Here is a 144,179-nt window from a genome sequence, read left to right as displayed (position 1 = left end):
TTTTAATTGTTTCCATGAGATCAGTGGACACAAAATAAAATAAAAAATTTGAGTTCTATTTTTGTTCTTATGGAATGAATGTTTTTATTCATACTAGAAGAACCAACATAGAAAAACTCAATTCTAATTTTATTCATTCCATTTTTATTCATCCTAGAAGAACCAACATAGAAAAAATTCAATTATAATTTTATTCATTCCATAAGAACCAATATGGAACTCAAAAATAGATTTATTTGGTGTCCATTGATCTTGTAGAAATCACTAAAAACTCATATTTCTTCATTCATTCATTCTTTTGACAAGTCACATCAAGGAAAAATTCCATTATATGATAACACTTAGATTGTCTAACAAACTATTTTTGACCTTTTAAATAATAATGTTTTCGCTATTCTATTCTATTCTATTTTCTTAAAAAAATACTCAATTTTCATATTTCAAACTTCATTTTATGTATTAAAGAAATTTGAACTCAACATCATTTGTGTCTTTAAAGTAATTGACAATTATATAATTATAGTTGAGTTTTTTTATGTTGATTCTTCTGATGTAAATAAAAATATTATAACTATTAGTGAATATCTCTTTGTTTTTGAATTAAAAAGAAGCCAAGACAAGGGGGTTGGCCCATAAAACAGCCAAACTGGTGAACCACCAACAAATTACCACTAACCAAAATTACCCCTATCACTTTTAACACAAAAATATTGTTTGGAATCACAATGAGAAAAGTATCAACAGACAGTACACAACTACTTCCTGTACTAGAACTAATAAAACTAAGAAAGCATAAAAACAAAGGCACTACAACCTTAAACCCATGAAATTTCAACAACCAGCAGAAAAAAAAAGAGATAAAAAAACATAAGAAACCGGGAAGAAAGGGCCCTAAGGATTCTTGGCATCCTTCCTCCCCAGGAGAATTTTAGCCCAATCTTCCACAAGGAAGTCAAATAGCATCCTAGAGTCCTCGTTAGTTAAATCACCCTCCTGGTCCTTTAGCATATGTAATGTGGTAGCAACAAGATGCATTACCTTGATAGTAAATTTAGTCAAGAGACACATTCTTTCCTCCAAAGCATAGTTTCTCTTCTACAACTCATTGTTAGCCATCTTTCAGACCTCCTCGGTGACCTCCTACTTGTCGCATGGTAGTCATCCACCTGCTTCTTAGTGACATCCTGCACAATCGGGGTTTAGATATAACATTATCTTTTGAAGAAATGCTTATAGGAGAGGATATCATAATAGGGGAGGCCACTCTATCCACAGTATTAGGGAACAAGTCTCGAGTTAAGTCCACACATCCCAACCCAGTGGTGGTCGAAACATGTGTCATCTCTTTCCTCCCTTTAATCCCATCTCCTAAGCCAAACCTTGAAGAATCAAAAACCTCCACTTCCTCCTCCTCCATGTTCCCCCCCACCACAATTTGAAGCCTTATGTTTAATCCTTTGTTTAGGGTGGCCCATCTCCTCCGAATTTTAATCATCCTCCTATGAGGCCCTAAATCTCAACTCCCTTTTAGCATTGGATTTTGCAATCCTCCCCGACCTCCTCCTACCACCTTGTTGTCATGATATCAATCCCCTCTATTTTCAAGATTCAAGGGTTTGAGTCAAGTCACATGGGATGTCATATTTGTGTTTTGTCTAGGTTGCCATTGAGGTTTCCTCTCTTATCTTTCCCTCTAAGTTGCCTAGGTGGGAATAAAAGAACAATGTAATGGATTCAATCAAGATGGGCATCTAGGATTTGGGAGGGTAATTTTCTGCATATCCTAGATGAGAGAGAGAAATAATCATATTCATAAAAACTCTAACTCAATGATTTAGTGTTCCATTGAAGACATAATGCAGGTTGAAAGGAGGAGATCATACTCGTATTTAGAACAAAAGACGACAGAGAATATCGAGGACAAGGACAAAAGATGATATGCAAATCATATGAACATCATCGAAACAAGATCAATTGAATTCACATGTAGGAGAACCAGATAAATGCAGAAGAGAACACTAAAGATTGAAGTTGAAGATTGATATACAGATCGTGAAAATAGTTCAAAATCAAGTTCAGTTAAATTCAATACATAATGAATGCTTAAAAATGCAAAAATGGTGATATAAACATGTCAAAGGTGGTGAAGACCAAAGTTGGAATGTCAATTGAGCAAAAGAAAGTGTGTTATTGGCCAGTGGAAAAGTCCAAATGCTTAGCTATCAGATTGGGTCCTATTCAAAATATTAAATGAAAGTTATATGCCCTTCAGCCGTAAGATCAAAGAAGATCTACAAAGGTTGTAATGTCACTATATAAAGATGCTCGTTTGTTAATTTATGTGACAAAGCAACGTGAACACGTGTCTGGCGAGCCATCACTTTTCACAAAGCACAGTCAAAATCTAGTCATGAGGTGCCACGAAGTAAAGAGGTTCAATGTTAGAGTTTATGAGCTATAAGGTAATGCCACATGTATGCTATGGTGTGCCTAGCCAGAAAGAGGAACCCATGCCACAAAAAGAGAGACTTAACTGTGATTTATTACTACCATTAGAACTTGGAAGATTTACAACATGCACTTTCCCGCTTTCCAAAGTTGCACAAAGTTTAGACAATGCGAGAAAGAGACTATTCAACACGTGTACTCGGTGGACCCACAGAAGGAAATACAATGACGACAATAAAGGTTTAAAATGATTTAATCACGACCATCAGATTGAGAAGATCGATGACCAAAATTTGAAAAGGTAATGACCATTGGAATATGAAATATATAGGTTTGACTTGAAATGATGGAACATGAAGAAAACAATGATTTTTTGTAGGATTTGTGGAATCATAGGAAGATGAATGGTCGCTAGCTGTTCTCAGAGGTGCCAAGGGAGCATGATCATGTTAAAGATTAGATATTTTCATGTCTTATTCATATTAGTTTTGAATGACTATTGAATTCATGAGTGATTTAAATACTCTATCAATGTAACTGATGAAATGATAACTGGATGAAACCCTAGGAGGGGGCCTATAAATGTAACTTCATTTGAAAATGAAGAGGTCAACAAACTTAACTGTGAATGAGTCTGTAATTCCATTTACTTTTTGTTTACTGGTCATGTTTTGTTGCCCATTCTTAGATTAGTTCTGCATAAAAAGTTGAAGGATAATTGTATGTGAACCTATGATATTTAGGTGGATTCTATTTCATTTTGATGTTTGCAATGAAAGTGATTCCACTTACTTTCCTCATATATGATTTTGTTGCCTCTCTTGTTCATTTCATATTATGTTACATAGTTTCTATGGGATTGTAGGACAAGTGTATTTCAAGCTAGTTATATCTTACTAGATTCCATTTTAGTGGAGAGTTATTAGTCAAGGTGGATTCCATTTCATCTTTCATGTGCTTCTCTGCTCTATCTCTGGATTGCATTTCAGTGGGACTAATATGCATTTAGAAGTAGGAGTAGATGTTAGAAGAACTTTAAGGTAGCTTATGATATCCATTCCAATGGGTGATATAAGTTGCCCAAATATTTTTTTGCCTGGGGTGTTTGCAGTTATGAACATCCTGGTTTATCCTCTTGTGCTCTTAGCTTAAGAGCATAGCCCATATCCCAATGTTCTATTAAAAACACAATTTATTGCATATATTGCATACAAGGGAGTTGTACCTTACAATTCAGAGGGCAGTGATATAACACATACATTAACCCATTTGTTTGTAACATTCTTTTGTTTCCTCGCATTTTGGACATCTAGAGTCAAGGTAAAGCCAAGTTAGCAATAGGTACAAACTGTTAACCAATAGTTTTTGGTGACTTTACTGGGGAATTGAAATCTAGGCCCAGTGTTTGGTTTCGCATTCTCAGAAATCTAAAGGTGTCTTCCTTAGGATGAAGATTGGCAACTCTATATGAAGGACCTATTCTCTTTGGTCAAAGAAGTTCTAGTGCAACTCAGTGGCTATGCCAAATTCAAAGATTGGTAGAAGGCCAAGGCTTAAACCCACTCTCCAAGAACTCAATGAGATTACTAGCAAGTTGTTGCAAAAGCTTGTACTTTTATATAAAGAAAGCATCTCCCATGCTATACAAAAGAATATTAGTATTGAAGATGATCATGTTTCTGCATCCGTTTATAAATGTGTATGCTCTAGATTCTATAAGTTGAAAGACATGCAAAGAGACGAGCTGAGGTTGAAGCAAGCAAAGCTAAGACCTCAACCTACTCTTAAAGAGCTCTATACAATTAAGGACAAGGTCTTTAAGAAGATCTTGTTATATCTTGCAAAGAGTCTCAATAAAGGAGATGACCCCAAAGCAAAAAAGATATGGGATCACCTTTGCAACCTATTCTACAAGTTGAAGAATCAACAAAAAGACAATAGAAAAGAGTTAAAGTTGAAGACCAAGAAGAATGATGAGGAAGAGCCTTTTATGAGACTACTTTACTTGTATTTTTTATTTTTTATCATCAAGACCTTATCTCTGATGATGAAGAAAAAGTCCTAGATGACAAAAAAGAAAGTAGAAGACATAGAAAGAGAAGTTGTTTCCTTTTGGTCTTCTTCTATTGAGAAATGCTCACCTGATGAAGAAGGACTTGTTGAAAAAGGATTAATGGTGGATGTACTATTTGAGAGCTTGTTGAATGTTCATAACTCCTTTAAAGAAGAAATGAAGTGGAAAACAAAAATTTCTCACAACAACTCAGGTATGACAGGGCCAACTATTGAAGATGAGTTGTTTCTTGCTTCCCCTTCTCATCTTTATGAACCAAATATTGTCAATATAAAGTATAAGGTTGTTATTGAAAGAATCATTGACACACTAGAGGATGTAAGCAAAGAAGAGTCACTTGATGGTCCAAGTGCAAAACCAAATCAAATTGAAGAGGGGTCATTAATGGTTGATTTTGTCCCTCCTTCTATGTTTATTCATGTTGATTTCATCCCTAAAGATAATGAAGATGCAATAGAGAATAGAGTGAATGCATATCACTACATAGCTGAGGGAGACTTGGTTCTTGAATGCAATAAAATAAGTACCCATCCAATAATAGAGCTTGTGCAAGAGAATATTTTATCTACCTTGGTTGATGAAGCCTAGTTATGTGAGAAGGTAATCGAAGTCCTTGGTGCCAATCACTTTTCTCCTAATAAGGAGGTACATGATCATTTTCCTCTTCTAGAAGACTATCAGGAAAAGACTATCAAAGAGCCTAAGGAGGATGAGGTAATATATAATGAACTATGGTTGTTTGGATCTAAGTGGGCATTCAGTCAAGTCTTGCATACTACTTGGAGAATTGGAGTTACCACGCTTGTGATGCTGCTACAAGTAGGGATCCTACTTAGAGACCAAAATTAGTTGTGGAGAAAAGGATCCTACTTCAGTCAATCAGTGAGTGGATTCACTTGAATATATTTTTGCTACTGGCTCTGTAAATATGTTAGGTTAGGTGTGTGTGTTTAGTGTAGCTATTTTTCCTTGCTTTCTTGCTCTCTATGTGTTTGCCTTTTCTTTGTGTTGGCTTCCCTGTTTCCCCACCACCCAAATGCATAGCATCTCCCTGTGTTACACAAGACTCTACAACCCAATGGATTAAGGCACTGATCTTTGCTATTTGGTGTTTTCTATAATAAAGAAAGTAGGTAGCTTGTTGCTATGTTTTTGTCGAGCTCGTTTCAAAACTAGAAATTGCTAGGTTCCTGCCTAATCACTAACATGCCTAGTTCCCTAGTTAGGGCCAGTTGTTGCCATGATATCAGTCCCCTATATTTTTCAAGATTCTAGGGTTTGATTCAGTCACATGAGATGTTATATATGCATTTTGTCTAGGTTGTCATTAAGGTTTCCTCTCTCATCTTTCCCTCTGAGTTGCCTAGGTGGGAATAAAAGAACAATTTAATGGATTCAATCAAGCTAGGCATCTAGGATTTGGGAGGGTGACTTTTTGCATATCGTAGATGAGAGAGGGAAACAATCATATTCATAAAAAATCCAACTCTATGATCTAGTGTTCCATTGAAGACATAATTAAGGTTGAGTGGAGGAGATCATACTCATATTCAGAACAAAAGATGACAGAGAACATCGAGGACAGGCCAAAAGATGATATGTAGATTAGATGAACATTGTTGAAACAAGATTAGTTGAATTCGCATGTAGGAGAACTAGATAAATGCAGAAGAGAACATTGAAGACTGAAGTTTAAGATTGATATACAGATCGTGAGAATAGTTCAGAATCAAGTTCAATTGAATTCAATACAAAATGAATGCTTAACAATGCAGAAATGGCAATAGAAACAAGTCAAAGGTGGCGAAGACCAAAGTTGAAAAGTCAATTGAACGAAAGAAAGCATTGTATTAGCCAGTGGAAAAGTCCAAATGGTTACCTATCAAATTGGGTCCCATTTAAAATGTTAATCGAAAGTTAGATGCCTTTAGTTGTCAGATCAAAGAAGATCTATGGAGGTCGTAATGTCACTATATAAAGATGGTCATTTGTTAATTTATGTGACAAAGCATCATGAAGACACATGTCTGGTGGGCCATCACTTTTCATGAAGCACAGTCATAATCTAGTCATGAGGGAGTAAAGAGGTTCAATGTCAGATTTTATGAGCTATAAAGTAATGTCGCATGTTTGCCACATATATGCCACAATGTACCTACCTGAAAAGAAGTACCTACGCCACAAAAAGAGAGACTTAACAGTGATTTATTACTACCATTAAATCTTGGAAGATGTTCGCCATGCCCTTTCCTCCTTTCCAAAGTTGCGCAAAGTTTAGACAATGCAGGAAAGTGACTGTTTGACGTGTGTACTCAATGGACCCACGGAAGGAAATACAATGGAAAAAATAAAGGTTTAAAATGATTTAATCACGACCGTCATATTGAGAAGATCAACAACTAGAATTTGAAAAGGTAATGACCGTTGGAATATGAAATATATGGGTTTGGTGCAAAATGACGGAACATGAAGAAAATAATGATTTTCTATAGGATTTGTAGAATCATAAGAAGATGAAAGGTTGGTAGGTGTTCTCAGAGGCACAATGGGAGCATGATCACGTTAAAGATTAGATATTTTCATGTCTTATTCATATTAGTTTTGAATGACTATATTGAGTTTCTTATCTTTCAATGTAACTGATGAGTCTATAACTTGCCAAAACCCTAGGAGGGAGCCTATAAATGTAACTTCATTTGAAAATGAAGAGGTCAAAAAAATTGATGGTGAATGAGTCTATAATTCCATTTACTTTTTGTTCAATGGTCATGTTTTGTTGCCCATTCTTAGATTAGTTCTGCATAAAGAGTTGAAGGACAATTGTATGTGAACCTGTGATAATCAGGTGAATTCCATTTCATTTTGATGTTTGAAGTGAAAGTGATTCCATTTACTTTCCTCATATATGATTGTGCTTCCTCTCTTGTTCATTTCATATTATGTTAGATAGTTTCTATGGGATTGTAGGACAGATGTATTTGAAGCTGGTGATATCTTACTAGATTCCATTTAAGTGGAGAGTTATCAATCAAGGTGGATTCCATTTCATCTTTCATGTGCATCTTTGCTCCATCTCTACATTGCATTTTAGTAGGACTAATATGCATGGAAGTAGGCTTAATACCTTTGACCTCCCTGCCTTCCATCTTTCTCAAGAATGCCCTTCCCAACACTTCTGCTACCATAATAGACAGGTAAGGAGAGATAGGGTCTCCCTATCTTAGACCCCTCTCCCCTCCAAAGTTCCCCAAAGGTAAACCATTCACTAGTACTGAATAATTAATAATTTCTATCATTGATTTAACCATCCTTATAACCTTTTGACTAAAACCAATTTTAACCATAACTTCATATAAGAAGGTCTAGTTGATCATATCATAAGCTTTAGAGATATCAAGTTTCAAAGCCATACCAGGATTACCGCTCTTCTCCGTAGAGTGAAGCACCTCATGAGTGGTTATGGCCGCATTAAGGATTTGACGCCCTAGAACGAACCCATTTTGTGTTTTCCCTATGAATTTATGTAGCAGTGGTTTTAACCTGTTCACCATAATTTTAGAAAAGATCTTATACGTGTTGTTACAAAGGCTAATCGACCTTAAATTAGACAGAGCTCCCAGGTCTTTGACCTTAGGGATCAAGGAAATAAACATTGTATTGAGTTCCTTAAGAAGCTTCCCAGTTCTGGAAAAGTCTCGGGTATCTTGAAGTAAATCCAATTTAACCACTTCCCAGAAGTGTTGGAAGAAAGCTAGGGGGAACCATCAAGGCTGGGGATTTGTAGGCTTTCATAGAGAACACAGCTCTGCGAACTTCCTCTTCAGTAATCAATTGTTTTAGTTCCTCATTCTCTTCCACTGAGATCAATGTGGGTATGGAATTAATCAACCATCGTCTGTCCTCCTCCTTGATATTTCTATGCTCCTATTTATAAGATTTATTGAAGTAAGTAGTAGCCCAACTACCTATCTCTTTAGTTTTAGTGAGCTTCACATTATTGTCATGTTTGACAGTATCAATCATGTTTCTCCTTTTATGTATGGATGTTGACCTATGAAAAAAGAAGTATTCCTATCCCCTAGCTTGAGCCATAACACTGTAGATCTTTTCTTCCAGAAGGTCTCCTCTATGATCATCGCATCTTTCCAAACCTTCCTACAGTTATCCTCTTCCAGAATCATTTCTTCAAAGGCTAAGCCTTCCCCCATAACTTTTTGGAGCTCCTCTAACTTCTTTTCCACCTCTGCCTTAGTCTTAAAGATATCCCCAAAGAATCTTTTCTGCCAAGGTTGAACATTCCTTCTAACATTCTCCAGTTTATCAGAGAGTCTGTACATAATAGTTCCTTCCACACTAATCCCCCGTCATTATGCCACCCAAGTACTAAAATCACGATGAGATTGCCACATTGTTTCATATCTAAAAGGTTTTGGGCCCCTTTGGGACACTTCTTTCCAATTAAAAAGGATGGGAGAATGATCCAAGAACATCCTAGGTAATCCCATGAGAGAGGAAGTCATACCCTCTCAGCTAGCTGGGACTGAAAATCTATCCAGTTTGACTTGGATAAGGTCAACTCCCTTCCTATTGTTTGCCCAAGTTAACTTCACTCTATGCATCTCCATATCCATTAAATCATTTTTATTGATGAACTCAGCCAAATCCTTTATGTTGTCATTAAAATCCATCGTTCCTTTCATACTGTCATACTATCATCAATATCTCTTTGTTTTTCCCCACCTATTTATAGGTGGTGTATACACTTAAAAATTGTTAGGTCACACATAGATCTCATGAATAAGTGACTATGAATCCATCTCACTTCATACCAGTACAAAGGAAAAAATGCATAACAATTGTGTGATAAAAAGTATATGTCACATACTAAATTAATATATTATTTAAATTAAAATAATTAAATTTTAAGTTATTTTATGACTATTCTAAGAATAAATCATTGAAAGCAAGTAATTGACATATCTACAACATAAAGGCACAATAAATCAAGGAGTTCAATAACATCATTTCAATAATGAAAGTTAGTAGGCTCAAATACAAAATAAACAAGATATCATCATAAGGCATCATGTCACCTCACTAGCATCAAAATGTATATATGATTGGATTGAAACATAATTTGTCCATCTATCAAAACCATGATAGTGGTAAGCAAACTAATAATTGCCATCGATGCATCTCATCGTGTAGATAATCACATATAACAAATAAGAGTATATCTCAAGTCAAAATAATCATGGAAACAAAATTCAAACTTGGGAGGCACTGCATCCTCCACCTCTAGGCACAAACTTACTCCTGTAAGCTAGCATAAAGATAAGGGTACAAAAATCTCAATCATGAAGCATCATCCCATGTAGAAAAAGTTTCATCCCTCTGACCTCATTGCACCCTTACCTTCTTTGTGTCTCTACCCCTATGGATCATTCTATGATGCTATAAAATGAAGATGTGCTTAATAGAAAGTTACCTTTCCTTCAATTGTAAATCACACCAATCAAGAACACAAGTCACATCGAGAATATATTGTCTCCACATAGAAACATGAAAAACATCATGAATCTAAAATAGGCTAGGTGGCCATGTTAAGTGATATGAAATATGACCAATCCTCTCAAGGATGTCAAAAGTTCCTCAAAAAATGTGGTGCTTTCTTAGAGCCTTTATTATAATATATGAGACTCCTTCGTGGATTAATTTGCAAAAAACTTGGTCACCAACTAAGATGTAATGGTCAAACCTATGGGCATTAACATACTTCTTCTACCAATCATGAATAGTAACCTCATGCTCTCTACTTCGAACAACCTGCTACTCTATGTCTTGAAGAACCTTAGGACCTAAAATTACTTAGTCCTCTAACAAATCCCAACTCAAATATGTATGACATGGTTAACCATAAAGGTTGACATGCCAAGAGAACTATTGTACCCGTCATTATATGCAAACTTGACCAAGTACAAATAATCCTTCCACCTTGTATACACATCCATCACATACATGAAAAAAATGTCCTCAAGAACCAAGTTCACCCTCTCCGTCTAAACACCAATCTCAACATGATAAGCTAAACAAAAATTGAGTTACATGCCCAATATTTGATGGAGAGATGTCCACAGTGAAAGAGTAAATGCTAGAATTCTAAATGAAATAATCTTGCAAGGTATCTAATGAATATATATTGTATTGTATCCACACTTGGCATATTATTCATTAGACCACACTATGCTTGTGATTATATTTACATAACATATCTAAACATAGAAACATGATTAATAAGGTAATCATTAATATATTATTACCATAATAATCATTATGATTATTATGGCAATAAGAGGTGACTCTTTGATACATGCCTCTTACCTTTATTGTGAACATATTTATTGGAGACTAATGATTTGGTAAAGACATTAATTAGGAAATCATCAGGGAAATCATTTGGAAATCATCAGGGAAAGTTCATAAAGATTAGTTAGAGATCACAGTCATACTTGAATCATATTTATGTTGATATAACAGAGATGACTTTCAAATCATTCAAAGCATACCAATATCAACATACCAGATACAACTTGTTACAATATGTATTTCACATTACTATTGTTGTACCAAGATGGTTTGCATATTAATATGTTATCAATTGTATATCAAAGCTAATAATACTAGGCAACTGAGATTATTCTAAGTGAGAATATAATTATTTCATACCAAACACAACTATCATATATTGTTGATATATTATTATGATCATTATCATTCTATAGTAGCGCATGTACATGGAATTGATAATCATACAAAATATACATCATTATCATTGGTAAATAAAATATGAATTTGACATTTTTTTATCAAGACTTGTTGTCTATTCCTTAAATCATAAAATTATCAAGTAATGTCTAAGTTTATAGAAAAAGGGATAGTACATAAATCCTTCAATAGGGTTAATAAGATCTTCCTCATATGACATTTATATCTTCTAGATATCCACAAATAGCTTTGATTCCGTCGGTAACATTACTGACTCTATAAATGTATCTTTTAACACTCTTATATTCTTTTCTTGAGCTTCATACTTCTATTTGAGATTCATTAGTCTTGCTTATTTTATCTTGAAATATCCTTCTTGTACCAAGACTAGGTTATCCTAGATCTCTTTAGCACCTTTTAAATCTTTCAACTTCTAAAATGTCATGTCACATAAACTACAAGATATAATTTCTCTTGGTATCACATTTCCTTCCTTTTTTATTTCTTTTTTACTAGTCAAAGTTCTTCTGAAACGCAAATTGAAACCAATTTGAATAACTTCCCAAATACCATAAGATAATGTTTCCAAATATGCTTCTATTTTATCATCCTACAAGAAGAAAAGCTAGTGCTACGAATATTGGAGCTTGAAAGTGTAAGTTATGAGCCATCCCAGATCTGCTTCAAGCAGTAATGCTTCTTCAGGAGGAACTAGGTTTTGATGCCAATTGTTGAACACACTTTTGATGTTGAGAGGGGGCAAAATCAACATAAACCAAAATATAATAACCAACTTCAATATTTACCACATGAAATAATAAGAAAGTAATGATTAAAACCAACAAAACATGAACACTAATATTTATATGTGTAAAAACTAAACCAGGAAAAAACATGACAAACACTTGTCCATAAAGATAGCTAGCTAATGTATTGTTTGATTAGAAAATATGGTAGAGTCTCACTACTCCATATTTTTAACCAAGAGATGTTGACTACCAGTACAAAATGAACACAAATAGGAGCTCATTGTTTTGGATTTGAAAATAAAGGCTTATTACCAAAGTAGCAAGGTAAAATAATAAACTTAATTTACTCAAGACTCACTATCCTAGGGACAAGTGACATACAACACTTTACAAGGATAAAAATCTAGTTTATTATAATAAGTCTATTGACCTACACAACTCTATCAACCTTATAAGTAACAATGATTGCCTTTTCTTTACTGCCACAATTATTAAAACTTTAACTCTGTCGATTGTAGATCTTTATTAGCTTACGCACCTTCCATTTTACTCACACTCTTAACATTTTTTCAAAGTAGAAATTATTCTTATATAAAATGTAGTCCTTTAGATAATGCAAAAAAGTTAGTCATGCCAAAGAGATATTACAATATAAGTTACAAGTTATAAAATACAACAAAAAAACATAATAAGGTCCTATGCCAGAAGCATCTAGACCAAATCAGATAAGAGGCAAATGCTAAATGTATAGGTCACATATAGAATGAACTCATTCAAATAAGAAACAATTATCAGATGTGTAACCCAAACCTAAATCAATAAGGATGGTTCGTTCCAAGAGAAAGATGATCCACTAACATGTTGCATATTGTCCAATGTTATATCTATATATACTACAAGAACTCACCATCTCAAAACCACTAAATTACCCTACTTGTAAACTGTAACTAGCCCTCCACACACCACAATGAGATCAACATGCCATGTTAAGAGATATAGCACATGCCAATTGTCCATCTCAAAAGTCACCACAACACATTTTAAAACCAAAACAATAATTAAACATAACTACATGTTGTTTTTTCTTTAGTTCGGTTATGGCAGCATAGTTTGGCCTGTTGTTATTTGTTATGTTGTAGCATGCTCAAAACTTTTTATAGTCTTTTGTTGTTAACTGGTGGGTTTTAGGAACCCCTCTAAAACCTATTTTACTTAATAAAAAACTACATCACGAGGTAACATCTAATGTAAATCTAATGTCCCCTTTAAGAGGGTAAATTTTATATTTATGTTGGATCTTGGAATCACATCAATGACAACATAACAATTGGAGCAATTGTTATGTTATCATTGATATCAAACCTATTGGTAAGACATAGTGTCAAACCTACTGGAGAGACAGTTACTAACAGTGTAGTGTGCCATATTATTTGATTGATGAAGAGGATTCGAAAAGAAGAGATTATGAGATGACCTAGTGAAAGGTTGAGTTGAGATGTGTTGAGTGTCATGGAAATACAATGGGCACTTGATAAATTAGTCCTTGACAAGATAATATTTGGTTCAATCAATACATGAAGTGTGGAAGACAGTTAGATGAAGCTAAGAGTTGAAACAAGTCAAAAGATAAGCTTGATTAAGTATTAATATTGCACAATCCATGAAGGATCTAAAGCATAAAATTAAGGAACTTAGTAGAAACTGAGAAAAATAGTTCAAACTGAGAGGTTAATTATTGCTAAGAAAATGTATAAATAAGTGTAGTTTCAATTGAGCATAGTATTGGTCGAGTGAGCATGTTGATGCCAAGTGAGATAGATAGTGCGTGTGTTGAGTTACAGAGTGATGATTGAGCTCAAGAACATAGTGATTAATGTGTAACATCAAAAGATACAATTTGAGAAAGATTTAATCTTGAGGCAGACATGGTTGGAAATTTTAATTATTCAAAGCATGTGGAAGATAAGGATTGATGAGTTGGCATATGTAAGACACGAGGAGATTTTTTTATGTGATTAAAGGCAAGGATTTGATCACAAGTTTCTAGAAGAAGAAGGCAAACAAAAAGATGGAAGGATTTGATGAATCTAACCTAACCCTAAGATCAATGGTGATGTTTAAGTGGCAAAAGATCAAAATTAACTATTTAAGGAGATATACAAAATAAATTTTAAAAGGTAGGTTTAGGGTTGATTAGTGATCTTAAGGAGAAGTTGTGAAGAGGTGAACAACAAAGGTGAAGTGTGAAGAGCTTGTGAAGTGTGTTTTCTTGAGGAGATGCCAAGCAGATCAGAGATGGAGATGTGAATGAAGACCAATCAATAAACTAATAGATGAGAAAATGGAGATCTAAATTTGTAAAGTGAGTCATACTTTATAGATCAAATCTACCATTACGTTCTAGCCATTGTATCAGTTCAAAATCCTTTAATCAAGGTTGCCCTAATAATCCTTTTATAAATTTTTTTAATCAAGGTGACATTCTAACAGAATGTTTGAAAGTCCTCTAACAAGTCCACTCCTAACAGGGTGATGAAATCCTTTTACAGGGTCACATTTAACAATGTGTTGTATAACCTTTAACAAGGTTGGCTCTTAACCAAATTCACTTTAGAAAAGTGAAAAGGTGGTAGCATGTTACTCGGTGGGTTTTTTTTCCTAAATTGGGTTTCCATGTTAAATCCTGGTGCCAAAGTGTTATTATCATGCATTGATGTTATTGTTTCGCATGCTATATTTTACAATAGTTTATTTACTAGTTGTCGACACTTATAAAGACATAGAGTTAAGACATTGCACAAAATATTAATTTGTGGATGATATGCTATAGAGACTAGATGGTTGTCTAAGTTTGTTTAAAGTGTTTAAAGTGTTTAAAAGTTGAATTGGTAAATCTGAACCCAAGGATAACTGATTCACCCCACTCTTAGTTATTCTAAATCATTATAACAATTGGTATCAGAGCATAGGTGCTTGTCAAGTAAGTTTGAAGGGACTTAAGTCAAAGATAAAGATGTATAAGAGAGAGATACCTAAGCTGAACAAGGAGAACTTCCCAACATGGCAAAGGCTTATGAGAATGCACTTATCTGGAATTGATGATCCCACATCTTACTACCTAGACAATGACTACATTGAGGTGCCTAGACCTGTGAAAATTTGAACAAATGAAAGCGAAGTAGGAGCACAACCAAATGATGATTGAACTTTCAACAACACTTAGTTATAAAAAGTTTGACAATGTGAAGGAATGCACTACTGCTAAGAAAATGTGGAATAAGTTGGCAAAAAATCCATGGTGGAGAAACGAATGTGTTAAGAAGTAATGTAAGCTTAGGAAAGTTTGATGACATGAGAATGCATGAAGGAGAGAGTATTGCATAATATTGTAGTCAAATCAAATAAGTGGTGAATGCTATCAAAGGATTTGAATGACATATAACTAATGGGACTGTGATAAGTAAAGTATTAAGGACTTTATTTCCTATCTATGCAATTAGAGTATCTGTTATTCAAGAAATGAGATGTACACCTGGTAATGATTCGACCTTGGATAGTCTGACTTATTGCTTTTGAATTATCAAATTTTTATAATTACTCCCCTACTAGTGTTGAATTTGCATTCAAAGCTCAACTAACTATTGATGGATCTAAGAAAAAGAAGAAGAAAAAGTATGTAGAAAGTGACAATGGATCTGATGATGAACTTGAAGCATTGTTGGCAAGAAGATATTCTAGAGGAAAATGCAAACACAAAGGTAAACTTCCTATTATATATTTTACATGTAACAAAGTTGGACATATTGCAGCTAGATGTCCTGACAGAGATGAAAAAGATGAAAGGAAAGATTTGAAGTACAAAGGAAGAAGAGATGATAGAAGCAACAGAGGCAAAAGAGACTATAGAGACAAAGGTAATAAATCTTGATATATTACTAAAGAGGATGGTTCTGACAGTAATTCTGACAATCATTTTGAAGAAGTTGTCTATGTTGCAATGAAAGATGATTCTAATGAAGACGAGAAAACTACATTAATCTCACATGTGAGTAAGAATGGTAGATGGATAATTGATAGTGGTTTCTCACATCATATGACTAGTGATACAAGTAAATTTGACAAGAAAAAACATTATAATAGAAGTAGTGTTAACTTTGGTAATGATGTACCATGTTATGTGAGAGGTAAAGAATCAATAAAACCAAATGAAAATAACAAGTGTGACAATGAATATTGGGTTGATGGTTTGAAATATAACTCGTTGAGTGTAGCACAATTGATAATATCATGTTATAGAGTTGATTTCTAGAATAAGAAGGAAAATATTTATGATGCTACTAGTGATCTTGTTGGAAATGGAGAGCAAACAAGAGGTAACTTGTTCTATCTAGACCTATATGAAGATACTTGTTTATTTTCACAATGTGAAGATGTTTGGTTATGGCATAAGAGGCTATGCCATGTGAATTTTGATAACTTGGTAAGCAATAGTAAAATTAAAAGAGCTAGAGGGTTACCAAGACTAAAGAAACCTAACAAAGTGATGTGCAAACAATGTCAAATGGGTAAAATGACAAAGTCTAGTTTCAAGAGCAAGACCTATTCTTTTGATGATTTTTTAGAGTTGGTTCACACTGACTTATATGGTCCTATTGGAATACAAAGCTGTTATGGTGATAAATACTTTATTCTATTTTTTGATGATTTTTCAAGAATGATGACTATGATGTTTCTTAAGGAAAATTTTGATGCATTTCAAATATTTAAGTGATATCTTGTTAGAGTTAAGAAAGAAACAAGTAAGAGTTTGAAATGTTTGAGATCAAGTAGAGGTGGTGAATCCATTTCAAATGAGTTCAACATTTTTTTGCAATGACAAAGAAATCAAGAGGCAAATGAGTGCACCAAGGATACCACCATAGAATGGTATAAAAGAGAGAAGGAATAGATCAATTACGGATTATGCAAGAACATTGATGATGGAGAAGGATGTTTCACATAAGTACTAGAGAGAGGTTGTAAGTACTACAGTCTGTACTTTGAACCGAGTTCAAGTGAAGAAAGGAACAAATAAAACACCTTTTGAACTTTGGTACGGGTATGCACCAAATATGAATTATTTTGAAGTCTTTGGAAGCAAATGTTATATATTGAAAGATGCAAGAAAAGGTAAACTTGATGATAAAAGCAACGCAGGAATATTCCTAGGTTATTCCACTAAGAGAAAAGATTATAAGTGTTTGAATTATATAACTAAACAAATTGTGGAAAGTGAAAATTTTAGAGTTGATGGATTTGCAAAGAAAAATAAAGAAGAATGCAAGAAAGACCCTAGAGATTATTGAAATTTTTCCTATATTTGTGTAGGTGAACCTAGCACCTTACTTGAATAAGAGAATTTCATTGTTAAGCATCAACAAAAGACACTATAGAGGTTCTATAGAAGAGCTCTATCGAACGTTAGGCTACAAGCGCCAAGTCATAGACTATGACTGTCAAACAATAGATAGAGGAAGCTGAGTTGGAGCCAACAATAACACAAGAGATTGAACATACATAATCTAGTGATTAACAACAAGGGAAACCAGATCTGAACTTATATTTCCAAAGTATGTGAGAAGGCATCATGCACCAAAATAAATTATTAGAGATAAAGATTCAAGAGTTATGATAAGAAGAAGACTGAAGGGTGACACATGTATATTATGTGAATTTGAACCTAAATATGTCAAAGATGCTTTGGATAATGAAGATTGGATCAAGGCAATGAATAAAGCAATTGAGTAGATTGAGAAGAACACAACATGGACATTGGTACCTAGACCTAAAGACAAAAATGTGATTGTTACTAAGTGGGTTATTATAAACAAGTTGAATGAAAAAGATGAAGTTACAAGGAATAAGGCAAGACTAGTTTGTAAGGGATATGCACAAGAGGAAGGGGCTGACTATGGAGAATTTGTCCTCAATTGCAAGGTTAGAAGGAGTGAGGACTTTGCTTGCATATGCTGCTTACAAAGGATTCAACGCGTACCAAAAAGATGTAAAATCTACATTTTTAAATTGAATTTTGTAGAAAGAAGTCTACATTAAACAACTTGAAGGATTTGTTGATCCAAACAAAAGGATTATGGTATGTAAGTTACACAAAGATATATATTGATTGAAGCAAGCCTCTAGAGCATGGTATGATAGATTACACAATTATTTGGTAAAAAATGGTTTTGCAAGAACTAATGACAGTAGCAATTTGTATCTAAAAAGTGAAGTCGAAAACAAGATATTGCTAGCTAAATATTTTTTGATGGCATCATATTTGGGGGATAGGATTCATTGAGCAAGTCATTTGTTGATCAAATGGAAAAGAAGTTTGAAATGTCAATTTTTGGAGAGATTGAAGTTTTTCTTTGTTTGTAAGTTTATCAAATGAACCAAGGTCTTTTCATTACTCAATCAAAGTTTATCAAAGAAATTTTGAAGACTTTTGGTATGGAAGACTGAAGATTAGTTGGAACACTAATGGTGACTAGACACCAATTATCAAAAAATGATGATTATGTTGAGGTGAATCAAACATTGTAGAGGTCTATGATTGAGAAACTATAATATGTTGTACATAGAAGACCTACCACTACATTAGCTGTTGAAATTGTTGCTAGATTCTTAGCTAATCATAGAGAAAATTATATGATGTCAGTTAAAAGGAAACCGAGGTACCTAAAAGGAACAAAAGACCATGGCCTTTGGTACAAGAGAATGACAAATTTGAGCTTAAAGTTTACACAGATACTGATTGGACATGAAATATTGATGACAAAAAGAGCAAGTGGAGGATCTTTCTTCTTAGATAGAAGATTAATTTCATGGACAAGTAAGAAGTAGAACCGTATTTCATAGTCTATAACATAAGCTAAATATGTTGGTGCAAAAGTGAATTGTTCAAACATTGTATGGATCAAGCAATTGTCGAAAGGGATGAAGGAAGAGATCACTAAACCAATTGTGATTTATTATGATAACACAAGTGCATAAACATATCAAAGATCCCTGTGATGCATACAAATACTAAGCATATTGAGATAAAGTATCATTACTTGAGAGAGCTGGTACAAGATAAAGAAGTGAGATTGGAATATATAAACACAGAGGAATAGTTGGCTGACATATTCACCAAGGTACTACCTAAGGATGCTTTTGAGTATCTAAAAGGCAAGTTAGGGGTCATCCCCCTTCCCGAAGCAAACTAAGAAGAGATGTTGCATTGCATCAATCTGAAAGAATCAAAATATTATGAATATTGATGCAAGAGGTCACACTTTAGGAGCTTCCTAAAGCTATGGAAGTGAAGTGGAAGACACTAACATATGAGTGGAAGAAGATACAAGGAGTTAATGATGAGATGCCATTTTTGTATTAGTCAAATTAGTGACATAATGATATATGTGTATGATATGCCCTTGGTATTGTTGTTAAAGAGGGAGAAGAGTATTATCAAGTCACCATACAACATTAATCAAACAAAGAGGGAGAAGTGTACAAGTGAGTTACCATACAAGGATGGATATAAAGAGGAATAGTATGTACTGAATTGATAGATGGAGCATACTAAGATTGATTGAATGAGAATCATAATGAGACTAAGAAAGAGAGAAGACAAACACAAAGGGAGCAAACAATATAGTGTTGAAGTTTTTGGATTGCATGGTAACTAGTTAAGTTTGACTAGTGTTGCCATCAATGCCAATGAGGGAGATTGTTGGAAACTACAATTGGAGAAATTATTATGTTTTCATTGATGTCAAATCTATTGGTAAGAAAAAGTGAAAACCTAATAGAGAAGCATTTACTAACAGTGTAGAGTGTCATATCATTTGATTGATGAAAATGATTTGGAAAGAAGAGATTATGAGATGACCCAGTGAAAGATTGAGTTGAGATGTGCTAAGTATCATGGAAATACAATGGGAACTTGATAAGTTATTCCTTGACAAGATAACATGTTGCTCAATCAATAGATGGAATGGACAAGATAGATGAATCTATGAGTTGAAACAAGTCAAAGGGATAAGCTTGACCGAGTACCAGTATTGCATGGTAAATGAAGGAGTTGAAGAAGAAGATTAAGGAATTTAGTAGAAGTTGGGAAAAATAGTTCAAGCTGAGCAGTTAGTTATTGCTAAGTAAATGTACAAAGAATTGTAGTTTTGATCGAGCATAGTATTGATTGAGCAAGCATGTTGATGCTGAGTGAGATAGATAGTGTGTGTGTCAAGTTACACAGTAATGATCGAGCTAAAAAACATAATGATTTTTGATTGGCAACAAAAGTTATAGTTTGAGAGAGATTTGATTTTGAGGCCAATATAGTTGGAATTTTTAACTAGTCATAGCATGTGGAGGATAAGGATTGATGAGTTGGCATAATTAATACATGAGGACAATTTGTTATGTAATCAAAGGAAATGATTTGATTAGAAGTTTCTAGAAGAAGAAAGAGAATACAAAGATGGAAGGATTCAATGAAGCCGATCTAAACCTAAGATCAATGGTGATTTTTTGTAATGTCCCCTTTTTAATGTCCTTCAAATCGCTCTTAATTTCCAATTTAAGGTTTTATGAATATCTTCAACTCTTTATTCTATACTTGGAAAACTATAGAATTTGTATTTATTTTCAAGGATCTCCAAGTTCTCCAATAATAATAATATATAAAATGATAACTATGCATAAAATATATCTAAAATTTAGAATACCTCCTAATAATAATTCGACTTATACTCCTCTCTTATTCATGGATTTATACTTCTACAATTTTATTGGTACATCATCTTATAAACTTATTATCAATACTTTCTTACCTATTGATCTCCATATAAACTTGATCCTCTTTCAATTCCCCCCAACAATCATTGTGATTTTTCATGTGTTTCGGTCTTCAAAATATCTCAACTTTCATTCACAATATTGGATATGCTCTATTATCTTCATTCCACGTCTCACTTTATGCTTATGTGACTTAGTGATGTTGTGTCTATCGTATCTACATATTCTAACTTTCATGCCTCTTAAATGATGGCAATGTTCGATATGCACCCTTTGCACTTCCTCCCATGTCCTTTGTATCCCTTAATGAGATTCCATGGTGTATATCCTACCTCTGCGTGATTTGGTGTATGTCCTTTTGATGGATATCACTGTATAATCAGGTTTAAAGGCCTCGACTGGTGTAGTCAGTGATAATCTACCACTTTTGTTGTCGAATTTGATGCCTCCCTTGCTCTATGTTTTCATGCATGAGATTTGTCATCTTCCTTCCAATTCCCAATTTGTCCTCTTGGGTCCTTCCCACTCTTCATAAATACCGCTGACCTGACTTGAGTGGACGTATCTCAAAGATGTGACTCAGTGGTTATTAATTATATATGTTAGATTATGTATTGTTTCATATTATGTTTATTAGTATACATTTTTGTATTATGTTTATTTATATTAAAATATCTATAATATGAATGCCATCGGCTAGGCCTATTAATGTATGTATATTACATAAATTATATATTAATTTATATTACTAAATATGTTTATATTTATTATTATGAATAATATAAATAATTAAGTAGAATAAATAGATCATAAATATTTATCTACATATTTTATCAATATTATTTCTTTTGTGAATAATCGATAATAGTATATGAACTATTATTATATTTTATTCAATTATAATTATAGAATTCCATTTTAAGAGGGGTCATGACATTCTCCCCTTCTCAAAATTGCTTGTCCTAAAGCAATATCACTCATACACAAGCTCCTTCATAGACAAGAAACATATTTTCATACAAAGGCCTATAAGATTTTATAAGACATACATCTTTAATGAATGAAAACACGAAGCAAACACGACACAGACAGATGAAGACACAAAGTAAACATGATGTAGACACATCATATATTCTTTATTGATTTTTTTCTTCTCTTACAATGAAATAGAGGAAAGGAATTGATTTACAAAATAAACTTCCCTAGTATGTTTTATTGATCATGAATCCTGCAAGAACAAATAATCGTTATCATGCACATGTATATAATATCTCAAAAGAAAAGATGAGTCATGATAAATTAGTTCTAAACCAATATCTTATCAAGCGCAAGAGCAAAACTTTGGCCCCCCTTGGCCTCAATGGAAGACATCAATCATCCAATCAGGTGGTCTACTCGGTAGATTCTTAATTGAGTTAAGTTGACATGATGTCAAATTTTTCTTAACTTGACCAATCTAAGCCCAAGAGTGAAACTTTGGCCCCCTTGGATCTGATGGAAATATTCAATCATTCCATCAAGGTGGTCTACTTAGATGTCCATATTTAACATTTTTCCCAATCTAAGCCCAAAAGCAAAACTTTGACCCTCTTGGCCTTGATGGTAGCACTTTGGCATCCATCAAGGTGGTCTACTTAGATGAAAATTCTTTTCCTTCTTAAATATCCTACCTAAGCCCAAGAGCAAAACTTTGGCCCTCTTGGCCTTGATGGTAGCACCTTGGCATCCATTAAGGTGGTCTACTTAGGAGGTAATTTGATTCACTAATTATTATAATCCCTTTTACTACACACACACACACATATGTATTCCACTAAAATTGCAGCTCATCTAGTTCTTGTCATTCCTTCGCATCTTCATTACTCTCTTGATTATGTTTAGGTCTCTTGTTCGTCTTTCCTTTTACTTCCTCGTCAAGTGTTGCGTCCTTTTTTTGAACTTGGCTTTTCTTTCCACATATGTGTCTTGGTTCCCAACTTTCTTTGCAATGAAAGCATAAATTTTTTCTTTTTAGTTTGTCACGATAGCTTTTGAGCTCTCTTCTACATTTATGGCCACATTCCCGTGGTTCCTTGCAATGGTAACATAACCCATTCTTCTAAAATTCCTTAGAGTGATTTCTTTCTTTTTCATAATATCTAGAATGTGTGCTTGGTGCACGGTTCTTGGACCTATCTTTTATTTGGTGCGTATCAAATTTTAATGCCTTTTGGATTGCATCTTCATATTTTTTTGTTCATGTACTCCTACTACACTCTTGATTGATTCCTTCAACCCGTCTACAAATAAATAAGTGAGTCTCTTTTGTGATATTTTTAGGTGCCATGGCTGATAACCTTTCAAATTCCCTAAAAAATTCCATCACTAATCCTTCTTGTCTAAGTTGGGTTAATCTTTTGAAGTACCATTCTGAGTCTATTCGATCAAATCACTTTATGAGTTTTTGGGTGAATTCATCATAACTCTTAATTTGTTTATGTCCTTGGTTGCTAAGGCCATGTTGCCACCAATCTTCTGCTACTCCTCTTAAATGAATGACAACAAATTGAATAGAACCTTTTTTTGTCATAGGATTTAAGGAAAGATATGTATCCAACATTTGTACCCATGAGCATGCCGTAGTTCTTTCTGATTCGTCAAATTTTGGGAGACTCACTTTATTTATCTCCTCTCTCAGTCCTTTCTCTTGGTGTATTTGTCTCTTTCTATTAGACAGTGACTTCATCCAAGCATCACACTAGTCTTTAAATGATATCTCCTTTCTAAGTTCAAGATCAATTCTAGAGTACTCATTTATAATGTTGTTTATATTATTTACTTCATTTACCCCGTCCTCATCTTCTTGTTCTTCTCTAGGTAGGAAATGGGGTCTTATGGGTCTACGCTCCGATTCTAGTATATGCAGCTGATTATCATCTTCATATTGGTGAGAGTTTTTATCTCCCACTTTTTTGTTTATATTACAAAGGGTTTATAAGAGGAGATGATTCATTTCACTTTTCTCGGTTATAGCTCGAGCATTTCTTTCAGTTTGTTCCATGAGTGCTTGAGTAGTTCAATTCATTTGTTCCATGAAAGCTTTTATTTCATTACTTATTTGATTGTTCATTTTGGTGGATTGTTTCTTTCCTTCCCTTTCTAACGTTCTTTGATCTCATTGGTGTTTTTGCAATAACCATTTTTCCACATGTTAGCAAGAAATATGCTCTGATACCACTTGTAATGTCCCCTTTTTAATGTCCTTCAAATCGCTCTTAATTTCCAATTTAAGGTTTTACGAATAACTTCAAGTCTTTATTCTAAACTTGGAAAACTATAGAATTTGTATTTATTTTCAAGGATATCCAAGTTCTCCAATAATAATAATATATAAAATGCTAACTATGCATAAAATATATCTGAAATTAAGAATACCTCCTAATAATAATTCAACTTATATTCCTCTTTTATTCATGGATTTATACTTCTACAATTTTATTGGTAAATCATCTTATAAACTTATTAGCAATACTTTCTTACCTATTGATCTCCATATAAACTTAATCCTCTTTCAATTTCCCCCAACAATCATTGTGATTTTTCATGTGTTCTGGTCTTTGAAATATCTTAGCTTTCATTCACAATATTGGATATGCTCTATTATCTTCATTCCATGTCTCGCTTTATGCTCATTTGAATTAGTGATGCTGTGTCTATCGTATCTACATATTCTAACTTTCACACCTGTTAAATGATGGCAATATTCAATATGCACCCTTTGTACTTCATCCCACATCCTTCATATCCCTCAATGAGATTCCATGGTGTATATCCTGCCTCTGCGTGATTTGGTGTATGTCCTTTTGATGGATATAGATGTGAAATCAGGGTTAGAGGCCTCAACTGGTGTAGTCAGTGATAATCTACCACTTTCGTTGTTGAACTCGATGCCTCCCTTGCTCTACGTTTTCGTGTATGAGATCTATCATCTTCCTTCCAATTCCCAATCTGTCATCTTGGGTCCTTCCCACTCTTCATAAATACTACTACCCTGACTTGAGTGGACGTGTCTTAAAGATGTGGCTCAGTGGTTATTAATTACATATGTTAGATTACGTATTGGTTCGTATTATTTTTATTAGTATACATTTGTGTATTATGTTTATTTATATTAAAATATCTATAATATGAATGCCATCGGCTAGGCCTATTAATGTATGTATATTACATAATTTATTTGTTAATTTATATTACTAAATATGTTTATATTTATTATTATGAATATTATTATTTTATATTATTATGAATAATATAAATAATTAAGTAGAATAAATAGATCATAATATTTTTCTATATAGTTTATCAATATTATTTCTTTTGTGAATAATCGATAGCAGTATATGAACTATTATTATATTTTATTCAATTATAATTATAGGATTTCCTTTTAGGAAGGGTCATGACATTTTTAAGCGACAAAAGATCAAAATTACCTATTTAAGGAGGCACAAGGACAAAATTAAAAGGTTGGTTTGTGGTTGATTGGTGATCTTAAGTAGTAGTTGTGAAAAGGTGAACAATACAGGTGAAGTGTGAAGAGTTTGTGAAGTGTGATTGCTTAGGAGATGCTAAACAAATCAGAGACGAAGATGTAAATGAAGGCTAATCAATGAACCACCATATGAGTGAATGGAGATCTAAATTTGTAAAGTGAGTTGCACTTTACAGATCAAACCTACTATTACATTCTAAGCATTGTATCAGTCCAACATCCTTTAATCAAGTTTGACCTAACAATAATTTTGTAAATCCTTTAATCAAGGTGATATTCCAATGGAATGTTCTAAAGTCCTCTAGAAGGGTCACTCCTAATAGGGTGATGAAGTCCTTTGATAGGGTCACATTTAATAGTGTGTTGTATAACTTTTAACAAGGTTGGCTCTTAATCGAGTTCACTTCAAAAGAGTGTAAAATTGGTAGCATGTTACTTGGTGGTTCTCTCGTTGAATTGGGTTTCCACGTTAAATCCCAATTTCAAAGTGTTATCATCATGTGTGAATATTATTGTTTTGCATGTTATATTTTACAATAGTTTATTTACTAGCAATCAACACTTATAAAGACAAATAGTTAAGACATTACATGAAATGTTAATTTGTTGATGATATCCTACAAAGACCGAGTGGTTATATTAGTTTGTTTAAGTTGTTTGAAGTGTTTAAAAGTTGAATTATAACATCTGGACTCGAGGATAACTAATTCACCCTCCTCTCAATTATTCTAAATCATTATAACAACTACATCATAAGGTAAAACCTAATGTAAATCCAATGTCTTCTTTCACACATTTGATTTTATATTTATGTTGAATGTTGGAATCACATATTTTTAGATTTGATAATCTTTTTAGTTTTGTAATCACATAAGAAAATTAATATTACCAATTTATTTCACCTTGTTTCTCAACATCTTCTCACTTTTTAAACTACACTTTTGCAACTTGCACTCAAACTTGTTAAAGTCAATGATGTTTCTAGTTGTAATTACCCCTTACAAAAAAAATTACCTACTATTCTCTACTAATTTTATAGTCTTGAAGGTTCTCCTATTAATACTTCCTCTACCCACTTTCATTTCATGTGTGAAGTATACACAACTTCTACCTAACTTTATCTCTATTGGAGGATAATGTCAAACTTACACTGCACCCATATATCCTAGTGCCAAACATCTGATGTTTTGTTTGCATGCTTAGGAAATCTTGCTTTGATATTGATGACAAGGATTCCCTTAAGACACTAAAAACACATGATCTCTTACACATACCAGGGTTACTCAACCCGACATTCCTACATACCATAACAAAGAGAATGCATGAGAAAATTGTAAGAAATAACTTGTCCTTTATTTCTTAACGAGATAAAAAATCACTCTTGCTTTTTTTATTTCAATAAAATAAAATGTACATTCTTTAATTACACAATATTAAACTTTTAGGCTTTTCAAATTTGCAAGATGGAATTACAAGCTATTCTTCTACGCTCTTTGCTAATGCTATTTATCTATGAAGAAAATAATTCAACTTTGAATGAATGACCTCTAGGCCAAGCCTCCCTTTCTAGAATCCTTATGCCTCTGGGGAATCTCACTCCCTCTCTTAATGAACAACATGACTATTAATACAAGTAACACATAGCTAACAAATGGCCTTTCAACTTTCCCAAGCGACCACCTAAAGAGATGCCTTTTCATTTTTCCTATGTGGGCACCTAAAAAGGTGTTATTTTCCATTTCTATGTAACCATTCAATAAATATGAGTGGGTAATGCTTTCCCTTCCTTGTTTTGATGCCAAATATGACGTTTTAATGATTTTAGTTTTTTTTTTACACTAATAAAAAGTGTCATTTTTTCAAAATTTCAAATTCTTCGAACATAAACAACAAATATATTAAATAATGTTCACCCCTTATGTCCCCTTGTGTGCTTTACTAGATACATGAAGATCTATATATACTTACATTTTTTGAAGCACCTCATCATATAAAAATATTTTTTGGGTGATGCAATATGGCTTTTGGATTTAGATGCTCTGTATCAAAATTAAATAATATGTTGTAGAATTTTAATATATTTTAAGAAAGTAATTTTATTTTAACACGTGAAGTAAATTAGGTGTAAAAGTGCATAAGTTAATTGTCTCATGGAAATGAAAGGTAAACTTAGATATGCAAAGTATATTAAACATCTTATATTTTACATCATTGAGCCTTCAATTTTTTCTCCAATAATAAACTTTTCCTACCCTTAAAATAACACTATGACTGTAGACTGAGGGGTATCCCATCCTCTAAAATCTACTGAAGACATAATCCCAACCTTATCCCTTATATGGTCAGAGCCTTTGCACTCAACATAACTTATCTTTGGTGTTCTCGTTCAGAACTATTCAACTTCACCAATAGATCTAGAACCCATTGACAATATGAATATTTTTATAACATAAAAGGCAAAATATAAACGAATATAAAACTGCATTGATAGGAAATAGCAAAATATAAATGAATAAATCTAACAAGATATATGAATATCAAAAACCCAAACACGCATGTGCTATTGCAAATACGCACGTCCAAATTTCTTAGCGGGGTGAGAAGTGCTCCCAACATAGATTGGCCTTGAATGCCTCCCACTTTCTTAAAACCTTCATTGGAAGATAATTCGCAGTGCAATGGCAGACTGACCGCACAAGCTATATGCTATTAACTACCGAGAAGCGAAATGAGCATGTTTACCGTTGCGTGCACCGCGAAATTCCTTCTGGTACCCAAGATTAACCACGTTCCATCATTTTGCTTGAGAGGAAGAAAGCGAGCTGCACATAAACGAGTGTATTCGTCCGTAGGCCGCGCAAAGGCTTCATCCTTCTCGTTGGACATCGGGGATAACTTCCAAGCGACTAGGTCGAAGTATTGGAAGCCCATGTGTCTGTATTTTACTCAGGAAAGATGTACTAAGGTATGTATGGATTGTTAAAACTTCAACGCCCACACGAACTAATTCGCTATAGCAATGTCAATTTTGACGAAACTTTTGATTTAAAAGGCTCCAGAGGTTTATGCTTTTCATGGAGTAATGTTCCGTTATTGTGAAATCTATAAATGAAGAAATTGGTTCTGCTACAAAAAAAAAGGTTCTTAAATCAACTATGCAAATGGAAAATGTTCAGTTCAGTAGGATAAGAAATGTTATATTTATTCGAAGCTTTGGAGATTTATGAGTTTGTTTATCATGACAGTATATAGACATTGTAGAACCAGAGCAGAATAGTACCTATCAGATAGAGAAAAAATGTTAGGAAAGCAAGGGTGCAGGAACTCCTTCTTAAACGCCAAATTGTTAGGGCAATAAGCAACTGTAAATTTTACCAACAGAAATGTGCTGGAAAACAAAATTATGAAAATATGAGCCACAAGATACACAGAGAAACACAGATTTAATGTGGGGAACCCTTTTCGGAAAAAAAACCCACCACCCAAAAATCCCGAGCAACTTTTGTATTACAATAAACAAGTTTACATAGAATGGACTCCGGATTTTTCACAGGTTGCCTTAAAATCAACCTGATTTTTCATCACACCAATTCTTTACGAAACTTGCAGCCATTTATGCACAGTGCAATTTGTTGCAGAATTCAGTATAGAAACCATTACATTACAGAACGGTCTACCAGCCCAACTGCTGGTCACTGACTGTGAGTATCACTGCACAGACACTACTCCACAGGCACCAGACCATCCTTGCTGTACCATTTTTACTGTAATTGTACTTGCCATTACCATCCAGTGGACTTAGTCCAACAAAAAATCCATACTCCATGAGCACAAACACTTCGTACTCCATGTGCAAGTACAAAAGACTTGTTGTACGGTCCACCGTACACAGTTATGCAACTCCGTACTCCATCCGGCAATCACCTTCACCATACACACAAGCTTCACCATATGCAAATGTGGATTTTCTTACCGTATGTCTTAGAGTGAAGTACACTATACGAGCTTCATTTTTGTGTATTTACGGTAGGCTCACCGTACAGTGAGCTCACCTCCACCATATGGTGGTCTCACCATATGATAAGACTTCCCGTACTTCATTTTTCCAACAATATCCCACTTAACAAAGTATGGAGTTACTCAACAAGGCTAACAAGAGTAAGGAGTTTTAAGACCCATCGAGCTTGTGGACCATTTGAACTTAATTGTGTTCACCGATTTTGTCAATGCATCTGCAACATTCTCCTGAGTGCTAACTTTTTCTAGATTTACCTTTCCATCTTCAACCATGTTACTGTACAAAATGGTATTGTACATCAATGTGTTTTGTCGTGGCATTGAAAGTAGGGTTCTTCGCCAAACATATTGCACTCCAATTGTCACAATAAATTGTAATTCTTCTTGCATCAAAACCAACGTTAGAACACAAATGCTTAAGCCATACTGCTTCTTGATGCATGAGTAGATGCCATGTACTCTGCCTCAGTTGTCAATAGTGCAACTATAGTCTGTTGTTTGCTCATCCAACTGATAGCACCACCATTTACCATGAATAGATAGCCTTCACATAGCCCAATCAACATCAATGTCAGTGCCCCCAGCCCAATTAGTATCCACATAGCCTTGAATGCTAACCGATCTGTTTGATTCAACTGAGTGACCTTGATAGCACAATGCGTGCTGTGATGTACCCTTCAAATGTTACATAACTCTCTTCACAACATCCCAATGTGGCTTGCCCTGATTTGCCATAAACTGACTCAACACTCGTATTGCTTGGGCAATGTTTGGTCTTGTATTGACCATCGCGTACATGAGGCTTCCAACAACACTTGCATAAGGTACCCGCTTCATGTCTTCAACCTCTTTTGGAGATTTTGGACTACAGTAATCGAGAGCTTCGTTCCATGTAGTACTGGAACTACTTGTTGCTTGCAGTCTATCATAATAAATTGTTCCAGAACTTAGGTAATATATTTGCTCTGGTTCAGCCAAAGTTTTCTGCCAATCCTGTCCCATCTTTCATTTCAAATTTCAACGACAATTGAGATTTTAACTCTGAAATCATTCCCTTACTATTGCCTATAAACAACATACATCTACAGATACAGCAATAATAAGTATCTGATCACCTTCAACTTTATGGTACACATAATGATCAGATTTAGATCTCGTAAGACACAAAGACAAAACATATGTTTCATACTTTTGACACCACATTCTATATGAATGTTTCAAACCATAAAGAGACTTCTTCAACTTTCATACTAGATGTTCTTTACCTTTTTCTACAAAGTACTCCGATTGGGACATATATATCTCTTCTTCAAGATCACCATGAAGAAATACTGCCATCACATCCATTTGCTCCATTTCAAAGTCACGTGCCTCTGCAAGTGACAATAAAAATCTGATGGATGTTAGCTTAGCTACAGGAGAAAACATTTCTCTATAGTCAGTCACTTCTTTATGAGAATACCCCTTAACAACCAATAGTGCCACTGGATTGAACTTCTTAAATACCCTCTTACATCCCACAGGCTTTCTACCTTGAGGCAAGGGCACGAGATCCCAGGTTCCATTTTTCTCCAAAGACTTCATTTCATCCTTCATTGCTTACAACTAGGAATCTGAATCTGGTATATTGACTGCTTCTTTTATAGTCCTATGCTTATCAACATCTATAAGTAAAATATAGGCACAATTAACATTCAACATAGAATAATTAAACCTCTCCGGTGAGTATCTGTACCTATCAGGTTGACGCCTCTTCCAAGTAGATCTCCTCACTTCTTGTGTTGAAGCTTCTTGAGGTTCAACATGGGGTTCACAATCATGTTCTTCTTTACTTGTATGATTGCTTGAATTCTCTCCATCATCATTCTCAGGCAATTTTGGATCCTCATTCTCAAGTTCATTCGGAGTATGAAATACCTCTCTTTTGGAAGCTAAAGGTATTTCAACTGCTTCCTTTTTCTTTTCAGCCTTCTTTGGCCGCTCTAGTGAGACAGTTTCATCTTAGGAAAGATAACTCTTCTATTGTACAATACTTTTTCAGTGAAAGGGTTCCATAATTTGTATCCCTTTACACCAATGTTGTACCCGATAAAGATACATTTCATTGCTTTGTTATCTAACTTTGATCTGCTCACATCAAGTACATGAGCGTACGCCTCGCAGCCAAAGGCACACAAATGTCTTAACGGGAGCTTCTTACAAGACCATGCTTACATACGCATTTTGTCAACTAGCGCTGCAATAGGAGAATGGTTCAACAAGTAACACACTATTGCCACTACTTTGGCCCAAAACTTCTGTTCCAAACCAACAATTCCCAACATGCTCCTTGCTCTCTCCATCAATGTTCAAATTCATCCTTTTTGCTACTCTGTTCTATTGCGGAGTATAAGGTGTTGTCTTATGCCTCTTAATGCCATGATCTACACAAAGTTTGTCATAATCAGCATTGCAAAATTCATCCTTAAACATTTAATCTTTCTCTTAGTTTGATTTTCAACAAGGTTTTTAAATTCCTTAAACCTACTAAACAGTTCTGATTTACTCTTCAAAATATAGATGAATGCTATTCTTGAATAATTATCAATAAACGATACATAATATCTTGACTTAGGCAAAGAAGGAACATCCACATGACCAAATACATCAGAGTGAATATAGTCCAACAAACCAGAAGATTTTTGAGAACTGGAATAAAATTGGGCATGGTTTTGTTTTATATAGATGCAATGTTTGCATAAATTAAATTCAAGGTTACCTATCAACCAGCCCCTCAACTAGGTTTTTATTCTTCAAGGTTACTATCAACCAACCCCTCAACTAGGTTTTTATTCTTCAAGGTTTTTAAACCTTTCTCTCCAATATGGCCAATCCTATAATGTCAGAGCATTGTAAGAACAACAGGAAGTTTAACTTCTATTGCATTTACACCATGTGTTACCATATTAGTTTTATCAGACTTGATAGAGATGCTATTACAACATACAGGTTTGGCATCTAACTTATACAATGTTCCACTTTGTTCACCCTAGCTAAAACAATAGAACCCTTAGTCATTTTGCAACCATCATGGACAAATGTTACTTGGAGTCCAACATCATTCAACTTGCTGACAGAAAGTAAGTTTCGAGCTAGACCAAACCAACACTTCCCAACATGCGCCTTGCTATTTCCATCACTGACCGATTCATCCTTTCTGCCACTCTATTCTATTGTGGAGTATAAGGTGTCGTCTTATGCCTCTTAATGCCATGATCTACACAGAAGTTGTCATGATTTGTATTGCAAAATTCGCCACTTGTCATCCGTCCTTATTTTATCTTTCTCTCAATTTGATTTTCAACAGGTTTTTAAATTCCTTAAGGGCCCGTTTGTTTGCTGGAATTAACCTGGAATAGGGAAACGGGAATAGGAAAATTGGAATAAATCTATTCCAATTTTGGTCCAATGCAAGAATAAATCTAATTCCAAAAAATACCTAGAATTCGATTTATTCTCATTTTGGGCCAAAATTGGAATAGAATTATTCCAATTTTCCTATTCCCGTTTCCCTATTCCAGGTTAATTCCAGCAAACAAACGGGCCCTAAACCTACTAAACACTTCTAGTTTACTCTTCAAAAAATAGACGAATATTCTTCTTGAATAATCATCAATAAACGATACATAATATCTTGACTTAGACAAAGAAGGAACACCCACATGACCAAATACATTAGAGTGAATATAGTCCAACAAACCAGAAGATTTTTGAGAACTGGAATAAAACTGGACACAGTTTTGCTTTACATAGATGCAATGTTCTCATAAATCAAATTCAAGGTTGCTCTTAACCAACCCTTTAACTGGGTTTTTATTCTTCAAGGTTTTTAAACTTTTCTGTCCAATATGGCCAATCCTATAATGCCAGAGCATTGTTAGAACAACATGAAGTTTAACTTCCAGTGCATTTACACCATGTGTTGCCATATTCGTTTTATCAGACTTGATAGAGATGTTGTTACAACATATAGGTTTGGCATCTAACATATATAGTGTTCCATTGTGTTCACCCTAGCTAAAACAATAGAACCCTTAGTCATTTCCCAACTATCATGGACAAGTGTTACTTGGACTCTGACATCATTCAAGTTGCTGACATAAAGTAAGTTTCGAGCCAGATCAGGAATATGAATTACTCCATCGATTCCCTTTACTTTTTTGTAGGGGAACTGGATTTTGACTCTTCCTCTTCCAAAGATCTCTAGTGTAGAATCGCTCCCCAATAACACCTTTGTGCCATTTATATTATTCATAGATTAGGAATATGCATTACTCCATCAATTCCCTTTACTTTGCTGTAGGGGAATTGGATTTTGAATTTTCCTCTTCCAAAGATCTCTAGTGTAGAATTGCTCCCCAATAACACCTTTTTGCTATTGTATTGTACATACTTTGAGAAACACTCTTTATGAGATGTCATGTGAAGTGATGCTCTCGAATCGACCAACTATACGTCATTGGACGTAGGCACTGCCAAGGTTACTACAAAGGCATTAGCGTCACTTTGAGAAGATTTATTGTCGGAAGTGTATTTCTTCTTCTTCTTCTATTTCTCCTCACAATCCTTCTAGATATGACCTTTATGCCCATAGTTCCAACATTTTGCCTTGGACTTCTCTCTAGGAGTGGTGGATCGCTCTTAAGACTTTGACGATGCAATTTGATCGAGGGAGGCATTTGTGTAAACTTTGGAAGTTGAAACAAATCAACGATAGACATAGACAACGAAGTAGGAAGGAGTGAGTATTATCGAGGAAAGTGGAAGGTGGACCCACTGCTGACAAATAGACAGAGAAAAAAATCTTGCATTCCACGTGGATACCCATCGGCGGGAAAGAGAAATATCATGCGCTTCAAACGAGGTCATCGAATGGATGGAGAAAAATATTATAAAACATTTATCAAATAAGATGGAAAGAAAAGAGATATAACGCAACATATTATAATGATATGGTTATAATCATGTGCAGACCAATTTTCATATTCAATATACATGGAACATAAACATCGGCAAGATAGGACATGAATAGCATTGAAGCACTAGGACAAGTTAAAAGGTGAGTAAAGTAGGCCATTGTTATAACATGGACCCACCCACTAAGGTAAGCTATTTTAATACTATATATATATATATGAATAGTGAATTAATATAATAATACTTTATATGAATAGATATATGTTAAGTATTTGATTAGAACATGGAAACATATATATTAGAAAAAAGAGATAACCATAAGTTATATGGAAAGTAATAAAAATAATAGGATGAGTATTTTTATTTGTTACTACTTTTGTGGTCAACCTCTTATTTGGAACTTTATATGTATTATAAGAGTTATTTGTCTTGATCTTTCTCTTGAAAGATGCTTTTGTAGGAACATGAAGATTGATATTAAGAGGGAGTCTTGACACTTCATTTGGATGAGGAGCTCAAAAGATTTGATATTCAGAGGGAGTCTAAAAGTCCATGTGTCTGACTACATGGTTTTAATGGGACTACCCTTGTGACATCATGAGGACGTAATGACTTCGAAATGATTATCACTTGTATTTGTAGATGTTATTGAAAGGCGATGATCTTACAATAACTTAATTTTCTATTATGATGGATATCTTACGATGTCTATGCAGATCATAATAGATTATACTTTGCATGGTGGATGTTCATATGGTAAGCATTATGAGAATGCGTGTGCATGCACATATCTTATGAACATTTTGAGTACATGGTAAATGTTATGCTAATTGATGTTCAAGAGGCCATTACATAGAGTACTTCGTGAATGTCAAATGAGTTGACACTCAGGAGGCCATTACTCACATTACTTGGTGAATATCTTGCAACTCAACATTTGGGAGGCCATTGCTCAAGAGTACATAGTGAATGTCAAATAAGTTGACATTCTGGAGGACATTACTTCCATTATCTTTATATTACATTGAGGTAATATATGGTCCTGTGTTTATCCTCCCTGGCTAAGAGGGAGTGTTAATGTTTGGTAGCTTCAGTTGGATAAACTCAAGAGACTAAATTGAAGGTATGTGTAGTTAAATTATATTAATTAAATATTAATGAATAGACAGATGGCGGCCATTTGGAAATCACATACCATACAGGTAGTGTCCAATTTGCAGCAATCCTCTAAAACTAGCAGTGCCAAAATGGAGTTTTAATTAAAAAGACGAATTTCAAAATGTGTCTTCTACTAAATCTAGTGGGAAAAGCATATAAGGTGATTTGGGGAGCTCATTTTCATTATGGAGATTATTTCATTTCTTTTGAAGAAACACATGAGGTTCTTGTAGGATTGAACTTCATTTGTCTCAACCTTCTTGAGGAGAGAAATTCTCTCAGAGAAGATTAACCTTAGTGTTGAAAGATCCTCCCTAGATAATTGGGCGAGATTCATTCAGAGTCTCAGATTGAGCATAAAAGAATCACAAGTTTGATTGAAAATTACAGGTATGATTGGAAGTTGATTTTGTAAATTTTTTTGAATTTTTGATGAAGATTCTAACATGAATGCTGTTTTCTTTCTAGGTGATTAATATCTACTTGCATCTCTTGGCTGGTTTTTTCCATTGTTTCTGGCCATTGAGTTCTATCTAATATCTTGGCTTGAGTTTGGACACTGAAGCGTTAATTTAGAGTTTAGGTTTAGAGCTAGGGATTTTCCATTTGATGGTTGACCCACTTGGAAGTTGATCTGGAAGAGATTTGGAGTTTAGCAGCAAACCTTGGTCAATTTGCAGGATAGAGTTGAGTTCGACTGTGGGAACTAGCAAGTGGACAAAGAGTGAATAAGACAAATTTAAAGTAAATTGCTGTATAAGTGGTCTTGAAGAATATATGATTTAATAGCTGGGTTGATTTGCCTTTTTCTAATGTGGAAGATATTTTGGCGTTGGGTGATAGAATGATATTGTTGTGTGTGAGATTATGGGAAATGTTTGTTTGAAACTTTGGCCACTATCTGCAATGTTGGCGTGAAGGTTCTATCCTTGGTTGGGCATGTGAATTGGTTTTGTTGCTTGGCACGACCTTTCATTGGTAGCATGAAGATCTTCTTGTTTAGCGATTAGGAGCATATGATTGCATGAGCATTGGAAGAACCGACCGTATGCAATATTGCTGCCCATAAAGCATTAATCACCTTCAAAATGAGCAATGAAGATCAGTGAGATGGACATGGAAGTATAAGGTTTGAATTTCATGAGTTTGGAAGTCAGTCAGTTAATCAGCCTTCATTATCTTTTGGGAAGTGGAAACCTGTGGCATATTCTAAGGTTCATAGAAGTGTTGTAGACTCTACTCTCTACTATCACGTATCTGTAGCCTTTTACGTTACTGGGCAAGTGTTTTTTTGGAAGTATTTGGCATTACAAGGCTGTCCTTAAAATATCAGCTCTGTGGTTAGAATCAAATCTGTCATGCAAGATTGATGCAGCAGCAACCTGTATTAACCCCAGCTGTTTATAACTTACACAATCAACAAATTTATTTCACAACTCCATAATTTGGCATTTAATCAAACACTTGGCAATCATCCTCCGATAGTTCAAGATTAATTAAATAATTAATATTGAAATTAATAGGGCACTGACATATTGACCTTTCAACTATCATTTTGAAATTGAAAACTGAATTCTATACAAAATAAATTTAGTTTTTTCATATCTACTGCTGCAACTATATTGAAGCAATTACAAATTAATAAACCGTTTAACTTCCAACATTTGGTCTAATTGCAGCAATCCCACAGTCCTTAATTTGCATGCCAAACCATCAATCCTTATCCAATCAGAATGCAGGGAATAATGTCACACACAAACTCACTGTCAACAGAGGCATGGACACCTGTTATGGCTGAACACTAAGAGCAGCACTAGACCACCAAAAATCAGAGTGGTGTTTGCAATAAATAGACTCCATTCTTCCACCTATATCCCATGCCTCAACAATGGAAATGGAGCAATCACAACCTTCAACGGTAGACTTCTACTTAGCCACAAGAAAATATAGGTGGAGAGATGGCCAATTGTACACCTTAGCACAATTGCCAATGCAACTCATAACAAAATCTCAGATTTGAATGTACAACTTCAGCTGTAGATCTAATGGAACAACTTAGAATTCAGACCCTTATACTTCAGCGAGGGCATCAAAATTCAGAACCTCAGAAAAAGCCACAAGGGCAACAAAAGCAAATAAATATCCAAGTGTAAAGTAAAACTGGTGTGGGGATGATACTTACAAGCTTTAGTACTGCAGTATAAAGTTGGTCTATTAAGGCTTGCAATTGATCACTTTTGGTGATCTGCCTTGTTAGGAGCAATAAGGACTGTTAGGTCCACCTTGTTAAAGGATTTACAAACATACAGTGAAGTATTCACTCTGTTAGGAGATTTAGCAAAAGACTTTTAAGTCCACCCGGTTAAAGGATTTGATTGATGCACTTGTTAAGATGAATCAGTGGCTGATCTCTAATCTACAACTTTGATTTGCTGAATGAGATTCCTTTAATTGCAATGATCACTTGGCACTCATCTTCTTTTTCACTTCTTGACATACTTATTAATACATGTTTGGATATGATACAATACATTACATATATACCAATCCACTTAATTACTTTTTGGAGTTGGCTACAATACCAAATTCATCATAATTCACAAAGTTGGCCCATTGCTGTAACTCAGGTTCTGAAGACAAACTTAGTGATGTTCTAAAACTCGGCAAACACTCGGCATACTCTGGCACTCAGTTGACATTGAAGCTCGGTCCATACTGATTACTTCAAGTAGCAAGAACTCAGTCAACATTCTATGATTCAGTGAACATTGAAAAAATGGGTAGATACTGAATCATATTAAGATATTATCTCCTTAGTTAAATACTTTCTATAATGGTCAACTACTTGTTTGTAGTATGTCTTTTAGTCTAGATAGGAATTTTTCTTATCTTGTCTCTTTTGTCTTTAGTCCAGATGGGAATATTTCCTATCTTGTCTTTAGTTTAGTTTTTAATTTCGTCTTTAGTCTACGTTGTTTCTTTTAGAAAGAAACAACGTCCTTACAAGGAACACATTTGTTCCTCTATTAATTAATTAATCATCCGGAAATCCGTTAATTTGCCAATTCTTGAATCTTGTAACATGGTATCAGAGCCATTATAAGGATTTTTTTAAAAACTCTTATGATTTCGTGACTGAAATTTTCAAAATTCTTTGGGTCTGTTTTCTTTCGATTTAAAAAAAAAATCTAGGCATAGTCTTTTCTGAGTGCAGTTTATGGTGTCTTTCTTGCACAAACAGTGCCATTTTTTACTTCACAATCCAAAAATGACTTCATTGGTGGAAGCCAACAGTGTTTTGTTTAACAAATCCGCCATTATTATCAAGAAATCTGAGTTTTTTTCAAGCTTTTTTTAGTCAGGGCCTTTTTTTGAAACCCTAATTTTTGGGCTCAGAAATTCTTTTTGATTACAGATTCTTGGTGGGTTTTTCGAGATCTCAAATGGGTTGTCAGATTTTTCTAGGTGCCTTGTCTTCCGTGCCTCAATTTTTGAGTTGACGGATTTGAAATCCGACTTCAGATTCTTTTTGGGTTTTGTATCAGTTCTTTTGGGTACCTGTCAATTTTTTTGGGTTAGCTAGGAATTTGCCTTGAAATTTGTGCCCTGTTGAATTTCAGTCTTGAAGTTTGTACCTGAATTCTTCGAAATGGCATCTTTGACTAATCTGATGTTGGAGGGCAGTCTTCGATTCAATGGCCGCAATTATAATCACTGGAAGCAACGCATGTTAACTAGCTTCGAGTTTCGTTGTTTGGACGAGCTTCCTGATCAAGGCGAAGCTGCATTTTTCGCCTTCTGAATTTGTTTCTATTTTTTTGGGTTTGTTGATTTTCTCCTTAAAAATCATTTCATGTTGTCTGTAATACACAAGGTTGCGTGAGATTCTGTGTTTTACCGTTTTTTCCACAAAAACGAAGTTTTGTAATTGCAATCTGTTTTGAGTCATATCACTCTTCTGGCAAAGCTTCTTGGTTTCAGCATTTTGTAGATCCAAGGAGGGTCTTTGTTATCCCATAATGTTTCGACATCCTTGCGTTGACCATTAAGGGAGGGTATTAAGATATTATCTCCTTAGTTAAATACTTTCTATAATGGTCAACTACTTGTCTATAGTCCGTCTTTCAGTCTAGATAGGAATTTTTTCTATCCTGTCTCTTTTGTCTTCAGTCCAGATAGGAATGTTTCCTATCCTTTCTTCAGTTTTGTTTCTAATTTCGTCTTCAATCTACGTTGTTTCTAAAAAGAAACAACGTCTTTGTAATTCTTTATAAGGAACACATTTGTTCCTTTGTTAATTAATCAATCATCCGAAAATCCGTTAATCTGCCAATTCTTGAATCTTGTAACACTTGGTTGACACTGCATGACTTGGTCAACACTGAATTCTCTTTAACACTGCGAGCTCGGTAGACACTGATATACTTGGTTAACACTACAAAGCTTGATTAACACTAAGATCTTCATCACTTCTATAGGATAGCTCAGTAGACTCTGCTATGCTCGGGCAATGCTATAAACTGTCTCAGATGCTTGGTAGACACTGTGAAGCTCAGTATGAATTGCAATATGATTGTTTAGCTCATTAGCAACTGAAACACTTGGTTATCACTGCTGGATGAATGATAAGCTCGGTAGCAACTATAGAGCTCAGTAGTAATGAAACGGACTAAATGTGAAGTCACTAATAGGCAAATTGACCTTAATGTCAACACTTCTATCCACGATAATTAGCCTACGAGAATCACAATAATAGGCTAATCCTTGACACTTCGATGCTGGCAAAAATGGAGACATTACAGTCCTCCCTCCTCGCAACACGATGAACTCCAACCTCCACTTGGATCCCAAATGAAGAAGTGTGTGGCATCGTTGTCAACATTGAACCAACTACAAACTGACATCATTAGGACCAGCCATATGTCTCGTAGCATAGCACCTTAAACTGGTGTTGATGATGTGGAAGTCAGAATGTTACCAGAAGGCAACTTCATAGAAGATCTATGCATCCTCTCCTCTGTATATCCAACCACATAATTTATATTGGACCGAAATCCTGATCATCACCAACAATCCCTAAAAAAGAAGTATCGAAAGTAGAACCATATGCACTCATGCCAATTGTATCAACAATAGATGTAGCCATGTCAAAATATGTGGATGCAGGAATATCACCGACTGCCATAACAAAAAATTGAACCGAATTTGTAGATGGTGAAAACTGAGCCAACTCCACTCTGGTGAAAGATCAACATCAATGTCAAACATCGGATTGTCATATGAAAATGTTGCATCCATGTCAAACATCGGGTTGTCCATGAAGTGAAACTCACCATTGTGTTGATCTGAACTATAACATGACTCTGTCTTGACACTACTCACCTTATCATCAATGACATCTGCACTATCATCAGGGCACACATCTACAATTGTAAATGTAAGCAGGATCTCTGATATGAAATAAATATACTTTAATATGAGATATAATATACAGAACATAATTCAGACTCCTATACTATTAGTAATAATGCTCGTTGTATGCTTTATATGGATCTGAAGTATACACTATGACTTGTTCTTTATACTATCTATCACTTTATGTTAAGACTAGATCGAAGATGTGAGGGAGCATTACCAATGTTATTGATGTCCCTTATCTCACCATCGGTCATCTATAAATAATAAATATGGAGTGGACGGGCTTCATGACCCCGTAGGGACATGATTCTTACTTGGCCCTTGGGCCACATAGAGTCATGGCTCGGAGGCCGATAACATAACATAGCCTAGTTACAATTAACATTGCCCGATCAGTATTAGACTTAGCCCAATTAGTATCAACACAACCCGATGAATGGACAAGTATATACATTAACATGAGCATATGAAATAAAGATTGTATAATAGTAATAATGTTAGTGTGTGTGTGTCTATATATATATATATATATATATATATATATATATATATATAAATGATAATCACAAATTCACATGCTTGTGATAATGTATATTTCGTTTCTATTGAAGCTACACTTTAATACTCCCTCTTAGCAAGGGAGAAGAGAAATATCAACATATCTCAAGAACCTTAACATGACATCAACATTAATAATATCCATACACATCAGATTACTTGACTTTAACACTCTGAAATAGTGACTTGTCAAATAACTATAATCTCAATGTTATAAACACTATCATAACATGTATTATGATTTCCAGCACACCGGACTAATAATTAGATTGATTATAATATGTTTGTTATCAATGACTTCTGGCGTATTTGGAACAATAACATAATCTGTCATGATAACAGTCCTATCATTTGTAAGATCGTCACCTTACAATGATTACCTTCTGAATATATGTGTATGAAAGATCGTCATTTTCATTATATATCTGATGCAACTATTCCATTAGAAGAATAAACACACACATATAAATTAGAACTCAAAAATTACAATTTAATCATGCCAAGTTTACCTCTGAAATATTCCAATTTAACTTTGGCAAGAGGTTTGGTAAGAACATCCGCTGTTTGCTCATTTGTACTTGTGTACTTTAGTTTGATAACATCTCGATCTACCATATCCCTAATATAATGATAAGGTATCTTAATATGCTTAGATTGATTGTAAAAAACTACATTTGCTGAAAGCTTGATACAATTTTGATTATTGCAGTGAATGATAGTTGGCTTCAAAGGTTTCTTGAACAACCCAACTAGCAACTTCCGTAACCATACAACTTCTCTGGCTCCCATGGACGAGGCTATATATTCTGCTTGAGTGGAGCTTAAGGCAATTGAAGATTGTTTCTTGCTAAACCAAGAAATCATTGCAGATCCAAGACTGAAACAACATCCTGTAGTACTCTTACGTTCAGTAGAGCTAGGGGCCCAATCAGAATCCGAATATCCATGAAGATTGATTTCAACTTGATCATATTTGAGTCCCATATCAACTTAACCTTTTAGGTATCGTAAGATGTGCTTAGCTGCCATAAGATGTATCATCTTTGGTTCACACATGAATTGACTTAATGTTTTAGTTACATAATAGATATTAGGACGAGTATTAACCAAGTACATTAGTGACCCGATGATTTGCCTATAGTAAGTAGGATCAATAGGTTCAGATTCAAATCTGTCATTCTTCAGTTTTTGTAAGTTAGTTTCCATAGGAGTAGTAACTAGTTTACAATCCATCATTCCAAACTTGGTCAAAATATCAACAATGTATTTTCCTTGATTTAAGAAAATGTAGTCCTCCTTTCACTAGACTTCTAGACCTAGGAAGTAATGAAGTAGTCCTAGGTCATTCATATCAAATTTTGCTGTTAGTTCTGTTTACATTTAGGTTTAGCTATGAGATGTTCTTCACTTGTTATAAGCAAGTCATCAACATATAATACAAGAATAATCATATCATCTTCATTTATTTTAAAGTATATGTTAGGATCAGCTTCATTCTTGGAATACCCTAATTTTGTGAGATTGCTGTGTATTCTTTTATACTATGTCCAGGGTGTTTGTTTCAGGCCATACAATGCTTTCTTTAATTTGCACACATGAGAGTTTTTGTCATGAGTGATGAGTCCTTCTGGTTGCTCAATATATACTTCTTCAATTTCATCATTTAGGAATGTTGTTTTGATATCAATTTGATGTATCTTACACCCTTTGGAAGCTACAATCACTATGATGGTTCTAACAGATGTGTACTGGGCAATTGGTGCGAATGTTTCTTCATAATCAATTCCTTCCTTCTGCGAGAATCCACAGGCTACAAATCTAGCTTTCTATTTTTCAATGCTGCTAGCAGGTGCATGCTTGATTTGTATAGCCATTTAGAAGAGACCACCGATTTATTTTTTGGTTTGGGTACAATATCCCACACATCATTTTTTAGTATTGATTGATATTCTTCAATCATTGCTTCTTTCCAAGATTTGCTTGATAAGGCTTCTTTGACATTTGAAGGCTCTGTTTTGATGAGTTTAGAGAGTAGCGCTACGTAGCATGATTGATTTCTTGCTTTCTTGCTTTCTCTGACTACTTCATTAGGTTCTATATGATTTTCTTCTATCACTTTTCTAGCCCAAAGTGGTCTCATTTTGTTGTAAGGATTTTTAGTATTATCTGAATTTGGAATAATAGGTGTAATATGTTCAGTATCATCCTCCCTCTCATTCTCTACTGAATAATCCTCATCTAGATCAGTAGTAGGTTCTGCGTATGATTCATCAATGTTCTTTGAAAGATTAAAGACAATGTCTTCTTCAAATTTTACATCTCTACTAACTTCGTTGGTTCTTTGACTAGGGACATAGATCCTGTAACCTTTGGTTGATTCACTGTATCCGATGAGTATACCCTTCTTTCTAGATGATTCTAATTTTGTTCTCTTTTCTTTAGGAATATGTAATATAAACAAGACACCTAAATATTCTTAGGTGGCTTAAGTCTAGTTTGATGCTTGTAAATACTTCTCTAGGAGTTGTATTTTCCAATATTGAGTGAGGACATCTATTTTGAATATAAACTGTAGTATTAGAAGCTTCAACCTAAAAAAAAGGTATGAAGATTTTGGTTATGCATCATAGCTTTGGCTGATTCAATAATGGATCAATCTTTTTGTTTTGAGACTCCATTCTGTTGAGGATTATATGGTATAGAAAACTTCCTCTTAAGTCCAAGAGTAATGAAAACATCTCTAAAGATTTCTGAGATGTATTCACCTCCATTATCTGATCTTAAGGTTTTGAATTTCTGACCGGACTGATTTTCAACTAGGGCTTTGAATTCTTTGAATTTAGATAACACTTCAATTGATTCCTTTTGTTTAAGGAAGTAGATCCAAGTTCTCCTAGAATAGTCATCTATAAAGATCACATAATAGAGACATTCATTTAGGGAAGGTACAGACATAAGACCACATAGATTAGTATGAATAAGTTCAAGTACAAAATTTGATTTGTGTACACTTTTGGGAAATGATTCTTTCGTGTTTTTACCTAGGGCACATCCTTTGCAAATGCCTACATGATCAGGTTTGAGGGTAGGTAACCCTGTTACAAATTTTCCTATTGATGATAAAGCACGAAAATGAAGGTGACCTAGTCTTCTATGCCATATTTCATTTGTGTTTAATGTTTCATGAATTAGAGCTAAATTTTGCTGGTTACAAAGTTTGTATAGACTTCCATCTCTAAATCCAATGGATATAGCTTTCTTGATATTTGAATTCTTTGGCCAAGATAGAACTTTAACTTCTTGAAAGGTGATTTGATACCCTTGATCAACAAGACTAGAGATAGAGACCATATTTCTTTTCACACTAGGTACAAATAAAACATTCTTAAGTTGGAGAGTAATACCTGAATTTAGTTAAATTGAACATGATCCAATACTTTTAACCTGGTGTGTAGAGTTGTCTCCAATGGTTACTTCTTCATAGGAGTATCCTTCGAAACTTTCAAATTTATCTCTAAAGCCTGTGATATGACATGATGCTCCATTGTCTATAATCTAGGTATTCTTGTTGAGTTTATTTCACTTGATAGCGCTAGATAAAATGCATAGTTTTTCTTTTTTTTCATCTTTTTCCTCTTTGATTTCTACTAGAGCTGCTTGAATTTCCTTTCGTTCTAGACAGAAGTTATGAGTGTGACCAATTTATCACATTTGAAACATTGTACTTTTGACCAATCCCGTTTCTTGTAAGGCTACAATGCTAAGTTCTTTGTCATCTACTTGACTTCTAATGGTTACAAGTTGATCTTTCAACTCGAAAATTCTTAATAAATAAGACGTGATTGATTCTCCATTGTTCATTTTGATATATAGGTAATCTTTCTTCAGTGTTAGCAATCTACTACTGTTGTTAATTTTGAACGTATTCTTAATTGTAGAAAACATCTCGAAAGCTATTTTGAGACTAGATATAGAGGGGAGAATGTGATTCTCATAGAATCTATAGTAATCTTCATGGCTTTGTTGTTGTGCCTCTTCCATGTTGTTTTCTTTGGATCATTTTTTGGTATTGGTTTATTTGACTCTACATATTCTTCTAATTCCATCTCTTGTAGTACAATCATAACTCGAATGTAAAATTAGAAGCTCCTTCAAGTCTATCCCCTTTCTTGATTCACCATTTTGAATTTAGAAATCTGATTTAATAATTCTGATTTTGATAACTTTGATATCAATATTTCTGAGATCGAGTTTCTCTATCAGGCTGGCTTTGATACCATGTAAAAATAAGCAAATCTCTGATAAGAAATAAATATACTTTTAATTTGAGATATAATATACAAAACATAATTCAGACTCTTATATATTATTAATAATAACCTGAGCATATGAAATACAGATTGTATAATAGTAATAACGTTAGTGTGTGTGTATGTATATGATAATCACAAATTCACATGCTTGTGATAAGGTATATTTCGCTTTTACCGAAGCTACATTGTAACAACAACCACTTGCACAACACTAAACTCCTCAACAGATAGCTCAAATGGCGCAGAAGTAGCTGCTGATATGACAATATCATCGTGTGCACCCACTCCCATTATTACTGCATCGCCATCAAATGCACAATTCTAGGAACTTGTGTCAACAACTGTATCATCTAACTCAACCTGACATGAATTCCCATCATAATCCACATTCACTCTGTCCAGCTCATGCAGAGTTCCATAAGAAATGCCCTGCACATTTGTCAACCATTAACTTCCAGCATTTGGTCTAATTCCAGCAATCCCACAGTCCTTAATTTGCATGCCAAACCATCAATTTTTATATAGTCAGAATGCAGGGAATAATCTCACACACAAACTCACTGTCAACAGGGGGATGAACACCCGTTATGGTTGAACACTAAGAGCAACAATAGAACACCAAAAATCAGAGTGGCGTTTGCAGTAAATAGATACCATTCATCCACCTATATCCCATGTCTCAGCAATGGAAATGGAGCAATCACAACCTTCAACAATAGACTTCTCCTTGGCCACAGGAAAATATAGGTGGAGAGATGACCAATTGTACACCTTAGCACAATTGCCAATGCAACTCAAAACAAAATCTCAGATTTGAATCTACAACTTCAGCTGTAGATCCAATGGAAAAACTTAGAATTCAGACCCTTACACTTCAGCGAGGGCATCAAAATTCAGAACCTCAAAAAAAGCCACAAAGGCAACACAAGCAAATAAATATCCAAGCGTGCTTTTTCCAATAAAATGAGCTCATATTTATAATGCTTTGTTGATAAAATTTTCCAAAAGAAGTCAACTTTAGAAATTGCAAAAGTTTCCCAAAAAAACTCAGCTCTTGAAACTTTCCAACACAACATCACTTCAATTATTCAATACTTGGCTTAGGTATATAATAAATGGCCCCTTCCAATGATGACTCAACCCTCAACTTAAGTGAAATATATAATAAGCCATATAATGATTTAATAATAATTTGGCCACTAAAAATATAATAACTCCTAAAATACTCATCACTTGAATATGCCATTTGAAATAGGTGTCACACCTATTATTTCTGCATGTGACCTAATGCACTTTCCAAAAATAGAAAGGGTCCATCTCAATTAACACCCAACTTACCAAAAATAGTAAGTACACAAATTGAAGCCCAAATGAAGTCCAGTCTGAGCCAAACGAAGACTAACCTGTAGTTGACTGAATTGTGGAGAAGACAAGACCCTCCCAAGCCAAGCCAGTGTCTCAGAAGATCCTCTATCCATGATAATTAGCCTACAAGGATCACAATAATAGGCTAATCGCTGGAACTCCGATGCTGGCAAAAATGGGGACATTACACAATCACATCCTTCATAGTGGCGTAGGGGTTCTCTATGTCATGAACAACTCCGAGTTATCAACTTCACACTTTCTGATAAGTGTTTACTTTTGTATATTCCATTTATCATTATTGTTTTCTTAGCGTTTGCACCAGTGTGTGGAGGACTTATTACAGAACAGTGCATTTAATTGAAGGTTATTATTCCTGCTATAAATAAAGGTCAGACCTTTATTTTGCACACTGCTGTACAACAGTTAATTTGTTGATTAGTTTATGAAATTTCAATGGTTGTATGTTTATCCAGTTTGTTCATATTTGCATATCAAGTTGGATATCTTATTGTATGTTACGTCTGCAACACAAATCAGAAAATGAATAACGAAGTTCTGAAATGAGTAAACAAATTGCACAAAATAAGCCTCTGAAATTTGAATATCAAAGAAGGTGGAAATTTCAGGAGCCATATTTATAATCATAAACACCCAAACATGTGCCCAGACATGTGCCTGATTAAGGATGATCAGTTTTTGATAAAATGGAAAATAATGATGACTCAGGTGCATGTTTAGAAAGGGAAAGTGAAAACAAAGGAAAGTTAAATTATAGAACAGATTTTAACTACCTTCAAGATGCTTTGGGTTATTTCCATTAGCATTACTCATTTAGTGTTGCGAAATTTCATTGCAGCAGTTGCTACACCCTCAAATGATGTTGAATGTTTTTAAGGGTTTCAACAAGTTTTTGGATAGTTTTGTTCGTAGAGAAATTGCAGTCATCACAAGAGCAATATCTAGCAGTTCAACAAGGCTTTGAGGGTTTACAATAAGTTAATAAAGATGCCTAAAATTTAACAAATAAACTTTTATCTGACAAGGACTAAGGATGGATAGTCAGATCATCATTGACACAGTATATTTTCAAATTCCTAACTTTTGGAAGATTTTGCAATGAAGTTTTCAGAAAATTAAATCCAAGTCACCAAGATTGTTTGGTGAATTACCATTGTTCACTAGGGTTTGAAGCTTCTTCCAAGGCAATCTGTTTTCAAAATGAGCAAGTCACTCGAATGGTATCAATTCATCGAGAGAACCTTATCAACATTATACTGTATACTTTAGTCATTGATTATCAGTATAGTTTTAATTGATCTGTATTAGATGGTAATTTAAAGGCTTGCTTAGTTCACTGGGAAGCTATTTTTAGTGAAGAATGAGAAATAATCTTGATAAATTATGTTATTGAAGCATGCAAAATATCTTGACCCTTAGTACTTATAATTAACTACTTTATGCATTTAGAAAAAATATGCTAATTTTATGCCTACTTATTGCTAAAATTATTCTTCAAGCTGTTTTATGCTATCTTTTGTGTGTTGATTTGTTAAGTCGAATAGCCTTTGTTGAGTACTGCAGGCTTTGTTTGCAGATATCTTGGATGTGGTTGTTGCGTCTTTGTATAAAAGTTGCTCTATTTGATTTGCTGCATCTTGTGCTTAATCTGATTCAAGCTTTGTGTTGTATTCATGCTTTTTAATCTCTGCAATTAGCTAGCAAATATGAGCATTAGAGCTATCAAAGGTTTCTGGGGTTTAAGGTAGAAAAACTCGAGTAGAAGTGATGATAAGCCTTGTGTCCATGCTCAAGAACCAAAAAGATAAGTTGTTTCTATTGCTTAGAGTTCTAGGGCTTTTTGTTTTATTTACAAAGCAGATTGTTACATCCCAATTTTTGACCTAGCTTGAAATATAGCCGTTGAGGTTCACATGAAGTCAGTTGGCAGTTTAATTTGATATAATCTGGCGAGATGGTAAGATAGTTGGTCGTTATGATTTCAAGTGCAGATGACATGTTAGTTGATCGTTAATCGCGAATTCATGGAATTAAGATGAAAGGTTAACCATTATGATTATTGAAGATTATATAATTTATAATTTAATTACAGAGAAATTCCTTGTAGGGAGCATGTCGAAGGGGTGGAAGCATTGTCAGATAAGAATTAGGTAGGGCATCACCATCATTGGACAGACCGGTAGAGGACCTAGCGATTTGAAACAGGATACATCTATGGAATTGCATGAGTTATTTAAATAAATAATTTAATTAAATAATTGCGTTAAAATATATAAACATATCTCTAAGGATTTTAGTATATCTTTTATCATAATATTTTAATTAATATTTATAAACGTCTGTATTTGTAAACTTAACCAAGATGATAAGATAATATAAAATAATATTAATAAATAAACTTTTCATCTTTCCTTTTCAATTAATTTTTCCCTCTTCTCTTATTCTTCTTTTTCAAAACCGATTGAATAAGAAATCATATGAATCTTGTAACGGCAGGAAGCCGTAAGGTCATTCCCAAAGTATTATATGATGGCCTTGTCATGTTTCGGCACACAAATATCCGGCTTGTTCTTATTACTACCACTTATCTTTCGATTTCCCTTGCTTTGTTACGGTGCCCTTAGCACCCGAACTTATACGTTTTTGCATTCTCAATAATCAACTGCTTTCCTGTGGAGATCTGAAGGAGGTGTTTGAGTCCAAGTTATAGCAAATTCGACTGCAGAGCAGTGAGTCACGTAAGGAGACATCTTGCATATTCTTCTTTATTTTATTCTTAAAACCTGTTAAGTTGAGTTGGCTTTGAGTCTTGTTCCAAGTTTTTTTCAGATAGTATTAAAACAAGCCGTCTTTCATATGTTCTGGAATATACGTAAATCATCTTTAAGTTTACAATTACGTCCATTGCATTTAAGCATAACCTTAGTTGGATATGATTGTTTATCCAAGCAATATTTTCAAATCAGTCTAATGTCTTGAAAGGACAGAATATATTCAGGATTGCCAATCTTTACAAATAACCTCTAAAGTTCTTCATAAAACCTTTATTTCTTTTCATTTCAAAATAAGATTTTATGACTGATAACTGTAATAAGACTTTCACCCGGCTAAATGCCAGATTGAGGTGAAGGTGCGAGTTATGCAAATAAAATTCCAAACCCAAGTTGTGCATGAGAAATCCTATATTTGAATTGTGCATATGAATTTCCATGTTTCATCTGATTTGTAAATAAATAGTTGAAGCCTTCTGCCATAGAACAATTTTAATCATGAAAGATCAAACCGACTGCCATAATGATTTGAGTCTGAATCAATTTATATTTATAACAGAAGATGCCATAAGATAGTAAATCGTACTTGGATGGCCTTTCCTTCATAGGCAAATTTAATATTCAAATTTAAATTAATGATTGATACTGAGATAAGTCAATGGACCAGAGTAAAATCACTAGGCTAAGAGCCATATTAGGGTGAATAAGGTACATGTCATATCAGTAAAGACTAAATGTTCAGGTACCCAGGAATCACTGGCCTGATGGCCTGATTATGGTGAGGAGGTGTAGATGAACCTATGAAAAAGAAATGCAAGAATGAAATCAGTAACCTATACATTCATACATAAACAAACTAATATATATTAGCTCATGCATTTCCTGTTATGGTGATCTCTTGTTGCCAAGTTGTATGGCGTGTTATATTTCATGATGCCTAGTGGATGGAATGATGTTCCCTGTCAATTCTGGGTAGGGAGGGCCTTTCTCGATACAGATCGTGTGGGGATATTTTGTGGTCAAAGGTTGGGTGGTTAAGCCCCTGACAATATTTTACCCCACTCAAGATGTCGGACATGAGTCAGACAGAGATAAGCTATGCATTCAACTATTATCAGAAATAGGTATTATCATTTTTATTTATGAGGAGGTAAGATTAAATTAAGTTAGTTTATTGTTACCGTTATTTTACACCTAGATGCAAGATATAGAATCGTGGATTGTTTTTCATTTATATGGATATCAAATAAAGTATATTTCTAACCTTGAGTTACTATCACAGTTAAGCAATCGGAAGGAAAGGAATCTGAAGCCCTATTTGATTCCATCGTTGTAGAAGCCCTAAATTGATTCTGTCGTTGCAGAAGCCCTAGATTAAATCCGTCATTGCGGAAGCCCTAAATTGAATCCGTGGTAGTGAAAGCCCTAAGTGGTAAAGCGGTATCAGAAGCCCTGAATGAACCGAAGGTAATTGATGCCCTAATTGATATAGTGGTTTGTGATGCCCTAATTTTAATTATAGTGGTATTTAATTGTAATTATCATTTGATTTTGAGATAATGGTTTTTAGATGATAGTCATCATGTGAAATTGTTATAGTGTATTTGTGGACTAACTCGGGTGGTTGCAAAAGCATCCCTAGTTTGATTCGAATGCAGTTTTCCGAGGTATGTGGTTTTCAATTTCTGTTGTAATTTCATTTGATGGTAATTCAAGTTTTTAGTTAAGAAATTTTGTATAACTGTTTTTAACGGTAAATCTTATTCACATGAACATGAATGATATAACTATCTTCCTATGAAACAAAGTAGCAACTGTATTTCCTTGAGTATGGTATTTGTTAAATTAGACCCTGGAAAATCTGGATGTTACACAGATTCCCCTTTTGATTGCAAGAAAGATTTATCCTTACATGCTGTTTTGGTTTTGTGTTGTCCTAAATAAGGACAAGTTAAAATGCCAACAATGCATATTGCTCGACACCATATGGTGTGGGGCCTTTGTGAAGAACAGCCAAGAGAATTGTTGGTGGTTAGGTAGGTAGCCATTCCCCCTTCTTAGTGAAACAATTGTGCTATTAGTTTAAGGATCCTTTTTTAGGAAAAATTGACAGCTTGTTGGAGCTAACTGTTTATGGAGGCTTTGCTTGCAACTTTCATGGAAAACATCTCGGAAGTTTATCTTAGTTATCCCCTCATAAGAAAACCGTTGCACCCTCAAAACCACATTTGCTTCTCCCATAGGAATGATAAATATGGGGCTATCTGACAAATAATCTACCATATCTATTTTCTACAGTTTTACTTAGGAATGTTTCCCTATTCTTTTCTTGAGGTACCGAGGAGGGGGCAAAAGGGGAAAAGACACCCCCTCCCAATCCTTGCTTATCCAAGAAAAGGAGATGTCTTCCCAATGTGGGGGTTATTACTTTGGATTTTCCTCAATTAGAGACCCCTAGGGAATGATTTGCAGTTCCAGACATTCCTATGATGTCTTCCATAGTGTTGTGTAAATTATAATTATTTTTATACGTGCCATTTTTGTATTGGGATTTAAGTATGAAATGCCATTTTGCTATTCTTACTATGCCTTAGTTTATAAGATGGAGTAAAACAAGTATCAATGCAATTATCAGATTAATACCATATCCTGTTGAGTATCGAAGAAGCATTTTTCATTAAGGTTTTCCAAGAACTAATTCTCATAGTTGAAAATGTTGGACTCCACAGTAACTTGGCGGACCCAATTTACTTTCAAAAACTTGGATGCAGAAAGTTTTTGAGAAAATATATGTTAAATTTTCTGACTATCATAAAAATGTAAATTTGTAAAATAATCTTGAATAACATGCTTAAAACCGAATTTTTCTTTCATTTATAAATCAAAGAACTAGGTGAATTCACATGGCAATGTCATATGATTATAAATTACATATTTGTATTAATATTTTACGAATTTTACCCATGGAAAACATGGTTCCAAAACAACATTTGTTTTATGCTCTTCAAAACTAGTGTAGGGGATTGGAGGTGGCCACCCCTAGTAGAGTCAAGGGACAATGCCCCTTGCTGTAGTTTAAGGGTAGAGCCTCAATTTTGTCAAAGCGCTGTGCCCATTGTAGGGGTTTGGGAGCAGTGCCTTGGCATGTATACCACCACAATATTGGGCGGGCTTGAGGCCAGATCTGTCAATGCTAAGTGCAATTTAAGGCGTTGAAACTCATGAACAAACCTTTGTGGTGCATGCTTGAGTTATAAAAAAAGATAATGCAAAAATGATGAAAATGTGTTCTTTAGGGGTAAATGATTTTTTTTAATGCAAGCTAAGTTTTTTACTTGAACTTTTGACTTCCCAATTGTGCAGTGCTCTGCCTCTACATTGATGCTCAAAAAACACACTCCAAAAATGATGCAAACTGAACATTTTGAAGGGCAAAATTGACTCATGTAGCCAAGATCTTTTTTGGTCAGGATTTGGTAAGTTTTTGAAGGTTTTCACCAAATAGTTGCCAATGAGTATTTTTGGCAAGTTGCAAGGACTTCCATCTTTAGTGAGTTCTTATTTTTTTAATAAATTATAAATCTCAACACCCAAGAGTTTTCTGAGACATTGCTTGTGAGATATTGAATTTTATTAAGCTGACATTTGAGGCGAATGCTTTTTTCATGAAAAAAGGATGAGGGGTCCTCACATGATTTATTTAGATCATGGAAACCTACTGTGTACCCCCTTTTTGAATCTACACAAGGTAACAAATATAGTTATTTGAACAATAACATTGATGCCTCTCCTTTCAATCACGTTTTCTGTTTCATAAATGTGATTGACATTACTCACTCGGAGGAAGAAATAAGGTTTCTGTTGCCATTCTTTCCTTGCAAAACAATGCTCATGGAAAGAAGAGCACCCAATTGCATAAATGTTTGGAGTACTGCAAAGTATAAAACAAGATTGGAGAGGGAACCTATTCTTGTGGTCCCTGATTTTGTGTTAATTGTGGTTATTTTATATATTTAACTATATCTGTGATTAATTTGAATAGCCATCCCTCCACCATTTGTTGAACTTTATTTTTATTTTCTGTCAATGAAACCCCCTCCTGAAAGTTGGAGGAACTCATGCATCTTCCTGTAGAATTGATAATACATTGCTTTACTCGCATGACTTAAATTCTAGGACTGAATATATAAAATGATTTGATGTATTTCTAGCTTGTTTTTGATGAAAGTTGTGCATGTTCCTATGACGGAGTCTTCTGTAGCAGACTTGGCCTTGGCTTAAGTAGGACATGCCATGATCACTGACTGTCAAACGATAGGATGATCAACAACTTCTGTGATCTTGCTGCGACAAATCAGTTGATGTCAATATTGTGAAGGGTCTGAAAAAAATTCCAATGCTAAAATCTCAAAAATGGGGTGATTGACCACTTATAACACTGTGATTCCGTGCCAAGACAGATCCAATGATTTCCATATTGCACCAATGCGTGAATTCAGACTGCACAGTGCTGAAAAAAACCCTTTTTTTAACCTTTGGATTAGTAAGTTGTGGTAAAAAACAAAATTCTTACTATATGAAAAGTATTCATTAGATCCCTGAGTAGATTGAAACAGAAGTCCATAGCAATTCCTAGGTGAATGGCAGTGGTCTAAGAAGATATAAAGATATCTAAAAAACAACACATTAACTCAAAATCTTGACTCTCGCAATGAAGATATCTTTCACCATAGAATCTTGGCTTGCTTTATTAACACTTGTAATCAAATTGCTCAAGCACTCAAGTAGAAAAGCAACAATATAGCCGAAAACGACAGCAAATCACAAATCAGAGCAAAATAAAGATACACACAGTATGAGCAGAATGAAAGAAGGCTGTTAAATATGAGAAGTCACCTTGAATGGTCAATCTCTAAAAGTTGTACAACTAGTTCAAAACTCACAATATATGTCCAACATCTAATTGCTGCCTTTATGGATTCTAATTAGGCTATGAAGATTAATAAATCTAGGAATTAATAATCATTGTAATGCTATGTATGCCACATTTTGGTCACTCCATAAGCTGATACAATCAACAGGCTAAAGGGATTACACCATTGTATTCATGAATGAGCCATGCAAGTGTGACTTCTCGTGGTTGTTAGGTAGATGAGCTTCTTGAAGGAGAAGCCTCAAGTTATGTTTTAGAAGTCTTACGTTTGTCTTCATTAAATGTGGTTTTATCTATTTATTGTTTGCAGGACTCTTTGTATGCTTTGTTTATTTTCTTCTTACTCTTCTGAATTTTGTTGTACTTTGACCTTTATTTGTAATGTTTTTTATGATTACAATACCTGGTAGACTCAATGCTTCCTGCCCTCATGTGAAGGAAACTGCATCAAACTGGCAGGCTAAAGATTATCAAGATAAATGGAGAGGGATAGCAACATTTAATCTTGTGAAAGTACTATTTAATGAGAAAAGTGACATTGTATTTTTTCCTTTTGATAGATGGATGATCCTCAACACTTGGAGAAATTCAGCCACTGTTATTCTTCTCGCCTTGAAGTGGGAATTGATAAATTAGAGAAGCGGCAACCTCAGCAGTTTGATTATTTCTTAGTTCTTGACTTGGAAGGGAAAGTTGAAATTCTTGAGTTTCCAGTACTGATGATTGATGCTCACACTTTGAAATTTGTGGATGCCTTTCACAGGTACGACTTGATGCATTTGAAACCAATTACTATTAAAACATCTCGTCTGTAGATTATGGTCCATTTTGGACCAGGTTAGTACTAATATGTTTCCATGTAGCTTGTTTGGGGAAAGTGTCCTGTTTGAACATACCGTTTACAGTCTTGGTGACATACAATGGAAAATAATGGTCAGGATGGTGATGCAGCTATCTACAAGTTCTAAGAAGCACTTTATTTGCATTTCTTTCAGATTTTCTCATCTCTGTAACACTCGGAGGTCTCTTTATGGGATTTATTTTATCTGTCTTATGCTGTGGAAGATTTACATATTGATAAAACCTCTCACTGTTGGTCAGGCCAGCAACTAAAATGACACCTATTATATATTGTTATTAAATTTTACTTTGGTCTAAACTTCTAGAAGATTAATATTTGATTTCAGGAAGCTTGAATCTAAGTTTCATAAGATGGAAGTTTTACAAGGTTTTCAATATATTTCCTTAGTTTGGTATTCTACAACTTGGACTAGTTCTTATGATAAAAAATTTATAAAGTTTATTTATCTACTTAAACATGCTATAACTTGTGTATGCTCCTTTTTAAGCTTAACACAAAGTAGTTCCAAAGTACCATAGCACTGGATGGTTTAATGTAACTTGCTTGACACTTTTGTTGGATGAATAAGATGGACATAGGATAGGCATCCTAGTTCCACCTGCTCTGTTGGTGACCAGCATCACTACTGGAACTTGCTTAACACTTTCCTTGGATGAATAAGTTGGAGACAGGATAGGCAGCCTAGTTCCCCCCATTCCATTGGTAACTAGCATCACTAATGGAACTTGCTTGACTCTTCTATGGTAGTTCTTTGTTGAATAAGTACATATAATGCCCAAAGAAGGCATCATTTACCCTCCTATAGAGCATGCGACTAGATCTCAAGGTGAGCTGATCAAAATACTCTCATACTGGTACTGTCATGCGGTCACCCTTGGTAGATAGGCCTGAGAATGAACCCAGGGCAGAAACAATGTACACCATATACAAATTCATATAGAAAGTCCCAATCGAAGAGAGTTGGACAACTGCTCCAATAACATCACTTATCATCTGTCCCCAAATGTCTTCTTTTGTTTTGAATAGACGGTGAGAGAGATATACTTGTACACTCACGACTCAAGGACATGTGATTCTTATAGTCCAGCGTTGTGACTAAGCAGAGTGACGAGATCATTGATTCCTTCTTTGAAGTCGGAACATCACACTCCCTTTGGTCATCTAACTAGATTTTGCCTCTTGGTTATCGACCAACTGGCATTCACGTATCTATTGTGTTCCACCATATCATTGTTCCATCTTTCCAAGGCCTTTTGTTTAGTGATGTTAGTCATCGATGGAGTAGGTGGAACTCGGCTGAAAACAGTCCCATATGGAGACATTTTCCTTGGATGAATAAGATGGAGACAAGATAGGCAACCTTGTTAAAGTGTGGAATATGTGTTGGCAAGAATAGGCTGAAAATGGTCCCATATGGAGACACTTCCCTTGGATGAATAAGATGGAGATAGGATACGCAGCCTATCAAGGTGATGCTCAGTGTACTCTGGATCTAGGATTTGATTATCATCTTCAACCCTGGTAGGGATCTCTACAACATTAAAGTCCACAATGTGCTTAAGGGTCAATTGACAGTAATCCATCAGATATATATCAATCTCCATGCACAAATCAACCCAATGGTCTTTGAGACAATGAACATGAATGTAAATTTTCTAATTTTATCATTCATTCCTTGCTAGTCAAAGAAAGTTTGTACCATGAAATTCTTCAAAGTGATCCTTTGTAGTTAAAACTCTATGTTCTTGGCCTTTGGCACCATCTCCATTGAATAGCCACCATTCCTTAAAGGATTCTTTGAGGAAATACCAAAGCCTGGCCTATGCAAAGAAGGATGGTATGATTGTACTGCCATTAACTACCTTGCTAACTCCATAAGGATGATCTTGTCGGTTGGATACCGTGGAAGAGTATGTGGCTCGTCTTTGAAATAACCAACTCTCATGTAGGTAAAGTTGGGAAACTAAAGGAATAGACAACCATATTTATTCACTTTTTCTCATGCTTTATCAGACACATGCTTCTTTGGCAGTTCCTTGTTGAATAAACACATATAATGCCCTAAGAAAGCATTTTGTACCTTCCTATAGTACATGCGATAGGATCTCAAGGTGAGCTGATCAAAATACTCCCATACGATAGGCTTGAGAATGCACCCAAGGCAGCATTGATGTACACCATATACGAATTCATATAGAAAATCCTAGTTGAAGAGAGTTGGGATAACTGCTGCAATAACATGTCACTAATCATGTCTCCCCAAATGATCTTTTGTTTTGAATGGACGATGAGGGAGATATATTTGTATATCCACAACTCAAAGACATTGGATTCTTTAAGTGTAGCGATGCAACTAAGCATAGTGATGAGATCATTGATTCCTTCGTTATAGTCGGAATGACGCACTCTCTTTGGCCATCTAACAAGGCTTGCCTCTTGTTTATCAACCAATTGGCATTTCCATACCTACTACATTCCACCATATCAATGTTCCATCTTTCCGAAGGCTTTTGTTTAGTGATGTTAGTCACTAGTAAAGCAGGCGGCACTCGAAAGATTCGGTTAAGAGTTTCTGGATCCAAACTGATGATGGTCTTCATATCTTGATCTCTAATTGTTCTTGATGAAACATCCAAATTCTTGGCACAGGCAAATATGAACTTAAGCTCATGGGCAGCCAAAGGGAAAGTGGAAACTAGATGAATGCCACTTTGTTTGATATACAACATATCACTTGTAGATGCATCATCTACTCTCTCAAAAAATCCTCGATATCCAAGTGTGAAATATTGGTGTCCTTGATGTTTTGACAATAAGAAGTGACTTGTGAAGGAGGCATGGAATTGTGGTATTGGTCATATTGTTACTTCATTTTTTCTCTCGCTTAACCTTGAGCTGAAGTGATGTCCTTTATCATGACAAATGTGTACACGCAACAATTGTAACATGGAAATTCCACAATATAAGTACTGGAGAACACACGAATACACTGGGGGGGGAGTGAATCAGTATATTAATAACTTTTTCCAATTTAAAACTTTTAGTCTTTTATCCAATTAATTACTTTAAATACTGAAATCAACAATTATGCACTTGAACACAAAGACACAAGCTTTACGTGGAAACCCAATGCGGGAGAAAATCATGACAATAAATGCTTTTATATAACTTTGTTCTTTTACAAGATTTTGCAAGCTTCAACCTACATGAGGCTCCAACCTCAAATTTTACGAGCACCATGCTGGAAGCTACAACTCCCACAATTTGCAGGTTCCTACCCACTGGAAGCACCTACTCCCACTTCTGATATTCAATCTGAACTTCCACCTTTACATAGTTGCTTTCTCAACTTGATGGTGGAAACTTTGTGATCTCTTCTGCCTTGAAGGCAGCCAATCTTTCTTCAATAGATATATATTTTGGCTCTCCTTACACTGCTTTTAAAATTCTGATTTTATATATATATCAGATTTATAATATCTGATTTTATTTCCTTTATTTCTGCTCTTCTCTTACCCAGGTTGCTCAAGCTACTGACTTATTATTTTTAAAGATAAAGTAGTCTAATTTATATCTTTAGAATATCTCTTCAAAATACATGTCCTTTTAGAGAGGGGTCATACCCCTTCCTTTATACCCGATGGCTTTAATTCCTAAATGATTTCCATACTTATTTATTGTTAAGAATAATAATAATCAGACTTTAACAAAAGTGTTAATAGTCCATCCCCTTTTCTTTTTGATCATCGTATATCTTAATACCAATGCTCCCTTTGTCTTCAATAAGTCAAAGTCTCTAATTAAATAAAGTTACTTGTTTCAGATGAGTTATCACTGCTATCATGGTTTCTGAATAATGATGAGACTGAATATATATATATATATATCGTTTTAATATCTTCTGATCGAAGTCATCTCAGACGGACTTAAGGAATGGGTGAAAAAGTTTCAAAGTTATATATATATATAGCCTCATTCATAATCTTCCATATTAGCTTTCCACTTAGCGATACATATCTTGCTCAAATATTTATTTTTGTCATATCTTGGCTCACTCATCATTGTAATACATGCCACGACAGATGTTTTATTCAATCGTGTGTTTTGCAGGATTTTGACGTCTATGCTATTGCTGCAGGTTTTCCGAAGCTCATCCAGTGCTGTGCTTGATGCTATCAGTTTCAACAAAAAAATTTCACTTGCATTGATGTTTGGCTGGAGACCACAATGATTTAGCAAGCAATATCGATTAAGATTCAAACTGCCTATGAAAATTATAAACACTTCGGACGGAAAACATGACCTTCTCCTCAATAATCTGCTGCTTCTTACACATTGTTCATTTAGATACATGCTTGATAAGACTGATGGTACCGGTATTATGAGAGTCAGTGTCTTTTATTTCTGATAACCAATTGTAGATGGCATTTTGTTTTCAACATAACCTCCATAACTGTTCAGCATTGTGACATTGAGTTATTCTGTTATATATTTTATGCTTTCCTCTACTGACGGCTTTTCTTCATCGATGCGAGTCTCCCTGTCTAATGCAAATACTATCGTGACATAAAAAATCTTCATTGTAGATAGTCACTAGTTTCAATTAACACCTTCCTTTGTCGCTGTTGCCATTTGTCATATATCACTGACTGTCCTTAATGCATATTAGTTTTATTTTTCGGCAAACATGGTATCTCATTAATTGCTATTATTTGTTATAACACTTTGACCATGCTCATGATGTCTGATTTCTTTAAGACTTCTCCACCGGTTTTCTATATTTGTGATAAGGCATTTCCTTATATCCCTTGAATGTTATTTCCATCTCTTTTTCATTATCAGTTCATCAATGTAATTCTTCCGTTGCAGTCTTTAGTGAATCAATCTCTTCTTTAAGGTTATATATATGCATACTTATTTAGTCATTAAGTAATGTCTAACTTATCTCTGATATCAACCAACCTTATAATTACATCTTTGACATTGATAAATATTTTTAGTTTTGTTCATGCTCTTTGATGTCAATGACAATACCTCCATCAAGTACATCTTCAAGAGGACCCATGATTTAATGCTCTCCTTATTGAAGCATCCAAAAATTCCACTTTCATGCTTGCATATACTCCATTCACTTACGTACCGCTGCCACATGACTTAAGAACTCATGATGGTGGTTGCTTGCATGTGGTTGCACAATTACTTATGTTGAAAATACAAAATCTCATTATAAGTGAACTTCCCATTCACTTTCATACATTTTCCATACAATGGTGTTTCGATCCGCATATGCTTTCATACTCCAAAAATCCGATTTTGGGTATTCCACCATAAAAACACATGTAGTTTTGTTTCATGCTTTCTTACCCAAAATTGCCACCCTATAGGAAACACATGCAAAATGGAGTATACGCATTTTTAGAAGTGGAAAGCATGTGCTTTTGAAGTCAAAAGTGCCTCCAAGAAGCCAAACGGTTATAAAAAAGTAAGGACACACTTTTTGGTCTTCAAGACGTGCTTTTGGGTTGAAAATCTCCACCCATATGCATACTTGTTCTATATGCCTATAAGGTGAGTAAAGATGCACTTTTAGACACAAAGCACATGTTTTTGGTTATAAAAATTGCCAATTACATGTATTTACATGCAAACATAATAATGACTTGCTTTTTGGCGAGAAAAGCATGTGTTTTGGAGACAAAATAAAGCCCACCATATGAATTAACATATCAAAAAGCTTTTATTAAAGAAGTAATGACATGGTTTTAGGGAGGAATAACACACGTTTTTCAAAATGCATATTCTTTTGGGTTGAAATTCTCCACTTATATGCATTTTAATCCTAACTGAAGTCAATAAATATATGAATAAACTTTTAAAGTGCAGTAACATTTGCTTTTGGGTTCAAATTTCCCATTTGAAAGCACACTTCAATAAAATAACATGTCATTGCCTATAAAAAGTCCACCTAAATGCATTTAGGACTTATATTTATTGGCAATGGGATTTTAATAGGTGTTTTGCATGTTGATATATGCTATGAATGATCAAAACTCCACCTTTATGCATTTTAAATGTCTCATATAATTAATCTATAAATAACTTTAGTTTTCAATAAAGTAACATGAAAATAGACTTAAAAAGGCTAATTTTCGTAAAATATTAAAAAATACGGTCAAGGCTCAAATCAATTCAAAATGAGCTAAAATTTTAAAATGGATGTCAATATCCTCAAAGTATTAAATATAATTTTATTTCATGTAATTGTCATTAAAAAGCCCACTTTTGGAGGCTTTTTTAATCATGATGTGATGTCGCCCTTTAAAACCCCATCTTTTCCTTTGTAACTTGAGCTAGGCATCTCTGTTTGAGGCCTAAGTTAGCTCTAAATGAGCAGGATTGCAAAGACAATTATTACAAGACAAAAATAAGACTCAAAACTATTTACAACAATAAGAAAAACAAACAAAAGACCCAAAAGTTTACCTAAAATCGAGCGTTTGTAGTAAGGGAAGAAAAACTCTCTTAGAAACATTTGGGGATTAAACTTGATGAAAACCTTCAAAAGAAATACACGAATAAAGTTACATAGAGTACAATTTAGGTATAATGAATTACCTTAATGCTGCTTTACCAATACATTAAAACAAAGAGGTTATACCTATAAGTTCATGGGAAAATTGTGTAGGGTTGCCTCAATTTTGTGATGTCAAAACTGAGGACAACAAAATGGTAAAAAGCATACAATGAAGAACACAAAAAATAAGAGATAGGGCAAATAGTTTCAAAGGAAGAAGACTCCACATTCTCAACTCTATTGGGTTCCTAAGGTGAGGAGCACAACTATGGATCCATTTATTGACCAACAAGTTGACCTTGAAATTGCTTTCAATAGGCATGAATCAGCTAGCATCACTTTTTCTTAGGAACAACTTCAACCATTAGTCAAAGAACTTAGGCAACGAGCTCTACTATGTATGTTTTGAAACAAAACTTTATATATCCATTTTTTATAGTTTGCTACAATATGAATTGATAGGAGGATCTAAAGTGTTTTACGTTGATCACATGCACACATGCACACACACAAATTAGTAGCTTTTTTATAGGTGGTTGATCATACTATATGGCATCTAGGAGAGAGCATATGAGCAGAAATCCAATTCTTGGTTGACATCAAACATTGGCTAAATACCCCAAAATCTCTATTTTGTAGCTTTGTTAGCATTGCTTCTCGCATCTTAAAATATGACGAAAAGGATGGGTGCTATGAAGATTTGTGTGATTTTGAAGGTCTTAATTTGGGCTTGGTCGTGAGGGGTTCACTCCTTGACCTTTCCCTATGCATTGAGGGTGTTGGTCCTTGACCCCATTAGGGCCACTACCCCTCAACCTCGGGGACATTGTCCCTATGCCATCTTTTTTGATTTTCCAAGTAGAATCCAAGTCCAAGTCCAAGTTTACAAAGTACACTTCCAATTTTATTACAGGTGCTCGTTTACAATATTGTCATTAGTTTGGAAAGTCTTTGCTAATATCATTGTATATTTACTTTTCATCTAGAAGACGACATTTTCTTTAGAGGGGCATGATGTAGTCAACACAAAATGTCTTTTATTATGTTTCAATAATATTGATGACTAGGTATTACTAGTTTGTATTGCTCTTTTGGGCTTTAGTTAGTTATGTTGTTTTATGAGTATCACTACAAATGTAATAGCACTGCCTATACGGTATGTGTTTTTCAAAGGCAACAATGTCTCTCTTATTTATATTGTGGATTCGACATGGAGAGATGTCTATTCATTAACATATACTCTATTAATAAGTATAATGAATATACACACACATGCACAAAATAGTATTGTCTCATAGGTTTATCCGACTAAAGCTACCAAACATCAACACTCCCTCTTAGCTAGGGAGGGTAAACACAAGATATTATATTACGTCAATGTAAAATCAGGAATGACAAGTTTTAAGGATATCTTTGATTAGAAGATATCCACCATTTAGATATCATCTCATGATATCAAAAGTAATGGTCTCAAAATATCGTCACATGATATTCACCAAGTACGAAATAAAATGTCCATAGATAATGTATCCTCAATAATACTTACCATAGAAACATTCATGATTTGTTTAAGGAACTTAATCCACCATGCAAGATATAATCTATCATGATCTGTCTCAGACATCATACGATGTCCATTACAATATAAGGCCATGGTCTGTTTAAGGAACTTAATCCACCATGCAAGTTATCATCTATCATGATCTTCTTAGACATCATAAGATGTCCATCGGAATAGAATGCCATGGTCTATTTAAGGAACTTAATCCACCATGCAAGTTATCATTTATCATGATTTGCTTAGACATCATAAGATGTCCTTCACAATAGAAGGCCATGGTCTGTTTAAGGAAACTTATCCACGTTGCAAATTATAATCTATCATGATCTGCTTAGACATCATAAGATGTCCATCATAATAGAAGATTAAGTTATTGTAAGATTGTCACTTTTTAATAGCTTCTATAAATACAAGTGATAATCATTTGGAAGTCGTCACTTCCTCATGATGTACACAAGGGGTAGGCCCATCAAAATCATGCAGTCAACACATGGATTTTTAGACTCCCTCTGAATATCAATCTTTTTTAGCTCCCTATCCAATGTTGCCTTTGATGAAGTGTCAGATTCCTGTTGTGAGGTTTTCACACTATCACCCCAAAATTTTTGGGGACCCCCTTTTTTGGGCAAGCCTTGGCAATTTTCATAGGTTTTGGGAATTTTTTGGTTGCCTTGGCAAAATTTGGAGTTGTCTAGAGGTTTTTGAATTGATGATTTTACACCTTGGACGCCTTCGGGCCAGGAGAGGATTTGGTTTGTTGTTTTTTTCACATGGTGGAAAACTTGATTTTCCGGAACATGTAATTTCGTCCTTAGGCCCAGTATGTTTCAACATCATTTTTTCGATGGTTAAAACGATATCTGGCAAGATAGAATTGCAAAATTTTGGACTTAGAGGGATTTTGAAAATTTGATTTAATTGAATAAGCTTGAACATTTTCAAAATGAATTTCAGATTTAGTCGTTTTGGAAAATCTTTAATTTTTTTGGTGAAAGGAAATTTTGATAGTGAAATTGAATTTAGAGTTTGAATTTCGATTGCCAGGAAAAGGATTTATTTTGTTAAAAAGTTAAAAGTGTATTGCAAAATTGAAATTAATTTGGTTGGAATTTTGCCTCGAGGATTTTAGAAATGTTAAAGGAAATTGGTAATTTGGAATTGAAAATTGATTTTGGCTTGCTAGATTCGATTTTAAATGATATTTTAATTGCCAAAACATTGTTAGATGAAAATTTTGACACCTCCTAGGCTCACCTTATTTCTATTTTGCAATTCTGGATCAAACTGGCAATTAAAAAGGCCAATTTCAGTATAGGGCTTAATTATTTCCACGTTTTATTTAAAATTGGGCCATCTTTGGAGGTCTAACTTAAATTTTGTTTCCCTCCAGGCAGGTCGGCCCACTCTGGAGATCAACAGGAGGATATAAGAAGGGGCTTCCCCGCCCCCGCCCCCCCCCCCCTTTCTTCATTTCTTCATTCTTTCCACTTCCTTTGCTAAAGGTTGAGCGATTTTCTTCCAAAGAGGTGAATTTGTCCTTGGCAGCGATTTTTGGATGTCTGATTTTTTCTCCTTGGCAGTGATTTCTTCTTCCTTGGTTGGGCGATTTCTACCCTAGGGTGAATTTGTGAGGAGAGGATCTGATTTTTGCAAGATTGGCAACGATTTTGGGGTCTGATTTTTCCTCCAAGGGCAATGATTCCTTCAAGCTATGGCGATTTATTTGGTGAAGAGGCAAGGCGATTTGAGATCTGAATTTTTGCAATTGTGGGCGAATTTGGGAGGTCAAAATTCTGATTTAGGGCAGTGATTTTCCTTCAAGTTGGGCAATTTTGGCAAGAAGGGCAAAATTTGATGAAAAGCACAAATTTGTGCAAGCAATACATTTGCTAGGGCATCATATTTTGAAGGACTGAAATTTTTGAGATCAGATTTGAATTTGAAGAGGCTTAATTGTTGGTAGAAGGCAGATTTAAGGTAAGATTCTCATTCATTTTTGCAGGTGAAGATTGGTTTTAAAGGCATATTTTATTCCTTGTTTTTGCTCGGTTCATTTCCCTTATCTTCTTCTTGCACTTTTCATCCACCATTTCATCATTTCCATTGATAGGCTGAAGTTGGGAGATGTAAGTGTAGATTTCATGATAAGACACTTGGAGAGGTAGAAATAAGCTAGACCACCCTAGGATTGAAGTTGAGAAATATAAGTGTAGTCCATCCTAAGGGTAACAAAGAGGCAGAAATAAGTGGTAGTCCCACCCCTAGGATCGAAGTTTGGAGATTGATAAGTGTAGTATTAAAAAAACTTCATGTTCCTTTTAATGCTCACTATTGTATCTTATTATATCTCTGTAAATATTAGAATGTTTCTAATATTTAGTATAGTCTAGAATAGAATGTTTCTATTCTATTCGACTCTCCTCTTTGTATATATAGATTAGTTTGATCTCTGATTAATTCATTCAAATTTTCCGCCATTTACATTTGTAACATGGTATCAGAGCTATTGCTTCAAATGGTTTTGAATAGTTTATAATTTCTTTCGAAATTATTTGCTTTAAATTTCGAAATTATTTTTGCCATTTTCTCTACAACCCGTCTAGGGTTTCTGTTATGAGAAATCTAAAATTCATTCTGCAAATCCCGAGTTCACGTTTTTTAAATCGCAGGTTTCTTTGGCTCACGTCTGATCTTCTACAAATCGCGGGTTTCTACCGTCGTTTTTCTGCAACTCGCCGTTTTTTTGCAACTCGGCATTTTGTGTGAGTGAAAACGTGTTCAATCCGCCCTTATCTGCCTGGATCCGTCTATCTCAAATCCGCTTGTTCCAAAATCTGCCTATATCTGCCATTTTTCCTGCAAATCTGACCTTCGAAGCTGCCGACTAGGTTTTTGCTCGAAACCCTAGTTTTTTGACCTCCAAAAATTTTCTGATCACATATTCTTGGTGGGTTTTTTGAAATCTCAAATGGGTCTTCATCAAATTTTTGTGGGTGCCTCGTTTTTTGTGCCTCGATTTTCGAGCCAGCGGATCCGAATTCTGACAATACTTTATTTCTGGGTTTTTCGAGCTCTTTTCTGGGTACTCCAATTTTTTTGGGTCTTTCATTTTCTCACCTCGAAGTTTGTGCCATTTGAAATATTCACATATTATAAGCATCTGTATCAGCAGCATCAGAAGTCGGACTCAATTAAACAGTATGCCAATGCTACCCAACATTTAGAGCAGAAAGAATCTATCTACCATGCCTTTATGGCCAGCATACCTACAAATCATGTGAAATCTTCTGCCTGGTACATCGATTCTGGTGCCTCCCGACATTTCACTCATAGGCGTGATTGGTTTGTTGAATTCACTCCCTATTCTGACTCAGTAATCTTTGGAGGCGGTGAAGAATACAATATTGTCGGCAAGGGCAATATTCAGATTCAGACTGGAGGAAGAAAACTCATGTTTCTCAATGTATGTTATGTTCCTAGCATGAAACATAATCTTCTGTCTGTTAGTCAGATTATAAAGCCCTCCCCTCAGTTGGATGTCGTTTTCAGTGGAAATAAGTGTTCGATTATTGATCGTGCTTCTCGCACTACCCTTGCTTCCGGTCTTGAGGATCATGGTATTTATAGGCTTGTAGATTCAGGCGATTCCCTTAAGCATGCCTTCATCGCCGAATCATCCGCTCTCAGCAGTCTCTGGCATCAGCGATACGGTCATCTGAACATTCAATATCTAGCACAACTTGCTCGAGATAATTTAGTCCATGGCCTACCTAATATTCAGACCCAGAACCATCGCGTTTGCGGAGCTTGCCAAGCAGGGAAGCAACATAGGACACCATTTAAGAATGGTGAAACATGGCGGGCATACAGAGTACTCCAGCTAGTCCATGCTGATGTATGTGGTCCTATGAATACTCCTTCTATTACTAGGAACATGTATTTTTTACTCTTTGTGGATGATTTCAGTCGCAAAATGTGGCTATATTTTCTTAAGCAAAAATCAGATGCCTTTCTTGTATTTCAGCAGTTTAAAGCTCTAGTAGAAAAAGAGTTTGGTTCCTCCATCCGTACTCTTAGGACTGATAATGGGGGGGAATTCTATTCTTCTGCTTTCTCTGCCTTCTGTACTACTCATGGCAATAGACGTCAGTTCACCACACCTCACACCCCTCAGCAAAATGGTGTTGTAGAGTGTCGAAACCGTACCATCACAGAAATGGCTAGGGCTATGCTAGAACATAGAAATGTTCCCAAAAAATATTGGGCAGAAGCAGTATCCACAACTGTCTACCTTCTTAATCGGTCACCCACCCTTGCAGTTAATCATAAGACTCCTGAGGAAGCCTGGTCTGGTCGCAAACCTAGGATTAACCATTTGAAAGTTTTTGGCTCTCTGGCATATGTATGGATTCCTGATGCCAAACGCACTAAGTTGGATTCCAAAAGCCAGAAACTTATGTTTACAGGATACAGTCACACACATAAGGCCTACAGACTGATTGATGTAAATACTGATCGTTTAATCTTCAGTCGTGATGTTGTGTTTGATGAGGAATTTGGACCATTTCCGCTCTTTGACTCCCCACCACATTCCGAGATTTAGTCTTCAGCAATCTCTGACTTAGGTTCTTCTATTTTATATGAGTCATCTGATGCTACTGATACACCACCTCAGTCACTTCCAGATAATACAACTCCTGCTCCTGCTTCTCCTCCAGCTATTCCGACAGCATCTGATATTAGCTCCTCGACTCTTTGGCCAAAATGGTGGGCTCAAACGCTTAGTTTTTTTCGTCCTGATGAACTCATTGAGGGTAGAACCTCCAGAAATAAGAGCCTTCAGCACAACACAGTTAATATAGCTCTTATGGCCAACATCCACAGTATTCCTAAGCCCCAGATATATGCAGAGGCCAAAGGAATTCCAGAATGGGAACAAGCAATGGATTCTGAGCTTCAGAGTCTTCAAAAGAACCACACTTGGGTTCTTTCAGATCTTCCTCCTGGGAAGAAACCCATTAGCTGTAAATGGGTCTATAAGGTCAAGTACCATGCAGATGGTACCTTGGACAAATACAAAGCTAGACTTGTTGCTCGAGGATTCACCTAGCGCGAAGGGATTGATTATGAGGAGACATTTGCACCGACAGCCAAAATGAGCACTATTCGCATTCTTCTTGCAATTGCAGCTCAGTATGGTTGGAAAGTTCATCAGATGGATGTGAAGAGCGCCTTTCTCAATGGTGAATTACAGGAAGAAGTCTACATGACGCAGCCCCCAGGTTTTAAGGTTGCTGGTTCAAAACACAAAGTATATAGACTCCAGAAGGCCCTCTATGGTCTTAAACAGGCCCCTAGGGCTTGGTACATAAAGATCGATCATTACTTGGTTACTTAAGGATTTCAGCGTAGTCCGTCAGACAGTAATCTGTATATTAAACACTCTGGTAATGATATTCTTTTTCTTTTTGTCTATGTGGATGATTTGATCATTACTGGAAATTCAGAACATTTGACTTCAGAAATCAAACAGGATCTATGCAGAACTTTTGATATGACAGATCTCGGATTGCTTCATTATTGTTTAGGTATTGAGGTTTGGCAGACTGACAACAGCATTTTTTTGTCTCAGTCCAAGTATGCCAGAAGTTTGCTTGATAGGTTTCGAATGCAGGATTGCAAATCTGCCTCCACTCCTATGGAGACTGGTCTGAAATTGTCCGCACAATCTGTTTCTCCTCCTGTAGATGAAACACTCTTCAGGCAGCTAGTAGGTAGTCTCATCTACCTTACTACTACTAGACCTGATCTCAGTTTTGCAGTCAGCTACATCTCACGGTTCATGACAAACCCCAAGACTGATCATTGGATTGCAGCGAAACGTGTGCTACGCTATGTACATGGCACTTCAGATTATGGTCTTCTTTACACAAGGAGTACTACTCCTCAGCTCAGTGGATTCACTGATTCCGATTGGGCCGGCTCAGTTGATGATAGGAAATCTACTTCTGGCTATGTGTTTAGTATCGGATCTGCAGCAGTTACTTGGACCAGTAAGAAGCAACAGGCACATGCACTCTCCTCTACAGAAGCAAAATATAGAGGAGCTGTCAAGGCAACTTGTGAAGCAGTTTGGCTCCGGCAGATGCTTGCAGATATGCATATTCCTCAAGTAGGTCCAACTTCTTTGTTTTCAGACAATCAGGGCGTACTCAAACTTGCCAAGAACCCAGTGTTTCATGAACGAACCAAGCACATCGAGCTTCATTGCCATTACATCCGACAATTAGTAGAAGATGGATCTATTCAGTTACGCTATGTTCCTACCTCAGAGCAATCAGCAGATATTTTCACTAAACCCCTTGGTCCTGACAAGTTTGTTAAATTCAGGGGATCTATTGGTGTAGTAAATAGATTGAGCATTAAGGGGGGGTATTAAAAAAACTTCATGTTTCCTTTTAATGCTCACTATTGTATCTTATTATATCTCTGTAAATATTAGAATGTTTCTAATATTTAGTATAGTCTAGAATAGAATGTTTCTATTCTATTCGACTCTCCTCTTTGTATATATAGATCAGTTTGATCTCTGATTAATTCATTCAAATTTTCCGCCATTTACATTTGTAACATGTAGTCCCTATCATTTAGAATGAAGAGGCAGAAATAAGTGTTTAGGATGGTGGATGTTAGTACAAGCAAAGAACCCAAAGGGAATGAATACGAAAAAAGACGAGGAAGACATGATGCCTAAGACCACCTTCTTCTCGAAAGTGAGGCGAATAAGTGATGCCAATATCGGCACAGTGAACATGGTACAGTTGAAGGATAGATTGAAGGAAGGGCAATCCAACATGGCGAAGAAGATCTACAAGAGCGGAATTGTACACGTGACAACTTTCCCTCCTACCTTGCCTTGTTCGAAATTGGTAATGGAGTGTGCATCCCGGTTTGATATTGTCACCAAGTCCATCATTTTTGATGAAGGGAAGAGAGTGTTGGCTAACATCAGTGGACAAGTGGTCGAAGAAGTATTCAATATTCCCCAGCATAAAGGCATGACAGTGATAATGATGGATCAAGCAACCAAGTTCTTTTAGGACAATCAGGAAACCTACTTCATTCATCTAAAGCAGAATTGGTTAGACGAAGGCAAGAAGGGAGTTACCAAGTTGTCAAAGCTCATCAAGTTAGATTTCAAATTAGAGTATGACAACCTTATTGTGCTTCTCAGCCGAATCATGGGCGTGGCTCCAGGTATGCAATTCAAGAACTGGATGTACTATTTTATTGATGAAATTGAAAATGGAAAGAGAAAGTTTGATTGGGCTAGAATTATAAGTGAAAATTTAGAGTTGCAACTAAGGACAATACAAATTCAAAAGCAATTCTACATGGGATCCTATCTTTTCTATTTGATTGTGGGACAATATGAAAATCCTGGACTTAAGGCCTTAGGAGTGATTGGCAATGGGCTGGGGCAATGTTTGGTGCATGAGTGCTATCCACAGCTTTATTTGAACAACACCAAAGATTATAAGATGCTTTATGACGCCTTTTCCATGAAGATGGTAAGAATATTACAAAGGACACTTGCTAGGAGGCTCTCATCGGAAGCGGAAGCAAAAGTTAAGAAGTATGGGAGTTGGTTCATCCAATTTTCGCAATTCACATATATTAGAGTAGTAGGAAGTACAGTTTGTCCCAAGAGACTTCTAAGGTACCCACCCGACAAGATAGTTTTGATGGTTTGGCTAGGCAACTTGAGCATTATGACAAAATGATGAAACTTAAAGGTGAGACAGGGATTAATTTCTCATTTGGAATAGGCAATGGTACTTGCCCCAATTTTGTAGCCTTTGCAGCTGTGGAGGAGGAGTTAGAATGATATCATCTAGGATGGTATATAGCAAGACAGGGATTCGATCCTAATGGTCTTATCAAGGCATCTCACGAAAACACATTCAAACATATTCCTACTAGAGAAGATTTTTGGGCTAATGCATAGAATGACTTTCATGTGAGGAAGCTAGCTTTCTCAAGATTGTCAGTGGGCATGATGAGGGTAATCAAATGGAGAGGCCTTGATATTCCTAATTAACTGGAAGATGATGAAAATGTGCTAAGAGAAGATTATGATACAGTGGATGGAATAGAGTTGGGTCCAATGGATTGGGATGATCATCAAGATCCTTCCTTAGAGGCAGTTACAAGGACATTTGATCTACCTATTGAGTCATGGTACAATGAGAAGTTAAGGCAATTACAAAGTCGGAAGGTACGCCTTACTTATGAGATGATGAAATTGGAGAAAGAAGGTCTAGCAGAGTCAGTCAAACAGAAAGGTGGGTGCAGTAGCCAACAATAAAGAGCAAGAAGAGAAATTTGGAGGTTGAGAAAAGTAAAGAACGTCTGGACCATCCAGTAAAGAGACAGAATGTAGCACTGTCAAGGGAGAGCATAATTGAGGCTAGGAGCCAAGAGGTTAATACAAGTGGGCAAAGGGTCTCGGTAGAGGTGAGCTCTGATTTAGAATCAAGTGGTTACAGTGATAATACCGAATACTCTCCTCTCTTGGAGAACCAACATGGAGATGATATGACAATCACTAGTGAAGAAGAAGATAGGCCAATTGATATTGAGGAAATAAGCCAAGTGCGTGAGGTCGTTGGTGATGCTTTGCTAGTCGAACCGAATCTAGATTTGGGGAGATGCACTGCACCGTTATGGTTAAGGAAAATGTTTATGCCAAGAGGCGAGGTGGTGACTGTCCAAACAATTGAAGATATTCAAGGGTTAGTGGAAAAGGAAGATAGTGAGAATAGAAACAAATTGCAAAAATGGTGGCAAAGGTAATCAGGAGCAATGATGGGGGTCACCAAAAAGTTTAGATTGTTATACCAAAGGTTAGCAAGGCAGTGGATGAGATTGTAGCCCAGGAGTACGAGATAGTAGAGCATAACTTGGGAAGAATCATAGATGACATGGCGTGTGAGGAGATTTAGGAAGACATGGTTTCAATTAGATAAAGGTTGAGGAAGGCAAGCAAGAGGATTGTAAAGTTGGAGGCTGAAAACAAGTATTGGAGAGATTGCCAACCTATCCAACAGTTGCATCAGGCAACCCTTCCAGAAGATAGCAGGAGCAACATAGAAGAGATATCAGCTCAGCTGCACGAAATCAATGATTGGATTAGTGATATAATTCAAGATGGGGGAAATTTCTTGCCTTCCTTTATCTCAACATTTAGGTCATTGGTGGCTATTAGAGAAAATTCAAAACATTTCAAGGGGAGTGGAAGGATTTCCTTCCAGTCAAGGACTTAGCCATTCCCAGGCTATGTGCAGTTATTGGGCTACTAGAGAGATATTTGGAAAGAACCAAGTTGGTAGATGAAGGAGGAATGAGAATGGTGGAGTCTTGGTATGTTGCCTTGACAATCAGATTCAGGATACTTGAAAAGATACAGAATGAGATTGCACAGCACAGCCCAGGTGTTGACACTTCCATTTCAACCATGATGAGCGATGTTGGGGTTGCACTTGATTTTGAAGATATCAAAGAGGAGAGCATCAATGAGACGGAGTTTGGATCGAGATTGGATGAGTTGGGGAAGGTTGCCATTAGGAAAGAGCATTTGGGTACACTTGCCTCTCTTAGTGCCTTTATTGGATATGCGAAAGAATATGAGAAGGATCATGAGAAGACACTGCAAGCAGTGAGCAACATGATGAATTCAGCTGAGCTCAAGATGAAGCACACGCCTTGCCCTCCCATGAAGGAAGTCAACAACAGGCTAGCTAAGTTCTTTACCTTTGCTAAAAAGATGAAAGAAAAGGGTAGAATTATATTAGAGGATCATTTGATGTAAGCGCAAGTGGCAAATTCTCCTTTCTTTTTGGGTAGGATAGGTGTCTGATTTTGATTGGCTACCTTTTTGGTGCCTTCTCATTGGTTGCCACTTTTTTTTTTTCATTGGTCCATTGATGAGGTGACATCTCATTGGCCGTTGAGGTGGCAACCCTAATTAAGGTTTCTGGGATTTGATTTGGATCGTTGATTTTGCCTCTTAATCTCTACCGTTGGTTGTAATTTTGGCCCCTATATAAGGCCATTTGCTCTCATTTGTAAAGGGTTGAAGAAAATTGTTGCTTAAGATAATACCAAAATTGCTTCTCTTATCATTGTTGTGTCTTGCATGGTGATTAAGAACACTTGATGTTATTGCATGGTTTCTACTTCCAAGAGTTAAATTCCATTGAAGTTGTTAAAGTAGATTCTATTTCAAGAATGTTGTTAAGCAAGAGTAAGAATAGATGGATAGTTGTATTGTAATATTAGTGGATGTTTGATAGAGATCCATAAACTTGGCCACTAGCATCCTAGTGACTTTTTAGGAAGCCTTGCGTGATAATCTAGTCTTTTTCCCTTGAATCATTGTGTGTATGGAGGTAGTGCCGCTGGTAAACTTTCATCAGATTTGATCCTCGTCCATTTTCTAATCTTTCTATTCATAGGAGTAGAAGTAAAACAACAAGTAGTTTAGTAGTTGGAGTTCATTCAAGAAGAAAGTTAAAAAGAATCCGAGTGTTATTGGTGGACATACCTTCCATCATTGCCATCAACTCATATACATTGCAACGCTAGATTTCATCACCATCACAACAAAAGTCCAACATCCTTGAAAGAACAACATAAGCTTGCCTATGTGATTAACCACTAAATCACATTAATATAACTTAGTTAGTATCCACAGGTGCAAGGAACCTTGGAGTTTTTCTCATGTTCTTCATGATATTTTATTTTTCAAGAGTGTTGAATGTTTGATATTCCATATCAAGTATCCAATTGCTATATGTTATGTAATGGTACAAAACTGACATCAACAATTCCCTCTGAGTTTGATATCAATCTTCCTTTTCCTGCAAGAGCATCATTGGAGAGAAAGGAAAAGATCAACGCAAATAGCTTTTATAGTACATATATAAATACAATTAATGAGTAGATAAATATAGTATTCGAAAGTAATAAATACTATCTGCATATCAACATCCTTGATGCTGTCTTTTATACTTCTTAGTTCATCTTCTTGATGCTAACATCAATATTCCCTCTGAAGCTCAAGTTCTTGTATACACACTCTTTGAATTCTTGCATTGATCTATTATTTGCCCTTTGAATATTCAACTTTTGGTTGGTTGATGTCACTTATCTATTCATATCTACAAGTGCCAGTTATTCTGACGACTTTATATAGACTTAAGCGGATTTGTTTTACCTTATTATGTGTGGCCCCCAACACATGATATCTTGTTAACAATCTCCATTACATGCTTCATCACAATTATTGTATGGGTGCTATTCGCTATTAATTATGATCCACACATTTCCTCCTTCACAAAAATTGTATGGGCGCTATTCGCTTTTACAAAATGGATACAATTTGGTCACAAATATTGAAGTGGTCCTGTGTTGTTCATGTATGATGTGTGCAATTTATAACATGGAGATGTGTGTGCCACGCATCATACACATTGACATAGGAGGTGTCTTATTATCTTTTTAACTTGTTCCCTTCTTATACCTGTCACATATCTTCTAATTGAATAGGCGACATCACCCATCACAAAACTTATATTCTTAAAATTGTGGATCGACCAATGGTATTGCCCTTTTGACTGTGTTTGCTCTTAGTAATGAATGCTCCTTTTTTACACTTCTACTCGATTGTATGGTATAGGACTATTATAATCAATTTCCTACCTTCGATGACACGTAGGACTACACAAATTTTGATTGGAGTATAATGTCAGGTTCGCCTTTTTAAATTTTTTAAATTTAATATTTATTTATTTCTGCCTTTTTTTGTTTTGTTTCTTGCCTAAAACCATGCTTAGTGATGATTTCACTTTTCAACAAAATTCCCTCAAAATTATCACAAGGTAGTAAATTATATCCTATTTCTACCTTAGAGAACACATTAGTGAATATATCACAAGGTAGTTAATTATATCTTCTTTTTACCTTAGAGAGCACATCAATGAATATATCTCGAACACATGTGGTATTAAGTTTGATAGCAATAGATTGTATCGAAGTCAATGATTTGACTTATAGGCAAAGTTGAAACATATAGATTGTAACAGCTGGATTTTCCTACAACTACTTTCTTCTTTTATCTAATTCGATTTTATATTACATTATAAATAAGAAACCATTCACTTAGTTTACATTGTTTCATAATCTTCTACATAATCAGCTGAATTTGAATCTTGACTAATTGATGTTATCAAAACAAAGTAAATACTGAAGTTAACTGAAATTGAATCTATTTTAATTACTAAATTTAAATCTAAGTTCTGAAATTTTAAACTAATCTATATATATTGAAAAATGAGAAGATGCTGGAATTTAATTAAATATCTTTTATAACATCTATCTCAAGAGAAATCTTTCAATAGAAAAATAAAAAAACCAGCTTAAAAAATAAAAGATACATACTGATTTACTTGAGAGACTTTTCCAATTAATTGCCTAAGCTCTGACTTTGGTGAGAGGAGAAGCATTATCATAGGCTTAACCTCCCAACCGGCGGAGCTTTTTGCTTATCCCCACAGGTTTTAAATTAATAGAACGGCCCTCCCTACCCCGAGGTCGGGCTTGGGACGTTCATTGGTCCAGCCATCGGAGTATTCAGGTGGGTTGAGGTCCGAACAGCTATTCGGTTGAATAACTGAAACATCAGGACAACAACGTGATCATTTGTTGTGGCAAATCTGTCTTTTACCGCTCTGGCTAGGGATTTTTCTGAGGTGGGTTTTACAACCCGATCTCCACCACTCGGCTTGACAATTAATTATCAAAGTGGGATTGCATGAGCTAATTGTATTGGTTATAATTATGTTTGATAAACTTCTGATATCATTCTTGTTTTTATTTTACCAGGTTCATCTACACTTCACACAATCAACAGGTCATCAGACCAGTGTTTCCTGGGTGCCTGAACCATTACATCATGTACCTATTTATATGATTATGACTTTTACATCCTAAGATATTTCCTTGGTATTCATAATTGATCATTTTTATTTATTACTTATTTGAAAAGAAAACATAGCACTTCTAAATAATAATTTCAGTCTAAATCATCCATGGTTTGCTTAAAGGCATAATCTATATTTAATAAATTTCATGACATGGCATTCGGAATTTTGGTCAAAGAAAAGAAAACACATGAGCTTTGATACTTCCACAGTCGGTTTTTCATTTTTGCAAATTCCCCAACTGCTTCATTAGTGGTCATGCTTACAATTTTCTAAGGTGTCTCATTCATTCAGAACTATAGATAATCTTCATAACTTATGCAATGGAGTTTATATAAGAGTTGGACCAAACGACTCAGTTAAGACATTACATGCATTGACTGTTGGAAGATAAAACAAAAAGAACTCAAAATACATGATAGTTGCATCCTTATGTGACTTAAGGCTTTCCTTAATTGGATTTTGGATCTCTTGCACAGTTGCCTCTTCAGACTTCCGCTGGTACAAAGACTAGTGATATGCAAAGAATGTGGGAAATCAGGAAATATTGCACCGTGGTTGAGCAAAGGATGATTACGTTTTTCAGAGAGTATACATTTTTGCAGGGTGTTGGACATATATTGCAGAGTATTAGACGTGATACAGGTTAAATTGGATTGGAATTCCTATATGCCCGATAGAGGACAGAGCCAGTATATATAATAATTCAAATGTCTTTACGGCTTCCTACCGTTACAAGACTTATTTCGACTTCTAAAAAGAAAGGAGAATACGGGAATAGGAAAAGAAAAAGAATTGAGGAAAAATGAAGGGTCATTTAAATAATATTATTTCAGATTGTTTTATTGTCTTTGTTAAGATTACAAATATGTACGTACAAGTTGGCATTATTGATATTATAATTCTTAATGTAAAAGTGCCATTTTGTATTTATATAGTTGTGATTTTAATTAAGGGAATAAGATGATATTAAATGATATTATATTTGATAAATTTAATTAAGGTAAGAATTTTTTTATTTATATTTATTGTTTATGTTATTTTTAGTTTTTAAATTTTTAGCTCATGCAATTCCACCAAGATATTTGTTAAGTCCAAATAAATTTGCCAAGGCAATTTTTAGGGCAAACCTGTCATTCCTGATGACTGGATCTTGTTGAACGTCCCATTCCGATGACCTCGTTTCGTTATGCTTCCCCTCTTGCTCCGGTCTTCATCCTGCAACCTTTTAAAACAACATTCTCGCCAAAAACATCAATTTCATGATCCGTAATTTGTTAGATAATATCGTTAGGAAATTTCATCATAAAATACTAACTGATTCATCATAAATGTACAATGGCTAAAACTGTTTTCACTTCACATGAACACAACGGCTAAATTTAACTGACTCAATTTCATATGGTAATTAGATCGATGCAACGGCTTAAGATAACTGCTTCAATTTCACATGAACATGAATAAATAAAACAACGGCTATAACTACCATAATAAAACAACGGCTAATTTCACTTGAACATGAAAAATCATTTTGGTTCAACGGCTATATTCAGCCTAAAAAATTTTAGGGCAAAAATTGGGATGTGACATATATCATCACATATTTATATAACAACTTGGTATTATGGTGATCATACATCCATAAACGACTGACTCATCGTTGAAGATCAAGGTGAATGTATAAATTGCAGACACTGTATTCATATATTGCAGATTGATATTGTCAAAATTGCATTTTGCAATGGGTCAAACCCTTCTATGTCCAACAGTCTCTATGGAGGTGAATCTAAACTTCTGTCCCAAGCAGAGGAAAAAAACAATATACATTTGTAGCTTTGCTCTGATACCATGTTGTTTTATGAGGATCGCCGCAAATGTAATAGCACTACCTTTAAGGTATGTGTTTTTCAAAGGCAACAATCTCTCTCTTATTTATATTGTGGATGAGACATGTCCCTTCATGGGACATGTCTATTCATTAACATATACTCTATAATTAATATAATACACACACACACAATAGTATTGTCTTATAGGTTTATTCGACTGAAGCTACCAAACATCAACAAGTTATAAGCATTGGGTGGTTAAGAATTGTGTTCCTCTTTGCTATCATTGGATCCTTTAAATAGATTGTGTTTAGTTAAGGAAAGTAGTATGATTTGGCCCAATCAAATTTAATCCTTGGTTAACAATTTATGGTCTTCTTTTGTAATAATTTTATGTCTGAATAAAGATATATTTACAGATATATTTTTCTATTTTTTAATCTCCCCTTTTTAGCTAGTGCAAGAGGATGAGTTGTTAGCCTATTATGGTGTCCCTCATAGGCTAATTATTGTGGATGGTGGGACTTCTGAGGAAGAGGCTCATTTTGGAGGGTCTCGTCTTCTCCACAATTCAGTATGTTTCAGTTTGGTCTTCGTTTGGCTCAGATTGGACTTCACCCGGGCTTAATTTTATGTACTTAATATTTGTGGCAAGTTTGGTGATGATTGTAAGATTCCCCTTTATAAAAATCTGTTAAGAAGTCAAATCTTTACTTGAGGCAATTTGTCAAATAGTTTGGCATACAAACTGAATGCTGAAAATACTGTTACTGTGGTAGTATCCTTTCTCTGATTAATATCAAAATGAAATGATGACCCAACACATTTACTAATGACTCCAAAGAACGTGCAATATTAGTGGCTCCAGCACGTTAGTTTTATTGAAAATATAACCTCGATTTCAATCAGGGACAGAAGATTTTCAGTCTGATATACATGAAATATAATGGACGGAATACCTTACTCATATAGGAAGCTATCACAACACACGGGTAACTTGCTTCTAAAGAACTGGTGATATGTATACACACCTGGTTTCACCTACAGGATACTACGTTGCTGGAGGTTCGTATATTGAGTGCTATCGCATCATGCTACTGTGAAACCTGCCATTCCCTGTACTGTCTTGGTTCCCAATGCTGCCCAAACAACACTACCAAACCACACCTGTATAGGCCTTGACCTGAAGACATCCCGTCTGCCCTTACATCATCCGTTAACTCATCCTTTCTGAAATGGTGTGTTTGAGCCCTTAGCTGATACGTTTTCTCTATAATCTGTTGTTGAGACCTTTAAATGCACTCCGTGGTCAACTGCCCATCGATATATAGCTCAGTTAATCTGCCTACGGGTGATAGAGATTGTGAATACCTCTTGTAGTCGCAGTCACGTGCCTATCTCAACAAATCAGTATGCCTTGTATTGGAGGAAGAATGCTGTTGCTGTCGTTGGATATTCTGACCCAAAACTGGCATAGATATACATACTTGTATGTTCCCAAGGTTCATCTTACTGCTCCTTGTGTTTACCATTATCATTCTATACTGCTACAACAGTGGCTTCAGTCTCCCTTGATGTCTTAGTGACTCAGACAGAAGACCTCTTGTTCCTTGGTGTCTAACTTATGATCAGAACAGCTAACGTGATTACCATCCAATATAATTAAGACTCCCAATTGCTTAGAAAAAGTCAGCAAACTTAGTTCTGAAAATGGAACCGACTGAGCTCAATTTTCCTTGCCAACTTCTTGCTTGATTTTGAGCACAACTTCCAATGATATGCTGGGGCTACGCCCAACTTCTCAAACGTCTTGAGGGGTTTGTCCTCAAGATTAACGAGTCACATTTAAGCAACCTTTCATTTGCATAATATTATATTTTTCATCCTCCCAATCCCAATGTAGCTCCACGCTTTTATAACCTCGATATGAGGGAAGACACAAACAACTAGGCAATGTGGGATAAAATGCCAATTTCGTCTTTTAGTCACTTAAGTTACTTCTGTCATAAAGTGACTTTAAATCATAAAGTAACTTTATATTTGCACTTTATAATATTAAAGTGACTTTATTATTATAAGTTACTTTATAACTTTATAATAACATTAAAATATTTAAATAAATTACTTAAGTCACTTGAACTTTAATATTTTTCGAAATACTTGTCTGATTGAACCAACTGCATACCAGTAACATCTTTAGGGCCAACAACATAACCTTCAGTATAGCACTCAAAACTTGTGCTAATGATGTAGGAGTTAGAATATCACCAGAAGAATCTCCCATAAGAAATATCTCCGTCCTGGTCCCCACCCATATAATATAAACTGGATTGGAATCCTGATCAACAATCCCTTGAAGAGATGTAGCTACAGGAGAACCATATGCACTCATGTCAATTGTATCAACCATAGGTGTAGCCACGTCAAAATCTATGGACACAGGAACATTACCAACTGCCGCAACACAAAGCTAAATGTTTACAAATGGTGAAAATTGAGCCCAACTCCACTCAGGTGAGTGATAAACATCAACCTCAAACAACGGATTGTCATAAGACAATGTTGCATCCATGTCAAACGTAGGACTATTCATGAAGCAAACATCAACACTTTGTTGATCGATATTATAACATGACTCTATCACTACATCGCTCACCTCATCAACAATAACAAGTGTACTATCATTAGAGCACACATATACAACCGCTTGCGTACTACTAAACTTCTCATTGGATGGCTCAACCGACATAAAAGTGGCTGCTGATATGACAGTATCCTCGCATGCTCCTACTCCCACTATCGTTGTATCGCCATCAAATACATGATCTAGGGAACTCATGCCAACAATTGCATCATCTGACTTAACCTAACATAAATCCTCATCACATTCCACCTCAATTGTGCCCAACTCATGCAGTGTCTCATAAGAAATGTCCTGCAAATCTGAAGCCACGACTGTATCATCACATTTCACTCTTAGAAAAAGTGATATCATTCTCTACTCAAATCTTGGCTTTGAAATCAGTTGGGTCATCCATTTGTGATTTTGATTCATCTCATTCACTAGCACATCCAACTATTTCACAATACCCTGTGTCTCAGAATCTCCCTCCATTAGCGGAGAAGTACGCCCTCCGTGGGTGTATACCTTTTGTCACCATCCATAACACTGAAAACCAAGTTCTCTACCAGTGGGTCAAAAGAAAAATGATGAGCACTCCTCAGTGTAATGCCGATAAAAACTCCCAATCTTTGTTAAGGGCTCATTATCATCAAACTGGAAATTAGAAGATGGTTCCAATCTCTGACTCTAAACTATTGGTCTGGCTGGATCTTGGGCAACCCTCTCAGCAAGCCCAGCCACAAAATCCCTATTGGGAAGCATTGTAGCCAAGGTCTCTACAATCTTCCTCACCAATTGTCAAATAGCACGAGAGCACCCTCAGATATATTGTATGAAACCTCCCACAAATCTGAGCTCTCAAGCAAAAATTCCATGAATGACTCAGTACAGTCGAAATTATATGTGGAAGCATCAATTTGCTCCCCCGCAATCCATAGCGGATCTCTCTGAAAATGTGGCAATGCCAACTGTCCAATGCTACCAGCTGTATGAAAAGAAATAGATTCACTTCCAATAGAAGGAAGCAAATCACCATTAGAGCCCATCTCCACGGATGCTTTCACCTCCTCTATACCTACTACACTCATATCCTGGACGAATGTGTTTGCCACATCATCATGTCCCTCATCCTCAACCGTAGATGCAAACTCACTACCGACCACAATATGTAACTGAATAGGGTTTGGGGATGGTGTTGACTATACCCGCTCTATCTCCACGGTAAGCTTATGCAACTGTGATTGTGACTCCTGAAGAGCCAACTGAGTATACTGAAGAGAGTCCACTGTCACCTCAAGCTCCCAGGTGAGCTCAACTTCCTTCTCCTCTTTCCCTAACAACGTCTCATAACAGGTGCTACCCCACTTCAAAAGGTAATCTCTATCATCAACTAACTGAGAGTAACTATGCTTCAAGATCCTAACAACCTCTCAAAGTGCATGAATCTCTGCTGGGGAAAGACTACTATCACCACGCTCATTTGACATAGGGACACCCCAACCATATGTAGCTAGCATATGACGAATAACATCATAATGATCAAGAGATGAAGAAATGTCACTATCACTCACCTTCAGCTGATAAGTCACATGATGCCTTTGTAACCCCTGACTCCTATGCAAGCTCTGTGTCTCACTAACTGCACTGTGATAGGAAACTGAATCAAAACTGTCCATCACAAGATCACTCATACATGTGCTATCGTCCTTGTACAACTCTGCATGCGAGATACAACTAGTATGTACCTCAAACAACTGCTCCGAAGAAATAGAAGCCCTCACAATATCAATCTCCCCACATGTCTCAGCTTCCACCTCAATAGTAAGATTTTGTAAACATCGATCATGGGACTCATCCAAAACCTCCTTAGAGTCATCACCCAATATCTGATGAGGGGTATTATACCCGATGCAACTCATAACATCATCCAACAAATCATGAGAGGTGTCCATAATCTCTGTTTCCCCATCACCTAATAGAGCCTTAACTGTTGTCACCTGACTCTGCACACATGACTCTATGCTAGGCTGTGAATCAATAACACTAGAGCATGAACCCACATCTATTAACTCCGTTGTAACATCCAAATCACCGACATCACGGCTGGGTGACTCCATACATGCATCGGTCCCACCTGAGGAAGCAACTGCCTCCTGCACTGGAGCAACACTATGACAACTCACATACAAATCTCTAATAATAATTCCCTCCTCAAGAGAGCCTGAAGTATTAGTAGTAACAATTGCATCAACTGTCTTTGCACTAACTGAAACATCTCTGCGAGCCTCAACGTGTTGAAGCTTAGTGCCGCTATCCACCAAGGGTACTGACACATCTACTGATCTTTGTGAAATGGGTCCATCATCGACATTGTAAATAGGACAAGCAGGTGTCGTACTAAATATAGGTACATCCGCATCATGGACACTTGTCGGGGAAAACTCAAGCTTCCTTCCCTGCAATCTCGATGTTGGCCTTCTAAAGGAAAAAACTATATACTTTACTGCCCTCTCAACTATCTCTAGATCCGACAAGCTCTCCATCAACCTCTGTTGATGAAGCTTAAGATTTTCCATACTCTCCTGCAAAGCATTCATTTTTGTGCTAAATTCCTCATTACTCCACCTGCTTCTAGAACTATCAGTCCTCCTATGTCTGTCCATAGGAAAAAAACTAGAGTGCTGGTTACTCCAAATGCAATAGCAAAACTGAAAATAAAATAACTTTCCTACCCCACAGGATGGCAGGAAACTAGGCTTTGAGCAAAGTGCTTCACTTTATTTCTCACAAAGAAACACTCTTCCACCTCCAAAAGAATACAACTTCGAAACATTTATCAGAAAATTTAAACCATTTAGATTAAACCTTTTGTAAAATGTTTTTGATGAAATCTTTGATTAGAATTTCTAATAAACAATTTCCAGAAACCACACAGGCTGGCAGAATACACAATTCTGATACCACTATAGGATTCCCCTTTTTAAAAATCCGTTAAGAAGTTAAATCTTTACTTGAGGCAATTTGTCAAACAGTTGGCATACAAACTGGATGCTGAAAATGATGTTACTGTGGTAGTATCCGTACTCTGATTAATATCAAAATGAAATGACGACCCAACACATTTACTAATGACTCCAAAGAATGTGCAATATTAGTGGCTCCAACACGTTAGTTTTATTGAAAATATAACCTCGATTTCAATTAGGGACAGAAGATTTTCAGTCTAATATACATGAAATATAATGGACGGAATACCTTACTCATATAGGAAGCTATCACAACAGACAGGTAACTTGCTTCTAAAGAACTGATGATATGTATATACACCTGGTTTCACCTACAGGATACTACGTTGCTGGAGGTTTGGTATATTGACTGCTATGGCATCATGCTACTGTGAAACCCGCCATTCCCTGTACTGTCTTGGTTCACAATGCTGCCCAAACAACACTACCAAACCATGCCTGTATAGGCTCTGACCTGTAGAAGTCCCGTTTGCCCTTACATCATCTGCTAACTTGTCCTTCCTGAAATGGTGTGTTTGAGCCCTTAGCTGATACGTGTTCTTTATCAGCTATTGTCGAAACCTTTAAATGCACTCCGCAGTCAACTGCCCATCAATATATAGCTCAGTTAATCTGCCTACGGGTGATAGAGATTGTGAATACCTCTTGTAGTCGCAGTCACGTGCCTATCTCAACTAATCAGTATGCCTGCATTGGAGGAAGAATGCTGTTGCTGTCATTGGATATTCTGACCCAAAACTAGCATAGATATACATACGTGTATGTTCCCAAGGTTCGTCTTACCGCTCCTTGCGTTTACTATTATCATTCTATACTGCTACAGCAGTGGCTTCAGTCTCCCTTGATGTCTTAGTGACTCAGACAAAAGACCTGCTATTCCTTGGTGTCTAACTTATGATCAGAACAGCTAACGTGATTACCATCCAATACAATTAAGACTCCCAATTGGTTAGAAAAAGTAAGCAAACTTAGTTCTGAAAATGGAACCGACTGAGCTCAATTTCCCTTGCCAACTTCTTGCCTGATTTTGAGCACAACTTCCAATGAGATGCTGGGGCTACGTCCAACTTCTCAAACGGCTTGAGGGGTTTTGTCCTCAAGATTAACGAGTCACATTTAAGTAACCTTTCATTTACATAATATTATATTTTTCATCCTCCCAATCTCAATGTAGCTCTACACTTATATAACCTCGATATGAGGGAAGACACAAACAACTAGGCAATGTGGGATAAAAAGCCAATTTCGTCTGTTAGTCAAGTTGCTTTTGTCACAAAGTGACTTTAAATCATAAAGTAACTTGATATTTGCACTTTATAATTTTAAAGTGACATTATTATTATAAGTTACTTTATAACTTTATAATAAAATTAAAATATTTAAATAAATCACTCAAGTCACTTGAACTTTAATATCTCTCAAAATACTTGTTGATTGCCATGCTGTCTAAAATAATCCTGATAGCAATATCACAATTTGACTTGCTGTGGAAATTATCTCCTACTTATCAATAGGAATCTCTCCTCATAATTCCCCATGTGACGAAATACACTTTCTAAAAATAGAGAGGGTCCATCTTTATTACTCCCGACTTACTATACATAGTAAGTATGGCAAATGGAGTCCAAATGATATCGAACGAAGGCCAAATCTATAAATCCCTGAATGTGGGAGATGAATCAATCCTTAGGAGGCCCTCTAATCATCCTCATTAGCCTACAAAGATCCAATATTGGGCTAATCCTTGAAATTTCTAATGCTGGCAACAAATGGAGACATTACAATGATTGAGAGGAACCCTTTCTATTTTTGGAAAGTGCATTTGGTCACATGGAGAAATAATAGGTGTGACTTTTGTTTTAGATGACATATTTAAAGGATAACTATTTCGGGAGTTATTATTATAATATTATTTTAGTGGCCAAATTATTAAAACTTTAAAATATTAAATGACTTATTATAAAGTTATAATTTGACTTTATAATTTCACTTAAGTTGAGGGTTGAGTCATTATTGGAAGGGGCTATTTATTCAATTAATTCATGGAAGCTTAAGCCAATGTATTAATTAAAGTATTGAAGTATTAAAGAGAAAAAAATATATCTATTTATCCTACATTGGGTGGAAAAGTGTGTGACGAGTTTTCCAACAAAAGCTATAAAGACTCACATGAGTCCTTTTTCATTATGTTTCTTATGCTTTTGAAATTGGTGAAGTTTATTAGAAGAAGAAACCAGGGTTTTGACTTCAACCATTGGAGAGTAGGGATTCTTCAATTGTGCAATCATCTGAGGAAGTGAATAACTTTTGAATTTGATCTTCAAAGAGGGCTTCAAGACATAGGCTCTAATTGTGGTTAAAATGGCGATTCAAATGTGAGCTGGATTTAAATCAGAATTCACCAATGGATCAAATGGCAGATTTTGGTGAGTCATATTATATGAGTAGCAAATAATAATCATATTATTGTGGTCCATGGAAACATTCATTCCGTGGTTGCGTCTAATGCCCAGTGTTTTGTGATGAAGGTGGATGTTGCAAAGCGTTATGACAGGGTTGCTTGGAGTTTCCTTTTTAGAGTACTTTGGGCTTTTGGATTAGGTGACAATTGCATTAAACTTATTTCTCAATTGGTTACTATTGCATCTATGGTGGTCCTTGTCAATGGGGCTTCTTCCCTCTTTTTTAAGCCTTTGAGGGGATTGAGGTAGGGAGATCCAATTTCCCCTATTTTGTTCACTATTATGGCTGAATGTTTGTGAAAGCATATTGGCGGTCTCTTGAAAAAGGGGGTGATCTATGGTATTAAGCCTTCTTATAATCCTCTTTCTTGTTCACATGAACAATTTGTTGATGACACTATTTTTATGTGTATTGCCTCTGTTTGGGAAGCTAGAAGTTTTAAAAAGCCCCTAAACCTCTACTCTTATGACATTGGTCAGATTATTAATTCGGAGAAAAGTTACATTTGTTTCATTAATACCCCTATTCATAGACAGACTAAGATTGCTAATATCTTGGGGTGTTCTATAGGCTCTATGCCAGGAACTTATCTTGGTCTCCCCCTTGGACTGAAACCTCCATAGTCATTTTGGGAAGCTCTTCTAGATAAGTTTAATAGGAAACTGGCTGGGTGGAAAGGTAATATGCTATTCAAGTTGGGAAAGTAGCTAAATATGTGGAAGCCATTGAAAGAATTCAAAGAAACTTTTTGTGGACCGAGATAGAGGAAAGGAAAATATGCCCCTTATTGCATGGGATAATATTTGTAAGACAAAATGTGAATGGGGTTTAGGGATAAGGCCTATTAGACTCATGAATAAAGCTCTTTTAGCTAAACAGGGTTGGAAAGTTTTTGAAGATGATAAAGAATGGAGTACCATTTGGAAACATAAATATCTGAACCAATACCACACGATTTAGGGTTTTATCAATTCCCCCCCGATTGCTAATGCATCTTCCATCTGGAATGCGGTGCAAGGAGTTAAGAATATCCTTGAAGGGGGTAGCAGGTGGAAAGTGGGAAATGGTAAAAGGGCCTTTTATTTAGGTTCCAGGGCCTTGTAAGACCCAGGTTTTGTGGTTAGCTCGTTGGACATTTAAGAGGATTTTGGTTATTTTGTATGGGGTTTGGGTCCCCTCAAAAGCCATTTTTACCTTAATCTTAAAAAAAATATATTATGGCAGCAGATTATTCCTAGGGCAGAATTACACAGTGTTGGATGTGAGTTGGTTTGAGCATCAATATTATATCTCGGTTTGGACATCAACAGAAGTGGTCCACTATCAAACTGATTTGTGAATGCTGGGACAAAATTAATGGTATCTAAGTATCATCTATCTCCATCAAGCGACCGTGAGGTTTGGGCATGGTCTCATTTCATTGTGTGAAATAAAACTTGTGTTTGATTCTTGAGCGCATGGTTTATTGGTTAGTTTTATTGATATTTGATAGCTTCTGTCATGCCTGACCACTTCTTGGGTTTTACTGCATATTAGGAATTTGTGGTTATAAGTTTTTCTCTGAAATTATGTTCTTTTTATCTATTGAACTTGGTGATAATGTCCTTGGGACATGTGTTTTATGTCTGAATATTCAGCTTGTTTCAGGATTCTATATTTGAATTCTCTGATTTTATGATGCACTATACTTTTGGATTAATATTAGAAAGTATACTTCAGTTGTTTTGGTGAGACTAATTTGTAAACATTGCGAGTTATTTATTGGCCAATGTTAAATTCAGGTTATGCTATATGAATTTTCTTTGCCTAGGTATAATTGTTTATAAAAATAGTTCTATTTGATGTTACCAGCTTAAGGAAACACACACACACACACACACACACACACACACACACACACACACACACACACACACATATATATATATATATACTTATTCAGTTTTCTCTTTTACCGCTGAGCAGTCATTCAATTAATATTGTTTGGGGATTATAACCTTGGGTTTAAATTAGTGGTGACTTATGCGAAAGGTGGGGGTATTCATCTTAATATGTTTGTAATCTTATCTTAGAAGAGTAACTTGCATATATATATATATATATATATATTCTTTTGTTTTTATAAGGTTTTTAAAATAAGGCATCAATATGTTTATGTGGTGTTTTTGATTGGGGTTTTAACCCGTGGCTATTACCATTCTCTAGTGGATCAGGACATATCATATTGTTTAATTGATGTTATGAAATGAGATTTACATAACACAAAACCTCATAGGTATTGCATACTTTTATATCAAAGGGATATTTGCTTCGAGCATAGCCAAATCATAGCGGAGGTAGTGAAACTGCTGTATACACGGCTCTGTTTTGAGGGAAGGTTCATTGAATGCAGAGTAATGAGGTTTTATGGCACTGTTAGTATAGTCGGCCATTTCGTGTTGATAGTTTGGTTATCTGTTGAGAAAGGGTCGAAAATTTGGCCGCACTGCTCTGATTGAAGAACACTTGTAACCCTTGTTGCTGTGGAATCGGGTTCATGGAAGAATTTGTTGAAAAAGATCTCGAGTTTTTGAGGCAGAGCATTGTGGTGTTGCTCTCAGCCAGTTCTTTTGATAAATTTCTCTTGGTTTATGTTGTTGATCATCGTATCCTCTGTTGCAAGCCAGTATTTGGGTCTCTGCATTTTGGAAGTGTGGTATTTATTTTGGGCTTTGGCTTTCACGGCGAGTTGCTCAAGTTCTTGGTGCTGAGCAATTACCCTCTACTATCTCTCAAGTAGGGGCAATTTCTTACCCTAATCTCCCTCTCTTTATAACTGCATTTGTATTTCAATATGTTTGTTTTTACACGGATTATCAGCGATATGTTGAGTATCTAACACTTAAGCATGGGTATATCCGAAGTTGGGTTATATGTATCTCGCAGCTCTGTATATATCCATACTTAAATGTGAGGTATGGTGATAAATTTTGAGTTTTGCTGTATGTTTATGTATGCTGTATACTTGCGAATGTGTATCATTGCATGAACTAGGGTTAGAGTTTAAATGATAATTGGTTATCTACGAAAACCTGGGAACAGTCATTATATCAAATAGTTTGCGTGAATTATAGTTAGATGTTAAATAGACTTTGTCGGCTTAGTAGATATAGGGAAATTTGAGCTCAACCATTAAATGGTTTGCAATCAATATATATTTTTTTCGGATAAAAATCTGTATAGTATCGATTTCGGTACAAGAGTATATAGGAAATTTTGACAATCAGTAAGTAAATGTTGACATCGACATTTCGGTAAACAGTTAGCATGAACTCACGCTTTTATGAAATTTCGAATGAACAATTGGGTCTTAATTGATAAGAGATGTTTAAAAAAATGTGTTGCAGCTTATCATCGATTTAAGGGGGATGTATCTTGGATGTGGTAGCTAATAAGGAATTATAGACAGTGAAATGTTTTGAATTTACTGTCGTATAGTTGGAGACAACTTGTTTTTCGAAATATCCATGTTTTTGGTAGCAAGATTCATGAGATAACAGCCATATTTTTCCTGATTAGAATAAGTTATAAGATTGTACATATCCAATTCTAATAGTCACATTAAAATGTGGAAACTTTAGTTATCTATGGTTATCTAATGTCAATTAGTAAGATTTTGGTTAATCAGTTTGTTTAAAATTAATAATAAGCTGTGCTTGTTTGACAATAAACGACTCCTTGGACATTTTTAATTCTCTCTTTTATACTCAGTAAAATGATTAGTTATAAAAGAAGATGGTCTTTTTATGATGTTGTAAGCTTTAAAAGGGAATGTTTTCTTATGGGAAATCATTGATCCAGCTGTTAGTTACCTTGTGTAATGATTTTGTTGATAAGGTTTTTGTAAACCCGAAAATTTGATTGTGATTAGTACTGAAATCACAGTAGTTTAGATGTATAGTTAACATAAGTGGCAACAATTGTTTTTGATTTTTTTTTAATTCAATCAATGATCGAATTTGATTATGTAGAAAACTGTCTATGGTAATAAGAATTTGTTATGAAGTATTCTAATTCAGGTAATGATTGAAATGAATTGAAATTCTCTTACTTTAAAAGTTATACTCTGTTTTAATGAGAATCAGAGCTGTTTTCCGGACTCTATTGAAATGGAAAGTTGATTTCATTTTAAGTTTCAATTATGAAATATGTTGATGAAATTTATTTTCAAAACGAAGGTATCTTTTGTACTTGATCTTACTATTTAGCTATTTCAAAGGATAAGTAAAGATTGTTATGACAGTAGGGATGAATAGTATAGTACTAAGATCAGTAAATATCATTAAGTTAAGATGTTAATTTAATTGTATTTATGGGTTCTATTATTATAATATTTGTTTTTGTTGTTGTAGTAGTCTAAATTTACCTTGGAAATAGGCAATGATAAGATATGTTCGAATAGATTAAAGGATGTAGTATCATGTTGAATACTGAATTATATCTGTAGCATGAACATTCTTAGAAAATCTGTTTGATGTGCATTTTAAGAATAGCTGTGATGAATGTATATCGGGGTGGCTGAATTTGGTTTATCCTATTCAGTTAATTAATTCAGTGATAACTATAAAATGAATTGGGTGGGTTAATTACATATATAAAAGATAGTTGGTCTTACCTATGACTTAAACCTATATGGTTAAGTACGGAGAACAAGGCATATCTCTATTCTGTAGTTGACAAGTATAATAGAGAAACCCGTTATGTGTTGACTATGAGCATACCATACATGGATGCAGTATCTTAGTGCCATAACGATGACACCTCAGTATATATATGTTTCATTTACATGTTATTCTTAGTGCGAGTTTAATTTTGCAATAATGAGTAAAGGTTTACTTCTTGCATATTAATTTTGGAACTGCACTGTGTTATAGTGAAATAGATATCTGCATTATGGTTTTGTATATGTTTGGTCTAATGTGCATGCAGATGGATTACGCTTTTCAACTCAGTGTGTACTGAGCCCTCTTTTGTTTTGTATTGCATCCTGTGTGTTTCCAGGTGCCTCGAGTTTTCAAGTAGCTAAAGATGCTTATTGAAGTTCTTCTTGAATCAAATTTCATTTGCTAGTAGGGTTCATATTTTCGACATAGGCATTTAAGGATGAGATTGTACTTCATTATTGTACTGAATTCAATATGTTTTAGAATCTTTATGGAATCATATTTGGATGATGTTTACTTGTATTTTGAGGTTTTCAGATTGAGAATGGTTGAATCTGTGTACTTGTATTAAGTGGACTTTAATAATAATTTTTTTTTATTGCGTTCTTTGTACTTGTTATTGGATTCATTTTTTTTGGTATTGTTAGTTTTAGTGTTACAGCTTCAGTCGGATAAACCTATATATAATTATATAGGAGATATAATTTATATATCCGTGTTCATTATATTTGAGATATAAGCTTATCGTTATATGAGAAAATTAATATAATAATGATTAAATTTATTATTATATTAATTATTTGATTAACAAATAGACATGTCCATGAAAGGACATGCCTCTTCATGGCTTATACTCAATATAAGTAAGAGATCGCTGTCTTTCGGAAAACACATACCAAGCATTATGGCAATGCTATTACATTTGTAGCGATCTTCAGAAAAGTGTGGTATCAAAGCAAAGTTGCAAATGTAAGGGAGAAATATTAAGTTTCATTTGCCAGGAAATTCACTAAAGTCAGAGGATATACATATGAAATCAGAATATATATATATATCTCGCAGAACATATACATTGAGATACATTGCAAAATATATGTTGTGATATACTAGAAATTGGTTGCAGAAGACCTGCCTTGACTATGAATCCATCTAGTGAAATTATTTTTTAGATCATCAAGATGGAATATATTCTCTTACCTTTCATTGTCTTGGGAGACTTCAACAATGACCAACCTGATATTCATTCATCCACATAAACCCATAAAGAAGGATTATACCATTGGTTTATGCCATTTAAATCGAATGGTATGAAGTTGAAAGAGATGTGGCAAGAAATGGAATCAAAGTTATCGTAGTCATTGCCAAAGTCAAAAGGAAGGCGATAAAATAAGACATCATCAGTCAAACATGTAGGTAAAAAGGTGGTCGAAGAAGGTTTTGGGTGTACTGCAAAATACTGAACACGTGCCCATATTAAGAGAGGGAATACCAAGCTATGAGGCAGGTCTACCAGGGTGGACCGTGTAGATAAGTCTAACGATTTTAGGGTGAATAGATAGAACTTAATTTGTAGAGAATGAAAGCAAGTGATGTGATAAATTTATCGCAGACTCATTTAGAGGCAATAGTATAAATAACCAATGCTCAATATAATTGTCAAGAATTACATCAGAATGAAGTCTCAAATAAATGACAAACATAAATATTTTGGGTTGCGCTTCATATTATGTGCAAGGTTGATGATTCCTGTTCATCAAATTGGACTTGGTTCAATGTCATTGCAATCCAAACTTTTCACATGAGGGATGCAACGCCTGCTGTTGGAAGTTAGATGTTGGAGATAAGTTATTAGTGTCTTTTTTGGCTCGCTTGGATTGGGGCTGGTCATGTAATTGGGAGATGGCAAATGAAGTGAGACCCAAACTATAATCTCTATTGTTTTGAATGTTATGGACATTCAATGTTAACGAAGAAATTTCATCAATGTTAATGGTGGACATATTAATAGTATGTAATAGGAAGGACAAACTAAACTAGGTGGATCATATTGGTCTTGAAGCAGGCAAGCAATCGTCAAAACGATTTTGTTCTATCGTCCTTGCCTGAGAAAATGTTGCCAAAAACCATAGGAGGTTTGTGGTGGATTATGCGCCCATTCTGTGCAAATTGCTTGTGTACAACAATATGAAACCACATCATTATGATTAGGAGTTTGTGATAGGAATAATCAAACACTATTAGAAGAAATATGAGAAGTCAAAACAACAATAGTAAACCCTATCTCAGTTTAGCAATCAAAATGACGTCAAGAAGAAGACCAAAGACATGGAATGACATGAACAGATTTATCAATACTCTATTCATTGAGTAGATCCTTAAGATATTTAATATCCAAACAGAGATACGAGAAATGACATTTAAGAATTGAACATATGTGATTTGGATGTGCACGGGTTTAGGATTGTGACTGTAAGAGAATGTTGCATTACAACTCAGGGTCCAACATCAGTGTCTTTGTAACACTAATTAGGGTATTAAGGTAAAAGGCATCGATAAGTATAAAGGTGAAAGAAATTTTGTATTATATGTATAATTACCACATCGACGATGATGAGGACAATCTAGGATGGTGGTGTATAGATAAGTATTTATTTATATTTCTTGAGTATTACAATTCTATTCATTACAGTCATTCTCTTATTTGTATTTCTGTATGTACTACAAGAGCTATGTGCCTTGACCTTTTCCTCCGAGAATGTTATTGTAGGAAAAGAGAGATTGATGTTCAGAGGGAGTTTGACACATTCATCTAAAGGAGCAGATAGAGGATATGTTTCAGTTGATCTTTGAAGATCTTGATCATATCAGATTCAGAGGGAGTATGACACTTCATCAAAGACAACTTTGGTTGAGATGCTCAAATGATTGATTTTCAGAGAGAGTTCGAAAGTCCTTTTGTGTGACTGTATGACTTCAATGAGCTTACACTTTGTGTTCATCATGAGGAAGTGACGACTTCCAAATGATCATCACTTGTGTTTGTAGAAGTTATTGAATGTCGATCTTACGATGTCTATGCAAATCATGATAGATTATACTTTGCATGGTGGATGGTTATATGGTTCACACTAGGAGGATGCGTGTGCACATACCTTGTAAACATTTTTGAGTACATGGTGAATGTTATGCAAATTTATTTCTGGAGGCCATTACACAGAGTACTTGGTGAATATCTTGCATCTCAACATTCTAGAGGCCATTATTCAAAGAGTATTTGGTGAATATCATGTGTTGATATTTTGGAACACCAATACTCATGATATCAGATGTGATATCAAGCCTTATTTGATTTTTTGGGGAATATCATGTGTTGATATTCTAGAAGACCAATACTCATGATATCAAATGTGATATCAAAATGTTACTTAGATTATTTGGTGAATATGATTTGTTAATATTTTGGAAGACCAATACTCATGATATCAAAATGGTGGATATATTTTGATCAAAGATATCCTTAAAATTTGCCATTCCTAATATTACCAATAGTGTAATATCTGTTTTGTGTCTATCCTCCCTAATTAAGAGGCAATGTTGATGTTTGATAGCTTCAGTCAGATAAACCTATATATAATTATAAATAAGATATAATTTTTATATTTATGCTCACTATATTTGAGATATAAGCTTATTGTTATATGAGAAAAAATAATATAATAATGAAATATATATATGTATGTATATAATTAAATTTGTTATTATATTAATTATTTGATTAACAAATAGATATGTAGATATGTCCCATGAAGGGACATGTCTCTTCATGGCTTATTCTCAATATAAATAAGAGATCGTTGTCATTGAAAAATACATACCTAACATAATGGCAGTGCTATTACATTTGCAGTGTTCTTCAGGAAAACAAGTTTGTTAGGTGTTTCATGTTATTGAATCTACTTGGCCAAGTAATCAGATTTTGTATTTGGTTTAAATTTGAACTGCCATTCTTAATCAAGGTGTTTCACAGCCAAAATAAGAACTTTGAGTTTCTATGGTTGTTGGACAAGTGTTTTGTTCGGTGGATATTTTGCAACCGATAGTTTTGGATAAAAATCCAGTCGCAAAATAGGATGACTAGCCATAGAGTGTGAGATAGAGCCTCTCCTACCTTAAAGGGAAGGCTCCCCCTTTTCACCATTCCTTTGATCAACTCAAGGTAAGCAAGAAGCCGAGAGATTTTGTAAAAAAGGTGTTACCAATATCCTTTCTTCTTAACTTTCAAGAAAGAATCCACTTACTCATGGAGCGAGTAATGGGCAGGGTGAATCTCTCACTACACTTCTATCAAGAGCTGGAAATAGTGATACCGATAAACTTCCACTAACTCAAAAGCTAGCTGAAAATGTACCGGTTTGGCTCTAAGTTTGGCCGTACTTCTATATGGAAAACTTTACAATTAGGGCACAAAGACTCCTAAAAGTAACAATTACTTAACTATTTTGCGAATTAAGAAAGAACTATAAGCTACAGACAAAGCTTCTAGCTATATATTTTCACAACCGCTCCCAATCAAAGCTTTGGCTCCGATTGCTTCTTAAATCACTACGCTCTTTTATTGAACGCACAATAATAACATGAATCAAGACAATAGGCACAAATTACAGTCAAAGCTTCTAATTTGCTCTATCACAATTGCTTCCAGTCAAAGCTTTGAATCCAATTGCTTCTTTTATTCACTTTTCTCCCAAATTCATACTACACAATCAAAGTTATGCTTGTACAAATGTGGCAGAGCTTTCTTGCATACAACAAAAGATGATTTTTACAATGAGGGGGCACTCCTTTATATAGGCACAGGAGTTGAGAAAAAAGGTGGAGGAAAAAGTGGGAGCAACTCAACCAACTTTGACCTAACCTAACTAAAAAAAAAAATATAGTGCTACATGCAATTACACGTGCAAGTAGCATTATATGTAATTACATTTTTTCATACAATGCATCCTCTCCAACTACAAATATGAAAGAAAGAAGAAAGAAGATGGAAGAGAAGGAAACAGTCCTAGGGATTATCTGAAGGGCCTTGTACTTGACGATGCAATCTTGAATGATCACAGGATCGGAAGTTCTTGTATTTTATGCCATTGCATTCACCTTGATAACTATGGTCTTGCGTCTTTTGATAACCTTTGACTTTGATGAATTGTTCGTTGTCATGTGGAAACTTGTTGTGATCCAGCTTTTCTTGCTCAAGTTTTCGTGAATTCTCCTCTGTAGATCAGCACAAATTGAAGTCTTTGACACTTTGAAAACCTTCTTGATGGTGTCCGAATGTAAACTCGGAATAACTTTCCATCAACACCTTTACATCTTTTTTTTTTGAAGTAAAGTGCTTGGCGCATGGAATGCGTGCAAATGGAGATTACTGATTTTCAAACGTGACTTAGGGTCTTCAAAGTGTTATTGCATGAAAAATTGATTACATGTAAATGCAATATGCAACAGGAGATGAAAAACATGGAAAGATGTGGAAACATGTATTTTCTCATGGAGGCGCAAATGCATATGGAGAGATGGAAATGGAAAATGGAGGAGGGATAATGCACTTTATAGTCATCTTTGGTGAAAAGGTGAAGTCAAAGTACATGAAAGATGAAAATGACATCTTTTTGACTTTTTGAAAAGTGACTTTTAATCAAAGCCGAACCTTTGAGATACAATTACACGTAAGACATTTCTTGTAATCGTGTCGTGCGAGTGGATGCGAAAAGTGAGATGGGTGAAAATGTAAGCAAAAAATGGGATTACATGCATGTGCGAATGGTGAATGAGATTGAAAACATGTAATTGCATTTTTCGGACGGAATATGAAGTGTTGTAACACGGAAACGAAATGTGGAATATGATGATGCTTTTGCATGTAGTGAAGCAAAAACAAGTTCTTGGAAAAGAACTTGCAATTTCTCCAAGTGGAGAAAACCGGCAAGCAAGCACAAAACGCAAAACACAAAAGAAACAACGTACCTTTGGAAAGGGACTCAAACATGCCAAGATGCAGAACACTTCAACACTCAAATTCAAAATTGGAACTTGGGAAAGAACCAAAAACATGAAAATGAACGAATTCTTCATTTTTAAAAGAAAAGCACTTTCTATGGCATAAATTTCAACAAGTGGCAATCATCAAGCAATTATGTGCATAAAATCAACAAGATAAACACAAATTAAATAACAAGAAAGAAAGAGTCCACTTACATGAAGATTAAGGAGCCAAAATAGCAAGTTTTATAGACTTGAAGACTAATTCTCCTTCAAATTTGAATTTTCAAACAACTTTTTGACTTTTTCCGCACTTGCATGTAATGAACATTCAATGGTCGAATTTGACATGAGAAGGCCAAAAAATGGTCTCCAAAGACAAGAGCACACATTAAAACTAAAAAAGGACCACTCTTGATCCAAATGTATGGGCTGAAATGCCCTTTTTTGAGTTTTATGAATAAAAATATGACTTTTTAATGCAAAAATCTGGGCCGTTTATGCAAAAACGTGGCCAAAAAATGCATATGTTTGAGTCATTTTTGACTTGTGAATGCAAAAAGGACTTCCCCAAATGGATACACATGGATCCAAATGCAAAAAGGTGACTCCAAAATGCAAAAAAGTGGATAAAAATTCCAATTTTTTGGGTATTTTTAGCAAAAACGTGATTCATAAAAGGCATGAAATGAATTTTTTTTTGGCTTTTAAGTGCAAAAATGTGAGCCAAGATGTATTACAAATGATTGAAGATGCAAAAACTACTCTTTTCCTTGGAAAAACATGATTTAAATCACTCAAAATGGATTTATTTGAAGATTTGTCCAAAAACGTGCCCTTGGAAGGAGTTTGAAAAAATGTTTTTTACCAAGATAAATCCATTTTCAATGTTAGAAAATCCATGGCTAAGCAAAAACGACCCTATTGGAGAAGATCTCATGCAAAACCATCAAGTAAATTTCTCACAATGATCAAAATCAGGTTCTTGGAGGGCAAACACGTGTTCTTCAAAAATGGACTTTTTGAGTGTCATTGTATATATTAAAACATTTTTTTCGACCAAAATCAGACCTTTTTGGGTCACTTGCATATTTTAAAATGTGCATCTCATCAAAATCACACTTTTTGGATGCCATTACATGTTTTAAAATATGCTCATAGGCAAAATCGGACCTTTTGGGGGAGGAAGCATGTTTTTAAAATGCATTTCACCTTTTAAATGTTAAAGTATGAAAACTTCACTTTTGATGCAATAGCATCAAAAAGGTCCACTTATGATGGACTTTTGATGTAATGACATCAAAAAAGTCCAACAAAGTAAACTTTATATGCAGTGACATGTAAAATGCCCACTTTTGATGGATTTTAAATGTAATTGCATATAAAATGTCCACTATTGAAGACTTTAAGTCATTTAATTCACTCAAAATTATAAAAATGTTACAAAATGGGCCATAAACAATATTTATCTATCATATTTAGAAACATAATATATAAACATCATTTAAAAAGTAACATTTAAATAAACATTTGATTTAAAAACCAAAAATTACACTAGAACTATATAGTTATATAGTTAATTTAAGTGAAAAATTAAAAAGTAACTCAACTTAAAATTATAACATAAAGTGCACTATAGTCACTTTAAGTTAAAAATTTAAAGTTAAAGTAACTTAAAAACATAACAAAAAGTGAATGAGTTATATTTATCAAAAAGTGAAAGTCAGATTGAAAATATAACATCATATTTTAATTTGTGCTGTTGCACCCAAAAGGTCCACTTTTGAGGCACTAAAACGGGCATATCTCTTGACCGACAACTCTGATTGACCTCTAGGTTAGACCGAATCGAAGGGGAAATCAAAAGGCATGACATGAGCAAAACCAAAGGACTAAAAACAAATGAACGCAAACTCAAAAACAAAGAATGGACGATGAAGGCTTCAAAAACCAAGCAAAGGCTCGACAGAAAGCAAAATGAAAAAGACTTGACGAAGGCTTTCAGTAAAATGATTTGATATACGAATTGAAATGGATCGATCGATCAACACTAAGCAATTTAATATCAAATTCAAGCTTAGAGAAACATGAAACCAGCTTGAAAAAGTTTTGTGCTATTACCAACATTTTGTAGTGACAAAATGTAGGACAACATGTTTGTCATTATGTCTTCTGTTATGCCATAAATATCATCATCATCATTTAGTGACCGCAAATTTTTGTTTAATGTCAATATCTCATGGTTATCAATTTCAGACTTTCTATATGTTGCCAATGTATTTGCTATGACAACGTGATGATGTAATGTTCTTAATTAAGCATGACAAGTGTTTGATAATATTCCTTGAGATCAAGTTTCTACAGGATAAGCATAAAAATCAAAGTTTATAGAGTTGTTGAAGTTAGAACCAGCCGGAGTTCTCACACTATAATTAATTCATGTATTTCTTTTATCACAAGGCAGTAAACAACATCCCCTACCCTTTTACCCCCTTCTACTATTGGAGACATTTCAAGGAGGCCTAGGACATGTCCCCCATTGTCGCCTTTTTTGTCAAAATTTGGAAACATCCTTGAAACGTGGAAATATTTGCAAGGTACGTTAGCCATCCTTAGATGGCCAAGGGATGTTTGAAAATCCCCATGTGTCCCAAGGATGGCTAGCCATCTCCTAACATACCTAAGAAGATTTTAGTTACTTTTAAAAAAAAATGTACAACCTTTTAATTCTTGTTTGGTTTATGACATGACCATCTAGGATTTAAAAAAAAAATGAAAATGTTGTTCGCCATGAATTTTTTTGTGATTTTGAAGGAGTTAATTTGGGTTTAGTGCGAGGGCTTTGCTCTTTGACCCTGATCTATATTGCCACTATGAACATGCTAGGGGCACTGCCTTCAACCCCATGAGGGGCACTGCCGCTAGATCCTTCTGAGGGGTGTTGCCCCTTGATCTCATTGGAGATGTTACCCTTCTGCCCCCATCAAGCTAAAGCTAACCAATTAATATACTAGAGATAAATCATGATCATAAAATCTCCAAAATACATATCCCCAAATTGCAAATGTCTACATGCTCACAATCAAAGCCATAATTAGGGATTATCTTGTTCTGTAAATTGGACAACTTGGTTAGTATACAAGGACAGTCTTAGACAAGGTTGGTATGCTACAGTCATTACATTTCTGAATTCTTATTAAGTCATAGTTGGCAAGAAATGGCATTTCATATTGCAAAAATGTATATGCACAAAGCACTCTAAGAACAATCCCATCAACGGTCAAATTGGAACATATCAGTAATCTTTTCTCTTAACCACTCTTCTTTGTTTATGAGTTGGAGAACAAGAGATGCAGTCTTGAAGGCGTCAGGGAAATTTCAATGACAAATACCTTACTTGAATATAAGACGAATTAGGCATATCCTAATTAACTTGTGTTCATTTATATATAAAAATAAAAAACATGATTTTTGTTGAATTACACATTCTCCCAAAGGTTCTATAATATATGAATATTTGGAATTTCATTATATTTTGAAAACTTCATTTTAAATATGTGCCCCTTTCTGTCCCCTAAAAAATTGCCATAAATGTCCCCATACTAGAATGACATCCTGCTATTCTATGTTGTCCCCATCTTGGAAACATGGAGAGCATAGGTTTAGAATGTATATCACAAATATGATATAATAACACTATTAGTGCCAGATGAACCATATAATTTTTTTAATAAGTGAAATGGCAACTAGAACAATACACTCATATTATTATATTAAGCTAATGTTTGTTAAGAAGCTCAAATTTATCCGTATGCATACTGCTTAGGTATTTTCCAGAATGGTATGTTTTTCATAACCCTTCCTTGCATACTTGTTGATTCAGCTTTTGATGTTTACTTTGTTTTTCTATCACTTGGTTGTGACTGAGAATTCACATTGTGTCATTATAGGAAAATGTTTTTCTCTGTATGTTATTGAATCCTAAACTTTACCAAATAAATATGCTAGAGAATGGGCAGCCAAATGCAAAGGCTACAACAGGGTTAAAATGTTGTTGAGGAACGAAACGAATTATCTGGTGGACAATTTCTACCAATATTTCCTGTGCTTGATATGGATGGATGAATTCTATCCACAAGGAACCTTCCATACTAGCAGTAATCTCTTGATAAATTGTGCGTCTGATCACTTAGTTAAGAATGAATTTTCTTATGCTTATTGAAAGTTCTGGCATGATGCAACCAACGTGCAGGAGATGTATACAAGCTAAAATATAGATTTACACTGGTTATTTCACAACAAAATAGCTCAAAGTACAAAGATGACCCAAGCTGGAGTGATTAACTGACACACTGCCATTTCTGATTATGGTGGCCAAGGCCCCAATCTCTTCCAAGCGAACAGGAGTCACCCTGCTGCCCTTACAAGATACCTTTATGGATAGTAGGAAGGTAAGCACCTGCAGAAGCAGATGTGGATGATTTGGAAGTGAGCATATGAGCTCGACTAGTGCAAAAATTGGTGAGAATCCAAATTAGATTTGAAGAAATTTCCTAAAGATTCCCTAACTTTACTATCGATATTAACATAAATTTAAGAAATATTTTATAGAATATGGTACAATCCTATTCTTTCTACAGACAATGGTATTCTTCTCCTACTTGTTGTTTGGTTGAAATTTTTTAGGCATTTTGGACAAGATAATTCCTCCTTTACATAAATTTGAAAGATGTCTGTCTTTTCATTTTGTTGCCAAAATACTACCTACGTATGAAAAAAACTCTTTGGAAGAAAAAGATAATAACGTTTGTGTACAATATTTGATGAATAATTTTAGATGGCTATTGACATTCTATTTTCTTTTAAGTTACAGATTTGTGAGGCCAGATAAGATGAGTGAGGAAAGAATTGATGAGTATATTGAAGGGAAATATGGGAAGCAGCGTCTTGATCGGTATGCTAAGTTCTGTACTGTATTTGTAGTCATGCAATTTCAGACCTTTTTGTTTCATCTCTTATTGATGTGGACAGTTTTAATTTGAGACAACATTATTTTAAATTGTTGCATCGAGGCCAGCTTAACATAATTGCTGGACAGTCAATGATCCATTGAATGTAATCTATTATCTAAGGATTTCATATCTACTTAATTTAAATCATATTTACTTGTAGATTCCATAAATACTGTATTTAGAAGGGATTTGGAATTTAGGCTTTCGTCATGGTCTTTCCACATATATAAAATTATACTAATGTTCCGTAAGGCGGATAAAATGTTAAGCTAAAAACTGAAAAAAAATCTAAATTTAAAAATGTTTTGAGTGCCTAAGGAGTTGTGATGTAATGGAGATGAGGGGTTGTGATGTACCTACTTCTCGCATTGTAGTCGTTCTTGTTCCCTTCGGATCTAACTCCTTTAGACCCGTAAAGTCTTCTAGTGCACCATTTTCCTATGCAAACCCCCCACCCCCCCGCCCCCCGCCCTCTTAGACCTTAGCTTGCTGATCTCCTACACCTCCATCCTCTACAACAATCCAGGGAAGCCTTCCATTGTTGTCACCCCTCCCTCCCACTGTCATCTTTTCACATTTAGCAACGTCAGTGAACCAATTAAGTGCTTCAACAACAACAAAGCAACAAACGAGGAAGAGTTCCAAGCAAAACTCTTCGAATATGGCATCAGGGTTTTCGGTTCTTTCCTCGCAAATTTGTTCGATAGGGTGGTTTGCACTGGGTTCCTCTCCTCTTGGTCTCGAAACATTATCTACCCGACTCATAAGGCAGGGCCTACTTTAGATCCCAACAACTACAGGACCATCATGATTTGGTAAACGTTCTCCAAAATCTATGTTACAATCCTACTCACTATTCTTTTGTGAGAGTTGGATTAGAGATAGATTAGGACCAGCGGGTAGATTGGGTTTTATTTGGATTTTCAAACATCAGAACACATTATGACTATCATGGCGATTATTGAGGAAACATGACATCGCTCCTCAAAGGCTTATTGCTACGTTATGGATTTTCGCAAGCCTTTTGATATTGTAGGACAATGTTGTTCTAGAGGCTTTGGGATATTGGTATTTCTAAGACACTTTTGGTGACCATGATGAGACACTATGAGTTGGTGGTGGGGTGCATCAAGACCCCCCATGGACTTTCTAAGTTCATTTAGAGTACCATTAGGGTGAAGCAGTGTTGGCCTCTTTCCACCACACTTTTCAAACTGTACATTGATGTGTTGGAGGCTTATGTGTAGGCACACTCCCTTCTAGGGGAAGCTTGTTCCTTACATTAGGTCTTGATCTATATTTTGTTGGTTGCAGATGATGTGGTCCTCATGGCCTCCTCCTCGAAGGGGTTGTAGAGACTTCTTGATGGTGTTTCTTCATTTGTGACTTGTGATAGATAATGGTGAACCTTGAGAAGTCCAAGGTGATGGTCTTTAATTGCCTCAAGACTTCTCATGTCCATTTCTTCTTCCAGTGTAGGCGGGTTGAGATTTTGTTTCCCTATGTATTTGGGGGTCAAGTTCTTTAGCCCTCGTTTTAGTATGAGGCTTGTACTCATGCCCCATATCAATAAATGGCGTGATTACAGGCACCATATTAATAAATGGCGTGATTCTTTGGCCCTTGTTCAGAGGCAATGCTTTAGGCATCAATTTCACTATAGGAAGTAAGTTGATTGTTGTTGGAAGACTACTCCACATAGTATTGTCCACGTAGAGATTGGGGTCCATCCTTTTAGACTTATTACTATCTTTAATTTGGTCTAGTTCCTACATTGCTTGCGATGTTTCATGGATTCCTCAGAGGGTTTCCATAGATATACCTACCTTGTTTACTGCTCTTCAGTGGATATTGCTTAGTTGGACCCTATGAGGAGGTCTCGTTGTTGGTTTCCTCAAGCTTTGTTTCTTTTGAGATTTGTTGAGATTGATATTGACTGCCTTCCTCCTTGTTAGTACTCTTTGGATGCCTTAACCCACGTGTTGCCTCCTCGTCATTAGTATGGGTATTTCCAGGCTATACATACTCACTACTTGGGTCAACCCCCCAAGGGATTTGAGTCCAAGAATGGCTTTCTACGTCAAGCACGTTTTGGATATTCAAGGCGAGATTATTGTTTTCCCCTACTATCTATCTCGTAGCTGGTCACATGCACTCCATACCTCTCTTGGCTCCTTTAGGGTTGGTTCTCATAGACTCCACATTCAGTTCGACTATCACTTGCCAAGAGAGGACAAGATCTGCCAGTTGTGTAATATAGGGGTTGCCAAGATAGAGACTCATTTCATTTTTTGCTACCCGATATAGTATGAGATTAGAGGGAGGTTCTATTGTTTATTCAAAGAGACCTAGTTTCTCCCCTTCGTTGGGTACATTGATCAAAGATGCTTTTCTCTTTACCTTCAGGAGACTTTGAGGCTTCAAGACCACTCTTTCTAGTAGCGTGTCCACATAGGACTGCACCAGGATCAACTCATCACATCATTTTATACGGTGGTTTCCCCGACAGAAGGAATCGAGCGACCTCTCAATCGCCCTTCGAGGACCCCCTCGGTGGTGCATTCGTGTATGTCCTTGGAGTTACGGCCCTCCTCCACACCCTCCCCCAGAGGTTCTCAACAATGATTTGGGGTCTCTTTAGTTTTGGACTTCTTCTTGGTGGTTTGGGATAGCTAGTGTGATGGATTGGCTTCTCTTAGCTCCTTGTTCTTGTTTTTGTTCCTTTCGTTGGACATTGTTTGGTGCTCCTATTCTTGGCTTTTCCATGGCTAGGCTGCTGTAGTCCCTTGGACCCGTGGTTGGTCTTTCGTTGGACATCATTAAATTTATCTTATCTTATCTATCTAATTAATATCCAACGTAGATAATGAGTTCCTCCCTTTTTCCTCGAGTAATCTATGAGAATGCCTTCACATATTCTGTGTTTGGAATTGTAAGATGTGTCCCATGCCCCTTTGCCCATTATCTTAGTAAACACACCTTTCCATGATTAGATGATCATCTCTATTTGTATTGGCGTCTTATTAATATAACGTATGACAACCTTAATCATTGTTCATCTTTCATGTTCGACCACGTAATCGATAAAATATAATTAATAAACATCAGCCAATTAACGTTCCTCCTCTTGTTACCATATCCACAAAATAATAGAAATTGAATGTTTGTACTTGATTTATGGTAAATATACATTCAATTTACTTGGCCTTAATTAATACTTTAACCATCGTCAGTGTTGGTCTGTTTCCTAGAAACTATGTTTTTCACCATTAGCGGGTTTCCTTCAAAAGTTCAGATTTCCTTATGTGTGCCCTCGCTTAAGTTAAACCCTAGTAATAAAGAGTTTTAAAGGCGAACCCCTAAGTAAAACCAAAAGGATGCCCTAAATTTTCTATTTTGACGTTACTTTTTGTCTTAAAACAGGGGACCTTTTTCATAAGACATGTTCATATCCTCTTAGGTTTTATCACCTTATAAGTCTCGACCCCATTCCCTTTTGTTTTTAAAAGGAAAATGCTTTCACCATAAGTCTTTTTAAGATAATGGTTCTTACACGTAAAAGGGGGCCAACATACCCTTGCCTTGGGAAAACTTTACCATGGTTCCCTGTACCCGACCTTCGTTAATAATTTTTAAAGGGTTTATTATGATGTTTTTGGCGCTTTCCTTTTAAAGCATGTGATAAATGATGGGTTCAAAAATCAAGGCTGAGCATGTTAGCATTGGGTCTAATCCCCAGGATAGCGATATCGCGAGATCATGCCGTATGGACTTGGCGGGATCAGACACTTTTATCTTTGGCTTGTAGTCTTGGACAGATCAATGACAATCGCCATCGCGCAAAGTATCCTTCCTACTATGGCGTTATAATGCGGTGATGAGATGTGTTTCACTGGCGGCCCCCATGTAGCAAATATAACAATGTAGATCCAATGACCCCCGTTAACTCGCTATCTTTGGCTGCCCTCATAGCAATGAAGCGAGATGATGACATGTGGAACCATTGCTAGTCAGAATTGGATTTACACAGTTCGTCCACATATATTTGTGTCAGTAAGACCATTGCTAGTCAGAACTGGATTTACAAGATTCATCCACGTATATTTGTGTTAGTAAGATGAAATGAACCAAGGGTATTAGCTGTAATGTTGGAAGACTCAGATGCTGCCACGTGGACTAGATAAGGGTCTTTGTTATATTGACACCGTGGATCTTTCTCTCAATGATTCAATGGTGTCGTGGCATTTCAAAATTTGAAATAAGATATGGCGAGATAGCGAGGTGGCAACACGTGTAATAGTTTCTGACCCAAGTTTTAGTGGGACATGATTACTCAGCTGGGACCTATTTGGTGATTGGGCCACACAGACCTTGTAAGCTAGGAAGACATCATTAAGTATCTGCACCCATTTTTAGAAGAAAGGAATCAAACTACCCAAGCTATTTTGCTAAAGGTTGGTTCTCTCATGGTGAAGAAGTGTGATGCTTCCATGTGTCCCATTCATTGTAGGATGGAATCATGACCACTTAAAAGATTAATGCACGTACTATAAATCAACAGATGGGACTTAATCACACGATGAAGTTCATTTGTCCATTTGTTTGAGGAGTTGGCAAATTGATAGTCTGCGTGTTTGCGCAATGCAATAGCAGTTGTATGGCGATACATTGAGATGCATCCACGTGTCCTTCACTCCCAGAAAGTGTTGAATTTTCAAAGGGATTGACGTAGTCACTTTGCTGGCTTTCTATTGGTTGAAAATGGGTCTCGTGAGCTGAGCAGTATAGTTAGTGGAAGTGAAAGGAGTTCTCAGCCATTCGATTCAAAGATGAAACATAATGAACGGATGATTTTCAAACTTGAAGTACAAAGCCGAAGGGGGGAGTTTTTCAGCATTACAAACAGATAGTTAATTCACACAAACTTGGGATAAATACTCGAAGAATAGATTTTAAAAAGATGCCATCTTAGCGTAGTTGTCACCAAATTGTGAAGGAGAAATCGTAGAGCTCAAATGGTTTTCAGAATTGGAGTTGCATTGCTTAGAAAGATTGCAATTTAAACAAATGGCATAAAATCCCCTACAATTTTTAATTGCCTGGGTTTTATTTATTGATTCAAAGTAAGCCCTAGTTAGTATCTACCAAACTCTAGAGAAAGCCCTAGTTTGAAAGAACCATTTACCTTGAGAAGATGCCTCCAAAAAAGTATTTTGGGAAGTTCAATTACATAGATAGGAGGCTCCAGGACGATTTCATTGAATAATTGCCTATGTCGAAGAAGAGCAAAGAGGCTGTTGAGGTGTGGAAAACATTGAAAAATGAAGTACGACCTGGGTTGAAGGATAAATATGGGGATTTATGCGACACAAACATGCCCAAGAACAGTTTAGAAATATTTAGGTGGTGGTATGGCTAGGATAATGCAGGAATCCCACTCAGTAACATGTGGCAATATGACTTAGGAAAATTGGTGATGCCTATTGTCTTTCCAGATGTTGACCTATTATTGGAATTGGTAGATAGATATGATCCTCCATCACATGAAATCAGGGATACAGAGGGAGGTGTTCAGTTGAAGATAACTGCTGACTCAATCAGGGAAGCTTTTGGTCAAAGCCCTGCTGAAGAGGTAATTGATGTTATAGATTTCCAAATGTCTGAAGAGGCTTTTGATAGGGCAGGAAAGGATGCGCAACAAATTATGATAATCTTCTTGCCTTCATCAAATCTGGCTCTACTGCTACCAGCAAAATCTTCGTGTGCTTGCGCTTCTAGACAGGCTTGGCCGAACATTCAAGGCACTAAAAGCTGTCTCAACTCTTGCCAGTTCTCCTAATTGTCTCAAATCCACTTCTGCTGCTTTGAATCTTCCAAGCAATGTTTCCCTGGTAAATTCATTAGTGCAGGGTATTAGTAGCTGAATCATTTGAGTAACTTGTTTGAATGGTGGTGTCAAAGTTTTCAAGATCTTCCACACAACCTCATCTTCTTCCTTGGTTGAATCACGTGACTTGATTCTTGCAACAATCTCTGATATTCTACTGGTATAGCTTCTTATAGATTCATCTTCCATCATTTTAACATCTTGAAATGCACATATCCAATTCTGCAATGTTACTCTCTTTCTATGTGTATCACTTTCAAAAATAGATTCTAATACTTTCCAAATTTCATGAGATGTTTGAAGTGACTTTACTTGACTATATTCATTCTTTGGAAGAGCTGATAGTAAAGCTTCTCTAGCTCTCATGTTGCACATGAACATATCTCTTTCTGCTTCATTGCATTCTTCAATCTTCTCTTCTTTCACAATCGTCTTCTCACTTTTTGTCAAGAGCCAATAACCTAGACCCATGCATAATAGATGAGTCTTCATCTTCTCTTTTCAACTGTCATAGTTGGCCCCATCAAATCTAGGACTATCCTTTTTGAAAAGATCTGCCATCGATCTCCCAAAGTTGTTAAGCTTATCTTGTTATCGGGGAGGGGGGTGTGGGTGAATCAGTTATCCAACTAATATCACAATTATCAACTTTAACTATATAAGCAATATAATAAAAAACCATAACAAGATACCCGTAGACAATAACACCAGATATGTTAACTAGGGAACCTTTTGATCAGAGGGAAAACTCCAGTGGGGATGGTACCCAAGGATGATGTACTAATATAAATATTCCTTGTTGGAGGATGGACCCTGTTAGGAGTCTATAACAACATTCAATACATATCAGTCCCTCTTTGGAGACTTTGAATCCCTGTTAGGAGATTCCAACCCTGTTGGGAGTTGTGCCAACTCTGTTAGGAGTTGTGCCAGATAGCTGGACCCACTACCTTAATAGCATCAAAGACAAGACCAATGAACCCACTGTCCAAATGATCTCTGTATCATTCCTTGTAGAATAATAGAAATGAATTGTACTTCCTCTTCTCTGTCCCATCAACCGGACTTCTGCTCCTTTTGATCTTGTATCCAGATCATAAATCTCGCATCCAAGTATCCCTTGGATCGCTTACATGCATTCAGTAAGCATTCTGCTCCTTTTCGCACTTCACACTTCATACAATGAGCACAACACACTTGCACACTTGCAAACAAGGAAAACATCTTTCCTTTATATCATATCTTCAAAATAATTCCTTGGTTCAGCCTTGAGGCTTTCCCAATTATTTATAATAAGATAATTAATTAATTACAATTACAATAGCATTGTTAGCTCACAGTCTATACAAAACTTCACACATGCGACGCTAGGGCTTGCACATCCGCTGATGTCACCATCGGACTGTCCTCTGTCATGGGCTGACTGTGTATCTTCTTATTACATCTCAGATGAAAGATGTAATACAAACATTAGGAATTGCTTTCCAAGCATCATGTCTCTGTATTGCTCCCAGTAAATTAAGTATAACTTCCGTACGACTTCAACATATGTGTTGCGCATTAAACCTCGTCATCAGGACACTGTACTGAACATGTCCATGACCGCACGTCACCAGACAAACAAAACCTTGTCCGTACAACTAAGATCTCTTTCTGCTACTCTGCCAGCTTTCACAAATTTACTGCTATGTTGACATCAATGACAAACACAATCATGAATGCAACATGTCAATACCCTCCAATGCTTAGGATACTCCCCCAATGTAGTATCATCAACATTCATGCTAACACTGCTCTCATCTCTTAATCAATAATCACATTGCGTACTTTAATGTTCAATGCGTCCTTCAAAGATAATGATTTCATGCTTGTTTATGAAGACCTTATTAACTCTTAAATCTTTCATCTCTAAACTGCACAATCCTTATAGCTGTTCTTGATACTTGATGATGATGCCAAGGTATGTAAGTCTCATTCTCTTTGTAGATGATTGACTTGATCTAGGAAATCATATTATTTTACAAGACTTCACATTTTCCTTTTATTCCTTATTCTTCTAGCACAAATACTTAAATATACTCTAACTAAATCTGCTAACTTCTATCTACTATTAGGGACCAAGGACTGCCACTCATTGTCCACAAAAATGTCTTGGTGCTGTAGTGGTGTTGGTCCAAAGATGGACATTACAGTCTCCCCTCCTTGGAAATGCTTGCCCAAAAGAATTCGTTTTTTACTTCCTCGTAGATTACCCTTATAGTAGAAGCATGGTCTAATGCCTCCATCAATCTTAAAGACTTCCTCTTGGCAAGTAGGTGTGGTCCATTTGTATATCTTGTAAAACTTACCACTAAACATCCCTTGAATACCTTCCTTGATTCTTTGAGATATCTAAGTGTTGTAATGAGCATGGGAACCTTTTTGTATTGAGAAGGCCTTGCCTTGTCTTGAGATAGAGACATGGTCTTCTTGTAAAATTGATTTTCCCTTGATGTGCTTCAGGGATTCTAAACTTACATAAGAAGATGCTTCATTTGGTGGACCATATAGGATGTATTTGTGGCCATGTGCCTTGAATTTAGAAGTCAAGGTTTGGAAGTTTTGTTTTAAATTACCAATTTTCTTTATCCATTGGATTCCAAGAATCATATCAATGTTCCTTACCTTCATTATGTGGGAGTTGTTAGTGAGAATATAGCCTCCCATGGTAATGTCAAACTTTGGGGTTATAGTCTTACATTCCATGGTCATTCCATTAGCTAATTTGACATCAGAGGTTTCCTATTCATAAAGTGGAATTCCTTTATATGTAAATAGGACCATGTTTATAAATTTTTTTGTAGATCCATTATCTATCAGTATAGTTATGTTCTCCTGTGCACTTTGCCCTTAACTCGAAAGGTGCCCTTAACTAAGGATCCAATGTTGCTAGGGTTCCTCTTCACTATTTGACCTTACTTCAATATAATACATTCCTTTCCCCATACTTAAGATGTCTAGGTGCTCATGGTTCTTTACAAGTGAAGCACTTTTTTTTCTTCAGAACTTGTTTTGACTCTTCATCCAATTTGAATCTTCAATCGGTCTCTTTGTGGGTGGCTACATTAGTTGGCTTCTTAGTTTTGGCTATTTCTCTTAGTGGGGCCTTGTTCTTGTTAGTGCCTAGGTCCATGTCCCCTGATTTCTTTATGGCTTCTTGCAAGGAGCTCACATTTAGTTCCTTGAACCAATCTTTGAGTGGTCCATTAAACCATCTATATATAGAATGATCAAGTGCCTCTCGGATATGTCTATGACTAGAATGAAAACTTTTTGGAACTCCATGATATAATTCTTAATTGATCCATTTTGCTTGAGTTGGGTTAGCTCTTTGGAGTGTAACTGTAGATCCTTGTTATTAAATTTCTCAGTCAGTTTCTCTATGAATTCTATATAGAATGTAATCTAGGCATGACCCATGGTGGTCATCCCATGATACCACTATTCATGTGCCACTCCATCTAGATCTAATGCCGCATATTTGATGGCCTCTTCCTCAGTCATAGGGTTCAATTAAAAGTAAGTGTCTAGTTTTTGCACTGATGTCCTTGCTATAGTCTTTCCTGACCCATCAAAGTATGTGATAATTAGTTTGGCCACTTTCCTCCTAAGTTTTGAATGTTCATCTTTATATCCTTTTCGGGGTCGATGTTTCATCCTTTGGTGCATGTATTCTTTCAAGGACATTTCTACTTGGAAGCCACTATCTATTCAATCTTGTTTGAATTGGGCTTGCAACTCCACTAATGTCGGTTTGCCACCTCGAATTTTCACTTTGGGAAGTAAAGGGGACAGTGGTTAAGAGGGACAGAATTTCCACTCTTGGGCTTACTGTTGGGGATAATTAGAGCAACCCATCGTGCTCTTCCTATCTCAGCCCTTATTATGGTTGAGCCCATGTGAAATATTTGCTATAGGTGTATTCCTCTCTTAACCCCAAAAATGGGTATACTACATGAATCATGATTTTATTATTATCTTTTTTGGTTGCAGGTTCCAAGAAAGGCTTATCTCATCTTATTCGTAGGTTAATGTTATATCTCTAACTATAGAAGAGCTTCTTTACTCCAAAAAATATTCCACATTATTAGCTAAAAGTTTATTCATAACCTTTTCCCCACTCTACTTCTCTTATCTCTGTACATGTGGGCCAGCTGTTATGTGTATCTTCAATGAATCAATCAGCCAACAAGGATCATGACTGTACAATTTCTTAAACGATCATGCCCAGATTTGTGTCAAATGCATCTGGTTTGTCCATGAGATTCATTGATCTGCAACATAACTTCCCAAGTATTCACTCTGCTTGACAATTGCCAATTATTTCTTTTTATCCATCTTTTTGAGGGCAGTAGCTAGTAGTTGGACCTAAATTGTCCTCAAAACCTTTAAACAATGCCTTCCAAAAATTAGTTGTAAACAAGGGGTCTCAATCTCTAAAGATATTGTTTGGAAGAATGTGCAACCTATGTATATGCTTCATAAAAAGCTCAAAAATTTAGGAAGCTTTATCATTTTTCATAACATCAGTAGAAATAAAATGTGGACACTTAATTGACCATTTTTTCCCTCTTACATGTGGTAGGCTGGCAATAAAATCGGTGCTAATCTATTCTCATTTTTGGTTGAGAATGCTTAGGGGCTGCAAAGGACCCAAACTTCATCCATTCTCCATTTTATTCCTTTGGTAGGTTTATGATGATGCAACAATGTGTTCAACACCCATTAATTCCTTTCGAAAAGATTGCTTCTTATGCTTTAGTAGGTTGTAAAGAAGCCGATGTGACCAGTAGCAGGTGAGGAATGACGGTCTTCTTGTGCATTTCCTTTAAATTTAGGCTTGGTACAAGATATATGTGGTTCTTGTAAAAATATGATCTCCTGAAAAGTATACTTGTTCACAAAGGAGTTTTATGAGTGTTGGAATGCTGATTCATCTTTTGCATATTCAACCAATAATTGTTGTTTTATTTAGGTTCCACCACAGATATTGCATGCAACTTATGAAATCTCCATAAGCAATCAATGATGACATTATTTATGTCCTTCCTTAATCAGATTTTGAAATCATAAGCATGTTCAGTTCAGCTTACAACTCAAAGTTTTGTGCAGTTCGCTACAGATTTTTATTGAACAATACTACTGGGTGAAAAAATTCTACTTCATGGTTTATATAACCTTATGCACTGTGGAATACACAACTCTCCCTTTGTGAGATAACTAGAAATTAAACACTGTATATGTTAACATATGCTACTGGTCACTTTGGCATTTTATAAGTCTGTGATTATATGTTAATATATTACTTGACAGGGTGTGGCATGATACTGCTATCCCATTTGGAGACACTCTCCAACAGTTTGAGATTTGGTTGGGACGTCATAACTTGTGGGAAGAAGGGGCATCAACTCTTCAGTCAGCAGCATTTGTAACTTGGTTAGTGCACATCTAAAATTTTAATTTGCACACTTAAATTTATTTATATTCCAGTTTAACATTCTTGTAAATATCTAGTGGAGAAGAAGATTTATATATCCAGTTGAATATATATATATAGGCGTGAGCTGATAGATACATATTAATAATTAAGATAATAGCTTAAGGTTTACAAAAATTCTTGGCCCAGATCACCGCATCAGAGTGTGAAACAGGGCAACCATGGAGATTTTAACTAGCCAAAAGTAAGGGATATTTGTAGCTCCTAATCTAAAGGTAAAGTGTGAGAGATGCTGAGAAAAATACATGCATAAAGGTATGCTGCTGCCTAAAGATACTAAACTAAATCTACTTACAAACAGCTCTATCACAATATCTCAAAAAACATCAAAATATCTTATCTTCAATTGCCTTCTGCTCTGCAAAATGTGTCTGTGGTCCCTGTCAAGGTTGCCTTTCAACCTCCCTGTCTGTTGAAGTTTCTGCCTCTTACCTCCATTAAATGGTTTTTTCTTTTTTGATGGAACATCTGTTCAAAGATGTGGGGTTACCATGGATTTAAAATATTCCAAACCGAAATGCTTTATTGGTGATGTTTACCATCTCCTGTTTGATTACTGCTGTGACCAATACAAAATGGCTATATACCATTTGATTGATGCTGTCATTTTGTACAAGATACTAAAAAAACTACAGCTGCAGGAGAGCATTCAGCCATCCCAGATAAACAACATTACAACTTCTTACATTTATACAAATGAACACTACCTGAATATCTGTCTGATGTTCTTCCCATCAGCTCCTAAGTTTGCCAGTTCATCTGCTCACATATTGCCTTCTCCATAAATGTGATTCATTTTAACACTTTTAAAATTTTCCAAAAGTTCCACTGCTTCGTCCAAAATAGCCTGTAATGTCCAGTTTGTGATCTCCTTTTCTCTAATTGCATTTATGGTTATGGCTGAGTCACCCTCAATTTTCACCTTTCTAAGGTTCAATTCTATGCAAAGCAGTAATCCTTCCTCTAAGACATTAAATTTTGCTACATTGTTCGTGTCTTCCTCCATTGATTTTGATATTCTTTCTCATAGTTTGCAGACTCGGACTCGGAGAGTACTCGGCAAGCCCAAAATTTTGAACTCGGAAAAAACTCGGCATATACTCAACAAAAACTCAGGGAAAACTCGGCAACTCAGAAAGTACTAAAATTTAAAATCTCTTAAAGAAACTTTTTTTTGTAGAATAGAATTATAAAATGTATTAAATTAGTAATTGACATCTCAATAGAGAAAATGTATAGTTTTATAGCACTAAAATGATGTAAAAAATGCATCTTATCTAATGTTTTCCCTACATCAACATTTTTACCTACGTTTTTTAACATCTATAAATATGCAAAAGTTAAACTTGAGAGTACTCGCCCAGCGAAAAAACTTGAGAGTACTCAGAGAGTTTTCAAACTATGGTCTTTCTATTTTCTTACCTTGACGTGAACGAATGACACAGCCTGCTCCAGAGGGGCCTGAATTACCTCTAGAATCTTGATCAAAATTCAGTTTGAACCAACCTTGACTAAGAGGACACCATTTGCGACCTTTTCTATCTCGGTTGTCTAGTTGGCATATGATATAACCCTTATGGATTTTCAGATGATCCTGCCTAATGATATAACACCCTTCCTAGCCCCACTCCTCACGTCCATCCTTTTATCCTCTCTCCAGCATTATTTTCGAGGATGCCAAATTCTTTTGTTTTCTACTCTAGAGAGAAAATGATAGCTGGAAATATCCCTCACCTGTCCACTGTGAGTGTGACATTTAATTTTGACATGAGATGGAAGCATTGTACTTATTTCTTTCTGGGCTTTAAGCTTGGTTAGAAAATTTCACTAGTCATTTTTCTTAGTTTTGAATTTGGAATTTTTCAGAAAAAACCCAAGGAAGTTACTCTGGAGTCTCACCTTCTTGCAATTTGGTATGCTAATTTTGATTGGGTGAACCAAGTGATTTTAGTTGGCGGATAGGAGTTAATTTGTTAAAGAATGGTGTTTTCTGTTTGTTGTTTACTGTTCTGAATTTTTTTCTTGGAATGGATTCCTTGGGAAGGCATTTTTGTCCATTATCTGGTTGTTGTTTACTGGTTTGTTATCTGTTTGAGGAAGTCATTGCAAGTGGTTGCAGTTGCTCTATGCTTTGGATTTGAGGTGATAATAGCTTCTCTTTTGCACCTGTTTTTATCTGGGTTCAAATGCAATGTTTGGATCTTTTTCCAAGCCAGGGTTTGATTAGCATGGGCCCTCGTGATATGCACCAGATCTTTCATTACCTCTCTGCAAGTCGAGCCAGTTTTATCTCATGTTTCTGCATATGAGTTTTTAAAGTTTTGGTGGTGATAATGTGAGGGTTTCATTTTCTCCAGAAGTTGGTAGCTGCAGTTTCACGAGATCCCTCTATTGACAATATGGATGGCAATGCATAAGGATTTAAGTTTTCGGTTTCTTGTAATAGATGTGTTTTTTGTGCCTCTTTGCCGTTCATCTTTGTTGGATATGACTGTGGATTGCAACAACTCGTGTTAAGGAAGACATGGGCAAGCATTTGTCTTGCTTGTACTATTGGGGAACCTAGGGCCACCATATTATTAAAGATTTAGAGTACAATAATAATGTGATTCAAATGTTTTGCTCAATGGATATTACAAATTTATAGGACGCACATAGTCTACATTATAGGAGGATTGTTATACCTCTAAGTACCACTCCTGTAAATATATGAGTTTTTTTAACAAATTAATACAAACAAACACATCCAATTAATATTTATTGTACAAAGTCACAAAAAACTGTGGAATAATATAATATTCCTAACAATTCCTGGTAGTAACTGCTTGAAGAAGGGTATTGACCTACTTTTGCGAGATGGATTTATTTGTGCCCATAAAAAATGGCGTGTGCTACAGGATAGCAGTGAGTGTCCTTATCATTCTATGTTAAATGATTCCATAGGAGTATTGATAAATATTTCATTTTAGTAGAAACAGATCTGAATAAAAAAGGTGTGAATACCATTGGTTAGATATTCAATAATAACAAGGAAGATATATTATGTGCTTCATAACCATTTGGCGTTGAGTGCTTTCATCTCTTCTAGAGATTGTAATAAATGGTAACTATTCCTCACCTGTCAAATGTGACACACAAGCTGGTAAGATTTTGTACTTAATACATTTTTGGGAGGGTAAGTTTGGTTAATAATTTTACCGTACTGCAGTCAGTTTTCCTTTTATTTAATTGAGAGATTCACAGCCCCACTCCAAGGAAGGTAGTCACTCTGGAACATCTCCCTCCTATGATAGCATATGTCGATTTTTTTTGGGTAGCCGAAACGATTTATGTGTAGTTCACATACTTAGAGTTGGTAGATCAAAAATTTGACTCGGCAAAAACTTGGAAACCTAAAAGATTACTTGAACTTCTGTTGAGAACACAAATTTATACAGAACTCAGTTACAAAATGTATTAGTGTAAAAATGTGGGGAGTGCTTTCTATTAGATTAGAAACAAAGAAAGTGCAAACTCATACTATCATGCAAATGCAGTAGCCAGCTGATTGCTATTATAAATTAATGACGATTGTCTTTCAAAGTTACTATGCTACACTGCACAGCTTGGCAAGTTACAAATTACAGGATGTCACATTTTTTATCTTCCCCATTCTAGTGATGAATTGGAAAGAATGTTTAGTCCTTGCTCTTAGCCACAGCCCCTTGATTGGAGAAAAAGGCCACACTTCTGGATACACCTTGCTACTAGATGGCAATGACTCCTCTGCATCATGTTCGATATCATCAACATCACTGTCATCCAATCCAATCTCTTTTGCTTCTGCTACAACTACATTCTCCATAGGTTGCTTCTCAAAATTTGCACTCTCATTCTATTTATAAGGAGATTTCTTTATCCTATATGGTCCAATCATTACAGGGATGAAGTGTTGTCCAGATCTTTCAGCTCCTGTGATTTTCCTCCAACTTTCTTGTGTGAAGCTAAGGATTGTATTGCACCGAAACTAGGTTATTGATGCATTTTTTGGGTTCATAGTTCAACTTATCATTACTGGCAACTTATTGCTGACGGCAAAAGAAAAAAAAAAATCTCGTCAAATATTGGAGATAAGTAGGGAACCTCTTAGGAAAATAGCTAGAACTTAAAAAATTGCTTAAATTTAATTGGAAATGCATTTTTAAATTCAGTAAGGAGATGCATCTAATGAGTAAACAAACCAAACAAGCTTATCTAGGTATGTATAAATGCAAATAGAAAACAAAATCGCATCCTCACGTGGAATGCTGATAGCTCATAGCCAGAGTCTGACAGTTTGAATTCTAAAGCAAACTACAAATAGCAAATTGTCTTTGTAAAACTATAAGCAAATACAAGTGTCAAGTACAATATCAAAATAGGCTACACCTTCCTCTTCCCTTCCCCAACACCTCTAGCAAAAACTACTGGACTGGGAGGGAGTATATCCCTAGAAGTCTGTTGTGGTTGCGGCTATGAGTGGACCTCTATCTTGGATGTGCATGGTGCTGACATTGACAATGCTTCCTCATCATCTGTATCCTCCTCAATCTCTGTGCCCTCATTCTCCTCATCAATGTCATCTAACCCACTACAAATCCACCCACCTTCATAGCCTGCCTTTCCATTTCATAGATCTCATTGTCTGTGAACAATGGAGGTTGCTCCTGTGATGTCCAATCACACTAGGAATCTATGTCATGCAAATCAAGTGGACCAACTGCTGCTAACTCTACCTTTCTTATGCACAGAGTAAGTTTATAATGCACATAAACAAGTCATTGAGGTGTTTTTATAATAACATTTTCCTCTTCTTCATTTGAATGGCCTCGAATAAGCTCTAATTACACTCACAATTGGATGAGCTACATGGCTGACATAAGATGTGAAGGATAAGCTTTTGCAGATTTGGAACATTTCCACCCCAATTTTGTCACCAAGCATTTGCAAGATAAATCGTAGAGGTAATAAGCAAGGTGAAAATATATTTTAGTAACTTAGTTTTTATCTACTTATCATACATGTGAAAGACACCAAAAGTCTAAATATTGTACCTGGGGTTCGAGTGTTTCTTCCTCTTCTTGGCAAGTATGAGGAGAAGAGCTTTCCCATTGCATTCAGATACACTTCCATCATGGCCACAATGAGGTATCTCACCTCAACCTCAGGTACCATCCTCTGCATGCAATCAATGAAGCCCTGCATGACCTCTCCATTGGGATCTCCATAGGATGGAGAGAAGCAAAAACAAGGGTCGAGAAAGTACCCTGCCGCATGAATGGATTGGGTAGAGCGGATTGTTCCACCTCCTATCACTAATTTCCCATATGGGGTCAAATATTAGGCTGCCCCCTGTAGTAACTTTTTATAGCCTCTTTAGCCCTGTCCATGGCCTTCTGAAGATATCCCATTGGAGTTTTCTCCCTGTCTACCAAGCGGAGAACTTTAACCAAGGACTCCGTGACCTACAATTGAAAAGTAGAAAAAAGTTGTCATTAATCAAAAACTAGAGTTACAAATTAATAACAAAAGACTTGATTATTGAATTGAAAGATTCCCAATTCCGGTGACCGTAGAAAATACTGTTTGTTTCAAAAATTGAATCTATGACTAGCGTTTCTTACCATTGAATGATCTTAGCTGAATTCTGATTTCTTTTTTCTTTTCCTTGTTTTCTCAGTTTTTTGGGGTTTTTTGGAAATAAAATAATTGCATAAAAAATAGGAAATAAATACCACTTAAGAAATGGAAACATATGCCACAAATTTTATCTTACTGAATTCTGAAATAGTACATAACCGAACCAACCAGCAACCTGATATATTAACATCAAAGACATCATTGCCAATATACAATACTGTCTTAAACAGGGATCAACACCAGCTACAGAGAGATGCTTTGAGAATGATTCAACGCTGTTGCCAAAAGCTGGCCTAGCTGCAAGTGCCCTAATCCACTTAAATAATAATGCCAAGATCAATCGACCACCTCTATCAATCTAAATGCAATGGAGTACAACTCCAATCACCAAGACCTGCTGAGGTTTACATCCCAACAGTCCAGACTTGAGGCTTTCGTCCCAAGCCACAAAATCGCCCTTCCAGAGCAATTTCACAATTCATAAGTTTCAAAATGCCAAAAGATAATGAACAATTAGGTCTTCATCTCCTTATAACTCCTTCCAAGTGCAAATCAAACCCTAAATGAGAATTACACTTGGCACTTTATAATAAAATAATAATATCCCAAATAAAGGCGTCCAGGCTACTATAGAAAAAAACACTATTTTATTAAAATGTCATAACTTATAGCACCGAAAAGTCTCTGGATAGTGAAAATAGTTTATAATAATTCAAGACCTTTCCAACGAGCTATAACACAAGGGCAAAACTGATCAAATGAAGCCATATTCCCCTTATTACTCTGAAATGGCTATATAAATAGCCTTATTATTTAAATGCTAACTTAGGAAATATTTAAATATTCCCCATTTTGCCTCTGAAAGCCCAAACCAACCAAATAAACGTGAAACTGACCATGTCACCTATCTATACCGATACCAGACAAGATGGGTTCACTGACAGTCCCTTCTCTATAACTAGGGATGCTCCTAGAAACTAGGGAATGCACCCTATCATCCTGAAACTGAAACCATGGAATGGTCTTGTGGAACCTCACATCTGGAAACTGCCACATGCTCCTAAAACTAGGGATACCCCCTAAAATCAAAGAACTGCACCCAACTGGCTCCCAATTGCCTATAAAGTCAAGTCCGGTCACTGAATATCCTATATGAGTCTCTATCCACAATTGCTAGCCTACGAGACCCCCATGATAGGCTAACTCACATGACTCTGCTAGTCAGACTAAAGAGGGGACATGACATGAATACAATAGAATTAAATATTCAACTTTTGAAATTTCCAAGTTACCTTCACAATTCTGTATCACCATCAAAAAAGTGGTTGTCAAAGATGATGTATGCAACACTCTATCCATCTTTGAACAGCTTGAGTCTAGCCATTGTTGACTCACAAACAATTGCTTCAAAGGATTGAATGAACTAAAAATGTTTTGCAACATTAAGAAAATTGTTGCAAATGTGTGGCAGTAGTAGGTGTAACCAACTCCTTCCCATGGGTGAAATTACTCATCAAGTGGAGAACCCAAGGGTGATTGTAGATACAAGTTTTTTTTACCTTTCTTGCATCCTCTACAACCGGTCTCACCTAGTCCAATTTCGCTATGTCCTCAAGAAAAGGTCAAGGACATGTGCTACACAAGGAGACCTAAAAAGCTACTCGTTGCCACATATGCCATTGCTTTGTCAGTTATTATTTGCACAACATTAGCAACCCCCACCTCCATCACAACTTGCTCTAACATTAGAGCCAAAGTTGCAATTGTCTTTATCTTGTCCGACGCATCCAAGGATTTCAAAAAGACCATTTGATCCTTGCAAGAAACCAAAAAATTGATGATGGTAGAGTTTCTTCTATCCATCTGAATGTATAGTGCAGCCAAATTGTTTCCATTGTAATCTTTGGCCTTCTACCACATCTTTTGCCCTAGAAAGATCTTTGAGCAACCTACAAGCTCAAAATAAAATTAAGTACACAAGTTTGATTAAAAAAACTTACATTAAATAAAAACAAGTAAATTGTAAAATATTTTAAAGAAATAGCAAGTGAACTAACCTCCCATTCAAGTCTTTTAGAGTAGGAGCCTTGTAGCCCTTTCCCACTCCTGTAATTCCTTTCAAAATTTAGCCAATAGGGACTAGCTGCAACATTAAACGAGATGTTAAAAAACAAAAAATCGGCATGTTGAATGTCAACTTGCTGATGCACATCGTTGTTCCACCCAGTACCCTCTAGTGATGGTTGTGCTCTAGGAGTGTTTCTGTGCACAAAAAAGCCATCTATAGAAGATGTGTGTGGCAGTGGTCTACTAGAACTAGCGAAAGTGGAAGCCATGGGGATGGTAGATTTGTGAATCCGTAAGTCACGCTTGGAACCCACTATGCTTAAGTCACAGGACTCACACCTTGCCAGCTGGATCCTAGTCCTTCTCGGGTTTGGATTTATGTTGGGTCTGTGGCCGGTCCAGGCAGGGTTCGTGTCATTAAGTGTGGGTCTGTGGATCCGCAGATCCCCAAAGACCCACAATCTGTGTGTGGAACTTGCCTGAACCTGCCACGGACTTGGGAGGAACCTCAAGGACCCTACGCAAACCCTCAAGGACCCTGTGCAGACCCACAACCCATGAGGCCAAAGAGTATGCTGAAAACACTAAAAGTTATATATTTTTTATTATGGTACAGCTATATATATATTTAAGCCAAGATGAGCCTTAACTAAGCCCTTAATTTATTTGTGTATATATTATATCAAATTATAGTTTACTAATGGTAGTGTTAGAAGATGCAATCAACCGGAATGGTATAATAGTACCATTAGTAAACTACTATTTTAATATAATTTAAAATTAAATGGTACAACTCATGCATATATATATTCAAGCCCACCATTAATAAAATAAAACATCTGACACTAAATATCAATAGCAATTGAAGTAATACAAATCCAACACAAAGATGATTCAAAATATCACCAAATTGAAATGCATATTGAATAACTGGGAACCACATTGGCAATCAAGCCTAGTACTAAATATTGTTTCTCATATATATATATATATATAAAACTGAAGAACCCCCCCATGATCCCAAATGGGGATTTTTTTGCCCGAAACCATGCACCCAAACCCAAATCTATCCCCAAACCCAAACTGATAATTTAGCACTATGCCCTCAAGTGCTTCTTCTTCTTCGTCAAGGTTGGCTGGGATACCTAGTCCCAACCCACATTATTTCATTATGAAAGGATTAGTGTTTTAGCAAAATAAAGATTCTAAATGATTGATGGTGATTGCAAAATAATAAATGATTCTTAAAAAAGAGATATTGTGAGTCTTGAGATACCCTGCAATTCAGAAATGGCTGCCCTTACGGCCAACTTTTCCCTTTGCAATTTTTTCTCTTCTTGGGCAAAGAGCAACGCATTCATCTCTCTCTTTATTTCATTCGCGGTGAATTGACAAACCCTTGTTTCACACCTTATTATCCCTCCAAGGTGGTATTTCAAATGAGATATGCGTCTATTAAATACTTTTTCACATTTTATGCATATCATAGTATTATAGTCGAGTCCTTCAAAAGCATATGCCATGCCGTGTCTCTAGCCCCTTTAGGGTGCGTTCCTACATATCTTGATGGACATCCTGTAAGACCCCTCCTCGTATGCACTAAATAAAACCATAGGTTTACATTTTAGACGACAATTTTGGTAATAGCGATCTGACATATACCGTCATGGAAATTGTCGTAGAATTATAAAGGAAATTAAATGCAGATTTATTAATTAGTTAACAGAGAAAAAAAAAGGTGTTTTGGTAGTTAAATTAGTGGGCATGACACATGCATCTACTAGGACATTGACAAACCCAGTCGTAGAGGCATCCCTATTTTTCATTTTGATGAAGAATCAACCTACACGTCACACAGAAACTGAGGGCACAAATTTGGAAATTTAATAAAGAAATTTAGAAACAAACTAAGTTAAATTTTTTAGATAAGTGTAAACATAGCTGAAACTTTAAAGAAAAAACAAAAAAAAAGTGTTAGGTTATGAATTTTTTTAAGAAAAAGATGAAATTTTTGAGAAAACTATGAAAAATTCGTAAACTTTGCAAAAACTTGGTGTTAGATCTTTTTCATTACCTTTTAAAAGGAGTTAAAGTAGATTGGCAATGGTATGAGAGAGTTTGTATAAACTTGGATGCATTTAATAGAAGTCAAAATGGTTTTAAAATAAATGAGAAAAAATCTTGATAACTTACTTTTGAATCCAAATTTGCTTGAAAAATCTATTCAAATCCGCTCCAAATCTACAACAAAACGATTTAGAAGGCTGCAAATGATGGTCTTTCTACTCCCAAACCTTTCTACCCTCTCTATAATTGCTCTGCCAAAGAAAAAAATGAAATATGCTTGTTGGCCTTAGTCGTTTTTATTAGCATAGACGAGAAGTTTGGCAGATTCCACGAGAAGTATGTAAGCTATTGCCAAGAACTTTTAAACATATCTGTGATACTCTGGAGGTTTTTGACGATATTTTGTAGGCAATATCTTGACATAGACAATCGCCTTGCAAAATTGTTCGCGAGAAATTAAATTATCACCTAGATATTGGCGATAAGTCGAACTATGGTTGGGTCAACCTATTAGACTTTTTGTGTGAATGACGTCAAACAAACTCCAATTATGCTTATAGTTGGAAATGCTACAAGGCCAAGACAAAATTCAGAGGGCTAGCTTTTGGAGGTTTGGAGTATTTCCACCTCAATCTTCACTCCAAGAACCTACAAATAAGATATTCGAAAGCTTGTAAGGAGACTATTTTATTAATAGTTGCAACATCAACTTGTAAGATATAAGCAAAAACTTTTAAGTATTGTTACTTATGTCTTGGGTGGATCTCCCTTAGATAGCTAGTGGTGAAGAAAAGAGCCTCCCCCTAGTTTGTTTTTACTTTCTGCAACTTTAAGCTATGAGTACCCTCACCTTGACCTTAGATGTCAGTCTCTTAATGCATGTTGATTTTGTAACGTCTCCATAAGCAGTTGTGAAGTTATTGGAGAATAAAATTTGGGTTTGAAGTAGTGCCTACTGTATGAATGTTTTGGTGGAGTTGATTTGTCCGCCTCTCATCAATGCGTCTTCAAAATAGGATCAAACCTGCCTCTATCTCTATTGTAACAATAGTCCATATTAATGTCTTTGGTTTAAAGGTTTTCCTAAAAAAGCATATTTATTAAAATAATTTTGGTTGTCTCTTGAGGGAAATTAGTAGTCCTTTTTTAGGCAAGTCAAAATGGTTTTATGTAACATCCAGATTTCTCGGGTCGAAATTAACAAATACCATACTCAAAGAAATACAGTTACTACTTCGTTTTCTAGGAAGAGAGTTATATCATTCATGTTCATGTGAATAAGATCTACCGGTAAAATCAGTTAGACAAAATTTCTTAACTAAAAACTTGAAATACCATCAAATGAAATCACTACAGAAATTGAAAACCACATACCTTGGAAAACTGAGATCGAAAATAAACTAGGGATGCTTCTGCAACCACCCGGGTTAGTCCACAAATACACTGTAACAATTTCATATGATGACTATCATCTACAACCGCTATCTTAAAATCAAATGACAATTACAATTAAATACCACTATATTTTAAATTTGGGGCATCACATACCATCGGATCATTCAGGGCTTTTGATACCACTATATCACTTAGGGCTTCCTCTACCACGGATTCAATTAGGGCTCCTGATTCCACTGATTCAAATAGGGCTTCCAATACCACGGATTCAATTAGGGCTTCTGCTACCATGGATTTAATTTAGGGCTTCCGCTACCACGGATTTAATTTAGGGCTTCTGCAACGACGGAATTAAATAGGGCTTCCACTACGATGGAATCAATTAGGGCTTCTGCTACGATGGATTTATTTTAGGGCTTCCGCTACAATGGATTTATTTTAGGGCTTTTGCTACGATGGAATCAATTAGGGCTTCAGATTCCTTTCCATCCAAATTGCTTAACTATGACAGTTTCTCATGATTAGATAAATACTTATAATCGATATTCATATAAATGAAAATAATTCATGAATCTATCAAGGTGTAAAATAATGGTAACAATGAAATTATCTCAATTCAATCATACCTCATAAATAAAAGTGATAATACCTATTTTTCGATAAACAATTGACTGCAAAGCTTATCTCTGTCTGACGCACTACTGACATCTTGGGGAGAGGTGAAACATTGTCAGGGGCTTAACCACCCAACCTCAGACCACAACTTGTCCCCACACGATCTATAACGAGAAAGGCCCTCCCTACTTGGAATTGGCAGGTGTCATCTTGCCATCTACTGGGCTTCTTGGTAATTAACTCACCATACGACTTGGTAGCAGGAGATCACAAAATAGGAATATGCATGAACTATTAATTAATTCATATTAAATGATAAATATTGAACTGTCATAACTGATACCGATTCATATCATTGGTGATTCCTTTCTCACACCTCATCACCCATCTTCTTGGCTACACAGCCGGGTGAGTGCTAGGTATTCGGAATTCTTAGAGCAGACGACTCTATCAATTATTCAAGAAGATTACATACAACCATCATTATGTTCTTTAAAGATCTCAAAATTGACAACATTCTTGACAACATTCTTCATGAGTGGAACATGCATGAGCTAATGCATTGTTTATTTTATTATTTATTTAATTCTGATATCTTTCGTGTTTTGTAGATATCTCTACATCTCCTCACCATATTCAGGCCATCAAGCTGGTGATTCCTTGGTGCTTTCAGATTAAGATGCTTTACACCTTCACCACATACTGGCATCTTAGCCTAGTGAAATCCTTGGTGTTCTGGTTTTAATATCTTCTCTCAAACAAATATAAATATATATATTAGGATTGATTCCTCTTGGAAAGACAACATTTATGCAAACGAATTTCAGAGTACTTCTATTGAGTCATCTCACATATACGATTATAAAATGGATGAAAAAGTTGACAGACTTTCGTGCTTAAACAATATCATATTGTCACAAGAATATACGACAGACTGTCACAAAGGAAAAAATAGGTAACCATAGCAAAATACATATATGTAGATATTCGATTGGTATGGAAACAAAACAAATTATTCAAGTTTAATTGGCTCCACATGGAGGTCACGGCTCACAACTGGCATAGCAATAGGAAAATATTATGGATCAAATGCGTAGAAGTTATTCCATAGATACTATAGTATGGAAAGGAAAGTTCAGGAAAAAACAACATTTGTTGGCATAAGATTTATATTCTATCATAGCATAGAAGAATGACATGGCAATGATCTTACGTGAAGCTTTTGTGACTTCCGGAAGGCGCTGTGGTCGGGTACGAAAAACCCCACGGCTTGCTCTGATTTCCGCGGCCAAGAAGGTAAGAGGAAATCGATAACAATGAAGTCGGTATATGCATTAAGGCAAACATATTTTGTTTTCAATCGCTCAGGAGAAAGGCACCGTTAGCAGAGAAATAAAGAGTTGATGGAAGTATATCCAATATGATTTAAGATGTTCTCTTAAACGGAAGGAGCTCGACTCTTCAACTCCCTTCAGTTACAAGAAAAATCCCTACAAAAACCCAAGATGACCATTCCAATTCCAAATATTAAATTGGCTAAGAAGAGAGAAAAGAATAAAAGAAAAATAAGAAGTTGAAAAGAAAAAATTGGAAAATTATAATTTGAAATTTATAATAATTCAATTAGTATAAATCAAACATTTTTATAATGTACAACTCTATTAAATTATTAAATGATAATGGGGCCAAATCATATTTATATTATATGCATGTATTTAAATTATTATTAAAATAATATGACGGAAGTTAAATTAAAATCCTTTAAAATTCGTTTAATATTTTAACTCAATTATTTTAATTAAATTAATTATTTAAATAACTCATGCGGTTCCACAGATGTATCTTGTTTCAAATCGCTAGGTCCTCTACCCATTTGCCCAGTGATGGTGATGCCCTGCCTAATTCTTTTCTGACAATGCTTCCATCCCTTTGATATGCTTCCTGCAAGGAATTTCTCCGTAATTAAATTATAAATTATTTAATCATAAATAATCATAACAGTTAGCCTTTCATCTTAATTCCATGAATTCGCAATTAATGATCAACAAACATGTCATCTTCACTTGAAATCATAACGACTAACTAACTGCCAACTGACTTCATGCGAACCTCAACAACTATATTTCAAGCTAGGTCAAAAATTGGGATTTAACATTTTAGGCCCATTAAAAGAAAAAAATAACAATGTCAAGTATCAAGAATCAGCCATCATTGATCAAGCATCATCATACAAGTCTTAAAAGATGTCATCACCATCCTTATTAGATGATGTAAGTATTAGTAAATTAGAAGAATCATAGTGGCACTGATATTGGAACTAACAGTGACAAATACATAGTGTATAAAGTTTAATTACAATATCTAAACATAATAACAGGCATTGTATATTGAATACATCATCCCCACCTGAATAAAGATTTCATCTTCCAGAAATAAGGAAAACAAGTAAGCATCGAGTAACTTTAAGAGAGATTGTACAATTTTTGAACAATATTATAGATGAGGACCAATAGATAAACTTGGCAGTAGAGTTCACTATCTCAGACTTAGAGACTATGTCCAAAATTAAACAAGTTCTATAGGCAGTGTTACATCCCAAAATTTTCCTCATTTAAAATAGCCTTATAGCCGTTGTATTTGTTTTTCATGTGAAATATAAGTGGTTAGTTAAAACAGTTGAATGTTATGATCTTGTGAAATGGAAATCACAGTTGACCGTTTGTTTCATGTGAAAATGAATACTTATATTTTAAGAAATTAATAAATGTAGTACTTGTTAATGGTAATGGTGGTTAGCCGTTGTGACAATTATGAATTACTTTTGTTTTTAATTATCGTGACTTTAAAATGTGGGAATATGTTATTATTGTGGAAATATTCTTTCTGGATGCAGGAGCAGATGAAGGAGGGGAAAGCATTGCTAAATGGGATTTAAGGAATGGGGCACCAAAAAGGTCCGTTGACAGGCCATCAGGTATGGGTTTTAACCATCTTGGTGAAGGATTTAACGGCTAGGCAACACAGAGTATACCTTGGACAATCATGAGCTACCTGGTTGGTTCTTAATACAAGAAAAACATAACATTTAATAGCATAAAAAAAATTGTTACCTTCTTTTTATTTTGAGACCGTTCAGTGGTCGTCAAGATATAACTCTATATATTGACACCATGATATTTTTAACATCTATAATTGCACCTACATGTATATATGTGTGTGTTTGTGTGTGCGTGCACAATCAATATGTTGAAAAAATGAATTATATGATTCAAAATTGTACATGCATATATATATATATATATATATATATATATATATATATATATATATATATATAAACATGATGCCAATATATTTGATATATAAATTATGAGAAATCATATCAACATTATTCCTTTTAAAATTTATAAATTTTGGAGGAGTTACTTGTGATTGATGGATGGCCATGCACTGTCACTTCTTTTCTTGTAACTAAGGGAGCATGCGTGTGATGTATTTAACATTCCCTGCTGCCGGAGAAAGGCTGTCTCTCTCCTCTATTCACATTTTCGGCTCTGAGTTTTATCTAGCAAAGAATTCATTCTCCTCCTCTCACTGCAACTTCCATCAGAAGTATATCATTATTTTCTATTACACATTGTGATATCCCGAGCTGCAGGATAAGCCATACCATTTGGTATCAGTACAAACCTCATTTCTTGTGATGGAGCTTGTGATTTCGAGCTGCGATAACAGAACACAAATACCATTCTCAGGTCATGCAACCATTTGCTCAGTTTATTTTCATATGTTCTTTGTCTTTCTGGTTGTTTCAAGATGCTTATCTATGATGAAATTGAATGACTGTAGTATCAATAAGCATCCTCGATCAGGGATGAGGCAATACTGGCCTTGAACAAAGGCCTTTGTATGATGATTTAGAAAGTATAGAACTATTTTATCTCATTTATTACCATGCCTTTTTGGTGGTGATAATCATATAGACTCACACTGCCATAAATAGTTTGGCACCATGCGAGTGTTTAGCAAGCACATTCTAAAATGCATACTATGTACATTATATAAGGATCTAGCTCTGATATATTTCATGAGGCATCGATCTGATTAGAAAAGGATTGTTATTTTAGTTTGGTTAACTTATTCTTGTGTAACGAAATCAATAGCTTTTCATTCTAAGTAACGAATATAACTACTTTTATGCCATTCTGTTATAAAATCCAGTTTTATCTTAGAAGATGCTTCTTTTAGCTTTAGGAATAATGGTATGTTACATATGGTATCAGGTTGCTGGGTTCAACTCTGAACCTTGGGCTCATCACTTAACCATAGTAGGAAAATTGAAAACTAAATATTTAAATGTTAGCAGGATGTATATCTGAAAGACTCCTTGCAAGAAACCCTGACATCCCATATTCTTTTATCTGATAAAGGACATGCCGAAACATGATTATTCCTATTGCTCCATGCCCCAGGATGACGAAACCTTAGCACTTGCCTTGCAGCGAATAAAGAAAGAAAAGGACAGATGGACTCCTGCTAGGAAGACAACACTTGTTTTTCTGAGTATTGATTGCAATTTTAATAACACTGCTTGTTTATAGTATGTGTCTTCCAAATGCAACATCCTCTTAGATTTATATCGAGAATAGGCAATGAATAGACATGTCCCTTTGTGGGACATGTTTATTCTATAGTCAGATAATTAATAATATATATATATATATATATATATTTCTCTCATATATTTATATCTCATATAATTATATATATGTTTTTCCGATAGAAGTTATCAAACATCAACTCTCCCTCTTAGCTGGGGAGGATAAACACAAGACAGATATTATACCATTGGTAATATTAGGAATGACAATTTTTAAGGACATCCCATTTAAAATCTCAGAAGTTTTCAACTATTTGATATCACGAGTATTGGTCTTCCAAAATATCAACACATGATATTCACCTAGTATCCAAATAAGGTTTGATATGACATCTGATATCAAGAGTATTGGCCTCCCAGAATATCAATGATATTCATCGAGTGCTGAAAAGGTTTTGATATCACATATGATATCAAGCTCTCCCTAGATATATGTTTTTTAAAATGTTTTCATTTCTAATATTATTACTACTATTACTCTAATTGCAAAATGTTCAAAAATTCTTTTAATATTTACTTTCTAGAAGAACTTAGAAAAAGGGGTCATGAATGGTGAGAAAAAATAGAACTATTGGAGTAGGAGGAAAATCCGTTGGTTTTATAGATCCTGAGGATTCGAGTCCCTCTATCCCCAGGTTATCTGTTTTATTTTCGATTTGTTGGGTGTCTTATAACATAAGAAGTTTTGATTGTATGATTAATGTCTGCTTGTCTTCTATATACATCTTTGTATATAATTGTATATAACATACAATAAATAATATACTATATATATATAATCATATTTTCTAGTTACTTAAAAAAACGTTTATATATCACATCTGATATCAAGAGTATTGGCCTCCCAGAATATCAATGATATTCACCAAATACTCTTTGAGTAATGGCCTTCCCGAATGTTGAGATGCAAGACGTTCACCATATAATCAATTTGTTTGATCTCATAATACAAGTTACTGTAAGATCGTCACCTTACAATAACTTTTGCAAATACAAGTGATATTATTTGTAAGTCGCCACTTCCTCATGATGTACACATGGGGTAGGCCCATTAAAATCACATAGCCACGAGGTATATACATTAATCATAGTCCTCTTGACTGCTACAATTTATTGATCACTGAAGAATCCATTACAACATGGTTTATAATTGAGATCATCGAAAGTTGACTGAATCATATCCTTTGTCTGCTCCCTCTCTTTTGAGGTTGCCTCTAATGAAATGACAGGCCCCCTCTGAATCTCAATCTCCTTCTTGCAGTAACATTCTCAGAGGAAAAGATCAAGCAAAATAACTCTTATAGAAATACAAAAGAGAGAGAGAATAATATACATAAATGTTTGATTGAAATATAATATATTCACATAATGAATCTCTTTATATTTCATAAACATTATCAAATTAAATATTGTCTTAAATCATATGCCACATATATTCATAAGTATAATATCTCATATAATATTTATTAAACACAAAGGAATATAAAATCATTACTACCATTAATGAATACCTTATTACTTACCTATTCTCATGTTATGTCTTTTTCAAATTCTCCTTCCAATGAAATCATCAATGTATCAGTTCACCCAAAATCAAATATCACAAGGTATGGGGTAATATTTGTTTCTATATCCATAACTTAGCATTTGATTAACCCATTTCAATCTTAATTCATTCATCTTCCTTTGTCCACGAGATTAGAATAATATCTTCCATTTACTAAGGGTTCAATGCTTGACGTGTCCCCCTCTTTTGTCCTAGTCTCTTCAAAGTGTCTACAGACATGATCAGCGAATCGGTTATTAGGTTGTGAATCTCCTATTTGTATTTCATCGTCTTCATACTACAATTAACTTGTCGACTTTCTTCACACTATACATATCTCATAATATTCTTAATTTAACATGTACGATGGCGAGTGACTTCTTATAACTTTGATCGTTGAATTAATTTTTCGAAGTCACCGTTCAATATGGACCCCATACATACCAAATCTTGTATGCTGACTTTTCTCTCAAACAAAATCAATTCAACCTGTATCATTTATTTTCAACTGTTGAATATGTAATTTATTTTCTCCTTAGAAGGACAAGGACTTCTAACAACCATATTGCATCATGCAGAAACACAAGGACTCATATTCTGTCACCACTCATGCAATTGTGGGTTTGTATAACGCAATTATAGTTTACAAATTGTTAAAGACTTATTATTATATTTGTATTTTTCCGATTCTATTCATGTCGTGAGTTGAATACAAGCTTTAGGCGATGTCAGTTCAGAATAGACACTTGTTCTACTAGCCAGATGATATTTATTGCTTCAAAGTGTGAAAGACACTTCAGCAGTATAGATATGTCTGTCTGCTTATTTGCAGTGGCCTGACTTGAATTCGAATTTAGATACCCGAAGTCATGCTGTGATTTAAGATCTAGCGCAAGGTCATTGTTAAGTCACAATCTCAAAAATCAGTAACCAAAGAAACCATGCATTCACAGTAGTGCCCAAATACACTACGTGCAAAGTTTTCTTCTCCAATTAGACTTGACTTGCATAGAAGAAACGTTGCCCGACTATAATATCTTTTGTACATTTGCATCTAGGCTCTGATACCATGTTTTTTTGAGGGTCGATTGCAAATGTAATAACACTGCCTGTGTATGGTCTGTGTGTTCCAAATGCAACATCCTCTTAGATTTATATTGAGAATAGGCAATGAATAGACATGTCCCTTCGTTAATTAGATAATCAATAATTTATTTAATCATTTATATATATTATTATATTAATTTCTCTCATATATTTATATCTCAATTATATCTCATATAATTATATATATGTTTGTCCTACAGAAGCTATCAAACATCAACGTCACTTAGAAACAAACTTATTGAGGCACGAAATGCCTGATAAACTAATCCTCTAATGATCTTTAGTAAAACATGGATAGGGCAAAATAAGTCCAAGAATGAAACTGAACAAAATGCCCACGGATAGGGTATCTGAAATTGTAATTGATAATATTTTTTTTATGTGTCCTTAGAAGAGGAGATTTTTGTAAATAAAGTTGTTATAGATGTAACCAAAATTTTTGATGAATATAATAAAATGAGCAACTAGCAAAACATCTTTGTTGTCTTTACATTCATCTGAGTAAACATATACATCTAAATACGTGCATGATATTGACTTAAGAAAATTTTGTACATTACAGGAGATTCTAAAAGAAAAGAAAAGAATACGAAACATAAACAGCAATTCAAACACAGTAGACAATGAAGTGACCAATGATGTCAATCCGCAGATCCCCTTGGATCTATTGCTTCAGGTTTTGCAAGACATGCAAACTAAGCTGGAAAACATGGAAATTAAAATGAATGAACTGATAGTCCAGATCGGGTGGCGCCAAGAGACACACTCCTCGATTCCACCTAGAACTGAACTTGAAAATTTTGGCCGTAGCGAAAGAGGTACTCAAGCCTTACCCACTAAAATCGAGAGACAAAAGAAAGTAGAGATAATTAGTGACTTGTCCTTAGATGTTAAAAAGATCAAACCTCGTAGGTTCTCGAGCTCTGAATTTGGGGAGGATGTAGAGGCCTGGTTAATTGAAATGGAACAGTACTTTGAAATCAGGAATTTTTCCCAAACTTCCAAAGTAGTATGGGGAATATACCACCTTTTATGTGAGGCAACACCTTGGTGGGGAAACACTTAGATGAAGCTCAACATTAAGACAACTGAAGTTACTTGCGACAAGTTCGTCTCCATTTTTAGAAATTGATGGTTACCCCAGACCTTTGTGATCATAAATTGTTAGACTTCCAGAACCTTAAGCGAGGAGATTTGTTTGTACACAAGTACTTGGAGAAGTTCACTCGGCTACTGAAGTATGTACCCCCGTACCAGCAAGACAAGAACCTGTAAATTCATCATGGATTTGAACAATAGGACTGTGGGAGCAGTGGATGTCCTCGCTCCATGAACTATGGAGGAAGCTCTTGAGAGAGCTGTCAGACAGGAGCACAAATTAAAAAGGGATGACTCTATTCGGGATAATAAGAGGAAAACTAGGTGGAACCTAGAAAGCTCAGATTCAGGGCCACATAAAAAGCAATTTAAGAACTGCAAGACCAAAAAACCAAAGCCCAAAGGAAATGGTAGTAAAGAGTTCAAGGGTAACTCAAATTCTAACGGGGGCAATAAAGGAAATGAAAAGAAGGACCACCATCAAGATGTTTTACATGTGGTGGGGACCATTATGCCAATAAGTGCCCTAACAAGCCAAATACCAATCAGCCACCTTGACCCCCATTACCACCACAACATGCCGTCTATCAACAGAGGATTCATCCAACACTAGATAGTTAGCAAGAAGAGCAACAACTAGGTACAATAGAAACTCCGAGTAAAATCTAGGGGAACCCTATTTCTATACTAATTTATACATGGGCAACTGAATATTTTATCTCCCCAAAATTGTTGTGTAGATTTCCTAAGAGAACTAGTTTTATGGAAAAATCGTGGACCGTTGAGTATGCGAACCAATGCCCGTTTGAAGCTTGGGTTGACTTTTCGAACTTCTCTACAAGAGTGAATTTGTATGTAGCACCTCTTGGGTCTTATGACATCATCATGGGTATAAATTGGCTTAGTGAAAATAAGGCTAAGGTGAATTGTCTTGCCAAGATAGTAGAATGTCTAGATGATCGAGGGAACCCTGTAAGCATTAAAGGAGTTATGCTTGAGATCAAATTTTGCCAGATCTCAGCTATGCAACTCAAGAGATGTACTAGGAGAAGGTGTGAAATCTTCGCAGTCAAGATAGAAAATTTAAAGGAATTGAAAAAGAACACTTACTAGAGTAACCGCACTCTAGAGGATGGAGCAATTGGAGGGAACTTGAAGGAATCCTTTGAGAATGGGTATCCATATCTTAAGAAATTTCAAGATATGTTTCTAAAGAGTTCCCTGATCTACCACCATCTAGGGTGTTCGATTTCACTATAGCTATGGTACCTAGGGCAGAGCCTATATCAAGAGCACCCTATTGGATGACCACTACTGAACTAATGGAACTTCAAATACAACTTCATGAACTATTAGATAAGAAACTTATTCGACCTAGTGTCTCACCTTGGGGAGCTCCAATATTGTTTGCAAGGAAGAAGGATGGGACCATGACGTTGTGCATAGACTATAGGATGCTTAACAAGTTTACTATCAAGAATAGGTATCCACTTCCTAGAATTGATGATTTAGTTGATCAGATGAGAGGTACAATTGTTTTTTCCAAGATCAATTTAAGATCTGGTTATCATCAACTCCGCATCAAAGATGACATCCATAAAACTACTTTCAAAACTTGATATGGCCATTACGAATTTACTGTACTTCCTTTCGGGTTAACCAACACCCCAACAACTTTCATGAACCTTATGAATAGCGTTTTCCAGGATTGTCTGGATAAATTTGTGTTAGTCTTCATTGATGACATTCTCATCTACTCTCAAAATGAGGAACATCAAAAGCACTTGGAGATAGTCCTATAGAGATTACAAGAACATAGATTGTATAGAAAACTATCCAAGTGTTCTTTTTTATCAAAAGGAGTTGCAATACTTGGGGCACATTATATCAGCTCATGGAATAGCCGTAGATCCCACTATGATCAAAGCGATCAAAGATTGGCTTGTACCTAGGAACGTGACAGAGATTAGAAGCTTCATGGGCTTAGCTGGAATTTATAGAAAATTTGTTAGAGATTTCTCCATGATAGCATACCCCATCACTTCACTCCAAAGGAAAGGACTGAAAAATGTCAAGCAACTTTTGAATATCAGAAAGAGAAATTAACTATTGCCCCGGTACTTAGAGTACGTGATCACAAGGTCAATTCTTGGTTATAATAGATGCATCCAGGGAGGGGTTAGGAGGTGTACTGATGCAGAAAGATCAATTTATTGCTAATGAATCCAAGAAGTTGAAAAATCATGAACATAATTATGCCCCACATGATTTGGAATTAGCAACCATTATTCATGCCCTTCAGATGTGGAGGCACTATTGGATAGGGAAACCATTTGAGCTCCAGTCAGACTATCATGGCTTGAAATATATTTACTTAGCCTAACCTTAATGCTCGATAAAGAAGATGGCTAGAGTTTCTAGCGGATTATGATTTCGAGATTAGTTACATTAAGGGCAAGGAAAAAAAGGTAGCAGATGCTTTAAGCCGACAAAGGCATATATCAACTATTGTAACAATAAATACCGGGCTTAGGAAGCAAGTGTTACAACACCTATTCAGTAACGACTTCTATAGCGAGATTAGCCAAGAAGCTCACAGAGATCCTCAAGACCCCAAGTATGGAGATTACCAACTAGAAGAGGATGGACTTTTGAGATACAAAGGTAGGATGTATATACCTAAGGTTTCGAAAGTCCGAAGGATGATTTCAGGATAATTCCACACAACTCTATATTTTGGACATCCTGGGGTGACCAAGATGTTGGCAGATATGAAACCCTTGTATTTTTGGAAAGGGATGAAAAGAGAAATAACAGATTACGTGGTAGGATGCCTTGGGTGTTAGAGAGTCAAGGCAGAGCACCGTTACTCAGCATGTCTACTGCACCCAAATGAGGTTCCTAAATGGAAGTGGCAGGTAATTACTATGGAGTTTATTGAAGGGCTACCCATGACTCAACACAAACACAACACCATTTTAGTGGTTGTGGATAGACTAACCAAAGTGGCCCACTTCATACTAGGTAATTTAATAGATGGAGCACCAGAGATCACTCACAAGTTCGTCAGAGAAATTTTCAGACTTCATTATCTCCAACAGAGATGCTAGGATAACGTCTAGATTTTGGTAAACTTTATTCTTAGCTCTGGGAACCAAGTTAAATATTAGTTCCGCTTATCATCCAAAAATTGATGGCTCAGCAGAAAGGGTAAATAAGGTATTAAAAGATCTCTTAAGAATGTATTGTATGGATCGACGATAACAATGGGAAATGTAGGAGTTCTCTTATAACAATTCTTATCAATCTGCTATCAAGATGGAACCTTTTGAGCTCTTAAGAGTGTATTGTATGGATCGACAATACCAATGGGAAATGTGTGAGTTCGCTTATAACAATTCTTATCAATCTGCTATCAAGATGGAACCTTTTGAGGCCTTATATGTCTGTAAATGCAGATCTCCCGTAATTTAGAACCAAATTGAAGACATAATCATCATTGGGCTAGAGATGTTAATGGAGATGGAAGAATGGGTAGTTTAGATCCGTCAGAGATAGGAAGCCGATGACAGACAAAAAAGTTATGCAGATGCAAAAAGACTACCCTAAGAATTTACATTGGGAGAAAAGGTTCTTTTACAAGTAAAATCACGTAAGAGCACTATCAAGTTTGGGAAGAATGCCAGACTAGCCCCAAGATACGTGGGCCATTTGAGGTGTTAGAAGTCGTGAACCTAGTAGCCTACAGGTTGCACTACCTCCAACCCTTGCCAGAATGCATGACGTATTCCACGTATCATATCTTAAGAAATATATTACCCATCATGAGCATATAATTGATTGGAATTGCTTGCGGGTGGGAGACCCAGGAGTGGTGGAAATAGAGCCGCTTAGAATACTCGAGGTGTGAAGGCTCGTCTTGCAAAATCAGAACTAACCTAGTGCAAGGTCCAGAGGGACTAGTACACTGAGGAAAATGCTACCCGGGAAGATTATGATGAGATCTTCTAGAAATTTCGCCACCTTTTCTCAAAGACTTTAACCAAAAATAAATCCTATCAAATTGTCATTTGAACTTTGGACTATTGTATTTAAATAGAATTTCACTCTTTTATATTATTAAGTTCATCGGGGATGATGGAACACAAGGGGAAAGGTATATTAAATCCCAATTTTTTTGTCATTTAAAATAGCCTTATAACTGTTGTATTTTTTTTCATGTGAAAGATAATTGGTTAGTTAAAACAATTGAATGTTATGATCTTGTGAAATGGAAATTACGGTTAACCGTTTTGATTCATGTGAAAATGACTTGTTAGTTGTACATCGCAATTCAACTGAAAATAAATACATGTATTTTAAGAAATTATAAAAGTAGTACTTGTTAATGGTAATGGTGGTTAGTCATTGTGACAATTATGAATTACTTTTGTTTTTAATTATCTTGGCTTTAACATGGAGGGATATGTATCATCGTGGAAATATTCTTTTAGGATGCAGGAGCAGACAGAGGGGAAAGCATTGCTAAATGGGATTTAAGGAATGAGGCACCAAAAAGGTCCATTGATAGGACATCAGGTATGGGTTCTAGCCATCTTGGTGAAGGACTTACCAACTAGGCAACACCGAGTTTACCTTGGACAATCATTAGCTACTTGATCGGTTCTTAGTACAAGAAAAACATTAAACAAATTAATAACAAAAAAAATTGTTACCTTCTTTTTAGTTTGAGACCGTTGAGTGGTCGTCAGGATGTAACTCCATATATTGACACCATGCTATTTTTAATATCTATAATTGCACCTACATGTGTATATGTCTGTGTGTGTCCGCACAATTGATATGTTGATAAATGCAATTATTTGATTCAAAATTACACACACATATATATGTGTATGTGTGCGCGCGCATACAACGAAAGGTGATACCAATAACATGATGCCAATATATTTGATATATAAACCATGAGAAAGTATAATCTTTATGTCTTTAATTTTGGCTCCATATCGATGAGTGATTGCCAACTTTATATCAACATTATTCCTTTTTAAATTTTTAAATTTTGGAGTTACTTGTGACCGATGGATGGCCATGCACTGTCACACCTTTTCTTGTAACTGAGGGAGCGTGCGGGTGATCTGTGTAACATTCCCCACTGCCGGAGAAAGGCTCTCTCTCTCTTTGCCCCCTTCTCTATTTGCATTTTTGGCTCTCAGTTTTATCTAGCAAAGTATTCATTCTCCTTCTTCGATCGCAACTTCCATCGGAAGTATATCATTATTATCTGTTACAAATTATGGCATCCCAAGCTGTAGGATAAGCCACACTATTTGCTATTAGTACAGACCTCATTTCTCGTGTTGGAGCTTGTGATTTTGAGTTGTGATAACAAAATGCAAATACCATTCTCAGGTCATGCAACCATTTGCTCAAATTTTATTTTCATATGTTCTTTGTCTTTTTGGCTGTTTCAAGATGGTTATCTATGATGAAATTGAATGATTGTAGTATCGACATGCATCCTCCATCATGGATGAAGCAATACTGGCCATAACTAAAGGCCATAGTATGATGATTTAGAAAGTATATAACTATTTCATCTCATTTACTACCATGCCTATTGGCTACTAATAATCATATAGACCCGCACTGCCATAAATAGTTTGACACCACTGCGAATGTTTAGCAGGCACATTTTAAAATGCACACTGTGTACATTATATGAGGAGCTAGCTCTGATATATTTCATGAGGCATCGATCTGACTTATATAGTGGTATTGTCCATATGCCATTGAGATAAGAACAGATTGGAGGAAGTACTTCTGATTGATAAATTTAAATTGCGTTACACACACTTAAATCTCCTAGGATACACCCAAGACTCGGAAGGTCAAGCATGAATGGGTGGGGAGGAGAAGTACTTTTGCAAGAACAATTGAATGTCAGTAATGAGAGTAAATGAATAATTAAAACTGCATTTATCGAGTCAGCTCATGGTTGTCCAAAATATATTTCGGTTGTCAAGTCGAGTGTGGGTGATCACGCTTATACCATGTCCATCTAAAAATCCTTGGCCAAGGTAGGTTAGTAACATGCTTGCCGCAATTGATCACTAGAGGTTAGAGTGCTAGCTAACAGAGGGGAGGGTGATGGAGGATATCCACTACCTTGTCTACTGCTTAGTCGACACTCTAACAGTGGGATGCTCAGGTCGCAGGATCATGGTGCCCCAAGCCTAACCCTAGGGTAGGGAGGGCCTTTCTCGAATGAGACTGTGTGGGGATCAGTTAAGGTCCGCGGTTGGGAGGTTAGGCCCAGCCAATGCTTCTCCTCTTCACCAGATGCCAAGGCTTGTAGAACACAATGATATTTCTTTGATACATGTATGACACTAGTTCCTTTGTACGTTCTTTATCTTGATTTAACATTTCCTTATGATGTTCCTATCGAATGTGTTGAGTAGTTAGTTATGGAAGTTAAATTAGTTTCCCTTCATGTGAATTAGAAAATGATTGTTATTTTATTTTTATTAACTTATTCTTGTATAACGAAATCAGTTGACAGCTTTTCATTCTAAGCAAAGTAATGAATATAACTACTTTTATGCCATTCTGTTATGAAATCCAGCTTTACCTTAGAATATGCTTCTTCTTTTAGCTTTGGAAAAATGGTAGGTTACAGGTAGCGAGGGGTAATGCCCCCAATATGGTTGAAGGGAAACTCCCTTTGCAAGGGTCTAGAGTTAGTACATCCAGAAGGGTTGAGGGGCATTTGGGGCAGCAACCCCAATGCGGTTGAGGGGCACCAGTACTCACAAGGGTCTGGGAGTGGCGCCCCATGCAGATTTTTAGGGAAGTTACCTTGTGCATTCCATGTCATGGTATAGCTTAGGGTTGAGGGGTGGAGCCTCAACCACAAACACCAAAGTAAGACCTTCAAAAGGACACAGATCTTCATAGTGCACATCATTTTGTATTCACTCACAATAATAGAAATAAATTTGTTTTTTCTTGTTAATACATTGTATTCCATGTTTTAGGATTTTGAGGCCAAATTGCACTTTTTATGGAAATAAAAAATAAAAGCAAAAGAAAAAAGTCAACATTTGTAATGGGTCAAATATAGCGTGCGTTTGCCCGAGATGGATCTGTACAGTTTGAACAGGACCATGTCCAAAACCACAGGGGACTGAATCCGGACCCTTATATAGATGAGGACCAGTAGGTAAACTTGGAAGCATAGTACACTATCTCAGACTTAGAGATTATGTGTAAAATTAAACAAGTTGTATATGCAGCTAGGGTTAATGCTCCCAATAGGGTTGATGGGAAATTCCCTTTGCAAGGGTCCAGAGTTAGTACATCCAGAAGGGTTGAGGGGCATTTGGGGTAGCAACACCAATGCAGTTGAGGGGCAGCATCACTCACAAGGGTCTGGGAGCTGCGCCCCTTGCAGATTTTTAGGGAAGCTACATTGTGCATTCCATGTCATGGTATAACACAGCATTGAGGGTTAGAGCCCTTACCACGAACCCCAAAGTAAGACCTTCAAAACGACACGGATCATCATGGTGCATATCATTTTGTATTCACTCACAATAATAGAAATGAATTTGTTTTATCTTGATAATACATTGTATTTCCATGTTTTAGGGATTTGAGGCCAACTTGCACTTTTTATGGAAATAAAAAAGCTAAAAGTGAGAGAAAAAAGTCAACATTAGTAATGGACCAAATTCATTGTGGGTTTGGCTGAGATGGATCCGTACGGTTTGAACAGGACACTGTCTAAACCCACAGGGGACTGAATCCGGACCCTTAACATGTGCCCAATAGGGACCAGGATCTGGGCTATGCAAGGGCCAAATTTGTAACATAGCTATATTATATATAAATGTAGTCACCAAAAGTTGTGGGTATGGGGATAGTGGACAGCTATGCAGTCCATTTTCCTATAAGGGAGTTTTTTGGCAGCTATTAACTAAATAATTTTATGAAGAGGAAGCATTCGACTGTTACTACTAGCATTCTAATCAAACAATAAATCTATAAAGAAATAACAGTTCTGGTGCTAGATTGTTAGTTTGAAAGGTTTAACTATAAAAACATTATGCTACATTTTAAATTTAAGTGGGATTTTCCAATGTACTGCAATATTAGCTTCAGTCAAAGTGTCTCAAATGAAATAAATGTTTTCAAGTCGGAGTTACATGTGGCAGATTATTTGACCAAAGTGCTGCTGTTTTTCGTGTATCTTATCATATGCAATGCTTGCCCCTGGTACTAATATTTTCCTTCCCTGAAGTGCAGTGGTAATTGGGATGTGAAGACAAAGATCCCACAACAATGTCAACTTTCAGGAATAAATTTGCCACCATATTTCATGGAGTGGATAAATTTGAAGGATGTATATTTGAATTTCTACAAACAACGGGTAAGTCTACTGTCATCATTTTTGGGTATATTAACTATTTGTGTGGTTAATTAGTGCACTCTGATTGATTGAATTTGTCATGACAGGCTGCTGGAATGATAGCAATGCTCAAGGGGTTAGGGATGCCAATTATTGGAACACATCATGTGGGCCTTGATGATGCACAAAACATTGCACGTGTACTGCAATGCATGCTTGCAGATGGTGCTACAGTACAGATCACTGCAAGGAGAACGGCAGCAGGACCATCAGGGGTGAAGTTCTTATTCAAGGATAGGATCAAATAGCCTTATCACAAATGTCAAGGTCCTTCGAAACTTTTGCCCTTCAAAGATATGATCACCATGGCAATGGCCAACACCGGCCAGTACTAAGGAATATACACATGAAGCATTATGGGTCATGCTTTAATCCAGAAAACAACTTTAGGGTGCATCTGGATGAAATCACTCGTGTCTAAAATTCTTTGTTCAACACCTAACTTGGAAATATGACACCTTGTACATTATTAAATTGGTGTGTTTTTTCTCAAATATCAATTTTTGTCACCCTCTTGTATGGTGATCAAAATGTTCATCCTCACCACCTTTATAATGTCTTGGGCACCTCATATTATCTAGCTTCTCACTTGCAGAGGAAATCGTACACAAAAAAGTGAAGGTTGTAGTTCTTTGGATCTCATAGATAGGGAGAGATGTTCAGGTAGAGCTTATATGGAATACTTTGAAGGTGTTTGATTAGTGAGAAGTCAAGCATATTGATCTTTTTGTACATTCACAGTCAATCGTGTAAACTTAGTTGACAATTTCCTTTCCACTCTACTTTACTGTGAGGATTTGATGACATTGGGTGCATGGGAGATAACTATATTTGGTGGGAAGTGGAGCACTACATCTGAGACTGGATGGTTTTGATAATCTGGATTTTGTGTAACCCAAAAGAAACACATTTAAATATACAAATTCCTACTCTAAAGTGAGTACTAGGAACACGGGCAAAAAAAAAGTTCTCATCTTAGACTAAAAAAGATGCCAGGTACGGAATTGACTTAAATATTGCAGACATGGGCAAGTGGCAAGGAAAGAATTCTTATTTGATTGTGAAATAGAGATTTGCCTACTAAAATCTTGAAGAAATGGTATCTACTCTTTTGGTGCCTGGCTTGACCACTTGATTTTTTCACTTCTAGTTCTAAAAAGCTTTTACAAATAGTTAAGAAAATGTCCCCAGCTTCTAAACATTACCCATTAGGGGAAGAGCACCAGTAACTGAATGTCTTACAATAATTGACCAATTATTAGTTTCAAAGCTCCAAAAAATGACAGCACATGTACCAATAGGTGATCATTTTTTAAGTTTTCTGGTTCATAATTGGCCCATTTGTGCTCCACTCTTGGGACATTTGCCCACAAGTACTGACAATTTTGAGTGAACAACTATAGCTGCATCTTTAAGTGGGTATCAGGTGACACTTTGA

At 35.6% G+C, this 144,179-nt stretch overlaps 1 protein-coding gene across 2 annotated transcripts; it reads left to right on the top strand.

Annotated features, from left to right (window-relative positions):
• The first annotated feature begins 27,917 nt into the window (after positions 1-27,917).
• LOC149543253 (putative exonuclease domain-containing protein At3g15140) lies at positions 27,918-143,518 on the top strand. Of its 2 annotated transcripts, XM_089798099.1 has the most exons (6): positions 27,918-28,355; positions 55,461-55,663; positions 102,494-102,574; positions 113,872-113,994; positions 142,579-142,702; positions 142,789-143,518. In XM_089798099.1, exons 1-6 carry the CDS (start codon positions 28,119-28,121, stop codon positions 142,987-142,989), a joined length of 969 nt encoding a protein of 322 aa, XP_089654225.1. In that variant the 5' UTR covers positions 27,918-28,118; the 3' UTR covers positions 142,990-143,518. The 2 variants fall into 2 exon arrangements, with proteins under 2 accessions (XP_089654225.1, XP_089654226.1); XM_089798100.1 differs by lacking the exon at positions 113,872-113,994.
• Positions 143,519-144,179: the final 661 nt, after the last annotated feature.

This window comes from Cupressus sempervirens, chromosome 8 (assembly GCF_028749045.1).
Source record: "Cupressus sempervirens isolate cs-2001-9-10 chromosome 8, ASM2874904v1, whole genome shotgun sequence".
In the NCBI taxonomy this organism is placed as follows: Eukaryota; Viridiplantae; Streptophyta; class Pinopsida; order Cupressales; family Cupressaceae; genus Cupressus; species Cupressus sempervirens.
The sequence above is the reverse complement of the archived record's forward strand: the minus strand, read 5'-3'. Positions and strand labels throughout refer to the sequence as shown.

What these genes read in the sequence shown, in the direction of transcription:
- LOC149543253 (XM_089798099.1), top strand. Translation starts at nt 28,119, where the DNA reads ATGAGCATGTTTACCGTTGCGTGCACCGCGAAATTCCTTCTGGTACCC. An exon ending in CTCAGGAAAGATGTACTAAG is followed by an intron (nt 28,356 to 55,460) that starts GTATGTATGGAT and finishes TCCTTTTGATAG; the next exon opens with ATGGATGATCCTCAACACTT. An exon ending in TGAATTTCTACAAACAACGG is followed by an intron (nt 142,703 to 142,788) that starts GTAAGTCTACTG and finishes TTGTCATGACAG; the next exon opens with GCTGCTGGAATGATAGCAAT.